This window comes from Pan troglodytes, chromosome 23, assembly GCF_028858775.2.
Source record: "Pan troglodytes isolate AG18354 chromosome 23, NHGRI_mPanTro3-v2.0_pri, whole genome shotgun sequence".
NCBI classification, from domain to species: domain Eukaryota; kingdom Metazoa; phylum Chordata; class Mammalia; order Primates; family Hominidae; genus Pan; species Pan troglodytes.
The window spans coordinates 47,186,126-47,293,214 of NC_086016.1; the positions used below are offsets into that span (position 1 = coordinate 47,186,126).

At 53.6% G+C, this 107,089-nt stretch overlaps 2 protein-coding genes, 1 long non-coding RNA gene, 1 other non-coding gene and 1 pseudogene across 8 annotated transcripts; 2 read left to right on the forward strand and 3 right to left on the reverse strand.

The window, feature by feature from the left end:
- Positions 1-1,095: 1,095 nt before the first annotated feature.
- On the reverse strand, positions 1,096-46,777 carry KIAA0930. 4 transcript variants are annotated; one of them, XM_063807606.1, is made up of 11 exons: positions 42,145-42,235; positions 41,224-41,292; positions 18,182-18,333; positions 11,142-11,261; positions 10,979-11,056; positions 10,568-10,669; positions 9,197-9,337; positions 8,342-8,536; positions 5,225-5,387; positions 3,057-3,215; positions 1,096-2,483 (listed from the first exon to the last, which is right to left on the reverse strand). In XM_063807606.1, the coding sequence occupies exons 3-11, from the start codon at positions 18,293-18,295 to the stop codon at positions 2,443-2,445; spliced, it is 1,113 nt and encodes a 370-aa protein (XP_063663676.1). In that variant the 5' UTR covers positions 18,296-18,333; positions 41,224-41,292; positions 42,145-42,235; the 3' UTR covers positions 1,096-2,442. The 4 variants fall into 4 exon arrangements, with proteins under 4 accessions (XP_063663676.1, XP_016794866.3, XP_016794865.1 ...); XM_016939377.4 differs by lacking the exons at positions 41,224-41,292; positions 42,145-42,235 and adding an exon at positions 46,618-46,777; XM_016939376.3 differs by lacking the exons at positions 41,224-41,292; positions 42,145-42,235 and adding an exon at positions 18,491-18,761.
- On the reverse strand, positions 6,307-6,371 carry MIR1249 (microRNA mir-1249). The gene has a single exon (NR_035605.1). It is a non-coding gene; the product is annotated as a microRNA mir-1249 (primary transcript).
- A 14,486-nt stretch (positions 46,778-61,263) lies between the features above and the next one.
- Positions 61,264-75,338, reverse strand: LOC107970271 (uncharacterized). Its single transcript, XR_001712755.3, has 3 exons — positions 75,006-75,338; positions 62,172-62,429; positions 61,264-61,503 (listed from the first exon to the last, which is right to left on the reverse strand). It is a non-coding gene; the product is annotated as an uncharacterized LOC107970271 (long non-coding RNA).
- A 6,429-nt stretch (positions 75,339-81,767) lies between these two features.
- Positions 81,768-82,254, forward strand: LOC100608653 (small ribosomal subunit protein eS10-like; annotated as a pseudogene).
- Positions 82,255-82,889: 635 nt separating this feature from the next.
- On the forward strand, positions 82,890-102,712 carry UPK3A (uroplakin 3A). Of its 2 annotated transcripts, XM_016939380.4 has the most exons (7): positions 82,890-82,918; positions 90,315-90,368; positions 92,078-92,233; positions 93,363-93,642; positions 96,018-96,100; positions 100,002-100,134; positions 102,401-102,712. In XM_016939380.4, the coding sequence occupies exons 3-7, from the start codon at positions 92,167-92,169 to the stop codon at positions 102,558-102,560; spliced, it is 723 nt and encodes a 240-aa protein (XP_016794869.1). In that variant the 5' UTR covers positions 82,890-82,918; positions 90,315-90,368; positions 92,078-92,166; the 3' UTR covers positions 102,561-102,712. The 2 variants fall into 2 exon arrangements, with proteins under 2 accessions (XP_016794869.1, XP_016794868.1); XM_016939379.4 differs by lacking the exons at positions 82,890-82,918; positions 90,315-90,368 and adding an exon at positions 91,005-91,188.
- Positions 102,713-107,089: the final 4,377 nt, after the last annotated feature.

The following is a 107,089-nucleotide window of genomic DNA, read 5'->3' on the forward strand; positions in this document are numbered from 1 at the left end:
GGCATTGCAAGTACCCTTTGGAGAGGGATTTAGGGACTGAGAAAGGCAGACTCCACCGAGTGTCTGTCCATCTGTCCGGACAGCACCATGTGGCTCAGCATGCAGGCCAGGCCACGTGCCTGGGTTTGACTCCCATCGTCGGCCCCTGCTGTTTGTTCCGGACAGTTCCTTGGTGCCTGTGTGCTGGTTTTCTCCTCTCTAAGATGGGGTCGGACAGGCAGCTGCACGTGGTAGGCGCTGTGTGTCGGCTATGAAACCACCAGCCCACCGTGTGCCCTGTTCACATGCCTTACAAATTGAGGGCTGATCTCTAAAATAGCATGATTTGTACATGTTTCTGTGACCAGCGAGCCCTTTCACACATCACTGTGACTGGTCCTCATGGTCACCCTGTGAGGGGGGCAGCATTTTTGCCATCTTACAGACGGGGAGCCCAGCTTGCTCTGAGCCATCCAGGAGTGCTGGCCAAGCCTCCGAGCTTGGCCAAATGCTGGCCCCAGAGGAGACAACCTTCTCCCGCCCCTCACCTCTGAGAACAGAGAGCGGGCCGCTGTGCTCCTCACGACCTGGACTGCCTCATCTTCCCACGGACGAGCTGTCAGGGCTGTGTTTCTCCCAAGATCCCCAGAACAACCAGGGGAAGAGTTCCTGAAGAAATGGGTGTATTTTAGCCACATAGACTCAAACTTGGAAGCAGCATTTGGCATCCCCGGAGAGCACTCAAATGGGGCTGGACCATGCTCGGGGCTCCCCGAGGCTCTGTCCCCACACTTTGGGGCATGACATGACCTGGCTCTGTGCTGCCCTAAGACATGGGTTTAGGAACATGAAATCGTGCAGAGCTGAGCTGTCAGGCCTGAGCGGACACTGCTGGAGGAGAGAGAAAGTTCACATCCCCCTACCAAGCACGGTCTCAGATTAGGTTATTACAAAGGGCAAGGGGGAGGAGGGCATCCCAGGAGTCTAACATCCAACCCGACCTATGCAGAATGACGGGTGACCACGCCCTGACCCAGCCACATACTTGAACCCTGGAGACTTCAGTGAGGTAGGTGGTATCAGCCCCATTTCACAGGTGGGCAAACTGAGGCAGAATGAAATGCAATAGCTCGCTTTTAATAATAACATACAAAAGTCTGGAGAAAGCCCCAAAGTAGTCCCCTGTTCCCAGAGCCCAAAGAATAAACAGACGGGAGAACAAGCCCCTCCTCTTCCTTTTCCCCCACAGAGAAGATCCCTGAACACATCACCGGAACCCCTCAAATATTCCTGGGAACTTCAAACAAAAAAACATAGCAACAAAGAGACCCAGCTTCCAGTTTATTCCCAGTTGGGTAGGGGACAGGCCTGCTCTCGGGGAGGGTACCGTGCATCCTTGCAGATGGAAACGCCTTCATGCTGGACCAGGCCGAGGGCAGGCCTGGGGCTGGGCAGCTGCTCACACGAACCAATGGGTGTGCCCATGTGAGCCTCTGAGCAACTCCTCTGCCTCAGTGAGCTGGTCTGAGAGATGGGACCAACACACGCCGTCAAAGGAAGTGAGTTCTAGGAAACCAGGGAAGATGAAAAGACACCCCCGCCCCCAGAAGACGGGGTCCCACCTAGAACCTTCCTGGGAGGATGCCAGCCCCACCCCACATCAGACACCCTTTGGCAGATATCCTGTTCTGCCTGGCTACCGAGGCCTCCCGACTACCCTCAGAATCCAAATTCTGCAGGTTCCTCCGTGCGAGGCCCAGCGTGGGATGTCCCAGGTTGGAGGTGTGTGTGTTGGCGGTGTTCTTTGGCTGGAAGCAAAAGGCCGTTCTGGCGGGATCGGGGCCATCTGCTCAGCTGGAGGCCTTTCTGGAACTGGGCGTGGGTGAGGTATTCCCAGCCCAGGGCAAAGCCATCAAACTTCTTGTGTTTCCATCTCCTATTAGAACAAAGTGGTAAACTGGGGAGGATGAGCTGGGACTGACTCGGGTGCTGAAGTTCATCCGCACGGCATTCCAGAATCTTCCACCGGCTTTCCTCAAGAACGTGTGGACAGTCTGATGCGCCGAGTGCCCTGGCTGGGTGGTTCCGCCTGCTGCTGGGGGAACGTGAACATGGACCCGCCGCTCTGGCCCCGCTCTGGGCATCAGCTGCTCCTTCCGCTCTCTCATGGCCGCTCGGCATCTCTAGTCCTCTTTGGGTGCAGAGGGCTCTCCAGAGATGGGTGGGGGGCGATGGGTGTGGGGGCACAGGGCGGAGCAGAGCCAGCAGGGGAGGGAAGAGGCACTTCAGTTTGGGCTGGTGTTCGTGGAGTCGGCCCCGGCCCCGGGAGTCGAGTGGCCTCGCCTGGCTGCGGCTCCAGCACTGGCGTGTCACAGCAGACCCCGGTGGCGGTGGACAGGTAGGCACTTGGCAGCACTCCCAGGGCTGGGCCCGGCCGGGGCTCTGCACAGGCTCCGCACGCGGCTAGGTCATCAGAATGGGCTTCTGCCGAACTTCCAGGATGTCTAGGGCCGGCAGGAGGGAAGCAGGTGAAACAGTAACCCTCAACAGCGGTGAGTGCTATGGTCACGGCAGTGCCACTTCTGAAGGAAGCCCGCCTCAGCCACTCATGCGTCTCCTCTCCAGGCCTCACAGACTGCAGAGGAGACGTGTCTCCACCATCCTCACCCTGCAGACTGGGAAATGGGCTCGCAGCAACGGCACACCCTGCAGGGCCTCAGGTACAAGCTGGTGTGGGGGCCAGAGCCACTGCCTGTCACAGCTGCTGCAGGCCTGGGTCAGCGAGGTGGCCTGAGAGCCTCCCCTCGCCCGTGAGTAACACACACCCGGGCATCTGTGGCCACTCAAGAGGGGACAGCAGGTGCGCCAGAAAGGTGAACAAAGGGAGGACTTCAGCTCTGGGAAAGCTATGGCTCCACCCAAAGTCTGAGACAAAGAGGCCAAGAGCCCTGCAAAGAAACCCAACCAACCGACAGGACAGGGCGGGATGACTCCGGGTGGCTCACAAGTACCAAGGCCCTGGAGGCAGAGCTGGCTGTGAGAAGGTGCGGCTGCTTCCCCACATCCGCCAGCATTACCTGTTAAAATCCGATGCAGCGGCAACGTGACGTAGGTTAAGTGTGCATAGAGAAGGAAGTTTCCATCTGCTCTGTTCAGCTTCAGCCAGGACCCGACCAGGGACCGTCCTGTGCCCGACAGGGACCGAGACCGCAGGTTGGTTGCGTTGTGCAGATCGGCTGGAGGAAAGAAGGCCAGGTCAAGGCCCCCACAGCATGGGACGCGGCGGGAGCAGCAGGAGGCCAGCTCCCAGTCCAGGCTGAGGCCAAACTCTGCTGAGGCCAGGACGCTCCTTACCAACACCCCCACACCAGCACCCACGCACTCCAGAGCTGCTGCCTCCTCGCCTGTGACACCCCTCCCCGCTTCCTCTGGCCCAGACCCAGGCCTCCACCTCCGGGAAGACTTTGGCCACCTCCTCATCTCTCTCTTCTCTGTCTCAAGCTTAGTCTCCTCCGGGGGGTCTGGCACACACACTGTGTAATTCTCTGCTTCTGCAGGCCCTGTCCCTGAAACTAGGCACCGCCACCTGCAGAGCATGGGAGCAGCAAGGCTGAGCCGACCTGCACCATTACCCAGTCCTGCGGTCCAGGCTGGGAGAACCTGCCCCAGAGAGGCAGACTAGGGCAGTGATCAGTACTTCTTACTGATTCGGGAACATAATTCTTACTGATTCGGGAACATAATTCTTACTGATTCGGGAACATAATTCTTACTGATTGGGGAACATAATTCTTACTGATTCGGGAACGGGCCCAGGTGGGGAAGGGGCTTGCCCAAGTTCACACAAGAGCAGGTCGAGGCCAGTGCTGGAGTCCCTGACCCAGGCCAGGGCCTTGAGCAGGTGGGACACCCCTGCTTCTTGGTCCCAGTGGTCAGGACAAAGACTGCCACCTCTTCTGATCAATGCTGCAGCCCTGCTCCCTGCTGGGGGAGGTGCTCAGTGGGAGTTGTCAGCGAATCCTTCACGTCGTTTTTTTTTGTTTGTTTGTTTGTTTTGAGATGGAATCTCACTCTTGCCCAGGCTCGAGTGCAGTGGCACGATCTCGGCTCACCGCAACCTCTGCCTCCCAGGTTCAAGAGATTCTCCTGCCTCAGCCTCCTGACTAGCTGGGATTACAGGCGCCCACCACCATGCCTGGCTAATTTTTTTGTATTTTTAGTAGAGACGGGGTTTCACCATGTTGGCCAGGCTGGTCTAGAACTCCTGACCTCAGGTGATCCACCCGCCTCGGTCTCGCTAAGTGCTGGAATTACAGGGGTGAGCCACTGTGCCTGGCCAATCCTTCACTTCCATACACTCAACAGACATGCACACAGTGTGGAGCCAGGCGCCCGCTGGGTCCTGAGGATGACAGTGAGGAAGGCACGTGGTCCATGCCAGCAGAGCATGGCAGAACTTCCCAACCTGTGACGGCCACCCCTGTCCCCAGGAGCCATTTCCCACAGAGACTGCTGAGTGGCATTTTAAATATGCTAATCTGATTATGTCACTCCCTTACTTAAAACCCCTCAGAGGCCTCCCTGGGGGCTCCGGGAACAACTCCTCTATTCTGGAAGGTCACTGAGCGAGCACAGGGAGCAGGCACGGGTGCTCAGGAGAGAGTGCAGACTGTGCCTGGGCAGGACTAAGGGGCATGGTAACACCCAGATACAGACAACCGGAATCCAGGGGACAGGGGCACAGGAAGGCCGGGGGTAGGCTGCACGAGGTGGTGACTCTGTCACCAAAGAGCACGTGGTTCTGGGAGGCTGCACAGAGCCAGGAGGGCCAGGCCTCACCCTGAGGGCGAGCTGGCCCAAGGCAGCGCAAGGGAGGGGAGCCCTCCTCTCTCCCGCCACACCCCGTGTGTGCGGAGCCATCAGATCACCCATCCGCCTTCTTCCTTAAGCAGGCTGAGAGGCCTTAGAAAGGTGGGAAATCCCCTGAAACTGACCAACTGCTGCACATCTGCGCTCCAAGCACTCTGCCAAGGAGACGCCTGAGCCCACCAGGACGGGACCCCCGGAGGCAGCCATTTCTGTCTGTCCCCAGCTCTACCCTCAGCTCCTGGAGGGCTGCCTGGCACATGGCACCCACTCTCTCAGTGCTGCTGAATGAACAAATGAATGAATGAATGAATGACTGGTCTGGATCAAGAAGAGACTGAAGGGCGCGGGGACCCTAGGGCACGGAGTGGGGGGTCACCTCCACCGTTGTCCTCCCGGAAGAACTCCTCACTGTCGTTGGCCGAGTGCGACTTCTTCATCTCAGCGATCCGGTTCCGGGGCACCTTCCTCTTGAGGGATGGGGAGAAGAAGGCGGGCCGGTTGTTCCGTTCTGGGGTGGGGGGTGTGCTGAAGGAGGTCACCTGGGAACAAGCAGCCAAAGTCACCAGAGTAGCAGAACAGCCCCCTAGCCGGGGGTCCCAACGCCCCTCCTATCCCACCCTCAAACAACCCGACACAGCTCCCAGGGAAGAGGCCGCTGGCCCAGGAGGACCCAGACCCAGCCGGCCCGTGCTAGGTGGGGCCTAGAGACTGGAAGATGTGTTCCAGCCCAGGGGCCAGCAGGACACCTGGCCACCAGTGCTACCCGAGGAGGGGCCAGGCTGCTGCCGCAAATGGCAGAAAGACCCCCCTCCTCTGGGCCTCAAACAGTGGGTAGGGGGTGTTCAAGCACAAAGTAACAACAGCTGCTGACGCTGAGTGAGCACCGGCCCCACACACAGACCCTCTGAGCCTCCAGCTCCGTGAGACAGGGGCTAGCGTCAGCCCATCTGACACATGGGGAAACTAAGGCAGGGACCGAGACCCTGGCTTGCCTGTGGTCACCAAGCAGGACGGCAGCAGCCCTGTCTTCTGTCCCCCAGGGCCACGCTCCTCATCCTACTTCTCAGGGCTGACGTGGCCCCATCCCTCTCATTCCCAGCACCCTTCACGGGAAATACTGTGCTAAGTGGCTCTATGCCTCTGTCTTCTCCCCACTTCTAATCACGTTTGGTTCTGTTCACCAAACATTCACACCCACTCAGGGCCAGGCAGGCACAGCACTAAGGACAGACAGGCACATTGCAGGTCCCTGCCCTCAAGGAGCTCACAGTCTGCTGGGGTGACAGACTCAGAGAGTGACAACCATAGACAGCATGCTGGCTGTGGAGACAGAGAAAGAGAAGCACAGGATACATGAAGCACAGAGGCAAAAGGGATCCACAGCCTGGGAAATCAGGGAAGGCTTCCTGGAGGAGACGCCGCTGGAGCTGGGTCTTGAAGGACGAGTAGGAGTTCGCCAGGTGAAGAAGGGGGGGAAGGGCGTTCCAGCCAGAGGGAACTTGGCCCATCTCCTCCCTCCTCCCCATGCCAACAATAATCTGAGGAGCAGGATGAGCTGGGACTGAGACTTCGGGAGCCCCGTCAGCCTCCTCGTCACGGCTCCGACATCCACCAAAGTCCTGGCAGCTGCTGGGCTCCAGACGGTGTTCCCACAAGCCGGGGAAGGTTTTTAAAAGATAAAAGAAACAAACAGCAGCAACCACAATACATAGAGTCAGCATGTGTCACGCACTGGCTCCAGACGACCCCGCCAGAGAAGGAGACAGGTAATAGCAGGCGCACAGGTGGCAGTCCCCAGGGGCCAGCCCTGCTGCTGACCCTGTGTGACCCTAGCACATCCCTCCTCCTGAACCCCAGGGCTGCCCAGCTGCTAAGGCACCAGGGACTTTCACACCCCTCACAGCCACTCCCGCTGGACAGATGCGAAAACCAAGGCTCAGGCAGGTCTAGTGACCTGTAGTCACTCAGCCCTCAGGCTGTGGCTGGAGGTGGCACCCGGGTTTGTCCAGCCCAGAGCTCGGGCCACATCTTCGTAAGGACTTTCACACACACATTTTGTCAGAGTCCCAGGGGATAATTTAGGACCAGGGAGAAGAACCAGGCCCTTTATCTCGGAAACAAACTCAGAAATATAAACCACCTCATTCCAAAGACAAGAGAGGCCCCTGCCTGGAATTCTTACCCATCTTTGCAAAAAATAGCACTTGCTGTCTTGGGCTTGCAAAACACATTCATTGCAGAAGATACCTCCCCACCAAAAAATGATATACAGAAGAGAAAGAAAACCAACATCTGACCACCCGGAGATATGCATGGTTCAGATCTTTCTCGAACTAAAAGTATAACAAACGCACACTCCCTCATCTCAGGCATGCCTGCGGTAATGCATCGTTTACATTCCCACGCCTCTGCTTTCCAAGTAGGTCAACAGCAACTACTGCAGCTGCCACCTGGGAATCCTCCTGAGGGCCAAGCCCCGGATTCCTCAAAGCCTCCCAGATACTGAAGGAGCAGGTATCCTCGTGCCCTGTTTCTAGATGAGAAAACTCAGGCTTGGAGAGGAAAAGAGACACACCCAAGGTTATGAGAGCAGCAGAGCAGGATTCTGGCTGTGGGTGGCGTCTCTCCTGGACAATGGCTGGGCAAGACTGCCCCTGGACCTGTGCCAAGGGCACCCCCCTGCCCAGCACACCTGTACTCTTCCAAGAACTACAGCTCTGGGCAGCCCCTCTGGAAGAACCAGGCAGAGCAAAGCAGCCAGTGGGCTGGAGACCTTCTCCTGCCTGTGCCCCACCAAAGGCTTCTGGGAACAAAGCTGCTGCTGACCTCAGCCTCCCGCCCTGGGGAAGGAGAGTGGCCTAGGCAGAGCAGGGCCCCAAGCCCAGTGCTATCCCAAGAGACCTTGTGACCTGGGGCAAGCTGGCAAGTCTGGTTTCCGGCTGTGCGAGGCAGGAACGCCTCTCCTGCAGCAGAACCTCCTACAAACCGCGGGGCAAAGAGCTGGGTGGTCTAGGCCTCTGCATGCGCTGGCTGACCCTCAGTCACCATCATCCCCATCTGACTCACCGGGGAAGGCCGGCCACGTGCCCACGCTCACCCAGCAGGTCCACCCAGGCAGGCGCCAGGGCCGGGCCTGGGTCCCCAGCCAGTCTCTTCTGCCCACTGGCTCTGTGGACTCAGCCTGGCTTTGTGGCATCTCAGGGAGGCAGAAAGAGCTCTGGCCCAGCACCAGCCTGCGGTGTGACCTTGGCCAGGCACAGCCCTCCAGGTCTGCAAGGCAGGAACGCCTCCCCTGCGGCAGCGCCTCCTACAAACCGCTGGGCAAAGAGAAAGGCTGGGTGGTCCAGGCCTCCGCACGCTCGGCACCTCGGCCTGCGCACTGGTGGTTGGGGATGACAACACCTACGTCCCCAGGGGGCCGTGAGCACGGGGGAGACGGTGGAAAGTGAACTTGAGGGATGGGAGCCCCCGCCCCCAGCTGTGCAGCCCTTACCCGCTCGTGCATGGGCGAAGCTGGGCTGGAGTCCTCTTCAGTCCCACAGGGGGATGTGTCACCTGTAGACACTCGGCTGACCGCCATCTCGGCGTGGCCCTTGCCCTGGGGGCCCTTCATGCGCACAAACTCCATGTTGCTGTACTTGTAGAAGCCAAACGACATCTTCTGTGCCATGCGGGCGGCCACGCTCACCTGGGGGCCGGCGCGGGGCAGCCTGAGTCAGGGAGGTGGCGATGGCTCCATGGGGCCCCTCCCCAGGACATGAACAGCCAGGGCGACCATCCCTCAAGGAGCGGGGGCTGCCCGGGAGGGAGGGTCTGAGCCGGCAGGCGGGGCAGCTGGAATGGACCCACATCTCTGCCTGGTGCCCCTCCCGGTGCCCCTCCCACCGCCCCATGAACCACGGACCAGGCTGAGGACAGGGCCCCAGGCTGGCAGCAAGGCTGGCTGCGGATGGTGCCCGCTGGGGGAGAGGGGCCTGCCCACATCTGCTTGCTTAGTTGGGGGCGACTCGGAGCGCTCCCAGGGCCAGTCGCAGGAAGCAAGTGACAGTGAGGAGGTGACAGCGACACCATCAGCCATCACTTCCCAGGGAACTAGAGACTGAGGAGGAAGTTCCCACTCACATTTCAGATGAAGGCAAGTGGCCCGCATGGGCTGAGGCCGACCATGAAGAATGACGTTAAGAGGACCAGGGAGCGCCTAGAAGGAGCCCGGAGGGGCTGCAGGTACCCCTGGCGGCCGCTACCATGCACAAGCAGGCTGGGAGGCCCCATGGTATGGACCACGGTGGGCTGTGGAGCCGCCGTCCCCGGGCCCAGAACAACACCCGTGAGGCCGCCCCGCACTCACCCGGTTGTCATACACCTTCTTGAGCGCCTCGTAGCGGATGGAGCCCTGAAAGATGACCCCCTGGAACGTGTTGGTTTTGTCACTAGCCACCAGCTCCACACAGACCATCTCTCCTTCCCCTACAGTCATGTCGCTGAACACCTGGGCCAGGACACAAAGAGACAGGGATGTGACCATCAGCTCCCACCGCCCACACCACAACCTGGCCCAACTGGCAGGGAGGGCTGCTCAGAAAACCCCATTTTGCAGGGGACAACTGGCTGTCACACACTCCTGTGGCCCCATGCCCTCCGAGCCCCACGGGACAAGAACAGCCTCACACTGGGGCAGGGGCTGAGCAGCAGGGGAGGACAGGGACGCTTACGGAGACTCTGGGACTGGCAGAAGACGCACGCCCTCATCACGGTTCACCAGGACCGTCGGCCACCGTCTGGGCCCCTCCACACCGCCTAGGGGTGCCCAGCCCTGCCTGCCACATCTTTGAGGCTCCTGTGTGGCCAAAGGCTCAGTGTGGTGGCAGGGTGACTGCCCACCTGGGGTGACAACACCAGACTAAGGTGCCACAGGCCCCATCCTGCCACCTTCCCGAGTCATTGCTCCCAGGGCCTGGTGCACAGACTGTGAGCTCCGAGGTCACAAAGACTTAGACGCAAATCTCAGCTCTGCCACGCAGGAGCTACGTGTGCCTGGGGAGGGGACATGACCTCCCTGAGCCTGGGATCTTCCTGCAGACGCCCACGCCTTCCTCCTAAGTCCTCAGGGCCCTGAGCACCTTGGATGCGCACAAGGACCCCGACCAGGGCCTCAACAGAGGAGAGACACAAATGGGCAGAGCAGGGAGTGAGCTGCGACCGGCTCCCTCCCCGCCCTCCCAGTGCCGTGTGTTTCTCGGTGAGTCTCCTTCTGCCCAAGCCCGTTTCCCAAACCTTAAAACAAAGGCTTGGCCCAGATAACTCTGGAAACCCCATCCCTCTTTGACATCCTAGGATTCCAAGTCAGTGCAGGCGTGGAGGCGCTTCTTTATCATTTACTAGCATTAATAATGGCTCCTCCCGCCCGGGCAGTGCTTCTTGCAAGAGTTTATGAGGTGTCCTCCCACTCAGGAGCCTTTTGTCTTCAGCCCTGACAGTAAGTAGGACAGATGATCATGACACTGATTTTACAGAGGAGGAAACGGAGGCTGCGCCGGGGGAATTCACCTGCCCACAAGCAAACACTGGGAACAGAGAGAGCCACGTCTGCCTCAGCCGGACTCTTCCCGGCTCCAAGCTACCCATGCCTTTCTGCAAGCGTAAGGCCGCGGGGAGAAGCGCCTAACACCCACCTCACGAGAAGGGGAAGCTAAGGAGAGAGGCCCTGTGCGGAGCTCACCTCCTCGAAGCTGTCAATCATGAAGAAGATGTTGGGGTAGCTGATCTTGGACTCCTCCCCCTTGCTGTCCATGGGGTGTTTACTGGGGGACGCGAACACTTGCTGGAAGAAAGCAGATTTGGAGGACAAGTGAGGCCCCACCCGGCACAGGCCCAGAGCCAATCCAAGCCAGTATAGGGAGGCCACCCGGCCCAGAGCCAGTCCAAAGCCAGAGACCTACCAGGAGATGTGGGGGATAAGCTGGTTCTGTGCTCCTCGAATGGGATACGGGATCCCAGGAGCTGAGCAGATTTCTGGAGCCAGACCCCTCACCTCCAGGGCAGAGAAGCAAGCAGGAGGACTTGTCTCTCTCTGCCACGCCCAGCCTGAACTGGCAGTTAGGAGGCTGGGGGCTCTCGTGCCAGGGCTCACCTGAGATTTCTTCTTATGGATGTGAATGTCCCCGCCGTCAGCACGTGTGCACACCGCACAGGTCACCATGTAGTCCAGCTGGAAGAGAGCACGGGTCAGCGTGCAGGGAGGGGTCAGCCATCCCACAGGGCCAATCCGCAGCCCCACCCATCCCACCCCATACCTTCTGCAGGATGAGATTCAGGCAGACGCTCTCCTCCCAGTCGATGTCAGGGTCTCCCAGGCCCGGCAGCTTCTTGGAGTCCCGCCGGTACACCTCCACCTCCACCTCGGGCTCAGCTGCCTGCGAGGCCCAGAGCAGAAGTGAGTGCCCAGGGCCCACTGTGGTGCTCTTCTTCTTCCCTGACTACTATGCAGGCATTACAATGGACAAGGACTCCAATTCTTTTTTCTTATTATTTTTTGAGACAGGGTCTCACAGCGCTGCCCAGGCTAGAGGGCAGTGGTGCAATGACAGCTCACTGTAGCCTCAACCTCCTGGGCTCAAATGATCCTCTCACTTCAGCCTCCCAAGCAACAGGGACCACAGGCATGTGCTACCACATCCGGCTAATTTTTAAAACTTTTTGTAGATGTGGCGTTTCGCCATGTTGTCCAGGCTGGTCTTGAACTCCTGGGCTCAGGTGATCCTCCTGCCTCGACCTCCCAAAGTGCTGGGATTACAGGTGTGAACCATCATGCCCGGCCAGAACTCCAATTCTTGCTCCCCAGTTCTCTAGCGACGGGAGATGGGACCCAGGGGCCATCCATTCTCCTCACTAAGCCTCAGTTTCTTCATCTGTACAATGGACTAAGGGCATCTTCCCCTCAAAGTTGTCATAATGATTTAAAGAGCTAATATTTGCTAAGTGGCATCAATGATAATAGTGACACCTACTGAGCTCTTAGTGGACGGCGGGGTCTGGGCTACACATTTTACAAATTATTAATCCTTTTAAAGCAACCCTGCAATGCAGGTATCATTAGCCCCATGTTAACAGATCAGAGTCAAATTTACTGAAGATCAATAATAAATACATATCAGAGAGAAACCAAAGCATGTCTACACCTCTCCTGGGAGACTAGCTTCCAATTTTTTTTTTTTTTTTTTTTTTTTTTTTTTTTTTTGAGACAGAATCTCACTCCATCCGTCACCCAGGCTACAGTGCAACACATCTTGGCTCACTGCAGTCTCCGCCTCTTGGATTCTAATGATTCTCCTGCCTCAGCCTCCTGAGTAGCTGGGATTACAGGCACGTGCCACCACACCTGTCTACTTTTTGTATTTTTGGTAGAGACAGGATTTCACCATGTTGGCCAGGCTGGTCTCGAACTCCTGACCTCAGGTGATCTGCCCACCTCGGCCTCCCAAAGTGCAGGGATTACAGGCGTGAGCCACCGCGCCCGGCCTGGCTTTCAATTTTGAAGCAGCTGTGCTGACGGGGGGCCTCTGGTCCCGGTCCTGGGTGCTCTCACTGACTCGGGCTCCGAGAGGCTGGGCACTGCTGGGCCCTCTTGCAGGTGCACAGGCCTGCACCCCCCAGAGGCAGAGCTGGGATCTATGGAAAGAGGTGCAAGAGGCCAACCTTGCCTAGGAGCGAGAAACAGACGTCCCCGGGTCGGGGGGCCCCACTTCCACCGCCTGTATGGTTCTGCAGTCACCCCGAGCCCCTGAGCTGAGAGTCCTGGGGTTCACAAGACTCTGCTGTTCCTCCTGGTCTCGTTTCATTGACCTGTTCATTTGCTTTTGCTCAGCAAAGCGCTGTGGACTCAGTGAATGAAAGGCTCGGGGGCACGATCACACGGCTGTTCGGGGCAGCACCACAGCACAGGCAGGCGAAAGAGCAGGTTCCCCAGCAGAAAGGTGTCTGTGTGCGCACCAAAGCCAGGCCCAAGAGGACACTGGGAGCTGCCCGGTACCCACTGACAGGAGGGTGGCCAGGCCGCCATGGTACACTCTGCAGGCATTACACAGCAGTGAGACCAGATTACAACCACCTGTGTCAACAGGCATGACTCACAAACATGACATGGGGGGAAAGAAGCCTGAAACAACATATACTGCCCGATTCCAATGTATGAGCTGTGAGAACAGGCAGAACCACCGACTCCACACACAGGAGCTGTGAGAACAGGCAGAACCACCCACTCCACACGCAGGAGCTGTGAGAACAGGCAGAACCACCCACTCCACACACACGAGCTGTGAGAACAGGCAGAACCCGCCAATCCACACGCAGGAGCTGTGAGAACAGGCAGAACCACTGACTCCACACACAGGAGCTATGAGAACAGGCAGAACCACCGACTCCACACACAGGAGCTGTGAGAACAGGCAGAACCACCCACTCCACACACAGGAGCTGTGAGAACAGGCAGAACCACCGACTCCACACACAGGAGCTGTGAGAACAGGCAGAACCACCCACTCCACACACACGAGCTGTGAGAACAGGCAGAACCACCCACTCCACACGCAGGAGCTGTGAGAACAGGCAGAACCACCCACTCCACACACACGAGCTGTGAGAACAGGCAGAACCCGCCAATCCACACGCAGGAGCTGTGCGAACAGGCAGAACCACCCACTCCACACAGAGGAGCTGTGAGAACAGGCAGAACCACCCACTCCACACGCAGGAGCTGTGAGAACAGGCAGAACCACCCACTCCACACACACGAGCTGTGAGAACAGGCAGAACCCGCCAATCCACACGCAGGAGCTGTGAGAACAGGCAGAACCACTGACTCCACACACAGGAGCTGTGAGAACAGGCAGAACCACCGACTCCACACACAGGAGCTGTGAGAACAGGCAGAACCACCGACTCCACACACAGGAGCTGTGAGAACAGGCAGAACCACCGACTCCACACACAGGAGCTGTGAGAACAGGCAGAACCACCCACTCCACACGCAGGAGCTGTGAGAACAGGCAGAACCACCCACTCCACATGCAGGAGCTGTGAGAACAGGCAGAACCACCCACTCCACACACACGAGCTGTGAGAACAGGCAGAACCCGCCAATCCACACGCAGGAGCTGTGAGAACAGGCAGAACCACCGACTCCACACACATGAGCTGTGAGAACAGGCAGAACCACCAACTCCACACGCAGGAGCTGTGAGAACAGGCAGAACCACCCACTCCACACGCAGGAGCTGTGAGAACAGGCAGAACCACCCACTCCACACGCAGGAGCTGTGAGAACAGGCAGAACCACCGACTCCACACGCACGAGCTGTGAGAACAGGCAGAACCACCCACTCCACACGCAGGAGCTGTGAGAACAGGCAGAACCACCCACTCCACACGCAGGAGCTGTGAGAACAGGCAGAACCCGCCAACTCCACACGCACGAGCTGTGAGAACAGGCAGAACCACCGACTCCACACACACGAGCTGTGTGAACAGGCAGAACCCGCCAATCCACATGCAGGAGCTGTGAGAACAGGCAGAACCCGCCAACTCCACACACACAAGCTGTGAGAACAGGCAGAACCCAACTCCACACACACGAGCTGTGAGAACAGGCAGAACCACCGATTCCACACGCACAAGCTGTAAGAACAGGCAGAACCCACCGACTCCACACACACGAGCTGTGAGAACAGGCAGAACCACCGACTCCACACACAGGAGCTGTGAGAACAGGCAGAACCCACCGACTCCACACACACGAGCTGTGAGAACAGGCAGAACCCACCGACTCCACACACACGAGCTGTGAGAACAGGCAGAACCACTGACTCCACACGCAGGAGCTGTGAGAACAGGCAGAACCCGCCCGGGAAGTTTGAGGAGACAGAGCAGCAGCTGCCCAGGGGTAGGCTGAGCCCTGGGGTGGGGTGAAGGGGCCTCGGTGTTCTCATCACACTCTGTATCTGGGGGCTGGTGAAACCAGGTGTTCAGTCTAAGAAGAATCAAGCTGTGTACACGTCTTTGTTTTTCTGTATAGACGTTATATTGAAAACAATCTACTAAAAAGGAAAAAGTGAGACTGGGGACAGGGCTTCGCCGCTAGCAAACCGTGTGACCCCAGGAAGCTTCCTCCCTGTCTCTGAGCTTTGGTTTTCTGAGTGGGTGTGAAGACGATCGGCACCTTAGGATCCTGAGGTGTCACGTGACCGTGCGACACAGGGCTCCGGCCACCAGCGCAGAGCCAGCAGCACACAGAGCCAGGTCCCCCTCCTGCCAAAGGCACACAATGGGCTGCCCAGGAACACAGAGCGTTTTGTCCAGGGCTGGAGGAAACAGAGGGCAGGGAATCCAGGACATCCCTCCCTAGGAAAGGCTGGACTGGGGATGTCCCTTGGGCCCTGGAGCACTCGGGGTTCCTGGCATCCTGTCCCCCTGACACTGCAGCTCCTGCCCATCCACCCTCCCCTGCTAGGTGCAGGAGGCCCGACTGGTTGCTATGGCAACCGGGTACCAGCGGGATGGGCACGGGGAGGGGGCGGGAAGCAGCCAGGCTGCCGCAGAGGACTTGCAGTGCGCAGGCGACTCTGCGGGGCCCCCACCTCCACCGAGGGGTCAGGGCTTTTGCCAGGGGGGTCTCCCCGTCTCCCCATCAGCGCCTCCAGCCTGCCCCCTGCAGGCCACCCTCAGCACTGCAGCCCGGCAAGCTGGGAAAAATGCCAAGTTGGGGCAGCCCCAGGACCCACCCACCAGGCCCCGCAATCTCCATCGGCCTACTCTGGCAGGTCCCATGTGGCACTCGTCACACACCCTCCCACTCTGCACTCGCTGGTCCCTCCACGGGGCGTGTCCTCAGCCCACTGCTGCCCGCTCTCTCTGTCCTACAACCCGCCCACCAGATGTCACCTTCTGCACTCCCCCCACCACCGCCGCCCTGCTCCTCTTCCCACCATCACAGCACTGATGGCTCCATAGCACTGGCTATACCGTCTGTCTATCCAAACAGACTGAGGCCAGATATGAGTCATTTCTGTGCTCCCAGCACTGAGTGTGGGGGGGCATCTGCACATGGCTCACAGTGGGTGTTCAATAGAACATTCTAGCATGTAAACAGCTGGACTGCCACTTGCTCCCGTGGGACTCAGGCTTCCCTCACTGACCTCGACACCCCCAAATTTTCAGCAGATCCTGGATGTGACCCCATCCCCTCTGCTCCAAATTCCTCAGGCCTGGATCCAGGGCTGCGCTTTCTCAGTGGAGGGCTCTCACCTTTAACTTCTGCTCCACCCAAGATGGACCCCTCATCTGCCGTTCCTTTCTCCTCCCCCTACCCCGGCCTATCCAGGGTGCACACAACCCGTCCTCCCACCTCCCTGTCTGCCCTCTTGACCAGAGTCGTGACCTCTCTGGAATCAAAATTCAAAGTACAGCTGAGAGTGTCTCAAATGCACCAAGTCCTCGTTAGAGCCCTGGCTTGCAACAGACTCTGCCTTGGGGAAAAGACCAACATTTGGGGGTGGGAGAAAAGTTCTCTGCAACCTGAAGTCCAGCAGAAGCTGAGAGGCCACAGTGGACGGAGGCAGGGGCGGGGTCCACAGCCCTGGGACGACAGAGGGCCTGAGCCTCCGAGTTCCGGCTCCCATGGGTGAGAGGAGTCCCTTCCCCAGAACTGTGCAGAGGTGAGAGGAGCCTGTGCCCGCCATGAGGGTCACGGGCAGTGAGGATCCTGAGGCACCATCCACCCCCCTGCCAAGGACACTCATATGGTCATGCTAACCCCAAACATCCCAGCCTCCCAGGTGTCCACAATGGGAAGGCCCTCACCTTTCGGGGCACCTGCCCTGATCCCCTTTTACCCCAGAGAGGAGATGACCTGGCAGTGTCATATGGTAAACCAGGGAAAAACAAGACTGGCCTTGAAAGCTGGTCTCTCGATTGCACACCCAGACAGGGCGGGCGTGGCAGCAGGTTCTGAGGAGCCCTGAGCCAGCTCCAGAAGGTTCTTACTTGGGGATCCCATCACCAGTCAGGCCTCCTCTTCATCCCTCCCAGAAAGCATTCCCTGCCTGCCCGAGTGTGGCTCTAGTCCCTGCACACCCTGCCTGCCCGAGTGTGGCTCTAGTCCCTGCACACCCTGCCTGCCCGAGTGTGGCTCTAGTGCCTGCACACCCGCCACTGAAACTGCTGCGCCAAGGCCGCCACCCCTCCCTGGTACCGAATCCAATGGGCCCTTCAGACACTGCACCCCACTGGCTGCACCCACGTCTCCAGACCTCCCCTCTTGGGGTGCCCTCCCCTCTCCTGGCTCTTCCCCCACCTCTCTGGCCAGTTGTTCATGGTCTCCTGCTGGTCCCTCCAAAGTAGGGCTAGCTCAGGGCTCGGGGCCAGCATGCAGGCACCCAGGCCCTTCCACTTGCAGAAAATCCATCCCGCGTGTGTTCAGGCTCAGAAAATGGGCCCAAGGCAAGGCCAGGCTCCAAGTAATCCCTGCATGAGCCTCTGCCAGCAAACCATGGCCCCGGAGTCACAGAGCCAGGCAGGCTGCAAGTTCCAGACCTAGCTCCACGGCCCTCTCATTTCTTGTTTTTGAAGGAAAACAAAAGCGTTTCCATGTCTGGCATATGGCGTTGCTTAAACATTTTACGAACTGCAAAAGCTTGTGAAAAACAGAGAAGGAAGCATGCAAAATGTATTTCATTAGCTCCTCCCACACTGCGATTTAGTGGATGAATACGTTAGGCTGAATCACTTCATCTCCGAGCCCTCCGTTTCCTCATCTGTAAAAGGGATAAGAACACCCACCCTGTCGAGTTGTTGGCACTTCACAATGAGGCTAAGAAGAAGAGAGCTCAGCAATGTGTCTAGATGATGGCGAGGGCTCAGTAAGTGGAAGGCACCGTCATCATCACCACCACTGAGTCAGGTCACCCTGCCATGGCCAAGGGAGGGCCCTGGGCTCTGGAGTCCGACCTTTGCTCTACCATCTATTGACTAATTATAAGAGGCCAGCCGAGTTAGCTGTCTCTCATCTGTTTCCTCAAAGCTACGACGGTGACGGCAATCACTGCCCTTCAGGGTCACAGTGAAGATGAATGACAATGTGTACAGACACCCAGCACATCCAGATTTGCACATGAGACTGTCTACACAGTTCCTGGAATACAGTAGGTGCTCAATAAATATCACTCACCCTCTTTGATATGCATGAGCACTGTAGGAAAGCAAGCCCACATGTACACCGAGAGCAGACACCACAGGGATGCTTGGGGCACAGACGCAGGGGCAGGGGCTGGGGGTCACTCACCTTCCTCCCGTCTGCACCGCTTTCGCTGCCGGAGTACGCCAGCTTCCGGCGCACATAGAAAAGCATGTCGTCCTGCCGGGGAGCCCATTTCTCCATGAAGTAGGTGGAGAACATCCAAGTCCAGAAGACGATGCGGTCATCCTTGAAGCACCCTGCAGAGGGAGGCCAGACAGGAGTGAGGAAGGACGGCCACCCTGGCCCTTGCAGCATGGCCTTGGCCAAGCTGTGCCCACACCCCCACATTTCTGGCCAGAAATTTGCGAGGGCTCTGAGATGCGCCACCCTTCCCTCACCACTCCCGACCCCCACCCATGGAGCATCCAGAGAGGCTGGAGGACACCTCCCAAGAGGCCCAGTTCCTCCACCCAGCAGCAGCCTGAGAGCCCATGCTCCCAGCCCCACAGCTGAGCCTGACTCCAGCCTGGGGATGAATCAGCAGCTTCAGAGGAAAAGGAAAATCCCGAGGAGCCAGGAACGCCACTGGCTGGCTGCTGTCTGGGCTGGAAGCCGGGAAGGCTTGGCTGGGGGGGAGCCTTTGGAGAGGCAGGGCTCTCACCAACATCTCTCACCCCCACCCACTCCCCCTGGCTGCGGCAGTCCCAGCGGGAACCCGACTTAAAGGGACAGCCGCCCTCCAGCCAGCCAAGGCTGCAAGCGGGAACCGCAGGGAGACAGCACCCGCCCCACCCCTGCCCCACGTCTGCGCAGCTTCGTGCTCATCTGATCCTCACACGGACTTCTCCTTCTATTACAAATGGTATTTCTTTATGATAAATATTTGTAATATTTTCCTGCAAAAGAGAAAAAGCCCACAGGCTTTGGTAGGGAAGATCTGGGTTTCCGTTCCAGCGCTGCCGCTGGTGATGGGACAATGGGCGGGGGCTCTGAGCCACAGGTTCCTCGGGGCACATGCAGACAAACCGAGACCACGGGCACACAGCAGGATCAACATAGGTGGGTCTGGCCCCTCTCTAGACAGATTCAACACTTCAAAATATGCGGCCAAGCTCTCTCTTATCAACTCAGTAGATTAAACCGGGTCTGCTTTTGTTTTCTGTCTTCCTCACTGACCAGTGCAATCTAGTGCTGGTACTCGGGCTGGAAGGCACTAATCCCAACACTTAGAGATGGGGAACCTGAGGGCCAGTGGTGCCAGAACCCTCTCTCGCCCTCACAGGCAGGCCAGTGGGCTGACCAGGACTCGGCCACTAGCTGAGTCAAATGCAGAACACCCCAGCCTTGGTTGACATCAGCCACACCACTAACCAAAGAACCAGGACTCACAGCCAGCCCCAGCCCTCGGCCCTCAGCCCTCAGCCCTCTGCCCTCAGCCCTCTGCCCAACAGTGTGTTGCTCACCCACTCCCATGCCCTGCCTGGCTCCTGGGCTCTAGGGCAGTGAGAGGGAGGAAAAGAGAAGGAGGCTTCATCGGTGAGGGTCTGGGTCAGCGAGCCTTGTCAGCCTCCAGGGGTGAGGGCCAGGAGAGCCCACGGGACTGGCAAGACCTCCCAGGCTCACAGGACCCGGGGGAATGAAACACACGTGCTGTCTGCAGAGTCGCTTTGAAATTCCTGCCGCGTTTTTGCAACAGGCAAAGCCCAAGTCACGCTACTACAGACCCTTGCAAAATTAAGCAAAGCGCTGTGATTATTCCTGGATAAATTTCAATTATTTTTTACTTCCTCTTAACATTGCTTCACTTTTGGTTCCCTCTTAGAGCCCAACGGAATAACAGAATAAATTTGGTCTTTAAAAACCAGCGCCCTTGGCTGGGTGCGGTGGCTCATGCCTGTCATCCCAGTAGTTTGGGAGGCTGAGGTGGGTGGATCACCTGAGGTCAGGAGTTCAAGACCAGCCTGGCCAATACGGTGAAACCCTGTATCTAGTAAAAACACAAAAATTAGCCGGGCATGGTGGCGGGTGCCTGTAATCCCAGCTACTCGAGAGGCTGAGGTGGGAAGATCACTTGAACCTGGGAGGCAAGAGGTTGCAGTGAGCCGAGATCGCACCATTGCACTCCAGCCTGGGTGACAGAGCAAGACTCCATCTCGCAAATAAATAAATAAATAAATAAATAAGCCAGGCATGGTGGCAGGCGCCTGTAGTCCCAGCTACCCTAGAGGCTAAGGCAGGAGAATCACTTGAGCCCAGGAGGCAGAGGTTGCAGTGAACCGAGATCGTGCCACTGCACTCCAGCCTGGGCAACAGAACGAGACTCTGTCTCAACAAACAAACAAAACAGCCCTTAAGAAAACTGCCAGATTCTCACAGAGTTATACATATACTTACAAAACCAGCCACTAGCCACTCCTAGGTACCTGCCCAAGAGAAATGAAGCACATGTCCACAGAGACTGGTACACAAATGTTGACAGCATCTTTATTCGTAACGGCCACAAACTGGAAACCAGGAGAATGCACACGTCACAAAAAAAACAAACTAGTGATCCACACTACACCGTGGATAAACCTCAAACTTGTCCTGCAGAGCAAAAGAAGTCAGGCGCAAAAAGCTATTTACTGTATGATCGCATTCACACGATGTTTCGGAAAAGGCGGAACCGTAGTGACTTAAAGCAGGAGGGTGGTTGCCCTGAAAGGTTCTAGATCTTGATTGTGACTCTGGTTTCACAGGTGCGTATGACCATCAAAACTCATCAAACTTAGCCGGGTGAGGCAGCTCATACCTGTAATCCCAGCACTTTGGGAGGCCAAGGCGGAAAGACTGCTTTAGGCCAGGAGTTCAAGGTCAGCCTGGGCAACACAGTGAGACCTGGTCTCTAAAAAAAAAATAAAAATTAGCTGGGCATGATGGCATGTGGCTATGGTCCCAGCTACTAGGGAGGCTGAGGTGGGAGGATCACTTGAGCCCAGGAGTTCGAGGCTGCAGTGAGCTATGATCGAACCACTGCACTCCTGCCTGGGGGACAAAGTGAGACCCTGTCTCTAAAAGGGTATTAAAAAATAAAATTTAGGCCAGGTGCGGTGGCTCACACCTGTAATCCCAGCACTTTGGGAGGCCGTAGCCGGCAGATCACTGGAGGTCAGGAGTTCAAGACCAGCCTGAACAACATGGTGAAACCCCATGTCTATTAAAAATACAAAACTTAGGTGGGTGTGGTGGTGCTCACCTGTAGTCCCAGCTACTCAGGAGGCTGAGGCACTAGAATCACTTGAACCTGGGAGGCAGAGGCTGCAGTGAGTCGAGATCGTGCCACTGCACTCCGGCCTGGGAGACAGAGCAAGACCCTGTCTCAAAAAATTAATTAATTTAAAAAACATAAAAACTTATCAAACTGTTTAGTCTACATATATGCAGTTTATTTTACATAAACTATATGCCAATAAAATTGTTAAGTTGTAGCTAATGCTGGCAAGGGTGCATTGAACTGGAACTCTCCCATATGCTAGAGAACAAAACATGTGAGAAGCTAAAGAGCATTTTCTCACTCCTATGCATCTACCTGACGGCAGAGTACAAAATTAAAGGCCTTTTGCACAAAAACATTTCATGTGTTACTCATGAGAAAAAATAATGTAACAGCAATAACCACAATGAACACGACGAAAGGAAAGGACACAATATCCTGCCATTTCTGACATTTCCCCGAGGTAAAGCATGCCATACGGATTCAACCAAATCGCCACCAATCTTTTTAAACGATGGCTATAAAGACTACACACAGATGCATGGGAATACGTGTAATACGATGTTTAGTGGAAAAGCGGAACCCCAAGTTGTAGACACAATGATGACAACTACGTAAATCACATGGAAACACCAGAGGTAAACAGACGAGAACGCTAGGAGTGGAAGAATTGAACACAGCATTTTTTTTTTTACTTAATATTTTCAGTCATAAGATTATAATACTTTCTCCCATGAATGTACAACTTTTAATATCATAGGACTCATTAAGAAAGGGAACGGGGAGGCGGGCGCCTGTAGTCCCAGCTACTCGGGAGGCTGAGGCAGGAGAATGGCGTGAACCCGGGAGGCGGAGCTTGCAGTGAGCCGAGATCGCGCCACTGCTCTCCAGCCTGGGCGACAGAGCGAGACTCCGTCTCAAAAAAAAACAAAAGAAAGGGAGCAGGGAGAGTGGAGAGAAAAGAGATTCTCTCTCTTCAGAGGGAGGAAGGGAGGCAAACACAGACACACTCCACATCCAAGAGCCAGGAAAGGTCGGGACTGGAGGGATATCTCTGATTCCCGGAGGCACAGTACAGTGTTAGGAGTTGCAGTCAAACATATGTGAGCTCAGGTCCTGACGCTACCCTTCCCTACTCAGATGGCCAATTCATTCAGCCAACCTCTCTGACCCTCAGTGGTTCTACCTGTCAGATGGGTCTCTAACCTGCCACCCTCCCAGAATCCAAGGTGAGGACTTGGCTGAAAGTGAAAGTGCTCTGCTGGCTGCACGGCTCCAGCTGCTGCAATGTGGGCTGCTGGAGATCCTCTGCTCTGCTGCCCTGCATGTCAGAAACACTGACACCGGGCACGGCAGTGTGGCCTGCTTAGATGACGTCAGTGGATCCCAAACCTTCCAGTGTCCTTTGGCCTCACGGTGCAGCAACTGGCTGTGAATAAACACACGAGGCACAGCTGGCCTGTGAAGTCACTGCTGACTCTTTCTCCCACAAGCAAACCCCTTCTCCCTTCACCCTTTCCCAGGGCCTGCCGAGCAAGAAATCCCCTGGGTCACAAGCCCTGGGAGCTGCTAGTCCAGCACAGAGCCTCGTCGTCTCCAGACTCCTCTCTGTCCCTTCTCCCTACCGTCTTGCCAGTCAGGGCTGCAGGTTTTCCCCATCCTCAAGCACAGTGGAGACTTACGGAAGCAGATGTGGCCCCGAAAGCTGAGCCAGGCTTACGGTGGTAGCACCTCGGACAGCTCTGTGCTCACGGCCCTGCCTTCCCTCCCGGGGTCCTATGAAGCCAGATTATAACCCATTCTGATTTGAGGCAGCCGTGAACACTGAGTTAGTCAGTACCGACCCACTGGGTCCTAAGGCAAATACAAGGTTAGGGTCCTCTGATCACATTTTCAGCAACTAATCAATTCATAACCTTACTTTATGTATGTTTCTCTTTCAAGACACTTTATTTAAGGCCAGATGCGGCGGTTCATGCCTGTAATCCCAGCACCTTGGAACGCTAAGGCAGGTAGAATACTTGAGGTCAGGAGTTCAAGACCAGCCTAGCCAACATCGCAAAACCCCATCTCTACTAAAAATACAAAAATTAGCCGGGCATGGTGGCGGGCGCCTGTAATCCCGGCTATTTGGGAGGCTAAGGCAGGAGAATCGCTTGAACCCGGGAGGCGGAAGTTGCAGTGAGCTAAAATCACGCCACTGCACTCTAGCCTGGGAGACAGAGCAAGACCCCGTCTCAAAAAAAAAAAAAAAAAAGACACCATATTTAACATATAGTTCATTCACTAACATTGAACTCATGGCCAACAACAATCAATGTTGAACGAAGCTTCTCTAACACATGTATTTTCTCCATAAAGTACATCACAGCCATCTTGTGCCTGGGACTAGAAAGCATCTCAGCCCAGGGCCATTTTAAAGCACTGACAAAACCCACAAAAAATGCAAAATACATGGCACTAACTAGACTGCAAAAAGGACACTTCTTTACAGTGTGAGACGGAGCATCGCCTTGTCTGACCTCAGCTGGAAACCTGTGTCAGGTAAGGAATTTTTCGACACTCCATGAATGTCAGTCATTAACCCGAAAGTGCCATGAGTACTGATTTTAGGGTTACAAATAAATTTCAGTGAGTAGGTGAATCCGTGAATAATGACAATGGCCTGGACCAGGAAAACTGATATTTGCCAGGAGTTCTGGTGATCCAGCTGTCTCCCCTGCCTCAAGCGAGTGACCTGCTTCTGTAAGTCACTCTCTTCGAACTCCAGAACTGGAAGAGCCCTTTCCAGGTGAGTGACTCCAGGGACTAGCAGGGGAGAGGGCGCGTGGGAAGTGAGCACTAAGCCTGGGCCGTCCACACCCCAGTGCGGTGTCTGCCACCTCTGAATTGCCACTAACTCTCCTCCCGGTTCTGCACTACGCTGGACTGGTGGCATGACAGCACCAAGAGCTCAACGGTGCTGGTTTCAGGAGCGAGGAACGTGATGACAGCTCGCGCGTGCCCTGCACCCTACAGTGTGTTTATTTATTCATTTATTTTTGAGACAGAGTTTTGTTCTTGTTGCTCAGGCTGGAGTGCAATGGCACGATCTCGGCTCACTGCAACCTCAGCCTCCCAGGTTCAGGTGATTCTCCCATCTCAGCCTCCCAAGTAGGTGTGATTACAGGCATGCGCCATCACACCCAGCTAATTTTTTTGATTTTTTTTTTTTTTTTTTTTTTTTAGTAGAGATGGGGTTTCACCATGTTGGCCAGGCTGGTCTCAAACTCCTGACCTCAGGTGATCCGCCTGCCTCAGCCTCCCAAAGTGCTGGGATTACAGGTGTGAGCCACCACGCTTGGCCCACCCTACAGTTTATAAAGCCCTTTCACCCATTGTCTTTTCAGATCCTCATGGCAACTTTATGAGGTGGGGACAATCTCAGCTTAGGTTCAAACGTCAGTCTTCATTTTCAACCAAAACTTGAGACTCTAGTGGCTAGATGGTGTGTGCAGGAGCTGAGACACAAACCCAGCCCCTCCAACAGAGCCCATATCCTTCTCCTGGATAAGCCCACATCCTTATCCTTAGCCTGGCCCTGCACGAGGATTCTCCCAGCTATGTTACAAATGCAGAAATTAAGTGAACCCGGGGGTCACCTGGTGAACAACTAGGAAAGCAATTCAGGCTTTCAGACCTCCCCCCTCCCCCAACTTCTGAGTCCCCAGCGGGGTGGGCTCACAGGGGCCACTCTGAGCCCTGAAGCACCATCAGGGCTTCCTGGGATAGTGTAAGAACCCCTGGAAGAACTTCAGACAAGAGCTTCATGCACAGGGGCTGTGGGATCCACTTCCCAGCCGAGTGCCAATTTAACATAATTTAATTATTTTCCATGGGGATGGTTCTTCAGATGCACACTGAAAAGGAAGGGAAACTTTTAGCTTTCGAGGCATTTCACGTGAATCCAATCACAATACGGGATGGGGGAAGACTGTCAGATTGGAGTTCAAGAGCAGACTTGATTCCCATTTGTGATGCACTGCCCACGTGGGTAAGTGACTGAACCTCTCAGACCTTCAGTTTCCTCATCAGTAAAATCAGAACAGCTGCCTCCTACGGTTACCATGGAGACCAAATGAGCTCCTACACAGTGCTCAGCAGTGCAACACGCACTTAGAAACGATGAATGACAACTGCCACTGTGGTTACTATGATAACTTGGAACATTTTCCACTAACCAGACCCTGGGAATAATTGCGAATTACTTTAGGAGGCATTCCTTGAAACCCACCCCAATCCTTTTTTAGAAAAGGATTAAACCATTAAACCACACAAGCAAGTTATGGTAAAGCCCTGATTAAAATAGTTTATAGCCATTAAAAATGATGGTTCTGTATTAAATAAAGAAAAATGTCCAAGAACTATCTCCCAAAAAAGTACATTAACACAGCAGGCCAAGAAGTTATTTTTTTTTTATTTTTTAAGATGGAGTCTCAGTGTCACCCAGGCTGGAATAACATCATGTGATCTCGGCTCACTGCAACCTCCATTTCCTGGGCTCAAGCCATCCTCCTGTTTCAGCCTCCTGAGTAGCTGGAACCACAGACATGCACCACCAGACCCAGCTAATTTTTGTATTTTTGGTAGAGACAGGTTTCACCATGTTGCCCAGGCTGGTCTTGAGCGCCTGAGCTCAAGCAATCCGCCTGCTTGGCCTCCCAAAGTGCTGGGATTACAGGTGTGAACCACTGCGCCCAGCCCAAGAAGTGATTTTGGGAAGGCAATCCTATCAGATTTTCAGGAAACAGACAGCTAGCTTCAGGGCTACTCACACAACTTCAGAGCCTAAGAAACATGCCAATTCTTTTTCACAAGGAGGCACAGTATTGATTTCGAAGACCACACACACAGAAAATTACAGGCTAATCTCACAGATGTCAAGACAAAAATCTTAAAAACAGTATTTAAAAGAATCCAGCAACTTATTAAAAATATATGCCATTGGCCAAGCAGGATTTAACTGGGAATAAAGAATGGTCTAGGCCAAGCTCGGAGGCTCACGTCTGTAATCCTAGCACTTTGGGAGGCCGAGGCGGGAGGATTACCTGAGGTCAGGAGTTCAAGACCAGCCTGGCAAACATGGTAAAACCCCGTCTCTACTAAAAATACAAAAAAATTAGCCGGGTGTGGTGGCAGGTGCCTATAATTCCAGCTACTCAGGAGGTTAAAGCAGGAGAATTGCTTGAATCCAGGAGGCGGAGGTTGCAGTGATCGAGATCGGGCCACTCCAGCCTGGCGACAGAGACTCAGTCTCCAAAAAAAAAAGGTTCAATATTAGAAAATCTATTAATATATTCATATCTATTTAGAGCTCAAAAGAGAAATAACACAGGATTATCTCCACAGATGCTGAAGGAGCATTCAATCAAATTCAACACCCATTCTTGATTTCTATTTATTATTTTATTTTGGGACAGGGTCTACGTCGCCCAGGCTGGAGCACAGTGCTATGATCACGACACACTACAGCCTCGACCTCCAGCCTCAAGCGATCCTCCCACCTTACTTTCCCAAGTAGCTGGGACTACAGGCATGCAATACCATGCCCAGCTGTGTTTTGTATTCTTTGTAGAGGCAGGGTTTCGCCATGTTGCCCAGGCTGGTCTTGAACTCCTGGGCTCAAGCAATCCTCCCACCTAGGCCTTCCTAAGTGCTGGGATTACACGTGTGAGCCACTGTGCCCAGCCCCCCCAACCCCACCCACTTCTCACAAAACACTGCTTCCACCTTGTGCTAAGCCATCCTGGCCTGTATCACCATCACTGCCTGCTCACTGGTCTCTGCATTTCCACCCTGCCCACTGTTAGAACACACATCAGTTCTCGTCACTTTTCAGCTCAAATTCCTCCACCAAGCTTATTTCCTGACCTGCCCCCAGGCTCTTTACTGAACTATCACCTTCTCAGACAGGCCTTCGCAAACCACCTGATTTAAAATTGCAAATCCCACCCTCAATATGCCCTATCCCACTTCCAGCTTGATTTTTCTCCACAGCACTTGTCACTATTGAATATATATTTTGCCTATTCTGTTTACTTTCAGTCTTTCCCTAGCAAAGGAGTCAGCAAATTCCATGAAAGTCCAGAGAGAAAATATCTACAGCTTTGCAGACCATAGCTGCAAATGGCATGGCAGTACGTAAAGAAATGGCATGCCATGGCGATATGTAAGGAAATGGACATGGCTATGTTCCAATAAAAGTTTCTTTACAAAAACAGGAAACAGTCCGGATTTAGGGTTATAGTTTGCCAACACCTGCCCTACCAAAGCTGATGTATGTTTTCACGCAGATGCCCTACCAGAACTTAAGCTCCATGAACACATCATTAGCTTTGCTCTATGATCATTTTGTTCAATGCTATACATTTAGTTTCCAGAATGGCTTCTGGCATATATGACATAATAAATATTTGCTAATTGAATAAATGAATTAAATGATTAATGAAAGCAAAGTGGTATCAGTACATGACTGGACAGATCAATGGAACAGAATAGAAAGCAAAAACACAAAACTCAATCACACAATAACTGGGTTTTTGTTGTTGTTGTTGTTGTTGTTGTTTTTTGAGACAGAGTCTCACTCTTGTTGCCCAGGCTGGAGTACGGTGGCACGATCTTGGCTCACAACAATCTTTGCCTCCCAGGTTCAAGCGATTCTCCTGCCTCAGCCTCCTGAGTAGCTGGGACTACAGGCATGCGCAACCACGCCAGGCTAATTTTTCTATTTTAGTAGAAACGGGGTATCACCATGGTGACCAGACTGGTCTCAAACTCCCGACCTCAGGTTATCTGCCCGCCTCGGCCTCCCAAAGTGCTGGGATTACAGGCATGAGCCACTGCGCCTGGCCAAGAGTTTTTATGAAGACAGCACTTCAAATCAATAGGATGTAGATTATTCTTCCACAATTGGTCTTGGTACAAGTGGCTTGCTGAGGAAAAAGAATAAGGTTGGGTCCCTGCTCAAGCCAAAATAAATTCCAAAAAGATCAAAACTTTTAATGTTAAAAGTAAAACTATAAAAAAGAAAAACCATGAGAGGATTTTTTATTCCCTCAGAGAGGGAGAAGCCTTTCTAAGGAGAACATAAAAGCTATTAAGGAAAAGAATGATCAATCAAACTACATAAACACTTAAAATTTCTCTTATTTGAGACAGGGTCCCACTCTGTCACCTAGGCTGGAGTCCAGTAGCACAATCACTGCAACTTTGACCTCACCAGGCTCAAGTGATCCTCCCACCTCAGCCTCCTAAGTGGCTGGGACTATAGGCGCACGCCACCACACCTGGCTAATTTTTGTATTTTTTGTAGAGATGAGGTCTCACTATGTTGTCCAGCTGGTCTCAAACTCCTGAGCTCAAGCAATCCACTTGCCTTGGCCTCCCAAAGTGCTGGGATTACAAGCATGAGCCACTGGGCCTGGCCAAAAATTAAAAATTTCTATAGGGAAAAAAAACCACCCCCGCCCCCCCCCCCCCACCACACACATACACCATAAACAAAGCAAAAAACAAATACCACACTGGAAACACAGACGGAACTCTTACATGAGGGCAATTTCCTTAACAAATACTAAGTTGTACACAATGCATAAGAAAATAAAATGGCACGGAAAGCAGAAGGAAATATAAGTGGTTTTAGAGCACAAAAACATGCTCAGCTTGACACAATTAGAGAAATGTAAATTAAAGCCTCAAAATTCTATTTTCCACCTATCAGGTTTGCAAAGATCAAAATACCTGACAATACTTCAGGTCAAAGAGGATGTGGAGAAACAGGGACTTTATATCCTGCAGTAGGAACGTAAACTGCCAAAAATATCAGACGGTCAAAATCACAAACGCATTTTACCTCTGACCCAACGATCCCACAGATGAATTTTTCCCTGTGGTCTCACTACCTACCACCTACATAAAATTCTTTAAGCATTACAGCACTGTTGGCAAAACAGTGGAGTTGTCCTATCAATAGGGATAGTAATTAAATAAACTAACTTATAAGACATTCACAGAACAGAACACTACGCAGCAATTAAAAAAGATTGAAGCAACTCTATCTGTTCCAAGGAAGAAAGTTCTCTAGAATAAATGAATATTAGAGGTTTTTCCTATTAAAGCCAATCGTTGAAGATGACTCCAATGCTTGCTGGAGCCTGCGGAAGAGAAGGGAGGTGAGGAAGCCAGATTGTCAGGGTCCATCCTGGCTCTAGCAGTTCTGGTCATGCGACAGACAAATCCAAACCTCCTGGTGCCTGTTTCCTGACTTGTAAAATGGCAGTAACAATGGTATCTACCTCCTGGGTTGTTGAAAGTTAGTCCATCCACGTGAAGCCTTTAAAATTGTGCTGGCACCGAGCCAGCACCTAGGATCAGCACCAGATAAGCACCCAGGGTCAGCACTGAGCCAGCAACTAGGATCAGCACCAGATAAGCACCCAGGGTCAGCCCCACATAAGCACCCAAGGTCAGCACTAAGCCAGCACCCAGGGTCAGCACTAAGCCAGCACCCAGGGTCAGCACTAAGCCAGCACCCAGGAACAGCACCAGATGAGCACCCAGGGTCAGCACTGAGACAGCACCCAGGATCAGCACCAGATGAGCACCCAGGATCAGCACCAGATAAGCACCCAGGGTCAGCACTGAGACAGCACCCAGGATCAGCACCAGATGAGCACCCAGGATCAGCACCAGATGAGCACCCAGGATCAGCACCAGATAAGCACCCAGGGTAACCACTGAGCCAGCACCCAGGGTGGGAAAGTATTATTACATCATTACTAGTATCCTCATGGCCTCTGGGGAGAAAAACTATGAAGGAGAAAGACTCAGTGTTTTCATTAAGAACCTTCTCAAACCTTTTGTATTTTGTACCCTGAGCACGTTTACCTATCCAAAAAGTAACCAAAATATTTCTAACAATGCAGTTACTTGGAAAAACGCTCATGGTAGAGGAAAAAAGCCAGGACACAAAATTATACCTGAATACTTAAATGAAGGAAACTGTCTATTTTAAAAAATGCCTAGGAGGAAAGACTGAAGGAATTACACGCACATGCCCACAGTGAAGGGTTAAGAGTGGTGCAGTGCACAGATCCTCATCCCGCAAATAAAACAAAGACAAAAAAAAGTGAGGCCAGAATAACGTTGTCCTGTTTTACAAATATTCTGCGGCATGTTTACAAATACACCCAGGGCTGCCTGTGTGCCAGGCGTGGTGCTAAGCACTGGGGCCTGACGCTCTTGATCTCACAACAACTGAAGCAGTCTATTTTACAAATGAGGACGTGGCAGGAGGGAGACTGCCCGGCTCCCGCGGTTGGAGCTGGTGTTTGAACCCACTCGTCCTCACATCAGTTAGTTTGGTCTCATGCGGTCCCTGCTGCCCCCGCCATCCCCAGCTTCAGTGGAAGCAGGATGAATTTTAAGTAACACAGACAGAAGTGAGATGCTAGCTGTGGCAGGGGCCAGTAGGGGAAGGTGGTGCCTGGACAGGGAATGCCAGTCAGCTGGAGACTCAAGGAAAACTAGGAATCAAGCAGGCAAAGGTGGACGGCATTCAACGCTCCCCTTGGGGGAAGATGAGTGAGGCCAGGATGGTGGATCAGCCCTGAGGCTGAGGAAGTGGAGTGGGAAGAAGAGCTGGAGGGGCCGGGCCCTCTTCCCTGGGTCAGGGGTTCTGTGTTATCCCCAGAGGGCTGGGGACCCCTGAAGTGTTTGGTGGGGAGGGGGCTGAGAAGGCGTCTGCCGTGGGGTGGCCTGCAGATGCTGGGTGCCTGTCCCGGGACTGTCTGGGTCAAGGGCCTTGAGAGGGTCCTCTCCAGAGAACACCGGGCTCAGCAACAGACTCCACTTGGCCCTGGTCATGGTCCAAAGGTGGGGGTCAACTGGACTCTTTGGGGAGAGTCCAGACGGCCCTTCGCCCTCTGTAAGCCTCCGCACCCAGGCAGCCAGGGCCGGCTGAATGGGCTTCTGTGGCCCCTCAATAGGCCTTTCATCCACTCGTGCCTCGCAGAGCCTCTCCCAGAGCCTCTCCAGCTGAGGGCCTCCCTCCCTCGGGGCACAGAAAACAAAGGCACTGTCCAGGGAGGCCCCTGGCTGCTCTGACAAGGCACTTGGGGGAGGGGAGCTGGACCATTGAGTCCCCACGTGAGCAGTGCCATGCCCTCTCCTCTGACCAAAGGGAAGCGTAGGGTCTCCACGTTGCGTGCCTAAAACCCCTGCCTGGTTTCACATCTTCCTTTGGAAGAAGTCCAGGCTCCCTTACCAGGCAAGCCAGGCTCTCCAGGCAGCCCCCGCATCTGCCATGTGGTCCCCGATGTTCCAGCCAGCATTGGCCCTTCTTCTCTGACCAAACGCCCTGCATCCCCCTGGAGAGCCTTGCTCCCTCTCACCAGGTCTCGACCACACCACAGGGCACAGGGCACAAGCACGGCGCCCATTCCAACTTGGCCTGTGCAGGTCGGCTCAGTGGCCACCTCCGCCTTTGCAGTCACCCCCTCGGGGTGCCTTCCTTACCGCCCCACCCCAGCACCGGCCTTCCGTGACCCAGCTGGGGCCCTGCAAGACATCCCGAGTGCTGCCCGTGCCCACGTGCACCTGACGGCATTGCCTCACTTGATCTTCACAAAGATCCTGAGAGGTAAGAATAATTCCCTTCATTTATCTGATGAGGAACTTGGGGCTCAAGGCCCGAGCGCCTGGTCTGCAGTCAGGCCTGTCAGGGCCAGGCCACAGCCCCACCTGCCTGCAAAGCCACGCTCCTGGCTCCACGCTGCAGGCTTGTCACACTGGCCCCTCCCCACCCAGAAAAGGCCCTTTGCTGGCAGGGCGTCCGGGGCCCAGCGCAGGGCAGTATCCACCACAGAGAGCCAGTGAACGACAAGAAACACAGGACGTGCCGAGCCCTGTCCTTGGTGCGTTCAGAGAGCACGCGGCAGCCTCTCCACTCACCCTCAGCTGCTGGCAGGCAGAACTTTATTCATGGGCCTGTCTTAGACTTGCACAACGCTGTGAAATCCTCGAAGTGCTTTCACAATCCCCAGGCCACATGTGTGACCACCTAACAGCCACTTTACAGTTAAGGAAACCGAGACCTTCAAGTCCGGGCACCTGGCAAGCTCGTGGGGTTGGGCTTCGTATCCAGTTCTGCGGGCCTGCTCTGCCCCAGGCGCTGCAGGAGGTCTTAGGGGACAAGGGGGAACAAACCCTGACCTCAAGGTGCCTTGCATGGCGGGGGAGGCTCCTGCTGGATTGGGGCTCCCAGAAAGCGTCCTTTATCCTCCTCTAAGCAACAATTCCCACAAAGCCCCTACCTCCTGTGACCACCGCACCTGCTGCCCCCCCCCACCCCACAGCTGTTTCCAGACAGTTTCAATATCTCCTAAGCACAATCTTCAAGCTGAAACAGTGGCTCCAGATTCAAATTCCTGTTTTCTGTGAGATCATCCTCACAGGGGCCTTATCCAAGATCCTAACTCACTGCTCTGCTCAGACACAGAAAATGGCCTCCTACACGACCAGCTGACGGACCACTTCCTAATTTCTCAAGCTTCTCCTGACACTCACGCAAAGGTGCCCCATCTCAGCCAGGAGCCAGCACTGCCAGCTTCCCCGCCCTTTCCTCCACTGCCTGGGCTTGAGGCCACCCAGCCACTGCCCAGTCATCATTCCACCTCCTCCCGCCTCCATGCTCTATGGCACGAGGAAGTCACAGAACCCTTGAACCTTGAGGCCCACCCACGCCCCCAGCTCACGATATCTGCGGAGATGTCAAACCCTGGCGGAGGAACTCAGGCCATGTGCTTCAGCTGCTCCCTCACTCCTCCACTCCCTGCCCGGGCCCTGAGCCAGGAGCCAGGCACACAGCTGGACCCATCCGCCAATGCCACCCACCCCTGTGCCCAGCACCCGGCCCACGGCAGGTGCTCAGTATGCAGGCCCACATGTACTAGGTGCAAGGCAACGACACACCACACAAGACAAGGATGCAAAGGCCTTCTGGGCCTTTCTGCGGCTCTGCCTTCCCAGGGGTCTCAGTCCCCTGCTCGATCTCATGCTCTCCGCAGGCAGCGTCCTCGGAAATGCCCACTCCCACACCAACCCTCATTCCTAGCCCTCCTCTACTCTGACTTCTGAGACCCACTGCATTGTGAAAACCAGGGGGCTGGGCTCTGCCTCGTACACTATGCCAGGACAGGCCCACCCAGGAAAAAAAGGGCATCGAACATCCTTCCCTGGAGAAAGGGATATGTTTGAGCATGAGAAGGGCAGCACCAGCCTCGAATCCAGGACAATTAGGTCAAACATCCCCTGCTGCTATGGGACCCTGCACAAGTGCCTTAGCCTAAGTCCCGCTGTCTCCCTCTGCCAACAGGGACAACACCCCTCACGTCACCGGGCTGTCACTGATGAAACGCTGCCGATACAACACTGGAGGAAATGAAGTCCCCTCCATAAAGGGGACTGCAGTGGTTCTGGCTCCAACTGTCCCCGGGAGAGAACGGGCCCCGCTGAACTTCAGGGAAGGATCCTGGACACAGAGCCTTCTTCTTGTCGCAGCCTCTGATAGAGATGACCTCATCCCTGTACCCTAAAGCAGTAGCAGCTCCGGCTGGGGCGGATCCATCGGGGTTTGCTGCAGGGAGAGGGCTCCCGGGAGTTGAGCAGCAGCTAACGAGCTCCCACTGTGTGCGGGGGCAGCTCCCTCCTCCCTGGATCAGGAGAAACCTGGAATCCTAGACCCCCACACCCCTGGGAGGCATGGTCTCAGGGATGGCCCAGGTCAGCACCGGCCAATGCAGACAATCCGTGGGCTGGCAGGAGGGACCTGCAGATAGAGCTGGGGGTTTGGGGCAGGAAATCTATGACCCAAAGTGTGAAGTCACAGTTCACAGGGTTGTGGGATGACAGGGTTCGATTTCTATTTTGTGGGGCCAGAGTAGGGTGTGATTCTTCTCGCTTGTCTTGCTTCCTTCACTTCTGATGTCCCCGAACCCCAGCACACACAGCATCAACCTCCCTGAGCAGCTGGTCCTGCCTACCCACAGTGCTTTTTACAAGTGGCTTGGTTTCAAGTGGTTAAGAGTGTGGACCAGTGAACATGTGTCCCAGAACCTTGGCTGTGAGCAGTGACCAGGTCAACCTTCTTCTCCCTAATTCATAAAAGGAAACTGAGGCACAGCTCTGCCACCTGTCACAGGCAGCCTCCATGACACGCTCTGAGGCTCTAGGTCTGACCCTCGCTCCTTCCTCAGGTAGAGAGAGAGCAGCAAGCAGTACTACTCTGCAAAGGGGAACGGAGCCCAGAGGCCTACAGTGACTTCCCGGAAGCGGCTCAGCAAATTACAGTGTGAACCTTCATTGCCCTTTTCCTGCCGCCTCTGCTCAGGCAGGGCCCTGTGTGGGCAATACCTCGCTCAAGGGCCAGTTCCCCAACAAGTGATCACCTCTTCACTGGAAAGATCTCTCTCCACCCACCACCACCAAACACTCACCCGAAAGATCCCTCCCCACCCCCCCCCACCGAACACTCACCCGAAAGATCCCTCTCCATACCCCCACGACCACTCACCCGAAAGATCCCTCCCCACCCCCCCCACCACCACTCACCCGAAAGATCCCTCTCCACCCCCCAACCACCAAACACTCACCTGAGAGATCCCTCTCCACCCCCGCCATCACCACTCACCCGAAAGATCCCTCTCCACCCCCGCCATCACCACTCACCCGAAAGATCCCTCCCCATCCCCCCCACCACCAAACACTCACCTGAGAGATCCCTCTCCACCCCCCCACCACCACTCACCCGAAAGGTCCCTCTCCACTCCCCACCACCAAACACTCACCTGAGAGATCCCTCTCCACCCCCCCACCACCACTCACCCGAAAGGTCCCTCTCCACTCCCCCACCACCACTCACCCAAAAGATCCCTCTCCACACCGCCCACCACCAAACGCGCCCCTAGGCAGCTCCCCCTGTCACTCCCAGGGGCCTGCGCCCAGGCATCCGTCTACTCTGAGCTGGTGCGAGGGATGAAAAGTCAGAGCCGTGCAGGGGAGCTCAGGTGGGAGAGGGACAGGAGCCACACACGGGGGACTACGCAGTGTCACAGCACAGGGGCAGGAATTGACAGGTGGCACCAAGAACAAGGGTAGCAGTGGCCGATTCCACCAACGGGTCAGGAAGAGGCCACAGAAGGGCCCTAGAGCCAAGGGCCCCGCTCTCCGCCAACAACGGGTTGAGGAGGGTGATTCCAGGCCGAGTGTGGAGGGGACCTCGGGAAACCCCCTCCAACAAGTCTTACGGCTGGGGCTCAGGGGGTCAGCTGGGGCAGATCACCAAGGGTCTTGGACTATATGCCTGGCAAACATCAAGAGGTTCTTAAAGGTGTGAACGTGGGCCAGGTGCAGTGGCTCACGCCTATAATCCCAACACTTTGGGAGGCCTAGGCGGGTGGATCACCTGAGGTCAGGAGTTCAAGACCAGCCTGGCCGACATGGCAAAACCCTGTCTCTACTAAAAATACAAAAAATGAGCCAGGCATGGTGGCAGGCACCTGTAATCTCAGCTACTCAGGAGGCTGAGGCAGGAGAATCACTCGAACCCAGGGGGCGGAGGGCGCAGTGAGCCGAGATTATGCCACTGCACTCCAGCCTGGGTGACAGTGACAGGAACAGCCACATGGGGACATATGGGACAATGCAGGTGGGGAGAGGAGACAGCCCAGGCACAGCCTGGACCTCAGCCACAGCTGGCTGAGGGGCAAGGGAGGGCTGACTCTTGGCCTGCGGCTGAGGAGTGCAGGGGAGAGCAAACACAGGGCGGGCAGCGAGTCACATCTTGGTCAGGCTGAGCTGGAGGCACCCGAGACACATACAGGTGGGAGCAGATGTCCCAGGGCAGTTGGTGATAGGGTTCAGGCCATGTTACCCCAAAATACGACACGCTGGCATTTGAGAAAATAGCAGAAGCAGGAAGGTCTCTCTCACCCTCCCCCTGCCCTTCTCCCTGAAGCAGGTCATGAGACCCTCATGTGAAAGGCACCCTCTCTATGTCCGGAGGAAAAGAGCATCCTCATCTCTGAAGACACAGCAATTAGTTGAGAGAAGAATCTCAACAAACAGGCCTTGCTAAGTGCCCCCAGTTTATCACCCCAGATCACATTCTTTTTTTTTTTTTTTTTTTTGAGACGATGTCTTGCTCTGTCACCCAAGCTAGAGTACAGTGGCGCAATCTTGGTTCACTGCAACCTCCGCCTCCCGAGTTCATGCAATTCTCCTGCCTCAGCCTCTTGAGTAGCTGGGATTACAGGCACCTGCCACCACACCCAGCTAATTTTTAGATTTTTAGTAGAGACGGGGTTTCACAATGTTGGCCAGGCTGGTCTCGAGCTCCTGACCTTGTGATCCACCCACCTTGGCCTCCCAAAGTGCTGGGATTACAGGCGTGAGCCACGTCGCCCAGCCCAGATCACACTTCTTTATCCAGTCAGACTCCTCCACAATGACCCACTTATCAAACCTAGCATAGAAAATAAACAGGTTGAGGCTGGGCACGGTGCCTCAACATACCTGTAATCCCAGCACTTTGGGAGACTGAGGCAGATGGATCACCTGAGGCCAGGAATTCAAGACCAGCCTGACCAACATGGTGAAACCCCATCTCTCTACTAAAAATACATAAAAATCAGCCAGGCATGGTGGTGGCCGCCTATAATCCCAGCTACTCAGGAAGCCGAGGCAGGAGAATCCCTTGAACCCAGGAGGCAGAGGTTGCAGTGAGCCAAGATCTGAGACTCCGTCTCAGAAAAAAAAAAAAAAAAAAAAAAAAAAAAAAAAGAAAGAAAGAAAGAAAATACACAGGTTGAGCCCATTTCTTTGGATTTTCACTTCCTTATGAAGGCTCCTGTATCATGTAAAACTTACACTAAATTATACTTTTCTCTCTTCTGCCTTTTGTTATAGGAACCTCAGCCATGAACCTAAGATGGGAAGAAAGATAGTTTTCACCTCCTACATTGGCAGTGGGGCCTGAAGATCCGAGGGATGTCTGGGCTTGTCCCAGCGATGTGTGTGAACAGGATACAGAGGCAGGGGCGGGAAGCCAGAGGCATGAACGATCAGCCTGTACCTGCCTGCCACCACCCCCTCCCCAGGGGGCGCCAAGCTCCCAGGAGTCAGATCAACCCTAATTTAGCACTGCATTTCCAGGGCTCAATAAATATGACCTCCATGAATGACACAATGGTGACTACAAATACATAAAAATGTACACTCAGACAGGGGCAAAAACTGCAGAGAAGGTAAGAAATTAACAGGCACACCAGGCGCAGTGGCTTACGCCTGTAATCCCAGCACTTTGGGAGGCCGAGGCAGGTGGATCACAAGGTCAGGAGATCAAGACCATCCTAACATGGTGAAACCCCGTCTCTACTAAAAATACGAAAAATTAGCTGGTGTGGTGGCGGGTGCCTGTAGTCCCAGCTACTCGGGAGGCTGAGGCAGGAGAATGGCGTGAACCTGGGAGGCGGAGCTTGCAGTGAGCCGAGATCGCGCCACTGCACTACAGCCTGGGTGACAGAGCGAGACTCCGTCTCAAAACAAACAAACAAAATTAACAGGCACAAGGGTCTTGAATGGCTGTTGTTGCTGGAAAGGTGCCTATGAAGCAAGGTTTCAGAAAGAACCAGAAGGCAGAAGCCTAGTCCAAGGCCACCTCACCCCAGGTCCACCTATCACTCTGAGGCCTGGTCCCCCTCTGTAAATGGGACAACACCCCTCCTGCCTTCTGCTCAGCACTGCTGTGAGGACACACGAGGGTGTGCAGGGCAGCACTTCTCTATTATAATTACATGGATAATCCACACGCTTCATAACATGTGGATTTGTATTCTGCTTTTCTCCCTTTCTCTGCCATAAGTGTTGCTCCAAGTGTGAAAAGCATTTTTCAAGATTCAAAGCACATCCCAATACAAAGCCCTTTTACATTAAAGATAATGGACACGTGGAGTAAGGGAACTCTGCCTGTTGTTCACCTGCCTCGGTCTCCTCACTTGCACCACGAGGCAACAGGCAGCACTGGTGAGATCAGGCAGCCAGCCCTCCTGATTCTTCACCCTGTTTGAGACAGTCGGGGTCCACTCTGAGTCTCCCGTCTGTGTCAGTGATAGGGCTAGGCTGGTTGAATTCTGGGACTCTCTCCATCCCAGCTCCCCCAGGACGGGCTGTGACCCAGAGAGCATTCTGCTGCCTCAGCCGAAACTGGGACACCGGGAGCAAACTGCCCCCCTACCTTGGGAGGGTAGAGCTCATCAGGCACAGGAAGCCTGGAGTCACATCTTTTCCCAGGAGAATGCTCATCCTGTAGAGTGGGCTGGGCGGGGACCGGCTCCAGGGGAGGCTGGCCCACCGCCTCTCCATGTGGTGGGGCTGAGCCAGGGCTCTGTATGTGACCTCAGCCTCCGTTTCCATGATGTGCAGAGTTCGGCTTTAACTCAGGGGCACAGGTATCTCTGGGGGTGAGGAAGGGACCCCGTGGAGTGTTAATTTTCCCACCCACCCCCGCCAGGTGTCAATGTCGATGACATTAAGGTTCATGCTGTTGGGGCTCAGGTGGGTCCAAGGACAGGTGGCTGGGAGCAGGCCAGATCAGGAAGGTGGAGGAAGGCATCACAGCCAGTCCCTCCTGCTTCTGAGCCTCAGTGGCCCCATCTATCACATGGGGGCAGGGGTGGTAAACAGACAGCCCAGTGGCCACCAACCCAGGCTGACACACCCAGACAGAGGGAACGAATGAATTACACCACAGACTCCAGGGCCCCCCAGGAGGACTTTCACTCAGATGCCCAGGTCGGGGGAAGGAATGGGCATTTTGTTTTAAAGTTCCCCAGGGTTCTGTGCTCTGGACACGGTGTGGTACAGAGTGGGCAGACTGAGGCAGGCGAGGTGTTCTAAGGAGTGGAGGCTGAGGTTCAAGTGGAACGAGTAAGCACAGGTGCTAGGCCGAGTTCCCCAGCACAGGCCACGCAGGGCATGCAGCCCCACTTCCAAGGAGTCGGTAGGCCTGGGTGGGAAAGGTCCCCTCAGCACAGCAGCCACAGCCATAAAGGCCCAGAGGCGGACATCACCTGGAAAGTCTGGGAAATCACATCCAGTCAAAACACGCTTCTAAGTCAGCTGCAGAACAGCCCTGGTGCCCACCTGGGTGGCAGGACCTTCACTAGGCTCTGACTCACCAGGGGACCTGGTGGCTGCTCTCAGGACGCTGGGAGGGTGGGCAGGACAGCCGGGTTTGGGTGATAGGCAGTGAGCTCTGCCCTCTTAGGAAGCTGAGTGCACCAGACCCAAGCTGCTGGAAATGACCGAGGGAAGGTCTACTCAACCCTCTGAGCCTCTGCTTCATCCCTGTAAGACACGGGCTAACTCCTACCTGACGGGGGTTATGAGATTAGATGACGTATTGTTTACAAGTCCCGCTTGGCCCTGCCTAGCCCAGCACCGCATGCAGGAGGGATCAGAGGTCCAGAGGGACAAGGGCCTCCAGAAGACAGAAGAGCGGGGCTGGGGCTGCACAGGGGCTGCAGCTATGCACCAGGGCTTCCCCAATCCCACAGAACCCTTAGCGGGAGAGCCTGGACTGGGGCTTGCAGAGCTCCTGTCTACAGCAGTGACAGGGAGAGGCTGGTTGAATTCTGAGACCCGGGGGCCTTGGCAGAGGCCGGGCACATGTACTGACCCTGAGGGGCAAACGTCTCTGTTGTCTCTGAGGCCCTGGCAAGCTGGGGTGGCCTGCAGTGAGGGGTGACCAGGAGTGGAAGGTCAGTGTGCGTGTGGGTGCCGTTGGGGAGCTGGCCTGGCCTGTGCTCAGGGCTCAGCTCCCAGGCCTCACGGTCCTCCGATGGGGAAGAGGGGGCCTCTGCTTCCTGCTCGGGGAAGACAAGCCTGAAACGCCAGGGGGAGAGCTCTCAGGTAAGAAGACAAGGTTGGAGGATCACAGACTGGCAAGGCACGGGCCCAAAGTCTAGTCTGAGGCTGGATCCTTTCTCAGCTCCCTGCATGCCCTCGGCGGGGACGCCCATCACTACCTTCTGTGGCTCACCTTCCTTCCTAGTCCACACAAGCTATCTAAAAGGGTTCTCCTTCAGCCCTGTGAACACCTGTCTACCACCTACGGTCCTACCCCTGCCCTTGGGGGTCACACAGCAGCCTCCAAGAAATGGCCTCCCAGGTGGCCAGCTTAAAGACATAATCCAAATACAGACACCTTTGCACGTATAAAAAGCTTTGCTGCAAGTTATTTCTAACAGTGAAAACTGGATCCCAGCTATGTTTCCAACCACATGAGACCAATTAAGTAAATCACAGCATTGCCCACCCAACTCTCGAGCAGGCATTTAATGTTTGGAGTCTGAGCAACATGGGAAATGTGTTAGGAACTTTAAATGAAAAAGCGTGATTAAGAAACCTGCATAGAGAAGATCAAGTACTCTTTAAAAAACCTCTAGAAAGATCAGAGGGCAGGACTTTGCAAAGTTAATAGTGTGTCTCTGGGTAACTGGAACTAGGAATAATTGTTTCCTATTTTCTAGTTTCCGTAACGTGCATGTGACATTTTTTTTTTAATTAGAAAAAAATTTGGGAAATCTGAGGATGTTTAACAAGTCTCCTGCTTGGGGCTTCTTTACAGCAGCCTAGCGGTGTGGCTGATACAAGCCTCCCCAGCTCGATGAAGGAGGCAAGGAGACCCAGGACAGTGAGGGGACGGCTCATGCCATGGAAGTTCCTCTGCAGAAGGCTGGAAGCTGGAGGCGGAAATGACTCCCCAAGGCCCCTGAGCAGGGCAGCACAGCATTCTTACCCAGGCCAGTGGTGCCTACGCGGCCGCTGCAAAGACGTCCATGCAGCTGTGGTCCTCGGCCCCTTTAAACTGTAAGGTCCAGCGTCCTCAGGTTCCGTCCGGAAGGACACAGAGTCTCAGCCTCAGGAGAGGGCCTCCTGGGCTGCTCCAGCCCCAGGAACGGGTAGAGGCCGGAACCCACAACCCTTAAAATAGGCCCAGGAACCGAAAGAGGCTCTGCTGCCATGCCACACGGCCACACTTCCTCCCCGCTGCGCTGGCCCACAACTAGCTCTGACTGCTGTGGGGTTGGAGGGCCCCAAGGAGCGCAGGGAGAGCTTCCGCATTGACTCGAAGCAGCCCGAGCGTCGGGGCGTAAATACAACCCTGATTCCACGTGCAGGCACTGCGCCAGGTGCTTTGTATCCTGGATAATAACAGCAGCCTGGACTGCACCCGACTCCACACTAGGGGTCTGTGCTGAGCCTGTACCTGCCACGTCTCATTTACTCCCTGTCACTTCTCTCATACAATCCCTAAGTCCCTAGAGAATTTGTGGTCTCCAGTCTACAGATGAGGACACTGAGGCCCGAGGGCTGGAGCGCTCAGCCAGGGCTCACAGTCTTCCTTTCCAGCGGCACCTCCCACTAAAGGCCCCCCGGCCCCCATCACTTATGCCCAGCTACACCTGGCCTAGCAAAGTGATGGCGGGTTGGGGGAGGTGAAGGGTGCACAGCGCTCTTCCCCATTCGCAGGCCTAGCACACACAGGTGTTCAGCACAGAGGCAAGGCCGTCTCCCTCACTCCTCTGGCCCATTCCACGAACCCTTCCGGGTTGGCTATTTGCACATCATGGGCCTCAGCTGGAACGGCAGCCCTGCCACCTGCCAGCTACGTGGCTGTGGGTACATCCCTCCCCACTCTGAAGCTCAGCTTCCTCACCTGCAGAATGAGGTCAAGACAGAACCCACCTCTCCGGGAGCAGGACTGAAGGAAATGCGGCAGGTGTCAGGCACCGGCTCGCGGCAGGCACGCAGTATCCTCTACACTGATGGCCCCTCCCATGCAGCCGCCCCACAAATCACACCTGCAGGGCTTCCCGAGGCCAGGGCTGGGAAATACCAAGTTCTGAGCCAGGGATTACTCCAGCCTCGACTTCCACAGCCCTGCTTAGAGCAAAGTGAGCTTCTGCTCCTCCATCCACACAAGCCCATCCAGCCTCAGCCCTGCTTGAGGACTACGCTGTCCACAAACCCCTCCCATGGGCCACGCTGGTGGCTCCATTCTCTGTGGCCTCTGGCTAAGTGTTCACAGCTCCACTGGGGCCCTGCCTCCATCCACTGTGGCCAGGCTGCCACACAACCTGGAACACCAGACCCTCAGCACCCTGAGGATGGGTCTAGGTGGGCCTCACCTCTGCGCAGGGTTAAGCAATTAAGAGCTTGGGCTCAGCAAGATTCGGCCACTTCCTAGCCTTGCAGCTGGGGGCACCTTACTTCCCCCCAACCTGTGTTCCCTCATCAGGACAAAGAGAAGAACAGAACAATGTCTAGCCCACAGGATTACTCCAAAGACAAAAGGAAAGAATGAACATAAAATGCCCCTTCTCTGCACCACTCCGGACACAGGGAGAATCCCTTAGCCCCAAATGCCAGGCACAAATTGCTCCAAGAATGCTCAGCTGAGGCAGGGCGCAGAGACAAGCAGCCGGATGTGGGCCCCACCTGCTCACGGCACCTCTCAGGACTCACACCAGGTCTTGGGCCCAGGTCGCGTCCACGTTGCCTGACCAACTGTCGGGTGGGCTGCCCCTGTTGAAAGGGAGCCTGTGTGCTTGGGCTGAGGCCCAGGGCCCAGGAGAAGGCCCAAGCCCCGGGAAGAAGTGGCAGGGTTTGTCCCCCTTCAGTCCAAACGTCTGCATCGCACACCTGGGTCCTGAATCACCTGGTTCATCTGTGACCTGGAGTCATGAGCAGTGTCCTGTGGATGCAACACCAAAATCTTGCTCCGGGCAGCCGCAGCCCCACTGCTTCCAGCAGGGTTTGTACTTCAGCTAACAGTGACCTGTGCTCCTGGCTGTCTCCCCCATGGACTGTGCCCTCCCACAAGGCAGGGATCAGGGCCCAACACTCCCGCCCCCTCTCAGTACAGAGCAAGTGCTCAACTCCCCTTCTACTGCAGAGGCTGCCACAGACAAGCCTCAAAAGCCAGATGTGAAATCTACAAGGTGCCTTTCATCACGAGAGCTGAGCGATGACCCCTGAGTGGGGAGGGCCAGGAGCTTAGTCCCATCTCAGAGACAGACACTGACTCAGAGAATGACAACCACTCAACCAAAGCCCAGCGCCTCCACCTGAGGCTCCCTTGACACCTTCAAAACAACGTCAGAGGACACAGCAGGTTTCTGAGTAACCCAAGCTTTTGCTAAACAACAACAAAAATCTGGGAGATTTAAATTCATTCATAAATCTAACAGGCTGTCACAGAGGTGAAGTGGAGATGATCAAACACAACCCCGCCCCCACAGCTTGAGAGTGTTGATGATTCAGTGGACGCAGAAGTGCTCCGGGGCTGGTGTTTTGGCTCCTCTCAGGACTCACACCTGAGAGGTGAGAGGTGAGCTCCACTCTGGGCATCAGGTTCCTAGTAAGCTCACCCCTCGCTGAACATCAAATCTCTCATCTGAAAAATGAGCCCTTTTTTTTTTTTTTTTTTTGAGACAGAGTCTCACTCTGTAGCCCAGGCTGGAGTGCAGTGGCGTGATCTCGGCTCACTGCAACCTCCGCCTCCCGGGTTCACACCATTCTCTTGTCTCAGCCTCCTGAGTAGCTGGGACTATAGGCGCCCGCCACCACGCCCGGCTAATTTTTTTTTTTTTTTTTTTTTTTGTATTTTTAGTAGAGACGGGGGTTTCCTCGTGTTAGCCAGGCTGGTCTCAAACTCCTGACCTCATGACCTGCCCGCCTCAGCCTCCCAAAGGGCTGGGATTATAGGCGTGAGCCACCGCGCCCGGCCAAAAATGAGGCCTTCTAAGAAGTTAAGATTCCCATCTCTGTGGCCCTCCACGCCCTTCATCTACCAGTCCAGATAATAATTTTCTCACTTGTTCACTAAATGTTTACTGGGCACCTGCTCCGTATGTGCCCCATGCTGGGCACCAAGATGAATCAGACTGGGTAATGGCTTTGAAGGCCTCACCTGCTAACTGGGGAGACAGCACACAGACCATGACAAGGCCACAATTGTCCTGATTGTCCCAACAAACATGTGCCTGGCACAAAGAGAACACAGGCAGAACAGGACTGTGTGCCTGGGAGCTGGAAAGAGTTCCCGGAGAGGCAACACTGGAGCTGAGACTTAAAGGAAAACTTAAGAGATGCTTGTGGGGCACATGACTAGGGGCAGCTTTCCGGGCAGAGAAAACAGCAGGTTTTCTCTGCTTCAGAGCCCTGCAGGGACTGAGTTCAGCAGCAGGGGAAGAGGGGAGACCTGGCACGTGCGGGAGGCCTGGAGAGGAGACAAGGAAACAGCGTGAGTATCGTAGGCACAGAAAGACCTGGCTGGGGATATTCGGGGAGTGGAGGGCAGGCTCTGAGGTCAGGTTGGCAGAGGGTCAGTCCCGGCAATGCTGCTTCCTCACTGGTTGTCCCTGGGCAGGCCTCCTCTCTCTCTCTCTCTCTCTAACCCTCAGGCTCTTCATCGCTGATATGGAGATAATACTGCTCCCTGGCAAAGTCAGTATTGTGTCAGGATTAAATTTGCAGCATGAGTAAAGCACCCGGCACATAGTAAGTGCTCAGTAAATGCTAGGTGCCATTTTCACTGTTCACTGTTCTTCTGGGAATGGCCCTGCAGCCTCCTTGTGGGAGGGGCTGCCTAAAAGAGGAGAGAAGGTGCTCACAGGTAAAGGTGGTCAGAGGACAATAGGTGTGTGTGGACAGGGGAGTGGGGAGGGACTGCTTGAAGCTGCTGAGCAAACAGGGCCAAGTGACCTGCAGCAGATGGTCCTTCAGATGCATCCCAGCTCAGATATTCGGTGCCAGGTGACAGGTGGGCCTGCCACGGTGGCACACAGTAGGTGCTCAATGAATGTTTGCAGAATGAATGAATGAGCATGCTCCAATTTCTGCTCAAAAGTAAATCTTGACACCTTTTCAGAAAGAAACCATTGAAACCTTGTCAACCATTGAAGTTCTTGTCCATTTCACTTCATAAGCACCCCCCACCCCACCCCTGCATGAGGAAAGGCTCGCCTGGGCAGGCTAGGCTGGGGCCTGCTCACTGGGAAGCCTCCCATGCTAAGCCTGCCTCCTACAAAAGGGATTCAAATTTACTTCCTCTCCCCACTCCAGCCTCTAGGGTGTGGCCTGCTGAGGGGCCCTGAATGCCTGGGACTGCCATGTCCCTGCAGCTGTGTGACCTTAGGGAGATGCACTTGTTCTCTGGGACTCAGTTTCCCCAACGGTGAATGAAGGGGTGAATCTGGAAGGCTGACATTCCCTACTCAGCAATGCTGTCACCCCCTCAGAAATCCCCAGCCTAGCCTGGGGGTGGGGTGGGGGGTGGCTGACAATGTGGTATGAAGTCATTCCCTGCACGGAGGAGGGAGGGGTCTTTTCCACGGAGAAAATGACGAACCTGAGACGACAAAAGAGGGGGCTTCTCCTGGGCTTCAGTCTGGGCACGATCCATCAGTAATGGATTACCTCACTGGCTGGGAGACCCCACCCACACCTGCAGTCCCAGGCCCTTCCAAACAATACGAGGCACCCCCATCCCACGCCCCCCAGCAGATCCATGACTTAAAGCCCAGAATCACACCGAGAGGCAGCAGGCCCTGCCCCTCAGCCAAGCGGGCGGGTTCGGGGGGCCATTGCCCAACAGGTCCCTGGATACAGCCAAGGGATGAGAGGGGCCGGTGGGTGCGGAAAGACAAAGGCTTCGGGTAGCAGGAGACAGTGGCCAGGGCACGCTCGCAGCGAGGTCCACCCAGAGCCCAACGAGGGCCTGACCCTGCCGCGCTGGGCTAAGGGTGTACCCAGATCCCACGCCCACACTCCCTACCGCGGTGCTGAGGGCCCGGGGCGGGCTTCCTGGAGAAGGAAGAAGACCCGCAGAGGCACGAAGAAGAAGGAGGAAGATGAGACAGACACCCGGACGGACTGACGGGAGACGCCGAATGAGACCCGGGCACAGGGGTGCAGGGCGCTCGTCGGACGGAAAGCAGAGACAGACCCCGATGCAGGGACGGGGGGGGGGGCCATGGAGGAAGACAGGGTACCCAGGCAGACCCAGAGACCACGACACCCGCGCAGAGACAGAGATGCGCGGGGCGCACAGAAACACGGACGCGCAGAGGCGGCCCCGGAGACGCTCACCTACCCCGGCCCGGCCTCGCCCCCGGGTCCCACTCACCGAGGCCGCAGACCTCGCGGCGCAGGCTAAGACGGCCGCGCTCCTCCGCTATGGCACGCAGCATGTGCTGCAGCGAGCGCTCCTCGGCCTCGGCGCCGCCCGCAGGCTCGGGGGCGGCGGCGGCGGCGGGGAGGGCGGGCGGCCCGGCCCGGAGCCCCGCGGGCGCGGACGCCGAGGCGCAGGCCCGGCCCGGCGGCCGCGCGGAGGCCATGCCGGGCCCCGGCTCATCGCCTGCGCCGCGCCCGCAGGGGCCCCCGGCGCGCCCCGCCGCCCCCGCCCCGACGCAGCCCGCCGCGAGCACCAAGGAAGCCACAGTCCGCCTCTGTGCGCGTCGCCGTCGCCGCCGCCGCCGCCACCACCCGACAAACCCAGCACCGGCGAGCGCACCTCCGCGCCGCCGCCGCCCGCGCGCCCCCGGCTCCGCTCGCCCCGCCCCGCCCCGCCCCGGCCCGGCCCCGGTCCGGCCCCGCCCCTTCCCCGCCCCGGCCCCGCCCCTGTCCCCTCCCGCCCCGCCTCTGAACGGCCCGGACCCACCCCCGGCTCCCTGGTCCCGCCCCCTGACCTCCCTAGCCCCGCCCACTTCCAAACGGTCAGTCTCCGCCAATCTTCGGATGCCCAGGACTCCCTCCCTCAAACCGCTCGCGGGGTCCCGCCTCCACCCACGGTCCTAAACGCCCCACCAGCAGGATCACGCCTCTGAGCCCCTCCCGCCGCCCCTTTAGGGCCCCTCTCCCCTCCCCCGCTGCTACCCCACGGGATGTGTACTTTGTCACCCGCCCTGTGCGTTGCCACCTCCACCAAGTCCCCTCGGCTGACTTCTGGGAACTTCCTCCGCAGAACCCCTCAAGAGGTCACCTGCTCCCAGAAGGTGGTCTCCTGGGGGACACTGTGGCAAAGCCCTTCCGGCCCCCCTTCTCTGCACCTGGCACAGTGCCGAGTGTTGCGCCTCCATTTCCTCAGCTGCACCATGGGGGACCTTTCCCTGCCTTGCCTCCCCAACATGGGGGAGTGTTGATGAAGGGGAAGGTATGAGGTTAGCTGGGCGTGTCATCCTGATGAAGCCAGGTCTGGCCAGCATCCCTCCGTGTGCTAGTTGTGACTGATACAGGAAGACACCGGAGAAGCAGCCAGTGGCCTCCCCAAACCTCACGCCTGGTGGTCCATTTCCAAGAACAGGGGGAGATGGAGAGACCAGCATTGATTTCCAGGTCTCTCCAAAGCTAAATCTACATCACTCCCCGCATTCACAGCCTCTGTGTGGACCCCCAGACCTATCAAGGTCCCCCTTTCCCCTGTCTGGAGTCCTCTTCTCCCCATTCCTGTGTAACTTGCTTCCTTTGTGTCCCGAGTGTCACATCCTCAAAGAAACTCCCCTGACCGCCTTCCCTCCCTCTCTCTTTCCTTAGTCTGTTTCTCCTTCACAGGGTGACACTTGCCTCCTCCCGACACATTGGATACCTATGGGTTCACTTGTTCTCTTCTCTACCGAGGGAGGGGCCTGTCTACTACACAGCTGTTGTCTCAGTACCCAGAACATTGCCTGGCACACATTAGATGCCCAATAAATAAATATGGGCTGCAGGCTGGGCACGGTGGCTCATGCCTGTAATCCCAACACTTTGGGAGGCCGAGGTAGGTGGATTGCCTGAGGTTAGGAGTTCCAGAACATCCTGGCTAAAATGGTGAAACCCCGTCTCTACTAAAAATACAAACATTAGCCGGGCATGGTAGCATACACTTGTAATCCCAGCTACTCTGGAGGCTGAGGCAGGAGAATTGCTTGAACCCGGGAGGCGGAGGCTGCAGTGAGCCGAGATCCCGCCACTGCACTCCAAGCTGGGAGACAGAGCAAGACCCTGTCCCCCCTCAAAGAAAAGAAAAGAAAAGAAAATTTAGGCTGCATAAACGAAGAATGATGGAGAGGTCTGATGGGGATGCAGGGGTCTTCCTGGAAGGCACAGCGGGAAGGAGCCGTGGGGTTGGGCAGAGCCCCAGAAGGGAGATGGGATCTGGATCCTGCTTCAGGCCTCTGCCCCAGTTTTGTGCCACTGGCTCCTGAACTCTTCAGAGCAGAGCCACATCTGACCCCTCTGTGTCCCCAGTGCCAGGCCCAGGAGGGCTCTGTAGAAAGGTGAGCAGTGAGGGAATGAATGAAGTGCGTGACCAGCCTCAGGTGTATTTCTCTTCTCCGGTGGGCCTGCATCCCTGTCTGTAAAGTGAGGACACTGGCATGAGGGCTGAGGCCTCTGGTTCTGCGTCTGGAGAGCTGGGGTTTGGGCTGGTGGACGTGAGAACTGGGGATGGTGGATCAGACAGCATGAGCGAGTGCTCCAAGGCTGTCAAGTCCAATAGTCACATCCCTCTTTGCCTCCCCAAACCCCACAGCACCCCCTGCCTGTTCCCACTGCCATGCCTTTGCCCACAGTGTTCCCATGGCCTGAAATCCTTTCTGCTCCGCAACCGTAGTTGCCTTTGGGACCCACATTGCCTGGTTACGCTTGGCCAATGCATTGTGTTCTTATTTGCTTCACAAACCCCCTTTCCCCACCCCACCCTCCTGCACACAGTTGCCTCCGTGTATTCTGTGTCATATGACCAGCATTGAACCAATTCATCCCACTTCCTGTGGCACCCAGCCCAGGACTGGTGCCAGAAAAATATCTGCTGAATGAATGAATAAACAAACATCGCTTGGGCTCTCTCCTTTGTATTTCAATAATACTCCAGGTATTACCTATACACAGAATTTTCTTTCTTTTTTTTTTTTTTTTTGAGGCGGAGTTTCGCTCTTGTTGCCCAGGCTGGAGTACAATGGCGCAATCTCGCCTCACCGCAACCTCCACCTCCCAGGTTCAAGCAATTCTCTTGCCTCAGCCTCCCAAGTAGCTGGGATTACAGGCATGTGCCACCACGCCCGGCTAATTTCATGGAGATGGGGTTTCTCCATGTTGGTCAGGCTGGTCTTGAACTCCTGACCTCACATATACACAGAATTTTCTGATGTCAACAAATGCTAAATTACACTGTGCATGGGAAGAGGGCAGGAGCAGGACTTCTGGGGCTACAGAGCATGTTCACTTTATTGATCTGGGGGCTGGTTACACGGGTGTGGTCAGTTTATGAAAATTAAAAGGCTGCACAGCTGGGCATGGTGGCTCACGCCTGTAATCCCAGCACTTTGGGGGGCCGAGGCGGGCAGATCACCTGAGGTCGGGAGTTCGAGACCAGCCTGGCCAACATGGCGAAACCCCATCTCTACTAAAAATACAAAAATTAGGTGGGCGTAATGGCACACATCTGTAGTCCCAGCTATTCCGGAGGCTGACGCAGGAGAATCGCTCGAACCTGGGAGGCAGAGGTTTCAGTGAGCCGAAATTGTGCCACTGCACTCCAACCTGGGCAACAGAGTGGGACTCCATCTCAAAAAAAAAAAAAAAAGTTAGAAAATCAAAAGGCCATGTGCTGTGGTTCAAACCTGTAACCGCAGCACTTTGGGAGGCCAAGGCAGGAGGGAGGCTGGCTTAGGCCCAGGAGTTTGAGACCAGCCTGGCCAACATAGCAAGACCTCATCTTTACAAAAAAAAAAAAAAAATTAGCCAGGTGTGATGACACGCATCTGTGGTCCCAGCTACTCAGGAGGCTGAGGTGGGAGGATTGCTTGAGGCGGGGAAGTCGAGGCTGCAGTGAGCCGCGATCACACCACTGCACTCCAGCCTAGGCAACAGAGTGAGACCTGGTCTCAAAAAATATATATATATAGATATATGTAATATATATGTTATATATATTATATATGTTATATATAAAATATATGTAATACATATATGTATTTTATATATGTAATACATATATGTATTTTATATATGTAATACATATATGTATTATATATAACATATATGTTATATATGTTATGTATGTGTAATATATGTATGTAATATATATGTTATATATATATAAAGCTGGCATTTTGTAATTATTTATGCACTTTTCTGTATACAAATATTCAGAATATAAAATAGAATTGAAAGTATGTAGGCAGAATAATGGCCCCAAAAATGCCCACACCCTAATTCCTGTGAATATGTTGCCTTACCTGGCAAAATGGACTTTACTGATGTGATTTGTTTGTTTGTTTGTTTTTGAGACAGGGTCTCACTCAGTTGCCCAGGCTGGAGTGCAGTGGCACAATCTTAGCTCACTGCAACCTCCACCTCCCCAGCTCAATCCATCCTCCCACCTCAACCTCCTGAGTAGCTGGGACTAAGGGTGGGTGCCACCACACCCGGCTATTTTTTGTATTTTTTGGTAGAGACAGGGTTTCACCATGTTGGCCAGGCTGGTCTCGAACTCCTGACCTCAAGTGATCTGCCCACCTCGGGCTCCCAAAGTGCCGGGATTACAGGCATTAGCTGCCACATGGGGCCTAAGAGTACAGACACTGAGATAGGGAGACTATCCTGGGTTATCCAAGTGGCCCCAATCTCATCACATAAATTCTTAAAATCAGGGAACATTTCCTGGCTGTGGTCAAAAAGAGATGTGACAACACAAGAATGGTCAGGTAAATGCAATGTTGCTGGCACTGAAGAGGGAGGAAGGGGCCACAAGACAAGGCATGCAGGCAGCTTCCGGAAGCTGGAAGAGGCAAGGAAACAGATTCTCCTACAGATGCCCCCAGACATGACACAGCCCTGCCTGCACCTTGACTTTAGCTCAGCAAGACCCCAGTTGAACTTCTAACCTACAGAACTGGAAATGCGTTAAGGCAATAACGTTGTAGTAATTATTATAGCAGTGATACCAATACATGGGCAAGCCTGAGATGTGGGCATTGTGTCAGCTCTCCACCTAAGCGCTTCTATCCCTGAGGTTTATTTTGCAAACACTTAGAACAACAATCAAGCAAAATTTAGCAGAAAGAAAAAACAACCACAATCCAATTGCTTTAATAGGTCAGTCTTGCTTCATTTTTCAGAGTTCCTGCCTGGGGTTTGCCTAATGCCATCCCTCTAAAAATGTCCGACAGCACACCTTTTTATCTCCAAATGCTTGGGGCTGATCTTATTCAAAGAGCCAGACAGTGTTTTTTTTTGCTTTGTTTTTTGTTTTTTTTGAGACCAAGTTTTGCTCTGTGGCCCAGGCTGGAGTGCAGTGGCGCAATCTCGGCTCACTGCAAGCTCTGCCTCCTGGGTTCACGCCATTCTCCTGTCTCAGCCTCCTGAGTAGCTGGGACTACAGGCGCCCGCCACCACGCCCAGCTAATTTTTTGTATTTTTAGTAGAGACAGGGTTTCACTGTGTTAGCCAGGATGGTCTCGATCTCCTGACCTCGTGATCCGCCCGCCTCTGCCTCCCAAAGTGCTGGGATTACAGGTGTGAGCCACTGCGCCCAGCTGCCAGACAGTGTTAAGAACAAAAACTTGTTGTTGTTTTTTTTTTTGAGACAGAGTCTTGCTCTGTCACCCAGGCTGGAGTACAGTAACGCAATCTCAGCTCACTGCAACCTCCGCCTCCCAGGTTCAAGCAACTCCCCTGCCTTAGCCTCCTGAGTAGCTGGGATTACAGGCGCCCGCCACAATGTGGGGCTAATTTTTGTATTTTTAGTAGAGATGGGGTTTCACCACGTTGGCCAGGCTGGTCTTGAACTCCTAGCCTCAAGTGATACACCTGCCTCGGTCTCCCAAAGTGCTGGGATTACAAGTGTGAGCCATCATGTCCTGCCACAAAAGCTTCTTTAGATCTCCCCCGCCGTGTTTTAAGTGACTGACAGGCCCAGAGACTTGCCAGATCAGCTTCGAGGCCCTGGCCACCACCCTCTCCTGTCTAAGCCTCAGTTCACGTCACAGTCTGTATAGGAGGTGGTGGGACTGGCTGATCTCTGAGATCGCTCTTGGCCTTAACGTTCTGCAAGACTGTTATTAAACTCCAGCTCTTCATCTTTTCTCCTTGGTCCCCAAGAAGAAAAGATAACTAATTCCCAGTCACGTTAGGTATAAACAGCTCCAATGTCAGGTCCATGAGCTCATGTTCCGAAGGCCAGGTTCCAGGGCTCTCCCATCCACCCTTGTAAATCATTAACATACTTGCCATGGTCCTGTGAGAATGTGTGTCAGCAGCTTCCGGCCAGACTTTTCCCTGTGACTCATGGTTCTCCTTTGCTGGGAATCCCTGCTTCTCATCTGGAAAACAGATGAAACCCAGCCATCATCCCCAGGCCTAGACTGCAGCAGCCCCTCTAATACGGGCCTTTTCTCACCTGCTACAAAGATAGAGGCACTACTTGAAAAGGTTCAGTTGCCTCCTTTCCTCCCTTCCACACCATTGCACCACCCCAACACCCCCACCTAACCTAACTCCACACAAAATATTTTCTCATTCTCAGATGTTGTCAGAAATTCTACCATAAGCGATCAGCTTTTTTTTTTTTTTAACAGATCCCTGCTAAAATTCCCCTGGAGGGAGTAGCCTTAAAATTATTATTAGGCATGACACCTTGGTGAGAATAAAGGATTCAGAAGACACTTTGAAAGAGGAAGCACCTGATGGGATTGGGGGTGGGGAGATACATACTAATATTTCCTGAGGCCCTGCCGTATGCCCAGAGCTTCATGGATGTGGACAACTAGAACTCCTGAGCCCCGGAAGAGGCAGCCAGTGTTTTTTCTTCATATGTTAGTGGGGGCAAGCGAAACCCAGAGAGGTTGAGTCATGCTCAAAATCACACGGCGGGCCGGGCGTGGTGGCACATGCCCGTAATTCCTGCACTTTGGGAGTCTGAGGCAGGCAGATCACCTGAGGTCAGGAATTCAAGACCAGCCTGGCCAACATGGTGAAACCCCGTCTCTGGGCTGGGCACGGTGGCTCATGCCTGTAATCCCAGCACTTTAGGAGGCTGAGGTGGGTGGATCACCTGAGGTCAGGAGTTCAAGACCAGCCTGGCCAACATGACGGAACCCTGTCTCTACTAAAAATACAAAAAAATTAGTCCAACGTGGTAGCGGGCACCTGTAATCCTAGCTACTTGGGAGGCTGAGGGAGGAGAATCACTGGAACCCAGGAGGTGGAGGTTGCAGTGAGCCGAGATCACGCCATTGCACCAGCCTGGGCAACACAGCAAGACTCCATCTCAAAAAAAAAAAAAAAAAAAAAAGAAAGAAAAAGAAAAGAAAAGAAACAAAACTCTGTCTCTACTAGAAATACAAAAATTAGCTGGGTGTGTTGGCGCACGCCTGTAATCCCGGTTGCTCAGGAGGCCGAGGCAGGAGAAACACTTGAACCCAGGAGGCAGAGGTTGCAGTGAGCCGAGATCACACCACTGCACTTTAAATGGGCGACAGAGGGAAACTCCATAAAAAAAAAAAAAAAAAAATCACACAACAAATCAGAACTGAGCCAGGATTCCAACCCTCCTGTAGCCACGAAGGAAGAGATATCAGTGTACACTCTGGTATTAACTCATTCCTTTTCTGGTTTAAGGTGGGAAGGTCCACTGGAAAGCAGAGTGTGGAATGCTAAGTTGTTGTTGTTGTTTTGAAACCGGGTCTCACTGTGTCACCCAGGCTGGAGCACAGTGGCATGATCACAGCTCACCACAGCCTCCATCTCCCCAGCTCAGGTTATCCCCCTGCCTCAGCCTCCCAAGTAGCTGGGAGTACAGGCATGTGACACCATGCCTGGCTAATTTTTTTGTATTTTTGTAGAGATGTGGGGTTCTGCCATGTTACCCAGGCTGGTCTCGAACTCCTGACCTCAAGTGATCTGTCCACCTCCATCTCCCAAAGTGCTAAGATTGATTACAGACACCCAGCCCTGGAATGCTGTGTTTTTTCTTTTGTTTTGTTTTGTTTTTGAGATGGAGTTTTGCTCTTGTCACTGAGGCTGGAGGGCAATGGTGCAATCTCGGCTTACTGCAACCTCCGCCTCCCAGGTTCAAGTGATTCTCCTGCCTCAGCCTCCCAAGTAGCTGGGATTACAGACGTGTGCCACCACACTTGGCTAATTTGTGTGTGTTTTTAGTAGAGACGGGGTTTCACCATGTTGGCCAGGCTGGTATCGAACTCCTGACCTCAAGTGATCCACCCACCTCCGTCTCCCAAAGTGCTGGGATTAATTATAGGCATGAGCCACCGCGCGCAGCCCTGGAATGCTGTTTTGAAGGAAGAAAACCTATGTCATGCAACACAGGACAGCTTCATTGCTGGGAAGTGGAGTGGAGATGCAGGGTGCTCCAGGGCAGGGGCACCTGAAACCAGCGCAGCCTGAAACAGGCAGATCCCTTCTGCTCCAAAGCCCTGCTCCATCTGTCAATGAGAAGGAGGCTAAACTAGATATCCCCTTGGGCCTTTCCAGCCCCAACATCATGGGAGAACAGGTAGGGTGGGCCAGGGCAGGGAGAGCTGGAGAGCCTGCTCCCCTTTTCCTGCCCCCTGAGGCTCCAGTTCAGAAGATGTTCCCTTGTCCATGAACACACAGCCTTGGCACCCTCTGCCTCCTGCCTGGTCATGGCTGTGATCCAGGTGAACCTGACCTACCTGTCTCTGGACAGAACCTTTTGACTTCTGCTAGCACAGCTCCCTGGCATCTCCCCACCCCCACAGCTTTGGTGAGCAGAGCCAGGTGGGACTGGGCAATAGGTCTGGTCATTGCCTCCATTTGGGCATCTCAGAATAAGCCCCCTTGGAGGCATCTGTGTGACCTCTGCCCCTGCTGATGCTATGTTATTGGTTAGGCTCACAGGGCTGGAGCTCACAGAATTTTGAGGGGCGATGAACACTGTGTTAATAATTAACATTGTGTACTACTGTAAAATGCAAAAATAAAATGGCAAAATTAAAATTAATAGACATTTCATTAAATACCTACAAGATGGAAGATTATGTCATCTTTTCGATTTGGTATTTATGAAAGTTTTACTACATTTGAAAACTCTTTGTGGGTTAGATTTTCTCACGTAGCAAGAATTCTGAGAGTGCCAGATGGTCGACAAGAAATCAGAAACTGAAAGTTACTGGTATTTTAGTTTATTTGGCAAACGTGTATTCAGGACTTACCTCTGCTGGGCGTGGTGTTATGAATTTACATATGTCAACACACTGAATTCTATGACTTAAGAGCCATCATTATTCCTGTTTTAAGCATGAGGAAACCGAGGCATACAGAGGTTATGTATCTTCTCCAAGATTAGCAAAGGCAGAGTCATGTAGCCAACAAAATTCAAAGGCAAAATTATAGAAATCTTTTCAGATTTTTTTTTTTTTTTTGAGATGGAGTCTCACTCTGTCACCCAGGCTGGAGTGCAGTGGCGCTATCTCAGCTCACTGCAAGCTCCGCCTCCCAGGTTCACGCCATTCTCCTTCCTCAGCCTCCCTAGTAGATTACAGGCGCCTGCCACCACACCTGGCTATTTTTTTTTTTTTTTTGTATTTTTAGTAGAGACTGGGTTTCACTGTGTTAGTCAGGATGGTCTCGATCTCCTGACCTTGTGATCCACCCGCCTCGGCCTCCCAAAGTGCTGGGATTACAGGCATGAGCCGCTGTGCCTGGCCTGAAATCTTTTCAGAATTTTTTAGGGGAAACATTTTGATAAGGGTGCATTCATGTTGCAGATAATATAGGCTGAGCCTCTGAAAGCTAGAGTGACTCAGGCCAACAAATGCCTGGAAATGGCTCCGTCCTCCAGCCCACATGGATGGTGTGGCCCACACGTGGAAGGTAACTATTGATGAAAGAAGAAAATTAGGCCAGGTGCAGTGACTCACGCCTGTAATCCCAGCTCTTTGGGAGGCTGAGGGGGAGTGGATCACCTGAGGTCAGGAGTTCAAGACCAGCCTGGCCAACATAGTGAAACCCTGTCACTACTAAAAATACAAAAATTATCCAGGCATGGTGGTGGGCGCTTGTAATCCCAGCTACTTGGGAGGCTGAAGCATGGGAATCACCTGAACCTGGAAGGCAGAGGTTGCAGTGAGCCAAGATGGCGCCATTGCACTCCAGCCTGGGGCAACAGAGCGAGATTCCATCTAAAAAAAAAGAAAGAAAGAAAGAAGAAAAATTAACAACTCATTGCTCACTTGGAGGGATAGCGTCTCCAGAGAAGGGAAAAGACAGCACTTCTTAATAACACTCAGTGGTATGCTGAGGTCTCTTTAATCCCCCTTTAATCCCCCTAAATTAACTGCAGGATTGTACTGGGTATTTTTGGGTTTTGTTTTTGTTAGAGACGGCGTCTCGCTCTGTCGCCCAGGCTGGAGTGCAGTGGCGCAATCTTGGCTCACTGCAACCTCCGCCTCCTGGGTTCAAGTGATTCTCCTGCCTCAGCCTCCCAAGTAGCTGGGACTACAGGCACGTGCCACCACGCCCGGCTAATTTTTTGTATTTTTAGTACAGATGGGGTTTCACTGTGTTAGCCAGGATGGTCTCAATCTCCTGACCTCGTGATCCACCCACCTCCCAAAGTGCTGCGATTACAGGCGTGAGCCACCGCACCCGGCCTTGCTTTTGTTTTTGAGACAGTGTCTCACTCTGTCGCCCATGCTGGAGTGCAGTCCACAGCTCACTGCAACCTCTGCCTCCCAGGCTCAAGTGATCCTCCCACCTCAGCACCCCCCCGAGGAGCTGGGACAACGGGCTCACACCCCTACACCAGGCAGATTTTTGTATTTTTAGTAGAGACAGGGTCACACCATATTGCCCAGGCTGGTCTCAAACTCCTGGGCTCAAGCAATCTGCCTGCATCCACCTCCAAAGTGCTGGGATGACAGGCGTGAGCCACTGCACATGGCCTGGATTGTACTGTTATCATCCCCATTTTATAGGTAAGAACATTGAGGCTCACCTTTTGACAACATTTTGCAGGGAGTGGAGATGCCGAGTGGCTTACTCAAGGCCATGAAGCCAGGGGGTTGTGCCCGTGGTAAGCGCTGAGAAGAAGGCGGTGACTGTACTTGGATATCTGGCCTCACTTCAGTTATGTTGATGTGTTTAGCGCCTACTTAGTGAAGAGCCCACACCTGTTCCCACCCAGTGCTGCCCTTTCCTACGTGGGCGATGGAGCAGTGGTGCATCATGGGAGCCACGGATAAGGGCTGGATGGGAAGTTTGGGCACATTTGGAAGCCCGAGGCCGTTGTATAGACCTTCAATCCTGGGAGTCATGACCAGGGAGTATTTATGGTGCTTCAGAAACATGAGCCGAGGCTGGGCACAGTGGCTCACATTTATAATCCCAGCACTTTGGGAGGCTGAGGCATGCGGATCACCTGAGGTCAGGAGTTCAAGACCAGCCTGGCCAACATAGTGAAACCCCGTCTCTACTAAAAATACAAAAATTAGCCAGGTGTAGGCGTGCACACCTGTAGTCCCAGCTACTCAGGAGGCTGAGGCAGGAGAATCACTTGAACCTGGGAGGCGGAGGTTGCAGTGAACCGAGGTGGCTCCACTGCACTCCAGCCTGGGCAGCAGAGTGAGATTCTGCCTCAAAAAAAAAAAAAAAATTAGAAACGTGAGCTGGGTGAGTGTCAGTTTCCTGTGGCTGCCGTAACCAGTCACTACAAACTGCTGGCTTAAGCCAACAGACATTTATTCTCTCACAGTTCTAGAAGCCAGAAGTCAGAAACCAAGGCATCCATGGGGCTGTGCTGCCTCCAGAGGCTCCAGGGGAGGAGGCGTCCTGCCTCTTGCAGCTTCTGGTGGCTCCAGGCACTCCTTGGCTTGCGGCTGCACCACTCCAATTTCTGCCTCCATCTCTTCACATGGCCTCCTCCTCTGTGTCACTGCGACTCAGTCTCCCCTGCTGCTCTTAAAAGTTCAGGCTTGGCCAGGTGCGGTGGCTCACGCCTGTAATCCTAACACTTTGGGAGACCAAGGCGGGTGGATCACTTGAGGGCAGGAGTTTGAAACCAGCTTGGCCATGATGGTGAAACCCCGTCTCTACTAAAAATACAAAAAATTAGCTGGGTATGGTGGTGCACGCCTATAATCCCAGCTACTCAGGAGACTGAGGCAGAAGAAATCGCTTGATCCTGGGAGGCGGAGGTTGCAGTGAGCCAAGATCGTGCCACCGCACTCCAGCCTGGGTGACAGAGTGAGACTCCTTCTCAAAAAAAAAAAAAAAAGTTCAGGCTCACACCTGTACAGGCTCACAGCTATAATTCCAGCACTTTGGGAGGCCACGGCAGGCAGATCACCTGAGGTCAGGGGTTCGAGACCGGCCTGGCCAACAGGGTGAAATGCTGTCTCTACTAAAAATACAAAAATTAGCTGGGCATGGTGGCAGGTGCCTGTAATCCCAGCTGTTCGGGAGGCTGAGGCAGGAGAATCGTTTGAACCCAGGAGGCGGGGTTTACAGTGAGCCGAGATTGCGCCACTGCACTCCAGCCTGGGCGACAAAGCAAGACTGTCCCCCACCAAAAAAAAAAAAAAGTTCACTTGACATTGAAGTGAACCACTGTGAATCCAGGATGCTGTCACCTCAAGAGACTGAGCTTAATCACATCTGCAAAGATTTTCTTTCCAAATAAGGTCACTCGCATTCACAGGTAGACATCTCATTTTGCAGGAAGTGGGGGACAAACTTCAACTCACTGCTGCAGCCTCTTCCACCACTTTTGCTAGTACAGCATCTGTTCTGTCCTCTTCTCATGATGGGGTTTTTCCTCTGGGACCCACCCTGTGCCCATTTCAGTTCACGAGAGCTGAGCCAGGTCTGGCCCATTAAATCAGAGCATCTCCCTCGCCATAGTGATAGTCCAGGGATGGTCCAGTCAGGGCCAATCCCAGGAGTCTGGATGTCTTTGCAGTAGGGCCACTAAGAGGACAGCTGCCAGCCGCCATCTTTCCAGCAGCCATCTTGGTAGGGCGACCCTGGCTGAGAATGGAGCCCACACACAGGAGAACAGGGCCGAGAGATGAAAAGTGAAGCCCAGTCTTTCAGTTGCGGAGCCAATACACCCCCTTTCCTGCTGAAGCCAGCTGAGAGGGGTTTCTGGCCCTTACTTATTGTTAGGTTTTGAAGGAAAGGCAAGGGTTAAAGGAAGAGACACACACACACACACACACACACACACACACACACACAGAGAGAGAGAGAGAGAGAGAGAGAGAGGTGGGGGGTGGGGATGCGGCTCTACAGCAAACACAGGCATTTATGTCCAGCATCAGCCCTGCGGAGGTGGGGACCAGCTTGATGCCAGTGGCCACTGCCACTTATAGGCTGGAGTACGTATAGGCCTGGGCAGGAGGGGTCTGGGGGGCATGGCCTGCTGCCTGGAAAAATGTTCATAGCAGGCTGGGCGCGGTGGCTCACACCTGTAATCCCAGCACTTTAGGAGGCCGAGGTGGGTGGATCACAAGGTCAGGAGTTCGAGACCAGCCTGGCCAACATAGTGAAACCCTGTCTCTACTAAAAATACAAAAATTAGCTGGGCATGGTGGCAGGCACCTGTAATCCTAGCTACTCGAGAGGCTGAGACAGGAGAAGCACTTGAACCTGGGAGGTAGATGTTGCAGTGAGCCGAGATAGCACCACTGCACTCCATCCTGGGCAACAAAGCAAGACTCTGTCTCAAAAAACAAAAAAGAAAGTTAATAACATGCCATGTTGAGGCAGTTTGGCCCTTGTTTCCACAGAATGTGACAGTGATGCTTCTTCAGCTGGGTCTTTGCCTGGCAGGGTATGATAAGAAAGTCAGGCAGTCAGGGAGGATGTTTGTCACCACCTGAACCCCTGTGGAATATTTCACTTTGACCAAGGCCTGTGAAATGGCGGGGGGCTTACAAAATGGTGCAGTTTGGGCCGCGCACGGTGGCTCACACCTGTAATCCCACCACTTTGGGAGCCCGAGGCGAGCAGATCACCTGAGGTGAGTGCGGGACCAGCCTGGCCAACGTGGTGAAACCCCATCTATACTAAAATACAAAAATTAGCCAGGCATGGTGGCACGTGCCTGTAATCCCAACTACTCAGGAGGCTGAGGCAGGAGAATCGCTTGAACCCAGGAGGCGGAGGTTGCAGTAAGCAGAGACACGCCATTGCACTCCAGCCTGAGCGACAGAGTGAGACTCCGTGTTAAAATAATAATAATAACACTAATAATAAAATGATGCAGTTAACACTCATCAGTGGGTTATGACTGAAACAGAGACCACCATGAGCCCTCACTTAACAAACGGGGGAGTCCCAATGGTACGTTGGCTGCTGGGCCCTCCCTACCAGAGATGAAAGTGGGACGGGCAGTAGAGGGTGAGCCCTGGTAGGGCCCTAGGAGGCCTCTGGTCCAGCCTGTCCATTTCACATTGAAGGGACAAAAGCCAGAGAGGCAGGGACCAGCCTGAGGTCACATGTGTGCTGCCCTCAGCCTAGAATGCCCATTCGCCCTCACTCTCAGCTCAGGCCTCTCACATGGGCCCTCTCCGAGTGTGGGCTGGCTGTCAGCAGGCACTGTCTTCCTGCTGAAGCCCAATATGTCCTGTCTGCACCCCCCCATAACAGCCCTGCTGATTCTGCTGCTGCTGCTTGCTGACATTTTCTTCCCTTCTGGCCATGCTGTTCTGTTCACGAAGTGCACCAATCCATGCCTCATCGTGGCACAGAGCTTGGGCCCTTCATCCTGAGTAGAAGTCTGTGGACAGAATTCAGGAGATCTGTGAACTTGGATGGGAAGAAAATAACACCTTTATTTTTACTAATGTTGAATGGAAATTTGGCATGCCTTTCATTATGACTGTAGGCTACAGGCCACAGATATACTGGTAATATCTGTGACTTTGTCACCAGCGTCCACACAGGGCCTGACAAGAGGGTGAGTCAGATGCGGTTCCTGCCTTCCCAGAGCTGCCCTGAGTTTGCAGGGGTTTGCAGGAGAGGCCGGGAGACCCAGGCTGGAGTGTTGCTGTGGGAATGAAGAAGGGGAGGAGACCAAATCCAGAGATAATGAAGCAGTCACAGTGGCAGGCCTTGGTGGCCTGTGTGACATGCAGCCAGCACTGAATTGCCCCTCACCCTGAGCCCTCTCCCCTCCCTGGTGTTTTGGTCTGTTTTGTGCTGCTATAACAGAAGACTGGGTAATTTATAAAGAAGAGAAATTTGTTTCTCGCAGTCCTACAGGCTGTGAAGTCCAAAACCAAGGTGCCAGCATCTGGTGGGGGCCTTCTTGCTGTGTCCTCACATGGCAGAAGGTAGAAGGGCAAAAGAGCACTCAAGTGTGCAAGAGAAAGGAGGCCAAGTTTATCCTTTATAAGGATGCCACTTCAACAGTAACAAACCCACTCCCACTCCATAATAATGACATTAATACATTTGTGAGGGAAGAGCCACCATGACCCAATCACCTCTTAAAGGCCCCACCTCTCAACACTGTTGCATTGGGGATTAAGTGTCCAGCACAAGACACACTCAAACCATAACACCCAGCTTTTAGGACCCAGGAATCAGTCCCTCCAGGCTTCTTTGGAGTCAGGTCCTTGGGGGTCCATCCTGGGCCAAGCTCCTCCCTCCCATGGCACCAAACTCCATCACACACCAACCACTCCCCACATCTGCTTGACCTTCAGCCCTTACCTTTTCCTGTGCCCAGCTGAAAGTTCAAGAAGTTCATAGAAATGCCTGAAGGGACACCTCAATGTGTCCCCCAGATCTCATCCTCCTGCAGGCTCTCCCTCTCCATTTCTTTCCAGACGCCCCCTCCTTTGCTCTCAGCTCTCATCCATCTGGTGATTTCATCTTCTAAGTATTCTCAGGTCCATCTGCTTCACACCATCCCCACTGTCACGAGTTCTTCTGATTGAACTCTTTTAACAGCGTATTTGTTTTCTATTCCTGCATAAAAAATTATCACAAACTAAGTGCTTTGTCAGCTCACCGTGTTATTGGTTGGTAGGCTCAGGCTCACCATATCTGGGTTCTCTGCTCAGGGCAACCCAAGGCTAAAATCCTGGTATTGGCCAAGGCTGAGGTCTTACCTGAGACTTGGAGCCCTTTTCCCAGATCATGTAGTTGTTGGCAGAATTCATTTCCTTGCAGCTAGAGAACTCACGGAGGCTTCCTTGACTTTTTTTTTTTTTAGACAGGGTCTCGCTCTGTTGTCCAGGCTGGAGTGCAGTGGTATGATATCAGCTCACTGTAGCTTCAACTTCCTGGGCTCAAGCAATCCCCCTACCTCAGCCTTCCAACTAGCTGGGACCACAGGTGCACACCACCATGCCCAGCTAATTTTTGTATCTTTTTTTGGTAAAGACGGTGGCTTGCTATGTTGGTGAGGCTGGTCTTGAACTCCTGGGCTCAAGCAATGCATGCACCTTGGCCTCCCGAAGTGCTAGGATTACAGGTGTGAGCCACTGTGCTTGGCCTTTATTTTTATTTATTTATTATTTTTTAAAAATAGAAACAAGGTCTCACTATGTTGCCCAGGCTGGTCTCAAACTCCTGGGTTCAAGTGATCCTCTTGGCTCTGCCTCCTGAAGTTTTGGGATTACAGGCATGAGACACTGTGCCCAGCCCCTTGGAGTGTGTGTGTGTGTGTGTGTGTGTGTGTGTGTGTGTGTGTGTGTTTGAGATGGAGTCCCTTTCTGTCACCAAGGCTAGAGTGCAATGGCATGATCTCGGCTTACTGCAACCTCTACCTCCCGGGTTCAAGCAATTCTCCTGCCTCAGCCTCCCAAGTAGCTGGGGTTACAGGTGCCTGCCACCATGCCCGGATAATTTTGTTTGTATTTTTAGTAGAGATAAGGTTTTACCATGTTGGCCAGGCTGGTCTCAAACTCCTGACCTCAGGTGATCCACACACCTTGGCCTCCCAAAGTGCTGGGATTGCAGGTGTGAGCCACCACGCCCAACTGAACTTTTTAAAATGGACATTTTTTCTCCATAACTACAATACCATCATCACACCTAATGAAACTAACACTAATCCTCTAGTTCCTTCTTCAGGCCAGCAGAAGCACATCTCTCTGACTTACCCTGTCTTTAAGAGTCCCCTTTCAAGAGATCACCTGATTAGGTCAGGCCTACCCAGGACAATCTCCCTTTTCATCAATTCAACTGTGAGGGACCTGAATCACACTTGCAAGTTTCTCTTTTGCCAAATAATGTAACATAATGACAGGAGTGATATTCCATCATATCTACAAGTCTCACCCATACTCAAGCAGAGAAGATGACACAAGGACATGGTCACCGGTGGTCATTTTAGAATTCACCTACCACGAACATCCTCTTCGTGGGGCGATATGGCTGGGATGTTTGTCCCCTCCAAATCTCATGTTAAAATGTGACTACTAATGTTGGAGGCGAGGACTGGTGGGGGGTGTTTGGGTCATGGGGGCGGACCACTCATGAATGGCATGTGTCCTCATCATGGTAATAAGTGGCAATGAGTTCACGCAAGATCTGGTTGTTTAAAAGCGTGTGGCATGCTGGGCGTGGTGCTTCATGACTGTAATCCTGGCACTTTCGGAGGGTGAGATGGGCAGATCACCTGAGGTCAGGAGTTCGAGACCAGCCTGGCCAACATAGTGAAATCCTGTCTCTACTAAAAATACAAAAATCAGCCAGGCGTGGTGGCAGGCACCTGTAGTCCCAGCTACTCAGGAGGCTGAGGCAGGAGAATCACTTGAACCTGGGAGGCGGAGGTTGCAGTGAGCCGAGATGGCTCCACTGCACTCCAGCCTGGGCAACAGAGTGAGACTCTGCCTCAAAACAAAACAAAACAAAAAAGCATGTGGCCCCTCCCACCCCTCTTGCTGTCTCATTGCGTGATGCACTTGCTCCCTCTTTGCCTTCTGCCATGATTGGAAGCTTCCTGAGGCCCCACCGAAGCTTACCAGATGCTGGTGTCATGCTTCTACAGCCTGCAGAACCATGAGCTAAAATAAACCTCTTTTCCTTATAACTTAGTCTCAGGTATTTCTTTATAGCAATGCAAAATGGACTAACCCATGGGGTCTCCCAACTTAGGAGGCCTGGCCCCTCCAACCCACCTTCTACCCAAAAACCAGGGAGATCTATTTGTCTGTCTGTATATCATTGACCTATCTTTTCTTCTTTCTTTGTTATTAATTTTTTCTTTTTAATATGAAATATTTCAAATAAATCCAAAAGTAGAGTGAAGTATATAATAGAAAATTTTTATATCCATCCCCTAGATTTCAGTTATTAATATCTTGCCATATTTTCTCCATTTGTTTTGTTAGAAATATTTTTGTTTGTTTGTTTGCTTGTTTTTGAAACAGAGTCTCGCTCTGCCACCCGGGCTGGAGTGCAGTGTTTTGATCTCGGCTCACTGCAACTTCTGCCCCCTGGGTTCAAGCAATTCTCGTGCCTCAGCCTCCTGAGTAGCTGGGACTACAGGAGCATGCCACCATGTCTGGCTAATTTTTTGTATTTTTAGTAGAGATGGGGTTTCACCATGTTGGTCAGGCTGGTCTCGAACTCCTGACCTCAGGTGATCCACCTGCTTGGCCTCCCAAAGTGCTGGAATTACAGGTGTGAGCCACCAAGCCCAGCTCATCTTGTTAAAAATATTTTAAAGTTAATTTTAGATATGATGCTCATTCACACCCAAATGCTTCAGTAAATGCATTGACTTTTTTAGGTGGACATTTTTTTCCATAACCGCAATACCATCATCACAATGAATGAAACTACCAATAATCTAGTTCCTTCTAAATCCCAGTCACATTCAAATTTCCCTTATTGTCTCTAAAAAATTCTTGTTTTTGTGTGTGTTCGTTCGTTTGTTTGTTTGTTTGAGATGGAGTCTCACCCTATTGCCCAGGCTGGGAATGCAGTGGCAGAATCTCTGCTCACTGCAACCTCCACCTCCCAGGTTCAAGCCATTCTCCTGTCTCAGCCTCCCGAGTAGCTGGGATTACAGGCGCCTGCCACCACACCCGGCTAATTTGTGTATTTTTAGTAGAGATGGGGTTTCACCATGTTGGCCAGGCTGGTCCCGAACTCCTGACCTCAGGTGATCTGCCCGCCTTGGCTTCCCAAAGTGCTGGGATTATAGGTGTGAGCCACCGTGCCCAGTCTCTATAACATCCTTTATAGCTGGGTGTTGAATCAAGGTTAGGGTGATCTTTCCAGAATCCAAACTTGAACATGTCACTTTCCTGCTTAGCAGTTAGTGGTTTCCCTCACCCTGGGATACAGGCCGAGCCCCAGCCTGAAGAAGGCAGGACCTCCAGGCCCCTGGGCCCCTGTCCCTCACTCCTGCCCTCCTGCCTCATAGCCTTTTGGCTTCTCAACAGGCCATCATCCTTCCAGACATGAGACCTTCTTTGCTGTTTGCTCCTCCTGGAATGTTCTTTGCACCTTCTCATCCTCCCATCCAGTTCAGCCATCATTTCCCCAGGGCGGCCCCCAGGAATCCCTGAACCAGACCCTACTCCTGTCTTATCTGACTCCTTAGAACCCTGTTCCTGCCCTGAACCCCCTCCTTCCCCTCACAGCACCCAATTTGATTTGTGGGTGTGACGGCTCTATTGCTCTCTCACTCCCCCATGGCCTGCGGCCCTAGGAGTGGAGTGTGTCTGTCTGCTCACCAGTATAGTCCCATACCTAGCCCAGAGCTGACACATAGTAGGTGCTCCATGAACATATGCTGAGTTAGCAAATGCACGAGTGAGCCAGGATGAGGAGGAGAACTGTGTCACTGTACCACCGTCTGAGGGCTTTGCAAGTCCCTGCTGGCAAGAGGGAAGACAATGATAGAACAGCATGGCCCCCAGGGGGACAGGGCCAGCTGTGGGAGAACTGCTGCCCTGGTGGGCATTGGGGGGACAGTAACTATAGGGATCCCTGAGGTCACTGCCCAGAGTTCCCTCTAGGACACCTGGCTTTCCTGGCTGCTGTGGGCCATAGACAGAAAGGACAGGACAGGAGCGACAGAGAGCACTGTCTCTTTAAGAAGCAAGAATGTAGCCGAGCAAGGTGGCTTACGCCTATAATCCCAGCACTTTGGGAGCCCAAGGCAGGTAAATCACTTGAGCCCAGGAGTTCAAGACCAGCCTGGGCAACATGGAAAGACCCCCGTCTCCACAAAAAAACACAAAAATTAGCCAGGCATGGTGGCACGTGCCTGTGGTTCCAGCTACTCGGGAAGCTGAGCTAGGAGGATTGCTCGAGCCTGGGAGGTTGAGGCTGCAGTGAGCCGTGATCACGCCATTGCACTCCAGCCTGGGCAACAGAGTGAGACCCTGTCTCAAAAAACAAAACAAAACAAAAAGAAGAAGCAAGAATGTGCTCGTTCTCCCTTATAGGTGCTGACTGAAGCTGCACGGGAACCACCAGGTCTAGGATAGAGGGAGGAAGGGCAAAGGTGGGGGGAACACCAGGGGAAGTGAGGGCTACAGGAAGAGGGGCCTTGGGGCTGGGTGCAGTGGCTCACGCCTGTAATTCCAGCACTTTGGGAGGCCAAAGTGGGCGGATCACCTGAGGTCAGGAGTTCAAGACCAGCCTGGCCAACATAGTGAAACCCTGTCTCTCCTAAAAATACAAAAGTTAGCCGGGTGTGGTGGCAGGCACCTGTAATCCCAGCACTTGGGAGGCTGAGGCAGGAGAATCGCTTGAACCCAGGAGGCAGAGGTTGCAGTGAGCCAAGATCGCGCCACGGCACTCCAGCCTGGGTGACAGAGTGAGACTTTGTCTCAAAAAAAAAAAAAAAAGAAAGGGGTTGGGGGAGGCTTCAGAACAAGGATGTGGGCTGCAGGCCCGACTTGTCTCCTGGCATGCTCAGCGATAGGCAGGTCCCCACATACCCTGGGCCTCAGTTTCCTCATCAGTAGGAGAAGGGGGCCCCTCATTCCTCCTGGATACTGAGAGCCACGAGGAAGTGGGGAGAGCCACACGCGGGGCTAGAATCCCAGCTCCACCAGCCCCTCGCTGGGTGAAGCGGCTCAGCCTCTGTGAGTCTCAGTTCCCTTCTCAGCAAAGCGGGGGTCATGGGGGTCGTGATTCCCCATGGGGCTGTGCACACATTCCTTGTGGTCCTGCCTGGAAGCCTCTAGCACTTTCAATACAGGAATGGTTTTCATGGTCCGTTTTCCTCAAGACTCAGCACACAGAGACATCATTCATTCATTCTCCCCTCTTTCATCGTTGCCTGCCTCCTCAGGGCAGGCCCTTGATGGCTGGGTTCCGGGGACACCAAGTGCTCCCCACAGCCTGAGATATCAGTGGTTCATGGCTTGGCAGGCTGCCCTATGATTGAAGAAACAAGGAAGGGACAGGTGTGTGTACAGACGTCAGAGCAGCCAGGTGCAGAGACAGGTGCGTGTACAGATGTAAGCGGCGTCAGGTGCTGATGTTATGGAATCTTTGGGGTGTCGCTTTTCTGGGCAGAAACCTCTGTGGCCAGTGGCATCTTTGTCTGAGTTTTGCTTGGGCCCACTGGGCTCATTCTGCCCACTTGTCCTAGCAGACTGCACTCGGCTCACACTATCGGCCTGGATCCCATGTCTACCAAGGGAGACTGCGTGGGGTGGTGACGGGCGTGTAAGCAAGCGTGAGGTCTGGCTACTGCAGAGTCAGACACGCCAGCTACTGCAGTGGGGCGGGCAGCTCCAGGTGCCAGCATGGGCCCCAGCTCTCTGCGAGGCTACAGCTGGACCAGGCGAACTGCAAGCAGCTTCCACAGCTGGCACTGGGGAACACAGTGGCTCTCAGAAGCTTGGAGATGCCAGAAACCACAGGGACCCAAAGAGGGCGTCACAGCCCTGGCTTGGGAGACTCCCCGATCTGGGCTCCCCAAAGGGCTGCAGCTCTTCCTTCCTTCTCTTCCCCTGCAACGCGGCCAGCAAGGGGCATGTCTCAGCCCTGTTTGTGTTATAGCTCTTTTAGCCTTATTCAGTGGGTCCCAAGTTCTTGTCCTCCACTCAGGAAGAATGAGGTACGGAAACAAGAGGGTGAGCAAGATGGGGCAGTTCCTCACTACAGCTGGTCATCCGACGTCTGCTCAGCTCTGGCTGAGCCTGGGGCTTCTGTGAGCCTCAGAGAGGGGGAAGTTCATGCTGACTGGTACATGGGCGGCCATGGGCAGGCCCAGAAAAGGCAACACAAGTTCACACTCCAGTCCACGGCACTGACAGCCTGGCCCCCAGCCTTCAGGGCCTCCCTGGCCTGAAGGTGGGCCTCACCAGGGACTCACCCCCTTCTGCCCAGAAACCTGTCTGCCTCCTGCTGCCATTCATGGCGCCCAGGCTATAGGTACCAAGGGGCGTCTGCAGGCCAGTGCCAAGCTGCCCTCAGTTCCTCCTCAGCTTCACTCCTATGCTCATCAGTGCCCAAAATCTGGAGGGGGCTGAGACAGCAGGGGGCTGGCATGTCAGCACTGCCCCGAGTGTGTGCATACCTGGCTGGGCTGTGACAAAACCCAGGCTCGGCCCCAATTTTGCCCCAAGATCAGAGCAGGTGCCGACAGCAAGGAGAAGCCAGGCAGTGGGAGCGGGCATTTCCAAGCCTGTGAGGGCAGGGGGGCCTTCCAGGGCCCCCAAGAGTGCAGGGATGCCTGGGCCGCAGCCGCAGTTAGGGCCGGTGCAGCTATGTGGGATGTGGGGCAGGACTCCAGCCTGCTCCGTGGAGCAGGAGGCCCGGGTCTGCAGCTGTGGTTTGGGCGGCCGCAGCTGCACCTGGGAGGGTGGGGTTCCCACCTGCTCCCGGGCTCCGAGAGCACAGGGATGCCTGGGTCCACAGCCGTGGCTTGGGCAGCTGCAGCGGCACGCAGGGAGCTGCCACCCCGACTCAGAATGGGAGAGGCTCCTGCCTGTCCCCAGCTCCTGCCAGTTCCATGGAACATGCAGCCCCAGCCGTGCCTCCCTGCTGCAGCTGGTGTGACAGCAGCAGCCGCTCCAGATGGCCTGCCACTGCCACCACTGAGACAGGTGTGTGTATAGAGGTCCATTTTATTCAGGCTGGCGAAGGAAGGCTTCTCAGGGGAGGTGGCCCTTGGGCTTCCTCCAGATGCTCTGGAGTCCTCAGTGTCTGACTCCGGCAAGTCTTTCTGAAGAACAAGTAAAGCTCTTTCTCTTGCCACCGCCAAAACATTTCCAAGGGACTCTTCAGAAGAGAGTCAGTCTGCACAGCTCCCCTGGGGCCTGGGCGGTGGGGGCAGAGATCTTATCCAACTTCTCAAATGAGATTCTGCAGGCTCCAGTGACTCGCTGGAGGTCACCCAGCTGGTAAGAAGAGGAACTGGAACTTAACCTCAGGGCTTCCACCCCGGGCTCCTTCTTCTGCTCCACAAATGCAGCCCAAGCCTTGAGGGCAGCGAATGGGTCAAGGGCCAGGACAGTGGCCTGGAGCCATCCCACGAGGGTGTGGGAGCCGAGGGCGGGGTGGCATGGTGCACGTGGAGGAGGGAAGCCCCTATTTTTCCTGAATCCCATGCCCTGGGATCCCGGAGCAAGGCTGGCCAGGGCTGACCTTCCTTCTCACTGCAGCATCTGCTCTCAGGGCCAAGGATTGCTCTGATGAAGGACTACAGGCAGAGCCAGTGGCCGGCAGGAGCCACGTGCTTCCGGAGCCTCCTGCAGCCACCCTGCCTCCGCACTCCCCCTACAGTCCACCTCGACACAGCAGCCCGGGCCACGTTTCCAAAGCCAAAGTCAGATCATGCCATTCCTGTTCTCATCTCACACAGAATAAAACCTCAATTCTTGTCTCCGCCTGCAAGTCCCTGTACAATCCGGCGCCTGCTGATCTCACCAAGCTCTCCTGGAACCAAATCACCAGAGCAACACCATGGCAGGGGCCTCCCTCTCAGAGGAGGAGGCATTGACAGGAGACGATCTCAGGGTAGACGGTTCTAGACCAGGACAGAGCTGGAGCTGAGGCCTGAGGCAGCAGGTGCCTAGCCAGGGGCCAGCAAGGAGGTCTCAGTGCTGGAGGTCAATGTTAGAAAATAGTCGGGGCCCAGACCAGGCAGCCCATGAATGGGTTTTTCTTTGGTTCACACAGCATATTACAAAACGGACTCACACATATGTAGTTAACTGAATTTTTTTGTTTGTTTTTGTTTGTTTGTTTTTGAGAGAGTCTCTTGCTCTCTTGCCAAGGCTGGAGTCCAATGGTGCAATCTCGGCTCACTGCAACCTCTTGGGTTCAAGTGATTCCCTGCCTCAGCCTCCCAAGTAGCTGGGACTACAGGCACACACCATACCTGGCTCATTTTTGTAATTTTAGTAGAGACAGGGTTTCACCATGTTGGCTAAGCTGGTCTTGAACTCCTGACCTCAAGTGATCCACCTGCCTTGGCCTCCCAAAGTGCTGGGATTACAGGCGTGAGCCACAGTGCCTGACCAAATTAACTGATTTTTGACCAAAGTGATGAAGCAATTCGGTGGGGAAAGGAAAGTGTTTCCACAAAAAGTGTTGGATCAACTGGACGTCCATATATATATAAAAAAATGAACTTCCACACTTACTTCATACTACATACAAAAATTAATTTGGGGCCGGGCGCAGTGGCTCACACCTGTAATCCCAACACTTTGGGAGGCTGAGGCGGGTGGATCACAAAGTCAGGAGTTTGAGACTAGCCTAACCAACATGGTGAAACCCCATCTCTACGAAACATACAAAAATTAGCCGGGTGTGGTGGCGCTCACCTGTAATCCCAGCTACTCAGGAGGCTGAGGCAGGAGAATGGCTTGAACCCAGGAGGTAGAGCTTGCAGTGAGCCAAGATCACACCACTACACCCCAGACTGGGTGACAGAGCGAGACTCCGTCTCAAAATAAATAAATAAATAAATAAATTTGGGGGAGTCTATAAAATGGACCACAGACCTAAATGGAAGAGTTAAAACTGTGAAACTTTTACAGGAAAACAGCAGAAAATCTTAGTAACCTTGAGTTAGACAGAGGCTTCTGAAATAGCACACAAAAAGCACAAACTATAAAAGGGATAATTGATAAATTGGACTTTATCCAAATTAAAATTTTTTGGTTTTTGCAAAGCATACATCCAACAAAGGACTTGTATCTCGAACACTTTCTCAGCCTTTTTCCATTCCCTTCCTCATCCAAGGAATATTTTTAGACAATCCTTCCTAATCACCCCCATGGAAATTTAATACACAGGTACCCGTTTATGTATTGTGCGTTTATTGTGCTTTGTACATAAAGAGCACAATTTTTTCATTTCACGAGAACCAATTTTTTCCCATTGGGGGCAATTTTGCCTTCATTGAAAATGCATGATCAGGCCAGACACAGTGGTACACGCCCGTTGTAATCCCAGCGCTTTCAGAGGCAGAGGCAGGCAGATCACTTGAGCTCAGGAGTTTGAGACCAATCTGGACAATATGGTGAAACTCTGTTATCTACAAAAAAGTACAAAAACTAGCCGGGTGTGGTGGTGCATGCCTGTGGTCCCAGCTACCCAGGAGGCTGTGGTGGGAAGTTCACCCGAGCCCTGGAGGTTGAGGCTGCAATGAGCCACTGCACTCCAGCCCGGGCAACAGAATGAGACCTTGTCAAAAAAAAAAAGAAGAAGAAGAAAAAAATACATGATCTAGAATATTAAAAAAACTCTTATAGTAAACAATAACAACTCATTCTTTTTTTATTTTTAATGGGCAAAAAATTTGAATAAACTTTTCACCAAATAAGATATACAGATGACGAAAATGAAAAGAAGTTCAAAACCATGAGTTCTGGCCGGGCGCAGTGGCTCACACCTGTAATCCCAGCACTTTGGGAGGCCGATGCGGGAGGATCACAAGGTCAGGAGTTTGAGACCAGCCCATCCAACATGGTGAAACCCTGTCTCTACTAAAAATACAAAAATTGGCTGGGCGAAGTGGTTCATGCCTGTAATCCCAGAACTTTGGAAGGCCGAGGCAGGTGGATCACGAGGTCAGGAGTTCGAGACCAGCCTGGCCAAGATGGTGAAACCCTGTCTCTACTAAAAATACAAAAATTAGCTGTGCGCAGTGGCAGGTGCCTGTAATCCCAGCTACTTGGGAGGCTGAGGCAGGAGAATCACTTGAACTCATAAGGCAGAGGTTGCAGTGAGCTGAGATCACGCCACTGCGCTCTAACCTGGGTAACAGAGTGAGACTCCATCTCAAAATAATAATAATAATAATACAGAAATTAGCCTGGTGTAATGCTGCATGCCTATAATCCCAGCTACTCGGGAGGCTGAAGCAGGAGAATCACTTGAACCTAGGAGGCGGAGGTTGCAGTGAGCCAAGATTGCGCCATTGCACTCCAGCCAGGGCAACAAGAACAAAACTCTGTCTCAAAAAAAAAAAAAAAAAAAAAAAAAAAGATTCCCTAGGGAATGAGATGTCACAGTGAGACACCACTATACATATACCAGAATGGCCAAAATGAAGAAGACTGAACACACTAAGTGTTGGTGAGGATGTGGAGGAACTGGAATTCTCACACACTGCTGGTGGGAATGTAAATGGATATCCACTGAAAGACAATTTGACAGTTTCTTAAAAAGTTGAACACATGCCTGCCACATGGCCCAGCCATTGTACTCTTAGGTATTTATCCAACTGAAATGAGAGCACATGTCCACATGGAGACTTGAACAGGAAGGTTCATAGTAGCTCTAGAGCTAAAATTTTAAAAGCGCCCATTAACAGGTGAATGGATCAGCTAACTGCATATCCAGTTGCATATCCTACAATTGGATACTATTCGGCAATAAAAAGGAATGAACTATTAATGGCATCTAAGAAAATGGATGAACCCCAAAATAGTTATGCTGAGTGAAAGAAGCCAGACCAAAAAAGAACACATGTTATGATTCCACTTACATGAAATTCTGAAAATCTCAGTCTCATCTATAGTGACAGAAGCAGACCAGTGGTTGCTTGGGGGTGGGATGGGGGTGGGGTGGAGGAGAGGGGAGGGGGGATGAAGAGGGAATGGATTACAAAGGGACAAGGACATACTTTTTCTTTTTCTTTTCTTTTCTTTTTTTCTTTTTTTTTGAGATGGAGTCTCACTCTGTCACCCAGGCTGGAGTGCAGTGGTGCGATCTCGGCTCACTGCAACCTCTGCGTCCGGCGTTCAAGCGATTTTCCTGCCTCAGTCTCCGAAGTAGCTGGGATTACAGGCACCTGCCACCACACCAGCTAATTTTTGTATTTTTAGTAGAGATGGGTTTTCGCCATGTTTGGTCAGGCCGGTTTCAAACTCCTGACCTTAGGTGATCCATCTGCCTCAGCCTCCCAAAGTGCTGGGATTACAGGCGTGAGCCACCGGGCCCCGCCAGGGGCACACTTTTGGGAGTGACGGAAATGGTCATTATCTTACTGTGGTGATGGAGTCACAGAATATACATCTATATTCAAAACTCATCAAATTGTATACTTCAAATATGTGTGATTTATTTTATTTTATTATTTTATTTTGAGACAGGGTCTTGCTTTGCCACCCAGGCTGGAGTGCAGGGGCACTATCATAGCTCACTGTAGCCTTGAACTCCTGGGCTCAAGCAATCTTCCTGCCTCAGCCTCCCGAGTAGCTGGGATTACAGGCATGCGCCACCACACCCAGCTAATCTTTTATTTTTGTGGAGATGAGGTCTCACTATGTTGCCCAGGCTGGTCTTGAACTCCTGGGCTCAAATGATCCTCCCGCCCATGTCCACGCATGGTCCTTCCCTCTGCCGCACACAGAGGAAGGACCTGGGGCAAGAGGATCTGTGGGAGCTGAGTGGGGGAGCCTAGGAGAGAGGGGGTCCGAAAGAGGGGGTGGAAGGGAGGGGATGCATGCCCCGCCACTGCTGGGCTTCCCGTCCCCCTCTCCCTCCCCGCCAGCCTGCAGCCTTCCAACCGCTGCCCCTGCCCCTCCGCTCAGACCTTCGCCGAGCTCCAAAACCGTCCTGGGCTGCCAGGCCCCGCCCCGTCGCCCCCCATCCTCCACCCCCTGCCCCTTGCTGACCTCATCACCCAGCCCTCTCCCCTCCCTCCTCCTGACAGCCGCCGGTGAGGTTCCCTCTGCCTGGAAGATCTTCCCAGTCTCCCCAACCTCCCTCTGTCCCCTCCTCCAGGTCCCCGCACAGTCCCTTCTGGTGAGGCCACCGACGCAAGCCCCGCCTCCACCCGCTCACCCCTCACTCGCCCCCATCCCCGTCACCCGCCCCACTCCCCTCACCCGCTTCCCTCACCCCTCCCCGTCCCCTATCTCCCTGGCCCGCCCCCACCCCCCTCACCTCTCACCCGCCCCCACCCCCCTCACTCCTCACCCGCTCCCATCCCCCTCGCCCGCCCCATCTCCTGCCCTCGTCTCTCCCAGCACAGGAGAGCGCCGTGGGTTTGCTGACTGCGTCCCCGCTGAAAGGCGACTCCGGGAGCACAGGCTTCTGCCCTCTCCCGATGTCCCTAGCAGCGCCGGGCACGCAGCAGTGCTCGCTGGGTTTTTGTTGCACCTTTGAGAGGAAAAGGAGCTCGGTGTCCCCTGCAGCCCCTGGAAGTGAGGCGAAGAAGGCCAGGATGGAGTTGGGTGGGCACCCGCCTGTGGTCGTACCCGGATCGTGGAGGCCGCGGGCCCTGAACGCTAGACCCTGGGCGGGACCGTCCCTCCATTATAAAAAAAATAATAATAAATTAAAGCAAAAGCATCTCGCGACTGCGCTGCCATAATGGCAAATGTGTCGAAATTATACGCGAAAACAATTGCTTCCCCCTGAGAGGGCATTCTTCTGATGCTAATAGAAATTGGGGGAGTCAGCCTTGCTGTGGGCGCGGCACCGCCCCCTCCCCGGCCGAACCGCCCGCGTTGCGCCGCCAGGGGGCGCCCGACACCAACGCGAGGCTCCACGCGCCAGCGGGGCGGGGCTGAGAGGAGGTGGGGGCGGAGCCTGGGGCGGGGGCGGGGGCGGGGGCGGGGGCGGGGGCGGGGGCGGGGGCGGGGGCGGGGGCAGGCCCCGGGCGGCGAAGCAGTGCTCCACAGCCAGGACCCTGCTCTCCCGGCCCCGGCCCACCCTTGCGGTCCCGGCTGCACCCAAACCCGACCCCCTGCACTTCTCACCTCCCGACGTAGTGCATACTGTTCCTTCCACCGGGAACACGCGGCATACCTTCCCCGTTCAAGATCTAGTCGAGGCACCACCGCCTCCAGCAAGCCTTCCCGAGCCTCAGGCTGAACCAGGCACCTCCCTTGGGCTCCTACAGGTCCCCTGGCCACACTGTCACTCTGTATTCTTCTCCTGGGACAGTGGACAGTGAGTCCCCCGGCCGGGATGGGGCTGGGTCACCCACGATCCTAGCACGTGGTGAGTGGGTTTCAGGTGAATAAATATGGGAGCCGGGAGCCCCACGCAGCTTACTCAGATAATCGATGGTGGAAGTCCTGTCCCCCCACCCACCTTTGCTTAGAGCCTGGGACCACAGACGCTCAGTAAGTAACTGGGCTCCCTGGCTCCTGCCCCAGCCTGTCAGCCCCCATCTACAACTTCTGAGGGCTGAATCTTCCTCCTGCAGAACCTCAGGCTCTAAAGGTGATCCTCAGCAGGCCAGCTTCCAGCCCAGCCTTTGCATCTAACACCCTCCCCGCTTTTCACAGTCTCTCCCTGTTCCCTTGTTCAGTTGGGGTGGGGGATCGTTTGTGAGACTTGTCTTCATATTGTGAGCAATAATAAAGTACTTAAAGATATTTGAAAACTATTTTCTTACGAATAATAGAGAAGATTCCAGTTATCCCTGTAGTAATCTCTCACTCATTTGCAACCTTGCAGACTTAGTGGTTTCAGAAAGTCTTGCAAATACTCAGCCTTTCATTCCCCGGGGTCCCGTGCTGGCATCAGGCTCACACATGCACCAGGTGACTGGTTCAGGCACAGAGGGAAGCGGACTGCCTGGGTTTAAATTCCAGCTCCACGCTCCATGGATGTGTGACCTTAGGTAAACTACTCAGCCTCTCTGTGCCTCAATTTCTTCATGTGTAAAGTGTGATGGTGATGTCAGAGCCACCCCTGGGATTCTCAGGACGATTCAGGAAACTGCCTGTGGTGCACTCAGGAGGGTGTGGGCCACAGAGGAAGTGCTCAGTAGGGGTTAGTAGTGAGCAGTGCTATTAGGCCTTCAGGGTCACTGTCATGTGCTCAAGGAAGCGGGAGAGAAAGCAGCGAAGCTTGCCTGGCCCCAGGACAGCACTGCGTGAAGTCCCTGAGACCCTCTTTTCTCACACTCCTCTCATGTAACCCTGAGGTGGGGACGCACCTGTGTTTGTCCTCCCCGCCATCCTCCTGACCGGGAACTCCTGGAGGGAGGAGAGGGCTGAATTGTTGGGGGCAAGGGAGAACATGGCTGCCCTCCTCTCCTGGGTGCGAACTCTTCATTCTGGGGTGGGAGTCAAGGTCCTGACTTGAGGAAGCAGGAGCTCCGCGTGTCGGCTGAGTGAATGAATGAATGAATGAATGCATATGCCAGAGGCAGTGTCACACAGTGGCTAAGGATGGGGGCATCGGCTTCCAACAGCCTCAGATTCAAATTCTGGCTCGCCTGCCTGCCAGTCATGGGGACCCTACTACCTGACTGCTCTGAGCTCCGGCATCCTCCTCTGCACTGCCCACTCCGTGCCCACCTCTGGATGTTTGTGTCTGCCTTAAATCTGTCCACTGAAGCCCCAAGCACCTGTATTTGGAGATAGAACCTATAAGGAGGTAGTTAAGGTTCAATGAGGTCACAAGGGTGGGGCCATAATGAGGGGATTAGTGCCTTCATTAGGGAGAGCTTGCGCTCTCTCACTCTCTCTTTTTTTTTTTTTTTTGAGACAGAGTCTGACTGTGTCACCCAGACTGGACTGCAGTGGTGCAATCTCAGCTCACCACAACCTCTGCTTCCTGGGTGCAAGCAATTCTCCTGCCTCAGCCTCCCAAGTAGCTGGGATTACAGGTGTGTGCCACCATGCCCAGCTAATCTTTTTTGAATTTTTAGTAGAGAAGGGGTCTTACTATGTTGCCCAGGCTGGTCTTGAACTACTGAACTCAAGTGATCCTCCCACCTCAACCTCCCAAAGTGCTGGGATTACAGGCATGAGCCACCAAACCCAGCCAAAAACTGAATTTTGAAATTTAATTTTAATTAATGTTAAACAGGCATGTGTGTCTAGCGGCTATAGTGTGAGACAGTGCAGTTCTAGAGAAAGGAGAGGCTTGGCCACACAGACTGATTCGAGGGGCAGTGAGAGATCAGCTTCTTCCCAAAAGGCACCCTCTGCCCCGCCCCTTGGTGTGCTTCACCCATCAGTGCAGGTTGTCTGAAGCAAGGTCCCACTAAACAAGCAAAGGCCCAGCATTCAGTCACCAAGCACTTGTGATGTGCACCGCCCCATTTAATCTTCACAATTGGGTATTGTTGCGTGCATTATCTTATTTAATCCTAAGAGCTGATTAACAAGGCAGAGACTGTTACCATTTTCATTTGGTCTTAGCCAAAAGGCCGAGAAGCGATGGTTATCATTTTCGAATGTGGATACGGTGCAGAGAGGCAAAGCGCCCTGCCCAAGACCCCAGAGGCAAGTCCTTTAGGTTTAACCTTCATGCCTCCCAGCCTCCCCAGGAAACCGCCCGGGACAGCTGGAAGCATTCACAGCCCATGTGAGCAAGTTTGTTAGGACTTAAAGCCTGGCGGCTGTTAAGGGTTGAGTGGGGACAGGGACATGGAACTAGTTCTGGAGCTCGGGTTTCTGGCAGAATGTTCCAAAAATAGGAACTAGCAGCCAAAGGACAATGTCAGAAATGACCGAGTCAGGAGTGGTCTGTGTCTGAGCTGGGAGAGGCAGCAGAGAGGATTGTGGTTTGATACACATTTGTGTAAATAAGCACGCCTGTTTTGTAGATGGGGAAGCTGGGGCAGAAATGGGGCAAAAATACAATTTTTAAGCCAATCGTGGACAGACATGGTGGCTCAGGCTTATAATCCCAAAACTTTGGGAGGCCAAGGTGGGACACTTGTTTGAAGCTAGGAGTTCGAGACCAGCATGGGCAATAAAGCAAGACCCCATGGTATGCGCCCGTAGTCCCAGCTATGCAGGAGACTGAGGCGGGAGGATTACTTGAGCCCAGGAGGTCGAGGCTGGAGTGAGCTATGTTTGGGCCACTGCACCCCAGCCTGGGTGACAGAGCAAGACCCTGCCTCTAAAAAAATAAAGTAAAATAGGCCAGCCCTGCTGGAGCCGTGCTGGTGGCTGGACTCTGAGCTTCCCTCTGAGCCTTGGTCTCTTCACCAAAACCACTTGGGGTGGATCTGACTCACATAGAGGCCCCTGCCGCTGGTCAGGCAGTGCCTGGGATGGACCACGCAGGATGGGGGTGGGCAACGGTAAAAATACACCAAGGCCCAGAGTCCAGGCTCCTAGTGTCCAGCTATCACTGGGGCCTAGGAGTGCCCACCCCAACCCTCCATCCACAAGAACTCCTGAAACGGGACTCGGGATCACAGCATCCATTCAGTTTTTGTCTGGGTCCAGTGGCTCACGCCTGTAATCCCAGCACTTCAGGAGGCCCAGGTGGGAGGGTCACTTGAGCTCAGGAGTTCGACACCAGCCAGCGCAACATAGTGAGACCCCTTCTCTTCTAAAAGAATGTATCTGGGCCGGGTGCCGTGGCTCACGCCTGTAATCCCAGCACTTTAGGAGGCCAAGGCGGGCAGATCACGAGGTCAAGAGATCGACACCATCCTGGCAAACATGGTGAAACCCCGTCTCTACTAAAAAATACAAAAAATTAGCCGGGCGTGGTGGCGGGCACCTGTAGTCCCAGCTACTCGGGAGGCTGAGGCAGGAGAATGGCGTGAACCCGGGAGGCAGAGCTGCAGTGAGCCGAGATCGCACCACTGCACTCCAGGCTGGGCAACAAAGCGAGACTCCATCTCAAAAAAAAAAAAAAAAAAAAAAGTATATCCAGAGATCTGGCAGGAGACTCAGGGAAAAATCACTGCAGCGTTGTAACCCCATTTTTCTCCTCTGTAAAGCGGGGGTGGCATGGACAGTCTCCTCGAGTTGCTACAGGGTTGAAGGGGCACTGTTTGGGAGCTGTGAGGTGCTCCTGCTTCCACCCGGGGCCTGCACGAGTCCTCCTGGCTCTGACCCCCCGACCCAGGACTGGCTCAGGGTGAGGGGTCAGTGGTCCACATGGTGGAGAGAGAGAAATTCTGAGCCAACAGACTCTGTTCAGGGGACAGGAAAGGCCCTCATCCCTGCTGGCTTCCAGATCTCCCAGATAAGGAGAAATTAATGTTTGATCTGAGCTTCATTCCAGAGACAGACAAACCAGTTTACTGCTGCTGACTGAGAGGACACCCCACCCCTGCTATCGCACCTCACCGCCCTTTGGACTTGACACAGGACTTCTCCTGGGCCCCATGGGTCCCATTGTCCTCAGGCCCCTGTGCTTAGCATGGACCGGGCAGTCGGTGGGCCTGGGGGATGTTTGCTAACATCAGGTTGCAAATCCAGCCCGCCACCTTCCGCCACTTCTCAGTGGGAGAAGCTGCCTCCGAAGCCAGGGCTGGGACCCTCATCAGGAAGTCAGCCTCATGGATCCCAACGTAGACGCTGCCAGGAGGAGAAGAACACAGAGATCTGACTGCCTCACTGAGCAGCTGTTAGCCTTGGCTGAGCCACCTCCCTCTCTGTACAGACCCTCAGCTGTAGAAAGGAGTCTTAATCCCTTCTCCCCTCCAAACCTGCTCTTCCCCATCTCATCTCAGTTGGGAGCTCCCCAACTCCATCCTTTTGGCTCCTCAGGCTAGAACTAGGGTCCCCCTTGACTCCTCCCTCACTCTCACCCCACCTCCAGTCCATCAGCAAAGTCCTGTGGGCTCAACCTTCAAAATACATCCACCACGAGAACTTTCCTCCTGCCTGCACTGGTGCCAGCCTGTACCATGCCATGCTGCTCCCTCCTTTACCTGTCTGGTGTGATCCAAGATGAACTTAGCACCTAGAAAGAGCCTTCCGTCTTCCACGCATGTTAATTAGAAAATTTACCTGTTTGGCCTGGCACGGTGGCTCATGCCTGTAATCCCAGCACTTTGGGAGGCCGAGGAGGGTGGATCACCTGAGCTTGGGAGTTCAAGACCAGCCTGACCAACATGGTGAAACCCCATCTCTTCTAAAAATACAAAATTAGCCAGGTGTGGTGGTGCATACCTGTAATCCCAGCTACTCGGGAAGCTGAGGCAGGAGAATCGCTTGAACCCAGGAGGTGGAGGTTGCGGTGAGCCAAGATCGCGCCGTTGGACTCCAGCCTGGGCAACAAGAGTGAAACTCTGTCTCAAAAAAAGAAAGAAAGAAAGAAAGAAAATCTACTCATTCATTCATTCATCAAACACTGCTGAGAATGTGCCCTATGCAGGACACAGGAGGAGGAGGATTTGGGCCAGGCCTTGGAGAATGGGGGGCTTCCATGATGGAACGTGGAGCATGGGCACCCCAGGCAGTGGGCACAGCAAGTATAAAAAGAGCTTCAAGGCAGGGGTGGGGGGCTTCGACTATTGATGTCAGAGTTGGAGGGCACTGCAAAAGTCCTCATCCTTGGAGCCACCAAAGGGCAAGAGAGAGCTGGGTGAGCTTAGGGACCTGTCAGTGTTCAGTGGGGCTGGTGCCAGGGAATGAGGTAAGACAGGAAGGAGGGGAGGTGGAGAGGTTGCTGGGAGGTGACTGGCCACCAGGGCCTTGCACACTGGGGTAGGAAGTGTGGGCTTTATTTTTTTATTTTATTTTATTTTCTTTTTGAGATGGAGTCTTGCTCTGTCACCCAGGCTGGAGTGCAGTGGTGCGATCTCGGCTCACTGCAGCCTCCGCCTTCCAGGTTCAAGCAATTCTCCTGCCTCAGCCTCCTGAGTAGGTGGGACTATAGGTGCACGCCTCCACACCTGGCTAATTTTTGTATTTTTAGTAGAGATGGGGATTTCACCATGTTGGCCAGGATGGTCTCAATCACCTGACCTCATGATCTGCCCTCCTCGGCCTCCCAAAGTGCTGGGATTACAGGGGTGAACCACTGCGGCTGGCCGGAAGCGTGGGCTTTATTCAGAGGACAGTGGGTGGCCTTGAAGGGCTTTACATGAGGAAAGTGACAACCAGACTTGCACTTTAGAAATGTCACTCTGGGGCCCAGATGAGACACAGAACCACGCTTGCCCCTTCCTTTCCAGCTGCGGCCCCGGAACTTGCAGCTGCATTGATGTTGATGCCTAGGAAGAACCAGATTGCCGTTTATGAACTCCTTTTTAAGCAGGGAGTCATGGTGGCTAAGGAGGGTGTCCACCTGCCTAGGCACCCGGAGCTGGCAGACAAGAATGTGCCCAACCTTCACATCATGAAGGCCATGCAGTCCCTCAAGTCCCAAGGCCACAGGGAGGAACAGTTTGCCTGGAGACATTTCTACTGGCACCTTACCCGTGAGGGTATCCAGAGTATCCGTGAGGACCTCCATCTACCCCCTGAGACTGTGCCTGCCACCCCACACTGCAGCCCTCCAGAGACTGGCAGGCCTCGGCTAGGTCTGGAGGGCAGTCGACCTGCAAGACTCACAAGAGGGGAAGCTGACAGAGACCAACAGATGGGGCACTGTGCCTCCTGGTGCAGACCAGAAAGCCGAGGCTGGGGCTGGGTCAGCAACCAAGTTTAGAGGCAGATTTGATCGTGGACATGGTCAGCCATGTCAGTAAAACTGGAGAGGATTATTTTGCATTGAATAAACTTATAGCCAGAAAAACTTTTTATTTTATTTATTTTTTATTTTTTTATTGAGACAGAGTCTCACTCTGTTGCCCAGGCTGGAGGGCAGCAATGTGATCCCAGCTCACTGCAACCTCCCCACCTCCCGAGTTCAAGTGATTCTCCTGCCTCAGCCTCCCAAGTAGCTGGGATTACAAGCGCCCGCCACCATGCCCGTCTAATTTTTTTTGTATTTTTAGTAGAGATGGGGTTTCACCATGTTGGTCAAGCTGGTCTTGAAGTTCTGACCTCAGGTGATCCGCCCTCCTCGGCCTCTCAAAATGTTGGGATTACAGGCGTGAGTCTCGGCGCCCGACCCAGAGAAACTTTTTTAAAAAAGAAATGTTACCCTGGCTTCTGGGTGGGGACGCATCCGAGGAGTGACGCATGAACAGGGAGACCCAGTAGGAGGCCAGGGTGTGGACACCAGGGTCCCATGGCCTGGGTTTAAAACCCACCTCCCTACTCCCTGTGTCTTACCTGGAGGACGCTGGGTCTGTCTACCTGTCCGTCTCGGCAGGGTCCGGCACTGTGCGGGTGCCGCGGTTAGAGCTCGCGTTTTAGCGGGCAGTTATTCAACTGCCTTGAGCCTCACTTCATCTGAAGGTAATGGAGGTAATAACAGTACCCGCCTGCCAGACCAGATGGGACAGATAAGTTGAAATGTGTAAAACCCTCAGCACAGTCCCTGACACGTGGGGTCAATTGTTATTATGTTATTAGTCCAGGCATGAAAGTGTGGAGGGGGCCAATTACATGTGTGAGGGCTCATCCACGCCCCCCAGCACTCATCTGTCAAAGTCCTAAGCTTTAGTACCTCAGTAAGTGCCTGTATTTGGAGACAGGTCTTTAAAAGGGTAATTAAGCTAACATGAGGTCATTAGGGTGGGCCTAATCCAATATGACTGGTATTCTTATAACAAGAGGAGGTTAAGGCTGGGCGCGGTGGCTCACGCCTATAATCCCAGCAGTTTGAGAGGCTGAGGCGGGCGGATCACCTGAGGTCAGGAGTTCGAGACCAGCCTGGCCAACATGGAGAAACCCCGTCTCTACTAAAAATAAAAAAAATTAGCCGGGCATGGTGGCACACACCTATAATCCCAGCTACTCAGGAGGCTGAGGCAGGATAATTACTTGAACCCAGGAGGCAGAGGTTTGGAGTAAGCCGAGATCGCACCATTGCACTCTAGCCTGGACGACTGAGCCAGACTCCATCTCAAACAAGCAAACAAAATAAATAAATAAATAAATAAATAAATAAATAACAAGAGGAGGTTAGTGGGCTGGGCGTGGTAGCTCACACCTGTAATCCCAGCACTTTGGGAGGCTGAGGTGGGAGGATTGCTTGAGGTCAGAAGTTCAAGACCAGCCTGGGCAACAAAGTGAGCTCTTGTCTCTACAAAAATTTAAAAATAAGCCAGGTGGCGGCAGGCGCAGTGGCTCACACTTGTAATCCCAGCACTTTGGGAGGTCAGGGCGGGTGGACCATGAGGTCAGGAGTTCAAGACCAGCCTGGCCAAGTGGTGAAACCCTGTCTCTACTAAAAAAAAAAAAAAAAAAAAAAAAAAAAAATTAGCTGGGCATGGTGGCAGGCACCTGTAATCCCAGGTACTCGGGAGGCTGAGGCAGAGAATTGCTTGAACCCAGGAGGCAGAGGTTTCAGTGCACTCCAGCCTGGTGACAGAGTGAGACTCTGTCTCAAAAATAAATTAAAAAAAAATAAGCCACGTGTGGTGGCACATGCCTGTGATCCAAGCTATCTGGGAGGCTGAGACAGGAGGATAGCTTGAGCCCAGGAGCGGGAGGCTGCAGTGAGCTATGATCGTGCCACTGGACTCCAGTCTGGGCAACAGAAACAGACCTTGTCTCTTAAAAAAACAAATAAACAAACAAAAAAACGGAGATTAGGACACACACACACAGAGGAAAGCCCATGTGAGGACACAGGGAGAAGACTGCCATCTGCAAGCCAGGAAGAGCGGGCTCAGGAAGAACCCTTGATCTTGATTAGCCAGCACCTTGATCTTGGACTTCCAGTCTCTGGAACTGTGAGAACGTGAATTTCTGTGTAAGCCACCCGGTCTGCCTTACTCATTACATCAACCCTGGAACACTAATGCACCGTGCCAGGCAGCGGTGGCAGCATCAGAATGGAAGAGGTGGGTTCCAGATTCACTGGGAAGAGCCACGTGCCCAGCACGCAGTAGGCACTCAACAAACACCTGTTGAGTAAGTGTGGATTCTACGTGAGAGGGGCCTGAAAGGAAAGAGATGGCCCAGAGGAGACAGGACTAGTCCAACAGAGCCCAGGGCTGTGGTGACACCTGGGGACTGTGGGGGACCCTGCCACTGCCCACCACCGCAGTCACAGGGCACATTCACACCCACGACTGCACTTCATCCCACCCCTCTGCAAGAGGACCCCTTGAGCATCCCCATCTTCCTGAAAAAGAAACCCAGGGTAAGGACCACCACAATGAGAATCACAGCCAGGGCTGAACACGGCTCTTCAGAGAGGCCTGTCATGCGCGGCTCCTTGGAGTCACCAAGGAGGGCATGTTCTGCAGGATGGGCAGCTGGAAATGTGGGTCTGGAGCTTGGGAGACAGGTGTGGGCCCCTTAGAGCAAAGTGGGCGTCCTCATCACAGAGTGAGGATAGACGAGTGAGCACCAGGCGGGGACTTGGGTTTCTCCACTGGGGTTTTTGTTTCTCGTTTTAAAGTGACTGAATCTCTGGTCAGGCGCGATGGCTCACACCTGTAATCCCAGCACTTTGGGAGGCTGAGGCAGGTGGATCACCTGAGGTCAGGAGTTCGAGACCAGTCTGGCCAACATGGTGAAACCCCATCTCTACTAAAAAAAATACAAAAATCAGCTGGGTGTGGTGGCACGCACCTGTAATCCCAGCTACATGGGGGGCTGAGGCAGAAGAATCGCTTGAACCCGAAAGACGGAGGTTGCAGTGAGTTGAGATTGCCCCACTGTACTTCAGCCTGGGCAACAGAGCGAGGATCCGTCTCTAAACAAATAAATAAAGTAGCTGAATCTGAAAGCACTGAAAAGCTTGGCTTCCAGAGTCCTGGGACAGAGCCCCCACAATGAAAGCCAGCACTTGCTGTGGTGGGATTCCTGCAACTTCTCTGACTTCTAAAGAGAGGAGTCATGGAAACCGACTGGACCCGGGCTCTTCAGTGTTTGGAGAGACATTTCTGGGTCAAGAATTTCCAGCCCATAAATTCCCCATGCTTCAGATTCAAAGGAGGTCTGTGAAGGGCTGGGCTTTGCTTAACCTTTCACATCGCAAAACTTCCTGCCTCTCTGGCCTCAGACAAACACATCCTCCAGGCCAGGGTTCAGAAGGACGGTCTGATGGATCTAGATGTATAAATGACCTCAAGTCAGACTGAATCTGAGTGCTCTAGAAGTGGCCTGATCAAAAAGGAAACATTAAAAAAATTTTTTTTTAACTTTGGGCTGGGCACAGTGGCTCATGCCTGTAATCCTAGCACTTTGGAGGCCGATGCAGGAGGATCAGTTGAGCCTAGGAGTTTTGGACTAGTCTGGGAAACATGGTGAAATCCCACCTCTATAAAAATACAAAAATTAGCTGGGTGTGGTCGCCCCTGCCTGTAGTCCCAGCTACTGGAAAGGCTGGGGTGGGAGGATAGCTTGGGCTCAGCGAGGCGGAGGCTGCAGTGACCAGGGATCATGCCAGTGCACTCCAGCCTGGGCGACGCAGAGAGACCTTGTCTCAAAAAAAAAGAAAAAAAGAAAAAAGAAACAAAGAAAAAGAAAAAAGAAATAAACAAATAAACTTAGGAAAGTGCACGTGGAGCAGCAAGGGACACTGGCAGGTGTCAGGCCCCCTTTTTCTCCTGTTTCCCCTCCACTGACACCAGCAATGGTCTCTCCCAAGTGAATTTCCCACAATGACTCATTTCTCCTGTACTTCCCCCTCTTCAGAATGAGCCAAACAAAAGTCAGCAATCTTTGAAGTGGACATTTGTTTATAAATCTAAGATTTTTTTCTTTCCAGAACATGTTTTGGGCCTTTGCAGATTATTATTTTAACATTTTCCTTCAAATGTTCTCTCCATATTTGGGCAAGGCAAGAGTCAAGAGGACTTTTTGGGGTTTTTTTTTTTTTTTTTTTTTTTAAAGAAACTGCAGCGTTTTGGAGAAAACAATTTCCTGGGCCTACTTCCTCTCACAGGTGATTCTGAGCTGGGCCTTTAAGATCAACCCTGCTGAGGCCAGGCACGGTGGCTCACACCTGTAATCCTTGCACTTTGGGAGGCTGAGGCTGGTGGATCTTGAGGTTAGAAGTTCAAGACCAGCCTGGACAACATGGTGAAACCCTGTCTCTACTAAAAATACAAAAATTAGCCAGATGTGGTGGTGCACACCTATAGTCCCAGCTACTTGGGAGGCTGAGGCAGGAGAATGGCTTGAACCTGGGAGGCGAAGGGTGCAGTGAGCCGAGATCGCCCCACTGGACTCCCGCCTGGGTGAGAGAGCAAGACTCCATCTCAAAAAAAAGAAAATCAACCCTGCTGGCCTCTGATAAACTGCAGGTTCACAACCAGGTTCACAAACAATTGTTGAACAAGAAATGTCAGTCTATAAAAATTCTTGGAAGAAAACCGCAGCCCTGTTCAAGAGTTCCTTACCTCTGGGACATTTTCCGTGTGCTGAAGATAAGGATCTGATCATCTGCTCTCTGCATGTCAGGGCTGAGAGGTGACCAAACTCCCTCCCCACTTTCTAGAAGGTAAACCGACACCCAAAGAGGGGAACAGTGCATTTCTGTGGCAGAGAACAGACTCTGACCCCCAACATTTTCACTTTGAAAAATGTCAAACCTACAGAAACATTTCAAGAACACTACAGTAAATACTCATACTTATTTACCAATTGCTAACATTACACTAAATTTACTTTCTCTTTTTCTCTCGAATCTCATATATATGTTAGTTTCAGGTATCATGACACTTTATCCACATGCAAGCTGGGAGGATCCCTTGAGGCCAGGAGCTAGAGACCATCCTGGGCAACATAGTGAGACCCCATCTCTACCAAAAAAAATAAAAAATAAATAAAAAACTTGCTCAGGCTGGTGGGGCATGCCTGTAGTCCCAGGATTGCTTGAGTCCAGGAGGTCGAGGCTACAGTGAACTATGATCTTGCCACTTTGAGCTATGATTAAAGCTGCAATAACAGAGCCAGACCCTGTCTCTTAGAAAAAGGATAAAGAAAATCAGCAGAAACTAATTAATTTCTGTATGACGTTGATGACATAACCTCACTGGCAGAAAAAGAATAAAACGATCTGAGTAATTACAGAGCTGGGTTGTCCAGGGGTACCTCCTTAGTGGAGTACACTCTAAGAACTGGGAGGCCTGTGACAGAACCCCAAACCTCACTAGTGACTTTGTTATTGGCAGTGGGGAGGGCGGAGCCATTGTGAAGCAACTTTGGGTTATCCTAGGATTGGTGGTACCAGAACCCAGATTCTCACTGTAGGATGAGGGAGATTTGGAATGGAAGAAGGAAAATGCTGGTGTTTTGTTATTTGTAATTAGTTATGGAAAAAAATTACTAAAACAAGATTTTTAAGTGAAAAGAAAAGAAAAAGGCTGGCCAGGCACAGTAGCTCATGCCTGTAATCCCAGCACTTTGGGAGGCTGAGGCGGGTGGATCACTTGAGGTCAGGAGTTCGAGACCAGCCTGGCCACATGGTGAAACCCCGTCTCTACTAAAAATACAAAAAAATTAGCTGGGCATGGTGGCGTGCGCCTGTAGTTCCAGCTACTCAGGTGGGTGGCTGAGGCAGGAGAATCTCTTGAACCCAGGAGGTGGAAGTTGCAGTGAGCCAAGATCACCCCATTGCACTCCAGCCTGGGCAATAGAGTAAAACTGTCTCAAAAAAAAAAAAAGAAAGAAAGAAAGAAAGAAGGAAGGACAAAGAAAGAAGAAAGAGAGGAAGGAAGGAAGGTAGAAAGAAAGAAAGAAAGAAAGAAAGAAAGAAAGAGAAAGAAAAAACTAGGTTCATTGAGACAGACCCAGAAGCAGTAACACCCAGTTGCAAGAAGCACCTTGCCACTGTTAGATTTTAAACTCCAGTCTCCAGTGAAAGGCACCAGTGCCTCTTGGAGAGATGGCTGAATCCAGAGCTGGGACAGGGAATGTCAAGAGGAGCCCGGGACATTTTATTGTGCCAGAAAGTAAAGAGGTTCTCAAAGAATGGTGGGAGCGTGAAAGCAGCTAGCACAGAGCTGCTGGAAGGAGCTGCCAACAGCCAGGCCTGGGAACATTTGAGCACAAAATAAATAATGGAAGTCATACATTCAGCTTGCTTTTTTTTTTTTTTTTTTTGAGACGGAGTCTCACTGTGTCACCCAGGCTGGATTACAGTGGCACGGCGCGATCTCAGCTCACTGAAACCTCCACCTCCTGGGTTCAAGCGATTCTCCTGCCTCAGCCTCCCAAGTAGCACTGATTAGAACTCACCGTCATGAGCATGTCCTGCCCAAAAGGTTTAACTTGAATTTCATCAATAGGAAACCATCAGACAGATCCACATGCAGGGACTTTCTGCAAACCAGCTGGCCTGGATGCTTTGCAAATGTTCACATCATGAAAGACAGAAGCAAAACAAAACAAAACAAAAGGCTGAGAACTGTCTGATGGTTTCCTATTGATGAGATTCAAGTTAAACCTTTTGGGCAGGACATGGATGTCCAAGTAGCTGGGACTACAGGCGCCTGCCACCACGCCTGGCTAGTTTTTTTTTTTTTTTTTGTATATTTAGTAGAGAAGGGGTTTCACTATGTTGGCCAGGCTGGTCTCAAACTCCTGACCTCATGATCTGCCCACCTCGGCCTCTCAAAGTGCTGGGATTACAAGCGTGAGCCACCGCATCCAGCTGGGGAAAGATTTTTAGGGATCAAGGGCCGGGCGCGGTGGCTCACGCCTGTAATCCCAGCACTTTGGGAGGCCGAGGTGCGTGGATCACAAGGTCAGGAGATTGAGACCATCCTGGCTAACACAGCGAAACCCCGTCTCTACTAAAACAATACAAAATATCAGCCAGGCATGGTGGCAGGTGCCTGTAGTCCCAGCTACTCGGGAGGCTGAGGCAGGAGAATGGCGTGAACGCGGGAAGTGGAACTTGCAGTGAGCCGAGATCACGCCACTGCACTCCAGCCTGGGCAACAGAGCAAGACTCCATCTCAAAAAAAAAAGAAAGAAAAAAAAAGATTTTTAGGGAACAAGACATACATTAATCCAGAGATACCAACTTTACCAAATGATGAAATGGAACATCCCCAATAATGGGACACACTGACCTCATGTGCTTCCTTCCTCCATTCCAAATCTCCCTCATCCTACAGTGAGAATCTGGGTTCTGGTACCACCAATCCTAAGATAACCCAAAGTTGCTTTGGAATGGCTCCGCCCTCCCCACTGCCAATAACAAAGTCACTAGTGAGGTTTGGGGTTCTGTCACAGGCCTCCCAGTTCTTAGAGTGTACTCCACTAAGGAGGTACCCCTGGACAACCCAGCTCTGTAATTACTCAGATCGTTTTATTCTTTTTCTGCAAGTGAGGTTATGTCATCAACGTCATACAGAGATTAATTAGTTTCTGTTGATTTTCTTTATCTTTTTTTCTAAGAGACAGGGTCTGGCTCTGTTATTGCAGCTTTAATCATAGCTCAAAGTGGCATGATCATAGTTCACTGTAGCCTCGACCTCCTGGACTCAAGCAATCCTGGGACTACAGGCACACCCCACTAGGCTGAGCTAATTTTTTTTTTTTTTTTTTGGTAGAGATGGGGTCTCACTATGTTGCCCAGGATGGTCTCTAGCTCCCGGCCTCAAGGGATCCTCCTATCTTGACCTCTCAAAGTGTTGGGATTACAGGCATGAGCCTCCTTGCCCCTCTTCTGTTGTTTTTTTCCTGTCCTTGTTGACTTACTTTTATTTCTTAAATGTAAAATTGATTTAAGGTGCATCCAGAGATGTGCACAGATTCTTGTGATGGAAGGAACCGCACAGTCATGGTGAGGAGTCCATCATAATTTTCAAACGCCCCTTTAAGAAGTAGGCATTAACACCCTGCTCCATCCCTTTGGAGGCAGCCCTGGGCTGAGCACTGGACTCCTGGGTTCCACCAGCCTCAGTGTCTCCAGGAGTCCAAGCGCGGCCGGGGGGTGAGTCCCTGTCCCCGCGCCCCCCACCACGCTCCAATACTTACCCCCTGCCCCACCCCCCAGCCTCCCGGGCCTTGGCTTGTACCTGTGAACCGAAGGGGTCATACTAGGCGTCATACTAGGGTCTCTGGATAGCTCCCAGGTCTGGACTTCGTTTTCCAGGATATCACCTTTACTGGTCAACCCATTTTGTTTCACAAGTGCCCAGTGAGTGTTTGGCACGTAATACAGCCTCCATAAATAGTTGTAGAAATTAGCGTCATTTTACAGTATGGAAACTGAGGCTCCAAGTGGGAGTGGCTTGCCCTCAAGGTCCCATTGGTGAGAGACGCTGTGGAAGGGCTGCCCTGGCCTGGGCACACAGTAGGCGCTTTGATGCGGGCTCGAGAAGGTCCTGCCCGGTGGGATTGCGCCCTGGGGCACCGCGCACGGGTCGGGGAAGCCCGGGGCAGGGCCGTATGCAAATAGCGCGCGAGGAGGCCGCGGATTGGCCAGCCCAGGCGGGGGCGGGGCGCGCCGAGGGCCCAGAGCTGGCAGGTGCCCTGGCGGGGACAGGTCTGGTGTCCGCGCCTGCTCGCTGGACCGCCCGCCCCGCGCTCTGGCAGCTCCTCCCGGGCGATGCCTCCACTCTGGGCCCTGCTGGCCCTCGGCTGCCTGCGGTTCGGCTCGGGTAGGCGGTGAAGGGCAGGAGGGGGCTGAGCCCAGAAAGAGTGGGCAGCTCTGCCCTGGGGCGCCCGCCGCCTGGACCCTGATTCCTGGCGCTGGGGACCCAGATATTACTGTTATGAATAATAGTGATAGCCAACGTTTACGTGCCTCCTCTGTTGGGAATCCGAGGGCTCACAGATGGCTGCAGCCCTGCGATGTGTGTTGCAAGAGACCAACATGCAGGGGGGCTGCGGTAGGACAGAGAAGGGACTAGCCCCAGCCCCATGGTGATGCCTGGACGGGGGCAGATAGAGAGATATTTCGGCCGAGGAAGCAGCATGGGCAAGTTCATGGAGGGGAGACAATATTGGGCTGTCCTGGGAACTGCCAGTCCATGGGACCAGCTGGAGCGTGGGGTGAGGGGAGCCTGTGGGGGAAGGGGTGAGGCTGGAGACCGAACAAAGCAAAGCCCAGAACTTCAGGACCTCACTGCCTTTCCAGAGAGGCTGGACTTCGTCAGGGGGCGCTGGGGGACCATGGGAGGGCCATAGCCAGAGAATGAGACAGTCAGACTTGCATGTGGGGGGAGGGTGTTGTTACTAGGGCCCAGGTGAGGAAGGTGGGACGGAGGAGGGCTGGGCCGATGGCGTGGAGAGATGCTTAGGAGGGGCAATGGAGTTCTTGGCAACTGAGTGTCTGCAGCAGGGAGAGAAGGCAGCAGTTTGGCCCGACCGCTCCATTTCTGAGCAGGATGACTGGGCAGGGGGCAGTGTCTGAGACAGCTTATGTGGTGGCCCAGGGGGAGGGTGAAGCCCAGGGCCTGGCACACAACAGGTGCTCAGTAACTGCAAGCAGAGTGGGTGTGGACAGTTCTGCCGGAGGTCAGTTCCCATCCTCACTGCCTCCTCCAGCTGTGAACCTGCAGCCCCAACTGGCCAGTGTGACCTTCGCCACCAACAACCCCACACTTACCACTGTGGCCTTGGAAAAGCCTCTCTGCATGTTTGACAGCAAACAGGCCCTCACTGGCACCCACGAGGTCTACCTGTATGTCCTGGTCGACTCAGGTAAGGGTCCTGCTTCCCTCTGGCTACTCCAAAAGGGGCTCTGACCTGTCTGCAGGGAGGAGGGAAGGAGGCAGATAGAGGAACCCTCCATGCCTGTAGTCGTCTCATTAAACTACCCATGCTCTTTATCAGCATGCCCTGGTCTCCACTCCGGGCCAGCCCTTGGCTGGGTGCTGCAGCCACAGACCTGTCCTTGCCTTGCAGGGACATCCAGTTAGCGAGGGAAGTAATAACACCACCAGTCACTGAACACCTACACCATACCAGGCACTTTGCACACCATAGAGCTAGTATCTACAACCAGCTTGTAAGGTAGCTATTACCAATCCCCATTACAGAGCAGGGAAGCAAGGCTCAGAGAGGTGGAATAACCCCCCTGGAGCTCCCAGGGCTGGAGAGTGAATCCTGATCTCTCTAGTCCCCAAGCCCAAGGTCCTTCCTGAGGCTCCGAAAGGTGGGTCAAGGTTGGTGTTTTTGAGACAAAACCACGCATTTGGACTTGCTGCTGTGGCCCAGCCCCAACCCCTGCCCTGGAGGGGATCCTGAGCTTCTGAGACAAGCCAACATCAACTCTTGCATTTCTAGCAGCCAGTCATTTACAACAGCTCATTTGGGGCCATCATTTTCTTCTTTCAGCACGTGTTTATTGACTATAAACTAAAGTGCCTGATCTCCGGGCACTGTAGGGAATTTCTCTCCCATTTCATAGAAGACTAGGGTCTGAAAAGGTAGAGTGAGTTGTCCAAGGTCACCCATCTAGTAAGGAGGAGAGCTGGGTCCTGCCTCCACGTTATTTCCCTTGGACCGATGACCTTCCTTTCCCATTTTACACAAGAGAGAATCCAGGGCTTTCAGCAATGAAGAGACAAAGGTCTGTTGGGATGGGGGGTTGCAGGAATGTCACACGATAAGGCGAGAGTCAGACACAGTGCCCAAAGCAGGGAGGTGATCCTTGTCTGTCTCCCACATTGCACTGAGAGGGCAGAGACTAAGTTTGCCCGATGCCTGTGATGCCAGTGCCCAGCACAGGACTGGGGCAGAAAGGATGATCGGGCATTTGATGAACAACTGAGTGAGTGTCGCTGAGCCGGAGTGGCCAGAAGCCTCACTCCCTGCACTGCCTCTGCAGCCGTTTCCAGGAATGCCTCAGTGCAGGACAGCACCAACACCCCACTGGGCTCAACGTTCCTACAAACAGAGGGTGGGAGGACAGGTCCCTACAAAGCCGTGGCCTTTGACCTGATCCCCTGCAGTGATCTGCCCAGCCTGGATGCCATTGGGGATGTGTCCCAGGCCTCACAGATCCTGAATGCCTACCTGGTCAGGGTGGGTGCCAACAGGACCTGCCTGTGGGATCCCAACTTCCAGGGCCTCTGTAACCCACCCTTGTCAGCAGCCACGGAGTACAGGTGGGTGTAAACAAACCACTACAGGGGAGCCGCGGCAGTTCCCCAGTCCTGATGAGGGAGAGCAGGGGCAAAGTAGGAGCAGCCACACTTCTTGAGAACTTATATGCTGAGAACATCCCAGGTTCCAGGCAGGCCACGGTGAGCCTCAAGTTCACAAGAGGCCCCTCTTGGATTGACACTCTGCAACTACCGTCTTGAAATTCTTTATTTTATTTATTTATTTATTTTTTGAGACGGAGTCTCCACCATTTCCCAGGCTGGAGTATAGTAACACGATCTCAGCTCACTGCAACCTCCGCCTCCCAGGTTCAAGCAATTCTCTTGCCTCAGCCTCCCGAGTAGCCGAGATTACAGGTGCACTCCACCACGCCTGGCTAATTTTTTGTGTTTTTAGTACAGACGGGGTTTCACCATGTTGGTCAAGCTGGTCTCGAACTCCTGACCTCAAATGATCCGCCTGCTTTGGCCTCCTCCATAGCGTTGGGTTACGGGCGTGAGCCGCCACGCCTGGCCCATCTTGAAATTCTTAATTGTTGAACAAGGGCCCACATTTTCATTTTGCTCTGGGCCCCACAGATTATGCAGCTGGTCCTGGCCCATCTACATGTGTGGAAGTCACCCACCCAAACCCCTTCGTCTTACAGGAAAGGAAACTGTGCCAGAGAGGGAAGGTTACCCAGTGGAAAGCTGGGGCCCAGCATGAACAGAAACCCTACCAAAGCCTTGCCATCTGCAGCCTCAACTTCTGCTTTTTTTTTTTTTTTGAGACGGAGTTTTGCTCTTGTTGCCCAAGGTGGAGTGCAGTGGTGCAATCTCGGCTCACCACAACCTCTGCCTCCCGGGTTCAAGCGATTCTCCTGCCTCAGGCTCCTGAGTAGCTGGGATTACAGGCATGCACCACCATGCCCAGCTAATTTTGTGTTTTTAGTAGAGACAGGGTTTCTCCATGTTGGTCAGGATGGTCTCGAACTCCCCACCTCAGGTGATCTGCCCCCCTCGGCCTCCCAAAGTGCTGGGCTTACAGGCATGAGCCACCGTGCCTGGCCTGGATGAGATTTTAAGGATCTTAATTTTTATTTGCCTGTTAAGCCATAGATGTCTTTGTCATCAGAAAGTCCATCATTTTAAACTGACTGTGTATGAGACCTTAAGTAGGCCATGGCTATTTTGTACTGCATTGCCCAATCTTCTTTTGCAATTAGTAATACTTGTTGCAGGGTTTCTGCACTTAAAATATACCTCCTGCAGAAGGGCAGCAGGGTTTGTGATGGATATTATTCCAGTTTCTTTCTTTCTTTCTTTCTTTCTTTTTCTTTTCTTTCTTTCTTTTTTTTTTTTTTTTTTTTTTTTTACAGACAAGGTCTTTTTCTGTGTCCAGGCTAGAGGGTAGTGATGCAATCTCAGCTCACTGCACCCTCTGTCTCCAAGGGATCCTCCGGCCTCGACCCCTCAAAGTGTTGGGATTACAGGCATGAGCCACCGCACCCACCCTCAGTTTTTTTCTTTTTTCTTTGTTTATTTTTTATTTTTTTTGAGACGGAGTCTCGCTCTGTCGCCCAGGCTGGAGTGCAGTGGCGCCATCTCGGCTCACTGCAAGCTCCACCTCCTGGGCTCACGCCATTCTCCTGCCTCAGCCTCCTGAGTAGCTGGGACTACAGGCGCCCCCACCACGCCTGGCTACTTTTGTTTTTGTATTTTTAGTAGAGACGGGGTTCACTGTGTCAGCCAGATGGTCTCGATCTCCTGACCTCATGATCCGCCCGCCTCAGCCTCCCAAAGTGCTGGGATTACAGGCGTCAGGCACTGTGCCCGGCCAATTTTTGTATTTTTAGCAGAGACAGGGTTTTGCCATGTTGGCCAGTCTGGTCTCGAACCCCTGACCTCAGGTGATCTGCCCGCCTCAGCCTCCCAAACTGTTGGGATTACAGGCGTGAGCCACCATGCCCAGCCTCGGCCTTTTTCTTTTTAAGTTTTCTTTGTGATGCCAAGGAGCAGGCTTGGAGTAACGGAAGGCAGAAATGCAAGGAAGACAGATGCATTAGTGCTCAGCAACTATGCCACGTGTGTTACATGGAGGAAAGAAATGGAGGGGAGCTCTAAGAGGGAGCACCTAGAAGGGCAGCTTCTGATTCTGAAGGCTTCATGGATGCAGGAGGTGGCAGCTAACCCAGGGAAGGGTCCAGGGGGTCCTATTGACCAAGCTCAGCACTGTCCTGTTGCCCAGAGTCCACTCAGTAGCCGTCTACATTTCCATCTCCTGGAAGGACCCCCGCTACCGTCTCCCACCCCTAGGCCATCCTACATCCCCCCACCGCCTCCCTGTGGCTGGGGCTCACAGGAAGCATAAAAGTCACCCTGGCTCCGTCTCCTTGCAGGTTCAAGTATGTCCTGGTCAATATGTCCACGGGCTTGGTAGAGGACCAGACCCTGTGGTCGGACCCCATCCGCACCAACCAGCGTAAGTGGTGGGCAGTGGTGGGGGTGATGCTCAAGGGAACCCGAGAAGCCAGGGCCAGCCACAGCGGTGAGAACCAAGGCTCCTCTGTCCCTGTGAAAGCCTCCCAGGCCAGGCAGTGATGAGTAAAATGCTCCTTAAAGCTGTTGAGCCAGGCCAGGTGTGGTGGCTCACATCTGTAATCCCAGCCTTTGGGAGGCTGAGGCAGGTGGATCACGAGGTCAGGAGATCGAGACCATCCTGGCTGACACGGTGAAACCCCGTCTCTACTAAAAATACAAAAACAAAAGTAGCCAGGCGTGGTGGGGGTGCCTGTAGTCCCAGCTACTCGGGAGGCTAAGGCAGGAGAATAGCGTGAACCCGGGAGGTGGGGCTTGCAGTGAGCCAAGATCACACCACTGCATTCCAGCCTGGGCGACAGAGTGAGACTCCGTCTCAAAAAAAAAAAAAAGAAAAGAAAAATTAGCCGGGCATGGTGGCACGTGCCTGTAATCCCAGCTACTTGGGAGGCTGAGGGAGGAGAATCGCTTGAACCGGGGAGTCAGAGGTTGCAGTGAGCCGACATCACGCCACAGCACTCCAGCCTGGTGACAGAGTGAGACTCTGTCTCAAAAAAAAAAAAAAGTCGTTGAACCTGGAACTTCCTCCTTCCTCCTTTCCATCCTTGAGGGCCAGGTATGGGAACAGATCAAGGTGCAGGCCTTGGTGGCATTTGGGCTGGGGATGGGTGTAAGTAAGCGGATCAAAGCCGGCCCATTCCTCCGTCTCTCCAGCCCTTACAGTGGGTTGGCCTCAAAGGCACGTGGAGCTGACCCGGCATTTACGTCCTAACCAGCCCCTTTGCTAAATCCTCATAGCAGCAAGCACCCTATGGCCAGGTAAGATGTTTCCAAGGCCTAAAACCAAGATGGCGAAGGCAGCAAGGAACCGCTCTCCTTCCCTGCACACCTACTCCTTAGCACCTGGGCGGCTTTCCTGAGGTGGAACGCCAGGGTCCTGCCCTGTTCCTTGCTCAGCAGAGACCCAAAGTTCATATACAGAGTCGAGTCTGCTGAATGACAGGGGCCACGCCAGGGTCTTTGATGGTAATTTTGGGCAAATGACACCCTAACTTAAGACCCCCTCCCGCCACACCTTGGCCCCCAAGACGAGGCTGTCTGGCAGGATGAGTGTCAGGGTCCTGTGCATTTCACCTGCAGAGCCTCCTGTTGTGCCCATGTGCACCCCCAGGGGCGTGGGGGGCTCTGAAAGGTTGCCTGAGGTCACACACGAGTGGGTGGTAGAAAGCCTTGTGTGTGAGTATGTGAGTGCCTGTGCCTGTTGTGGTATGTCTATGTGTGTGTGTTTGTGTTGCGTGTGGCGTGTGGTAACTGTATAATGTAGTTTATGGTGTTGCGTATGTGTGTGAGTGGTGTGTGAGTGTGAGAATGTGTGTGGTATGTGGTGTGTGGAGAGTATGTGAGGAGTGTGGTGTGGATGAGTGTGACAGTGTGTGGTGTATATCAGGGGTCCCCAACCCCTGGGCCATGAACCAGTACCAGTCCATGGCCTGTTAGGAATGGGACCGCGCAGCAGGAGGTGAGCAGTGGGCGAGTGACACTTCATCTGCATTTGCAGCCGCTCCCTGTAGCTCGCATTACTGCCTGAGCTCCGCCTCCTGTCAGATCAGCAGTGGCATTAGAGTGTCACGGGAGCGCGAACCCTGTTGTGAACTGCACATGCCAGGGATTAGGTTGCATGCTCCTCACGAGAATCTCATGCCCGATGATGTGTCACTGTCTCCCATCACCCCAGATGGGACCGTCTACTTGCAGGAAAACAAGCTCAGGGCTCCCACTGATTCTACATGATCATGAGTTGTACAATCATTGTATTATATATGGCAAAGTAATAATATAGAAAAAAGGTGCACAATAACTGCATATAAGGTACTTGAATCATCCCGAAACCACCCCCAGCCCACTCCCGTCTGCAGAAAACCTGTCTTCCACAAAACCGATCCCTGGTGCCAAAAAGGCTGGGGACTGCTGGTATATGTGGTGTGTGGTGGGGGTGTGTGTGTGAATATGAGGGTGTGTGTGGTTAGTGTGAGAGTATGTGTGGTGTGTGAGTGTGAGAGTTTGTGTGGTGTGGGTGGTGTATGTGGTGTGTGGCGGGGGTGTGTGTGTGAATATGAGGGTGTGTGTGGTGTGTGTGGTTAGCGTGAGAGTATGTGTGGTGTGTGTGAGAGTGGTGTGGGTGGTGTATGTGTGTGTGGTGTGTGTGTGGTGTATGTGAGAGTGTGTATTGTATATGTGTGGTGTGTGTGGTGTGAGAGTGTGGCAGGTGTGTGTGTGTTTGAGTTGTGTGATGTGTGTGGTGTGTGAGTGTGAGAGTGTGTGTGTGAGTTGGTATGTGTGTTGTGTGGTGTGTTAGAGTGTGGCAGTGTGTGTGCATGTGTAAGAGTTTGAGTTGGTGTGTGGTGTCTGAGTGTGACTATGTGTGTGTGGGAGTTGGTATGTGTAGTGTGTGGTGTGTGAGAGTGTGGCAGTGTGTGTGAGTTGGTATGTGTGGTGTGTGAGAGTGTGGCAGTGTGTGTGAGTTGGTATGTGTGGTGCGTGGTGTGTGAGAGTGTGGCAGTGTGTGTGAGTTGGTGTGTGTGGTGTGTGGTGTGTGAGAGTGGCAGTGTGTGTGGCTGGGGTGGCTCCTCCCATCCTCACTCCCTACCGCCCCTCCCGTGGCATTCCCACGCAGTGTGGTTTCACCGAAACAGCCTTGGAACCCTTGGGACTAAGAGTCCTGAGCCCAAGCCCCGCCTCTGCCCGTCACTGCGGTGTGAGCCGTTATGGACCTCGGTTTCCTCATCTGAGAAGAGGGAAGAAGAATTTTTGATGGGCCTCTGCAGCAGGGTTCCTTTGGGGAATCCAGGCAGAAGCACAAGGCCCAGTTCTCTTGCGGGAGGACCGTGGGGCCCATCTGGGGGATAGCATGCACCTCAGGACCAGGCTGGCCCAGCTTGAGCCTGGATTCTGCATGTCCTTGGCTGGGGACTCAGGCTCCCTGAGCGCAGTGAGCGATCTGTAGAATGGGGTCTCCAGGGGACCTACCTGGAACAGTAGCTGCAAGTGGCTGGCTGCAGTAGGACCTATACATCATCTGTTCACAGCGTTCCAAAGGGTGAGGCCATCCCCAGAAGAGTGACAGCCACCGTCCACCTGGCCCCGTCAGACCAGGGCCCTTTGCCTCATCTTTACTTGTAATCCATATCTCAACCATCTCACCAGAAGACTTGAGTCAGTTTATGATTTAAAATTATGCAAAGCCGGGGCACTCTGGTGGTGGCTCAGACCTATAATCCCAACACATTGGGAGGCTGAGGTGGGAGGATTGCTTGAGCCCAAGAGCTCAAGACCAGACTGGGCAACATGGTGAAACCCCATGTTGAAACTCTACAAAACCCTATGTTGAAACTCTACCAAAAAAAGTACAACAAATTAGCTGGGCATGGTGGCGTGCACCTGTAGTCCCGGCTGCTTGGGAGGCTGGGGTGGGAGGATAGCTTGAGCCTGGGAGTTTGAGGCTGCAGTGAGCCAGGATGGCACCACTGCACTCATGGCTGGGTGACAGAGCGAGACTCTGTCTCAAAAACAATAACGTAAAATAATGCAAAAAAAAAAAAAAAAAAAAAAGAGAGAAGAAAGAGATAAAAGAGGAAGTGGCCAGAAACACACAAAAGAAAGTTGGAAAGTGGAATGTGGGGTAAATAAGGTAATTGTGCCTAAAACCTGAGAGAAGTCGCCCCACTGGGTCCCACGGTCATCCCTGGATCCCCGGCAGCCAGGGTGGGGAGACACCCGCCGCCTCCTGGGAGAAGGCTGAGGGTGGTGCGGTGTCTGGGAAGTAACCGGGCTGCATCCCACCACAGTCACCCCATACTCGACGATCGACACGTGGCCAGGCCGGCGGAGCGGAGGCATGATCGTCATCACTTCCATCCTGGGCTCCCTGCCCTTCTTTCTACTTGTGGGTTTTGCTGGCACCATTGCCCTCAGCCTCGTGTAAGTACCTGCCAGCTGGGAGGGCTGGACCCCAGGGACATGCCAGACACATTTGGCTCGCAGGGACTCAGCAGCGGGGTCCTCCGAGGCAGGGGACAGCCCGGAAGGCAAGGAAGCTACCCTCTGCCCCGCGGGTGGGGTCTGGTGAAGAGGGAGCAGAGTCCTGGGATTTCAAAGCAGGAGGACCATCAAAGTCAAGTTGCTCAGCTGGGAAGGGTGGGACTCAGCACCTGGGCTTGTGGGCAGACAGCCGATTCAGATCTTAGCTCTGACACTTAAGAGTTATGCAACCTTAGGTATGGCTTGCTATCCTTCTGTTCTTCAGTTTCCCCAACTGGAAAATGGAAATAAAAAATATTAGTCATCTCACGGAGTTGTGAAGGTTAAGTGGAATAATCCCTATAGAGTCTCTAGAGCAGTGCCTGGGAACTCAACAAGCATTTGCTTTCGTTGTCATTATAATACACCTACTTGCAGTACAGAGGGGGAAACTGAGGCCCAGAGGGGGTCAGAGTGGCCCAAGGCGACACAGCCTGGGACCAGAACCCAGAGTTGGGGGCCTAGAACCCGGGACTCGGGACTCCACTGACACCTCTGATTTGTGTCGCCTTTGGATGAGGACCTGAGGTCTCCCAAGGGGTGTGCCAGGTTTAGCAGGGCTGTGGGCGGGGAAGACAGGTGAACCCACAGTCCACTAGCCCCTGGGAAGACCAGGCAGGGGACAAACTAAGGTGCCGTGGGAATCCAGAGGAGGGTGGGGGGGGTGCTGCCTGGAGCATCAGGGTGGCCTTCCTGGAGGAAGGGTCAGCGTGAGCAAACTCTCATCAGCAGAGTGTTCCTCAGTGAGAGGCAGGGAGGCCGGGAGGCCCAGGGGACTTTGAAGACTGAGAGAGGTCCCAGTGTGGGTAGGGGTGGAGCAGATAGGAAAGTTTCTTGGAGTAGGTATAATTAAGTGGATCCATGGAAACCAGCCAGGCAGGAAAAGATAGGTGGGGCGGGTGGAGATCGAGTGAGGAAGGAGGCTGAGAACTTGCGAATCAGGTTGGTGGGCTGTGGGCTCACCTGTCTTCCGCACCCCCAGCCCTGCTAACCCTGGTACACCCCCCCCACCGGGAGACCTCGAGTCTTCATCCAAAGCTGACACAAATCAGAGGTGTCAGTGGAGTCCCGAGTCCCGGGTTGTAGGCCCCCAACTCTGGGTTCTGGTCCCAGGCTGTGTCACCTTTACCATTTAATGACAAATGACTCTGACATTTAAGTGAACAAAAACAAAATAGATGATATCAGCCTCCCAGAAACTCTGCCTGGCTGCACCCGGGAGCAGTCAGAACACAGCAATGTCCCTCCTTCCTTTTGGACAGTGCCCTAATCTGGCACTGAAGACCCTGCTATCTGAATTTAGCCCCAGTTTTTCCATGTATCCCTCCTGCTATCCCCACTTTGTTCCGGCTCCAGCTGCACTAACCTGCGATCTGTACTATCGCTCCAGATACTCCTCAGCCCTTCCTGCCTCACACCCACCATGTGCTGACTGACCCCACACTTGGATGCCTTTCTCTTCCCCTACGCTCCTTTTTTTTTTTTTTTTTGAGACGGAGTTTCGCTCTTGTTGCCCAGGCTTGAGTGCAATGGTGCGATCTCGGCTCACTGCAACCTCCGCCTCCCAGGTTCAAGCGATACTCCTGCCTCAGCCTCCTGAGTAGCTGGGATTACAGGCGACCATCACCATGCCCAGCTAATTTTTTTGTGTTTTTAGTGGAGACAAGATTTCACCATGTTGGCCAGGCTGGTCTCGAACTCCTGACCTCAGGTGATCCACCTGCCTTGGCCTCCCAAAGTGCTGGGATGACAGATGTGAGCCACTGCACCCAGCCCACACACCTTCTTTAGGGCCACGTGAGCTGCCGCCTCCTCCAGGAAGCCTTCCTGCAGCTCCCACCTGCGCTTGTCCATGCTGCGTGGTCATTGTTGCAGTCAGTCTCCCCCTGCAACCTTAGCTCTTTGGGAACATGGGACAATGGCCTCAAATTGTCCAGCTCCCAATAAGACCTATAAGTTGTTCACATCATTCCAAAAGGTGGACCTCTTCCTTATTCCCAGGACCTGGCACAGGGTCAGTGCTCCAGAAAGATGGGTTGATTGAATTCATGTCTACGAAGACGATATCTGTGAAAGCTATGTCTGAGTATGAAGGTCCCCAAGCAGCTAAAGGCATTTGGGTTTGCTCTGGTCCCCTAATCCTGGGTCTTTCCATCCCCTTGGACAGGGACATGGGGAGTTCTGATGGGGAAACGACTCACGACTCCCAAATCACTCAGGAGGCTGTTCCCAAGTCGCTGGGGGCCTCGGAGTCTTCCTACACGTCCGTGAACCGGGGGCCGCCACTGGACAGGGCTGAGGTGTATTCCAGCAAGCTCCAGGACTGAGCCCAGCACCACCCCTGGGCAGCAGCATCCTCCTCTCTGGCCTTGCCCCGGGCCCTGAAGCGGTGGTTGTCACACCCTGACTTCAGGGAAGGTGAAACAGGGCTTGTCCCTCCAACTGCAGGAAAACCCTTAATAAACTCTTCTGATGAGTTCTAGTTCAGTAACTACTTACAGAATGAATGAGTGAGAAGGTGAATGAATAAATCAATGCCAAACTGAGGGCTTGAATTGTTTCTCTACAGGGTGGGTGGGAGCAGGGGGGCTAATTTTCAGTCAAGGCTACGGCATGTGAATTGCCAGGCAGTGGCACATGCCTGTAGTGCCAGGGACTCAGGAGGCCGAAGTGAGAGGGTCGCTTGAGGCCAGGAAGGCAGGGCTGCAATGAGCTATGATCGTGCCATTGCACTCCAGCCTGGGCAACACAGCAAGATACTGTCTCAAAAAACAAAGAGGCTGGGCGCGGTGGCTCATGCCTGTAATCCCAGCACTTTGGGAGCCCGAGGTGGGCAGATCACCTGAGATCAGGAGTATAAGACCAGCCTGACCAACATGGTGAAACCCTGTCTCTACTAAAAATACAAAATTAGCCGGGCGTGGTGGCGCATGCCTGTAATCCCAGCTACTCGGGAAGCTGAGGCAGGAGAATATCTTGAACCCGGGAGGCAGAGTTTGCAGTGAGCTGAGATCATGCCATTGCACTCCAGCCTGGGTGACAAGAACAAAACTCTGCCTCAAAAAACAAACAAACAAACAAACAAAGAACAAGTTGGTTGACCCTCCCTTACCCTCTAAGCCCCTAGTCTCGCTCTTCTCATCTGTAACATGGGCTGGTGGAAATGGTGAATTTCTGAGGCCATGCATACCTGGCTAGCAAAAGAGAAGAGCTGCCCAGCCCCCCTGCTCCAGGCCTCAGTACACTCCCACTCCAGCAGGAAGACCAGAGGATGGTGAATGAGGCACAGCGACAGAAGCTATCACTTCCGGGCTGAGGCTGCCGGATGCCTGGGAGGGGGCATCAGGTCAGCCTGGGGGGTGAAGGGGCTGTCCCAGTCTAGGGTCTCCATTCAAAAGCTTCAACTCTCTCTTCTGAGCCAGGCAGAAAGACTGCTTCCCCATTGGGTGTGCAAGACAAAATCACAGTCCGTCTTCCTGTTGCTGAAGGAAGATGTGGTTTGTCAGAGCAGGGTTGGTTACAGAGTGGATGCTACCCAAGCGCTACAAATACAACAGCCCAGGCAGGCTGGCGGGTGCCCCAGGTGGACCAGATACTTACCCCAGGGCCACTGTTAAGCAATGAATGTTTGTGTCCTTCGACATTCATGGGTTGAAATCCTAACACTCGCTGTGATGGCATCTGGAGGTGGGACTTTTGGAAGGAGATGAGGCATGAGGGTGGAGCCCTCTTTCCACTTGTGAGGATACAGTAAGAAGGCTGCAGCGTGTGACACAGAAGGCGGCCCTCATCAGAACCCCACCACGCGGGCACCCCGATCCTAGGTGTCCAGCTTCCAGACCTGTGAGAGAGAAATTTCTGTTGTTTACAAACCACCCAGTCTGCAGTGTTTTTTTTTTTTTTGAGATGGAGTTTCGCTCTGTCGATGAGGCTGGAGTGCAATGGCACAATCTTGGCTCACAGCAACCTTCACCTCCAGGGTTCAAGTGATTCTCCTGCCTCAGCCTCCCGAGTAGCTGGTACTACAGGCGTGCGCCACCATGCCTGGCTAATTTTTTGTATTTTTAGTAGAGATGGGGTTTCACCGTGTTAGCCAGGCTGGTCTCGATCTCCTGACCTCGTGATCCACCTGCCTCACCCTCCCAAAGTGCTGGGATTACAGGCATGAGCCACCGCACCCGGCCTCCCCAGAGAGTATTAATTCTTCCCGCTTCTGTCCCCAAAGAGACTGTTGGGAGAGGCTGCCGAGGCAATAAAGTGCAGTCACTCTGAAGTCAGAAGGTTAAGTCAGACTTAACCTTTCAGCCAGGTGACCTTTCAGCAAGTGCTTCTGGAGGAGCTACCCCACCTCCTGCAGCCTCCATTTCCTCATTGGTAAATGGGTGCCGCACACGGTGGGGGTGAGGGTGAAGTGGAACAGTGCGTGTCCACTGGTATCCCTGCTCCCCGCTACATTACAGCCCCCATGTTCCAGCTGGTGAGTGTCTCTGCAGCGTCTAGACTGAGCTACTGGAGGGCCGGTGAAGGTTGGATCCATTTTTGCGACCCCCACCCCACTCAGCACACAGCAAGGAGGGGAAGGAGTTTGGTCATCATAATAATCACTCGCGTCGTTATTTATTGGACACGTGTTTTGTGCTCCGTGTTCACGGAAGGAATGAGGCATCCACTTTAAGGAGCTATATATATATATATATATATATATTTATTTATTTATTTATTTATTTTTTTGAGACAGTGCCTCGCTCTTGTCACCCAGGCTGGAGTGCAGTGGTGCCATCTCAGCTCACTGCAACCTCCGCCTCCCGGGTTCAAGTGATTCTCCTCCCTCAGCCTCCCAAATAGCTGGGATTACAGGTGCCCGCCACCACGCCTGGCTACTTTTTGTATTTTTAGTAGAGATGAGGTTTCATCATGTTGACCAGGCTGGTCTCGAACTCCTGACCTCAGGTGATCTGCCCTCCTCAGCCTCCCAAAGTGCGGGGATTACAGGCCTGAGCCACAGCACCCGGCCAGGAGCAATATTTTGCCAATGTTGGAATATTCAAGGCCAGCAAGAGGAGAGGTGGCCAAGGGTGGGAGAGGCTTGAGGCCACCATGGGGAGGCTGGATTTTATTCTGGGGCTAATGGGAAGCTCTGAACAGTTTCGCACAGAGAACGGTCTTCGTAAAGCCCACTTCACAGCTGTGCACAGGATGGATTTGGGGGCAGGAAGCCGAGGGGTGGCAGTGTAACTCTGATGGGGACACGGAAGAACTTGCTGATGAACTGGCTGTGGGGAAGGAGGGAGAAACGGGATCTGGCATGACCTCTGGGTTGGGGACCAGGGCCACTGAACACACGGTGGTGCCCTCAACCAGAATGGGACACGAAGTTTCAGCTAGAGGCAATCCAGAATGCGGGGTGGGCTCAACGCGAGCTGCATGGGATGCATCAGTAGGGCTGAGTAGCAGGCTATGGGGTGGCCAGGTCTGGCGCCCCGGGGGAGGAAGGGGCTGCAGATATCCGTGCTGGAGTTGTCAGAGTTATCAGAGGGGTTAGAGCAAATGGTTGCTCCCAGATACTTGCTGCCTGGATTGGAAAGGATTATACTCCCTCCCGCCCCTCATTGTCAGGTCTGGCCGTGGGACAGGCAGGGGCCACTCTGAGCAGAGGTTTGAAGAGCCTTTGGATGGTTCCACCGTTGCTCAGCCTCTGCCGGGAGAACAGCATAGCCCAAGCGGGACTGCTATGTGTACCTGGGCCCTGAATGAGGAAGACGCATGGAGCCGAGTCACAGCCTGCTCACAGCCAACAGGGATCCCAGACAGGAAATTCACCTTTGTATTGTAAACCACTGAGACATTAGGGGTGGTTGTCACTCACTGTAGGGGAACCGCTCGGAGCAGAGCCGATGTCCCGCAGCCCTTGCCCGTAACCACAGAGGCCACAGAGGCCCAGCTTCCCCGCTGCTGGTCTAAGCCTTGGCAGAACTCCCCGTGGTCCTCCCAGAACATGAGAGCATGGGAGGTTTGTGAGTTGCTGCCACATGGCCCTGTCCCCACCTCCCATCTTCCTGGGGGCTTTTATGAGAGTTTCTCGTGGCCCTCGGCTCTGATGAGGTTTGAGGCTCCTTCCTCGTCCTCCCCAGGGTACAGCTGCAGCTCAGCAACAGGGTGCTTCCTGCTCACGCTGTCCTTATTGGGCCCCTCTTATTTCAGTGTCATCCTGTGGGATGAGGATGCAGGGAGCAGGGGGCAGGCATCTTTGATCTTTTGCTCTCTGAGTCTCGTGAGGACTGTTTTTGCTTTTTTTTTTTTTTTGGCCAGCTGAATCCATTAGCTTTACTTTGTCAGTCATATTAAAGCAAAAAGAACCTATGGCAAGCTTTCTGATACACCAAGCAATGAATTATAGTATTTGAAGCTCCAGGACTGCTGAGATCACGAAAGGCTAAGGACCAGAGAGGCAGCCAAGGTGAGGGACAGAGCTGCGGTAGTATTTGGGTGGGGATGGAGGGACACCACGGAGGCCAGGAGAGAACTGATGGGAAAGCCGGACCCTGCTCTGTCTCCTGACAGCCCTGTCACTGAGAAAGCAATGGTGCTACTCTACCGGCCACTCCACCCGCACTTTTTTTTTTTTTTTTTTTTTTTTGAGACAGTCTCGCTCTGTTGCCCAGGCTGCAGTGCAGTGGTGTGATCTCAGCTCACTGCAACCTCTGCCTTGCGGATTCAAGTGATTCTCCTGCTTCAGCCTTCCAAGTAGCTGGGACTATAGGCACCCACCACCATGCCCAGGCTAATTTTTGTATTTTTAGTAGAGACGGGGTTTCACCATGTTGGCCAGGCTGGCCTTGAACTGCTGACCTTGGGT

Bases quoted from the DNA above. Each gene is read 5' to 3' on its own strand.
- UPK3A (XM_016939379.4), top strand. From the start codon at position 91,137: ATGCCTCCACTCTGGGCCCTGCTGGCCCTCGGCTGCCTGCGGTTCGGC. The intron at 93,643-96,017 runs GTGGGTGTAAAC...GTCTCCTTGCAG, and splicing joins TCAGCAGCCACGGAGTACAG to GTTCAAGTATGTCCTGGTCA. The intron at 96,101-100,001 runs GTAAGTGGTGGG...ATCCCACCACAG, and splicing joins CCCCATCCGCACCAACCAGC to TCACCCCATACTCGACGATC.
- KIAA0930 (XM_016939376.3), bottom strand. From the start codon at position 18,743: ATGTTGGTGAGAGCCCTGCCTCTCCAAAGGCTCCCCCCCAGCCAAGCC. The intron at 18,334-18,490 runs GTGGGGGTCGGG...CTCCCTCTGCAG, and splicing joins CCTCTCTGGATGCTCCATGG to GGTGCTTCAAGGATGACCGC. The intron at 8,537-9,196 runs GTGAGTGCGGGG...GCCGGCCCCCAG, and splicing joins AGAAGGTGTATGACAACCGG to GTGAGCGTGGCCGCCCGCAT.